The 144,179-nt window shown below is 39.6% G+C and overlaps 6 protein-coding genes across 6 annotated transcripts; 3 read left to right on the top strand and 3 right to left on the bottom strand.

Annotated features, from left to right (window-relative positions):
* Positions 1-2,250: 2,250 nt before the first annotated feature.
* On the bottom strand, positions 2,251-12,680 carry LOC124160224 (caspase-1-like). Its single transcript, XM_046536032.1, has 6 exons — positions 12,405-12,680; positions 9,436-9,720; positions 7,427-7,596; positions 3,732-3,891; positions 2,949-3,207; positions 2,251-2,516 (listed from the first exon to the last, which is right to left on the bottom strand). Exons 1-5 carry the CDS (start codon positions 12,436-12,438, stop codon positions 2,984-2,986), a joined length of 873 nt encoding a protein of 290 aa, XP_046391988.1. The 5' UTR covers positions 12,439-12,680; the 3' UTR covers positions 2,251-2,516; positions 2,949-2,983.
* A 1,751-nt stretch (positions 12,681-14,431) lies between these two features.
* Positions 14,432-31,261, top strand: LOC124160336. Its single transcript, XM_046536175.1, has 6 exons — positions 14,432-14,593; positions 15,185-15,234; positions 24,238-24,464; positions 26,013-26,212; positions 28,092-28,203; positions 30,904-31,261. Exons 2-6 carry the CDS (start codon positions 15,185-15,187, stop codon positions 31,134-31,136), a joined length of 822 nt encoding a protein of 273 aa, XP_046392131.1. The 5' UTR covers positions 14,432-14,593; the 3' UTR covers positions 31,137-31,261.
* Positions 31,262-38,419: 7,158 nt separating this feature from the next.
* On the bottom strand, positions 38,420-60,243 carry LOC124160338 (caspase-8-like). Its single transcript, XM_046536176.1, has 5 exons — positions 60,039-60,243; positions 54,992-55,243; positions 51,270-51,439; positions 44,092-44,218; positions 38,420-39,012 (listed from the first exon to the last, which is right to left on the bottom strand). The coding sequence occupies exons 2-5, from the start codon at positions 55,206-55,208 to the stop codon at positions 38,777-38,779; spliced, it is 750 nt and encodes a 249-aa protein (XP_046392132.1). The 5' UTR covers positions 55,209-55,243; positions 60,039-60,243; the 3' UTR covers positions 38,420-38,776.
* Positions 60,244-66,393: 6,150 nt separating this feature from the next.
* On the bottom strand, positions 66,394-74,691 carry LOC124160334 (caspase-1-like). The gene is made up of 5 exons (XM_046536173.1): positions 74,451-74,691; positions 71,432-71,716; positions 70,996-71,165; positions 69,685-69,844; positions 66,394-67,139 (listed from the first exon to the last, which is right to left on the bottom strand). The coding sequence occupies exons 1-5, from the start codon at positions 74,482-74,484 to the stop codon at positions 66,898-66,900; spliced, it is 891 nt and encodes a 296-aa protein (XP_046392129.1). The 5' UTR covers positions 74,485-74,691; the 3' UTR covers positions 66,394-66,897.
* Positions 74,692-75,993: 1,302 nt separating this feature from the next.
* Positions 75,994-99,601, top strand: LOC124160335 (caspase-1-like). The gene is made up of 6 exons (XM_046536174.1): positions 75,994-76,168; positions 77,470-77,519; positions 81,352-81,584; positions 90,343-90,542; positions 94,015-94,126; positions 99,250-99,601. Exons 2-6 carry the CDS (start codon positions 77,470-77,472, stop codon positions 99,480-99,482), a joined length of 828 nt encoding a protein of 275 aa, XP_046392130.1. The 5' UTR covers positions 75,994-76,168; the 3' UTR covers positions 99,483-99,601.
* A 6,195-nt stretch (positions 99,602-105,796) lies between these two features.
* Positions 105,797-124,880, top strand: LOC124160566 (caspase-1-like). Its single transcript, XM_046536439.1, has 7 exons — positions 105,797-105,902; positions 107,655-107,802; positions 112,923-113,191; positions 117,549-117,724; positions 120,665-120,785; positions 122,238-122,515; positions 123,487-124,880. Exons 2-6 carry the CDS (start codon positions 107,663-107,665, stop codon positions 122,513-122,515), a joined length of 984 nt encoding a protein of 327 aa, XP_046392395.1. The 5' UTR covers positions 105,797-105,902; positions 107,655-107,662; the 3' UTR covers positions 123,487-124,880.
* The last annotated feature ends 19,299 nt before the right edge of the window (positions 124,881-144,179 follow it).

Raw genomic sequence — 144,179 nt, 5'->3', positions numbered from 1 at the left:
TGTTATGAACACCATTTTCTTTTGCCTTCCTTCCCGTTCAAATTCACGCTGAAAACCGGTTCGCTACAGCCAGAGATGGGCAGTATCGGAAATACTTGTATTTGAAATACGTATTTTCGATACATTTGTAGTTTGTAATTTGTATCGGAAATACATTTTCTGAGAGTATTTTGTATTTTGTAATGAAAATACATCTAAAGAGTAATTTGTATTTTCAAAATACATTCAAAATCAAAATACATATAATTTTTTGTGTGTAATTTGTAAGAGCGCGCGACGATATGGCAGGGATACCGAATCGGTATTAGCCTGCCATCTATGGGACAATAAATTGCCCCTTAATTTACTTCTGTATAAACCTTTTCAGATGACCCGGAACATTCCTCATTCAATGTTTTAAATAGGAATGAAATTGAAGTATTGCAATTTCTAGGTGACAAATTGAAATGTCTGTCAACGTTAAGTGCATATCCGGCTGTAAAAAAGTTGTTTGTACGTTATAACTCTGGCCTCACATACAGTGCTCCTGTGGAAAGGTTATTTTCTTTTGCAGGATTTATTCACAATTGCAAAAGAAGTAATTTAGCAGTCTCTATGTTTGAAACATTATTGCTTTCGAAGGGAAAGGAGCATTAAGGAGGAGTAAGTGAGACTAGTGAAATAAACAAATTATTACTATATATTCCCCATATTTTTTAAGAGATTTTGCTCTGGATAATGGTCTGATTGCCAGTTACTTATAAATACGTTGTAAGAATGTTTGAACCTCTCATTTTAAAAATAGTTCATATTTGAATTGATTTTAATTTTTAATTAGATAAGAACTTCTGTAAAGGTATGTATTTTGTATTTTAAGAATGCATTTTGAAATTACATTTGTATTTAGTATCGAAAATACAATTTTTAGAAGTAATTTGTATTTTGTATTTGAAATACAGATTTTAAAAGTAATTTGTATTTTGTATCTAAAATACATTTGATGTGTATTTTGCCCATCTCTGGCTCCAGCTCACCCTACCTATGGGGGCCTTCACAGTTCGGCGTTGCGTTGACGCCGCGGCTAGCGAGCCAATCAGAGCCCGTCTTTGAGAATTGATGACGTTACGTCTCCAGCTCGCTGCGACGTCGCAGAAAAACTGAACCTGTCGTATTTTCTCTGCGTCAAGGCGGCAGTACGCTGACGATTTCGAATTGGTGTTTGCTTCTGGGTATACAAATATGCAAGATTAGCTCTATTGGGAGTGGCAAGTGCTATTTATTTCATTATTTTCTATTATTTTGAAGTGTTCAGCTTAGATATTTCGTATCTTTTCTAAGCATAAGACAAATGTTAACCTTAAATTAGATAACAATCACTGATGAGCATAGATTAGCGTAACTCATACCCGTAAATGGTATCAAAAGCTAAATGCAGCGTGAGATGTGCTTGTTCGTGACTAAGGTCGTTTAAATTCCATTTTATATCCAATAATTGTTCCCTCATGATCTACTCAGTTAGAGCTATTTAGATAACATGGCTAGGACAATCTGTTTGAACAACAGTTATCATTAATAAATATTCCTGATAACATTCCACGTTACTCATGTTCATTGAGTGTATGTAATTAGCTATTTTTCGAATATTCCGAGTTAGGAAATAAAATTTAAAGGTCATAATAATGCATAGGCAAGGGCCATCACTACATGCATTATTATCGACTTTATGGTCGCCATATTAACTTCAAATGCTATTTTTAGCCAAGAAGAATATTTTAAGAAATGAAATTGGGTAAACATGCAGAAAACAACATATGTATTGTGCGTTTGGTTCGAAATCATAAGATGATATGTTCACAGGCCGATTTTTAGGAGCCAAGTAGTAAAAGTATTTGCAGTAGCCATGTTCCAACCATATATATTACCTCAAATTAGCCGTGATAAACCTTTCGGAAATCTTTCTGGTAATACTAATTCAATAATATCAAAGAAGCAATACGGCAGCGATACCTCTGGCCCCAAAACATGCGTACAGAAATGCGACAAAGACTAATTTGACGTCCAATGTAAATTCGGAAGCACAGTTGATTACGGAGAAAGGATTTAGGACAAACTTGTGTCGTAGGTTTACACAAGTTCAAGCACTATTTGATGGCCGCCAACATAGAAATTAAAAAAATTTCAACTTGCTAATCAACTAATTGTCCGTGGCCCGTCTTACGACGCCAGTTTAGCAGTTTCTAGCTTTTTTTAATTTCTTTAAAACACATTGCATTACTTTTCTAGTTTTATTTATTTACTTAAAAAACATTGCGAATAGGCCAATGGCCATGTGGAAAGTAATTAACAGCTAATGTGTACCTACAAAAGCTTGTAGCTATTATGATTACATTATTGAGCAAAAAAAGAAAAAATATGAAAAGTACATCCAATACTCTGACAGCAACCAACATAGACGATACAATAACCAACAGGAAGCACGTCAATAGCTGCTTCAATATCTCGGCTATGCTCTCCTTTGTAACGGGTCCGTAAAAAAACTGAAAAACAAAAAAACCTCATCAATTATTTTAACCCACTTCTAGTGCTTTCTCAAACATCAATTGTGGTCATTTTGCGTGCGTAGGATGAATGGATGTATTGCCAGATGGCAAATACGTTTGAAGAAATTGAGTAACATCAATGTAATGGACCGATTAACAAACTTGAATAAATTGAGTAACAAATGTTCAGGAAATACTCTTGGGTTTCCAAACGAGTCAATGACTCCATCGCCTAAAACGTTTCGGCTTCCGACTCGGGCACCATCATCACTCATTTTCTCTGTGACGTAGATCAAGTTGGGAGCAGAAATTTTTGACGCAATGGAGGTATTGACCCGACAGGAAACCCGAACACAATACGCCGGCAAATCAAGTGCGAATGCAACCTCGAACTTGAAATAAGATAATGAGCATATTTTATGTACTTACAATGAATATTTATTCTTTTTGTTTTCGCCTTTTCCTTAGTGCAGAAATATTTTTCCCCGTAAAGAACTAAATATTTCAGGGGTTTGAGTAATCATTATTTTTTCCTGGTACGATGGATATATCCCATGTTTGCCAGTCTTCGAGCCAAATTTTCTAGTCACGGCCGTCATCTGGTTCATAAGGTCCCATCCTTTGTCCCGAGCAATACTCGTAACTTCACGCAAATCATGGCATAACCATCCTCTGAATGCTGGAAAATCTGAAACAAATGCATAAAAAGAATTGATAATGAAAGTTTCTATGTGTATCTCACGAAATAAAATTTAAGGAAATAATCTTTATGGGAGTGAGAGACATCTGAGCAATGCCGGAAAAAAAAGGTCCAATATGAAAAAATTTTATTTTCTCCCTGCATTTCCGCTTATTTAACTTCGAGTTAATTTCAATTATCAAAGCATCCTATCCTCAAAACCATTACACATCATCCTCCAAAATATTTGAGTCATTAAAAAAATGTCAACATGACATATCACCAGAATAAATTTGGCACAATACTGATTGAGGAATTGGAAATTTTAGTTGAGATATAACATTCATAAATATTTTACCGCAGCCATTATCAAATTTATCATACACGCATAACTTTAAGAATTGAGAAATTTCAAAGAATTTAAAACTACGTAAAATGCCGAGACGTTGGATGTGAGAGTTGAAGATCGTATTGAATGAGCACACTCAATTTCCTGCAGGATATCCTCGTATTAATAACAGAAATAGACTTACACTTAGCGGTGGGGTACATTACAATATAATCGGGTTCCTCCGGGTAAATATACTCGTACACATATTTCTTTTCTCGTCCATCAATCACGTCTGGGCTACTGATCAATCTCCTGCTAGATGATTTATTTTCAGCTTCATCCAATTGTCCTCCTCGGCAAGCCTAAAACGAAGATTAAAATAATTACCCACGCAATTAGCTCACATGACCTCATATACAAAATTTATTTCATAATACCACGGGAAACACTGCTTAAAGAATTATGCATGTGCTCCAATCTTATGAATAAATATATTCCTTCGTTAAAACTTTCGCGGGTGCTCGTCATTACGATTAAAAACTTTTGAGCTATGTCCCCGCGTCAATTCTTGGGTGACCCCAACGTTTCTCGATTATAATCCCTTGAAAAATATTATAATCCCTTCAAAAAGCGACCAGCATCGGTCGGGAAACGTTGGGGCCACCCAAGATTTGACTCGGAGACATAACCCAAAAGCTTTTAATCATAAATATATTCTGTTTATTTTTTGTATAAATTGGCAATACCTTACGCTAAAATACTATTTATGTAAATTTGTTGAATATTTTATACATTTTTTGGGATGAAAATATTTCCAAATTCTCCCGAAAATTATCTTCTCCATTTGACAGCTGGAGGCAGATGACGGCAAGAGAGCGTGAGAAAATTCTAGGTGTGGCCAGCCAGTAATTGCTGTTTTGTAATTCCAAACCACATGATAATATATTTCAGAGAGCGATCTCAAATTGACGAATCGTTTCACATCGCTTTTGTGCATTTCTCGCGGACCAGCTAACTTTATGGAGTTAGCCGCAGGGGCGCATTATATGCGCACATTCCAACCGAGGAGATATCATTTACCATCGCTTCCCGGTCAAGGGAATCTCATCGCTGCCCGGGTCAAGGGAAATGGCTTTATACCCAAGTGAGAATTTCTCGAAAATCGCTACCTTTGAGATGATGTTCCAACGAGAAAAATAAAACCTCCTGGATAAATTAAGATTGTTTCACTCATACAGAAAATAATATTGACTGAGGCAAAAGAATCTCCTGAGAGAATCACTCAACACGAGCAAAGTCAGTTACCAGGGATGAAGACGGGTATATCGTTCAAAACTTGACCCCCTTCAGAAGCTCTGCGTGAGTATGAACTCCTTAACGGCACGAGGACGAAGTGATAATGATTAACGATACAGCCGGAATGATTGCAAATAAAATAAGGGTGAAAAATGGCGGAAATCCATAAGTTTGGCAGGTACTGAAGGCTATAATTGCGGAGGGGAAGTTGAGTGTAAAAGCAAGAACACTTGTATTTTGATACAATAAGCGTATTCGACATTTCGGTCGAAAAATGGTGCTATGGAAGAATGTTGAAGATAAAATGGATCGAAGCAGTAAGTAATGAGGGAATTCTAAGAAGAGTGGGAAAGAAGAGAAACCTCCATAAAACCTTAAGGAGAAGACGGGACAACTTAGTTGGCCACAATATGAGGATGATGGCCTGATGAAAACAATCTTAGAGGGACAGGTGAAAGGGAAGTAGGGCAAGGGACGGCCCCCAATTAGTTATGTACGACAGGTTAAAAGGTATTTAAAAGAGATGAAATACTTTAAATGATGTGAAGCGCGATTAAAAGGCTAGCGGATGGGAGAACAGAATGGAGAGCGGCGTTAAGCCATTCATAGAATGATTGAATTATGATGATGACGAAGCGTATGCTACCAAAAATAGTTTTTCCGTCCACAGCGATTAAGGTCGAGGTAGAAAAGTACGAGGGATGGTGTTTTTTCAACCTCCTATCGCTCAGCAAAAGTACCATACAAGCGATAGGCGGGTACTGAGGAGATAAGGATACTACGCATCCTCCGCAATACACGCTCGAGCCATTCCTGATTGTGGGTTGTTAGTTTAAGGTTAGCAGCAACCTCATTAACTACACTGCCTCAATTGAATCTCCCGCCAAGTGTGCGCTGCGGAGCGATAGCCAGAAATCTCGCCGAATGGCTCCAGCATTGACATGCCTTCACCTTTATGGCGATAAAAGAGAATTTTTTTATACACAGTAGCTTGAGTGTGAAACAGTGTGAAACATTACGTCCAATTCCATCCAAAAGTAAAGAAGAGACATGCTGACTTCTGGAAGTGTTCTGATCCATGACAACGCCCGTCACCGTCATATCAGCACTGCGTGGCGTTACGTCTTTAAATCTTCCAGACTGTGAACGTAAGCCCCAGACACAGGGAACTCCGATCGTCTGTCACTAGCTGGTTGAGGGGAAGACTCCACAAACAATCAGCACTCAAAGAAACAATTGTCACAACATTACGAGTCATTTTCAATCAATATCTATTAGAAGTAGAAATATTCAAAATCAGAATTATTACAGAAAACAACCATGATATCTAATGATCTCATAGGAAACATTACCAAAAACTAAGTACAAGCTGTATGATTTTGCAGAAATCACCCATCTCAGCCGAGCAATCTATCCACCGCCAGCGCCGAAGCAATACCAACCTAGTGCCGTGTGACTTCCATTTTTACGCTGAAATGAACATGTGCCTGGGAGGGAAGCGTTTTCAAACGGACGATGGGCTTCAGGACAAAGGCAGAATTCATTGGAAGTCACTGGCGGTAACATTCCATGAAGAACGTAGGTATAGCAAACCTTGTTCACAGGCACGACCGATTCCTCAACCGCGGAGGCGAACATGCCGAAAGGACTTCACAAGTCCGCTCAATTTTTAATCAATCGCTTCGCTTTCTGTTCATGACCCTGTAGTTAAAAAAAACACCGCCCTCGTATAAATGGGGCGGACAGAATTCAACTATTTTCTGTGTGTAATGACATCAGGCTTCACCATATAGAAATTATTATAGTATGGATTATTCATAATTACATTATTCAACTTATATTTCACAAAAATATTTGGTGAAAATTAGGTATGTCACTATATACCCATAAAACCATAGTTAACACTAAACTTCCTATGTCTATAATATTTTATTCTTGATCCACGATAAACGCTTTTAATTTTAAAAACTTCGCAAAAACCTAACTTATTAATGAATGTTATTTAATGATATATTTTATTTAGTATTTTGTATATTTCATTAATAAACGTTAACTACATTATTATTAATTATTAAAAAAACCATACAATAATGTAACAAAAACAAAGGATAATCTTTAATGTAAATGTACCTGATGATTCCGCTTAGTGATGAAGCATGTTGCACCAATATTAAATTTTAGTGGATAAGTACCGATAAAATTATAAATCAAATCATTATATTTTCATTTAAATAGCGTGATTATAATTACATCAAAAGTAAAAGTGGCTGATAGCTCAAATACACCCTAATGGCAAGCACAAGATTTAGTTTTATCTTCATCATTGTGTTTAGTAACACTATACATAGGATTTTAGGTCAAAAGGCACCATTTCTTCTGCTAACACACAATTTCCATAACGTAAAGATTAAAATTTCGGATTTGTAGATAAATTTTCCTTAAAATATAGAATGAAAAGCAACAGGAAGAGAATCTTAATGTTACATTCATGAAAATAGGTTTCTGGTGTAGCCTCCTTTGGTTTAAGCAATCAATGAAGCTTACTCTATTCTTTCTGGTGGAGATTACCGACTCCGATTTCGATTGATAAACAGCCCTTACCTGAATCAACACTATTTTGGGCTTTCCCTCCATAGTATCGCAACCCTTCAAACATTTCCAAATTTCTCCAATTGGAAACCTGGTCTCCTTAGTTAGAAGAACGTCTTCCAATCCGTGTGTTAAAATGGCAATCACAACACAATCATCTTTTTCGTGGTTCGTTTCTGCCCCTGAAAATGGAGAAATTAGATTGTCGAATCAAACAAACTTCCTTTCAAAGAAAAAAACAAACATCATGAAGCAAGTTAGTTTTTGCACCGTCACGTGCACAGGTGAAGATAAACATCAAGCAATTGGGTGGTTTCCTTTTATTCTTTTATTGCCTAAATCGAAAGATAAAATTACTCCTGGAGTACGCATTTCACGCCTTTAGTTTTTTAAATGACGATATCTATTTTTTCGCGATTAAATAAAAAGTGAACATTTTCAAACGCGCGAAAACTCGACGTCTAAGTATGAATGCTGGGAAAAGCCCGTGTGACGTCATTCTGGTTCCCGCTACCGCCGTGTGAGGTGACCTTGGGGCGAGAATATGTGCGCCGCTGCGATGCAGGCTGCTAGCAGGCAGCACAGTATCCTGCTAGCAGGTAGCGCTTTGTAAGGATTATTAATACCTTATCAAACGAAGGAAACTTTCCGACCATAGGCAGTTTTAATAGGTGATTATTAAGAGATGTTTCCCTGAGCTCTCTGCCTCATCCATTCATTGGTAATGTGAGACGATGTAAAACTCCTATCTACTCGTATAGAAACTAGGTCCTTGTTACGTCACGTTGAGTGGCATCGCATGGGCGACAATGTGGCCTTTTTCAATTGCGGTTAAAATTGACGATTGCCATTCGTCTAAACTGGGATTTCTAAAACCAAATAATTTGTATATTATGAATACACTAATGGAGGGTAACGAATCGCCATCAATACCTTTCGTTTTCTTTGATGAAGGAAACTACCCTATTTTCTTCCGAGGTGAATCTCAATAATTTTTTCCGGACAAATCAATCAGAGAATAATGTTACAGCAGCTGTTATAAAACTGAAATTCAGAATAAAGGCACGTTTTTCTCATCAAATATGCAATGCACTCACTCAGTCATTCAACCCGAGAGTTTTTTGTTTAGGTGAGGGTAGAGCTTACCCCGAACTTAGCAACAGGCGTGTGATTTTCACACATTCAGCGTACGGGAAGCCTAGTTATAAGCTGGACCACAGTACACCCGGAGAAGTTTGCTTGGGGATATCCGAAGGATTTGAGCACGCAACCACAGAATCATCAGCCAAACGCTTCACCCACCATGCTACCACACTCCCCTCTATGGATTTTCTGCGACGATGCAGCAAGCTGGCGATGTGACGTCATCAACTCTCGAAGACGGGATCTGAATGACTCGCGAGCCGCGGCGTCAACGGCACAACGAGGTGCGAAGGCCACTGACTGACTGCTATTATTATAGCAGTCATATTATTATCAGTAATTATTATTTTAGCACACCTGACCAGCAGTTGCAAGGTCAAAATTCAAATCCCAGCTAACCACGTAATTTGTTTTGCTAACTTCAACCTTGTTTCATTGCACCCGCGGGCGCGACTGCGTGAGGAGTTACTTTTTTCATGCACTATTCAATGAAGTAATGTACTTGCTTCAAATGGTGGAGTATGACATAATGTCCATTTAATAATTACTACCTCGAATGCCACAGTATTCTAGGAGAATTGGTGGAGAGGAAACCAACTTTCTTTGATTTAAATTAACCTTTATTTTTAAAGTTTGATTGCTTCAAAAAATTCAATTTAGTTAGTTAGTCTATGAGCAACTTGAAATTAACGGGAAATGCTACATTATGATTGTTATTTATTACCAGAAGAGGACTATAGGCAACTGGTTCACTCTTGACTTCCAGCCAACTTAAGTTTATCAAAAATATAATTGAGGTGATAAAAGTGCGCTTAGAGGAGTATATTAAAACAGTGCGATAGGATTGTCACACAAAATAAGAAAGTTTTTGCACCTACATTGTTTTAATTCATCCTGGAGTTTCTCTTCTGTAACGTCCCAATGCTCCTTAATGCTGTGTGTTGGAAATCCCCAGTTTTTTGCTACTTCTCTCAAATTCCGAACTTCTCCTTCCGTACCATCACGATTCCATTTAGGGTCACCGAAGTCTCTGAACACAAATATGATGAAGTCTCCTCGATTCTCGTGACCCATATCATAAGTGAAGGGGACCGATTCTTCTTCTCGACCGGATGACGCAGTATTCCCGCTCCTTTCGGATGGGCGTATAGCGGACTGCATCCCTGTAAAAAGACCGAACATGACGTTCCAATGCTTAGGATGATTTGTGTTTTAAGTGGGGACTGTCAGTCAGTCTGCGGACGGTGAACAGGGGTGACTGTCAGCCATTCCGAATCTTCTTCTCGACTGGATGAATCAGTATTCCCTTTTCTTCCGGATGCAGATATTTCGGACTGTAAGGGAGCTTCTGTAAAAAAATCAAACATGATTTCTCACCCTTAAGGACGATATCTCTTTCGAAAGATGCGATTCACCAAGAATTGAGAATATATTTGGTGACTTTACGCATATATAATTTTATAGAATTTTATGGATTTTGATATGGTTACACGGAGCATATAATAAGTGCTCAGGCAGTCTCCCACCCTTCATGTACTTGCTTCTTCAGTTCACAATAAGGTCTACTCCCTTGCATACTAAATAAAATAAGTATTATACCATTTTTCCGAACTGATGGCGACTGGGTGGAAAATAGCAAGTAGCCAATTAGAAGCGCTGCCCTTTCCACCTCTCCGTTCCCCTCCATCCCCTTCCCTTTTCTCCTCCGTTCCCCTACATTCGGCCGACCGGCGTTGCCAGCCTTGGGAATAACGGTACTTTCGGGGGCGGCGGGAGATTCTCGGACGAACGCTGAGCGATTCGATTTGGCAACACTGCTAGCTGGAGAGCTATCTGCACTGCGCGAGGTTCGGAGAGAGATTGCGGGCTCCTATACACTTTCTCCTGTCACACTTCTGTGATTGGCTAGAAGAGTGGGTGGGTTTCGAGCGAGCACAAGGTCAGCCGCCGTCAGTTCAGGAAAAGGGTATAGCACCTCATGCCCAGCACTTCATCGTTCCTCATTCTCTCCATCCATTTCACCTTATCCATTCTTCTGCGTACCCATCTCTCGTAAGACTCAAGTCTTTTCCCGTCCTCCTTCCGTAGTGTCTGCTAGCCTTGCCTTTATTCTAAATATGTGAAAGAGGATGACTAAAAGAGGATTCGTCTGTCCGTAACGCGTTTCCGTACGCCTGCACGATTGCGACCAAAGTTTGTACATTGAAGAATTTCATGCTTAAAAACCCCGTAGTTCTACTTTCAGTTGCGTCCGACCCGTCCTTCGCGTCGTTTTCTCATTACCATTTGTTGCGTCATGTCATAAAACTTCTGCGGTTGGGCATCCTGATAGGTAGGCACACCTCTTTACTTGATAGAAGAAAAAACATAACTCAAAGGATACTACACTTGACACGTACATTAATACTCTCGGTGCATAGGTACGTTTCAGCTGGGGTATCAGTTCACAAGACCTTTTCGGTCTACACATGTAGCGATCAAATGCTGTGGAGCGAGGCACAAGCTGATCCCGCTTGCATCATACGGTAATTGTTTTTTTTCCATTGCTTGCTGATCAGCGTGCCTAAAAAGCCTGCTCATATGACCATGAATTCCAAGTTTCCCACTTCTCTCGGTGCCATCCTTCCTGTGCAACGCCGGGTGGCCTGCTAGTATTCTCATAAAACGATCCTCGCGTCAGCACCATTCTGTTCGTGAACACCTCCTCTGCTGCTGCAACTCTCTCCCTGATGTCCTTACTTCGAATTCTTTTTCCTCTAATGTGCTTCCAAAATTGATGAATTCCTCTACCTGCTCAAGTTTTTGCCCAACAGCATACATCTTGAGCATCAAAGCCCCTATCTCACGATGCCTTATAAAACCGCATCACTTTGGTCTTCATGTGATTAATTCCACTGTCATACTCCGCGCAACGCTTGCTTAACGTGTCCCTTAGAGACTGCAGCCCTCTCTCTGACTGGTATTTCAACGCCTGATCAGCTGAGAATTATGCCGATTTGAATATTATTCAACCCATTTTATCTCTTTCATTCAATCGTCCCACACCTGTCGAGTGACGAGCGGATGACTAGAATGGGAATAGAATACATTGAATAACACGTAGGGAATGGGAGAAGGATGTTAAAGAAAAGAACTTCTTAGGAGTGAAAAGATTAGCTGACAGGATAATTGAGAGGAGATCTCAGTTAAACCAATCTTGGGGTCATCGATAGGTGGTGGTATAATAATTGTTAATTTTTGTCCCTGAGTTTGCTAAATAATTCCCGACGAGCCAATATAGTTGTCAAAACGTTGGGAAAGAACTAAATCATCTGTCATTGACCAATCCTTCAGATAAGTCCAAAATTAAGGTGCAATCTACGGTCACACATAATTTTTGCGAAATCATATCGCGAAGTCATGAGCCGTATAATTTATTATTGTGAATAAAGTTATGGATTCGCATCCAGATTATATCTAATAACAGCTACTTCATTTTTTCGAATTAGAGCAATTATTTTTGATGGAATTTTCGTGTTCACGAATAACATATCATGTTTTTAAAAAGTAAACTTGGAGTAAAAATACCACTACATCTTTACAAACTATCGTATTTTTAGCTCTGTACTCGTAAGAAACTCACTTCTATTTTAATTGGCCGGATAGGCGGTAAAAATTGGAGAAATAAATGTGAATCATTTGTGAATGGCATCCGTTGAAGTCTACAAAACCGATACTATCTAAAAAAAAATACCCTCATGTATGGATATTGGTTGAGGTTCGTCCCTATTTTAAATATTCACCTACATTTCATTATTTGTGACCAATTAAAAAAACTTTCAAAAAATTTAATCGAGCATATACGAACCGACAGATGTCTCCCTGGCGTTGGAATCAGTCATCTCTTCTGCTTCTCCCTCGCTCTCCCACGTGGACAAAATGATCCCGCCTTCGCGTTTGGAATCAAGGAAGACTCACAGATAATTCTCTAATCTGAAATAACTCTGAAGATTAATCAGCCCTCTCGCTGCAACGTCTTCTCAGGTAGAAAACGCAAACAAAAATGGTTCTCTCCTCGTTTTATCGTTAGCTGTATAAATGGGCATTTTATCTTGAGTCAATTCCATCCAAGAACACGACTCGATGTGTGACTGATTTTTCATGCTTTGCACTGTTTCTTATCGTCGGTGATAAAGCGACACCATGGACATAAGTTTCCCGGCCCACACAGAAAAGTATCATGTTAGAAAAGGGGCAGTGCCGATTACATGTGGTAGCGCCTTCCTTAATTTTGCTCCATCGGACACCAATTTCAACCAAATTTGGCAAATCACCTTCATTTGATTAGTAAACGGAAAAAAAAACTATTTGTAATGCATACAACGGTTTATAAAATATTGCAGTTTTGTAAAATTACAATTTTACGAGTTTGATTCCGAATAGGACGGCATATCAGAGGAAAAAAGGAAAAAATAAAAGCATTCAATGTCTTATTTAAAAGTTTTTGAAATTAAAAAGTTTAATAGTGCATCAAGTGATGAAATTTTAACAATGTTATATGGTTTATAACAAATTTAAATTTTCAAATCGGTTTTGACAATGTAGCTACTCTTTCTACCTTTCTTAGTTTGTATATAATGTATTCTAACCTAATAACCTATTCTACTAGTTAAAAATGGTAGAGCCAATATTTGATTTAAGAGAGAAAATAGTTTTTAAGTGAAGTCGTAAAGCTGGTCTTCCGCCGCAGCGGCGCCCGGCTCTTCGTATTAGATGCCATATCTCCATCAATAGCGAAAATAATAACATATGCAATGTCTCATTTCGAAGGCCTGAAATTGAGGCAGACAATCAATGTGTTACTTTAAAAAATTTAATAACTAAAGTTTATCACAATTTTAAATTTTCAAATGGATTTTCAAGATGTAGCTACTTCATCGATTTTAAGGTTTATTTATTTTAAAGATTAATTTAAAGGTGCTATCCTATTTTCCTTTCCTTGTATACCCTTCAATTTCTCATCTCTACACTCATTACTCCCAATAGCCGCCGCGGCGTCTTCCTCCTGCGCAGAACCTCGGAGGGTTAACGTCCTAGCTGGCCAAATCTGAGGTCACGGGTTCGAGTCCCACTTTAATGAGTTCTACGACGTAGAGCACGGATGACTATTACACTATTACATTTGACGGTGTTCGTAAAACTAGTCAAATGTAAGAGAGGAGTGGACTGATGGGAGTACACCCTTAGGTCCTATTTTCGCAAAATAAATAGAGACGTAAGCAAAAAAAGCCTTAACTGACCTATTTAGACCACCTTTGTACATTTCCTGATTTGCGCACAAAAACACTTACGGTATTTTTAAAGCTGAGCAGTAACAGTGGTAACCTCTTCGTTTTCGGCATATACTTCTTGAAATTGCTTCACGGTGGTCGAAGAAGAACTTAAAACAATCAAAAATTAATTGCACTAATTTTCTGAGTATTTCTGAACATAGGGTACATCTCAAAATCGGGATATGATATCCATTGTCGCCCGAGTGGATTTTGGAGATAAAATACTTATGAAAGACACATCATAATCAAGGCTATTTTGGAAATAACTATTCTAGAGCATAACTTTCAGAATAATATTTGAGATTTTTAAAGTTAGTTTAAAGATTTCCTATTCTTCATTAAAACAGTAGATAGAAGATCTGCATTCATGCAAAATTACAACGTCTTACTTCAACCGTCTTGGTACCCTCAGCTGAATATTATTCGAAGATATTTCTAACAATTTACTTTTACGATATCCGGTCTCGAATTGAGAATCGTTCTGATATAGCCGCAGGCAATCTCGTGTTTTCTTAAGAAACGCGATATCATTTATCTGTGAGTTCCAGCGCTTTTCTTCAATCCACATTGAGCGATAACTTTTCGCTCGTTTGCGTCTTGCGAAAGACACCGAAGGTGTCGCTGATTAATCGCTTCGTTTGTTCAAAGAACAAAACTCAGCAATTAGGATCCAGACCATATTTTGCTAGCCAAGGAGCGTGTTTCTCTTCGTCCAGTTTTAAAGGTAAGAGATGCATCTTCCTACGCGTTTAAACGTGTCTAATAACTAGAGCCTGAAATTCCTTACCCATGGAGGAAAGTTCTTTATCATGGGGATCCGCGATTTTCCCGTCTTGGGCCTCTTCTGGTTTCGTTACCAGCGAATTTTCTCACCAACTTCATGTATGCATGCAGATTTTTACTGCCATACACTGTGTCAACATAAATTTTCACAAATTTGACCTGATATATGTGGTCCATTGCTATGGTACGACAAAGTTCTAGTCATTTTCACAAGCCCTTTATTCATGCCAAGAAATTCACCCTAAGATACAAATTCTTCGGCATACGGGTATTCAAAAATAGCCTTATATAACTTAAACCCCGCAGAATGTATAGCATTCACCATCAGCAAAAAGAACTTTTACTATCCCTACTTTCTGACCTTTTGAGGAATTTTTATCATTGTAAATTTACCGTCCTCTTTTTTGTCAGTTATATTTATTATCTTTCCATTTGTTTATTACTATTCCTCTATTTTTGACTTGCCGTATACTATGGGTGTATAATAGTCGTCAATCGGCAAATAAATGGTAATGCTATTATTTACTTTCAGATGAACGGTATTGATCAGCCTGATGTGAATCCATTCATTGCACGGCAAACGTAAGCATCCAAATATACATATATTCTGATGTGCTGATTTTAGTCATCAACTACAGGGATAAAATATTTAAAAATTCAAGTGAAATCGGAGAGTTTTGAAAATTAAAGTCCTACGGCCGTATTCATAGTTTCCTTCGTAAGCTACTAACGCCTAGGAAGCGTTCTAAGTAGTAGCATACTAGCACAATGGTATTCATAGATCATTAGTAAGGGCTACCAAGCTTAGTATGCTACTATCTTAATAGCCGGCTCTTAGTCGCCCTCCGGCCTTGGCTAAGGGAGCTACTAAATATGGCGGTCCGTTGTTGATGATCGAACTCCGGTATTATTTGTATACTTTTATAGAGTTTTTACGCATTTGTGCCAAAATGGAATACGAGAATCCATTCTTCAAGTAAGGTAGGCAACGTATGTAGTGTAATTGTTGACAGCAATTGAAAGTTTTGTGTAGCTGCGAGGAAGCTACGACGTGCTGTGAACCTAAGTACACGTGTGCCTCTAGTGTAAGTGAACACAATTTGTGCATTCAGTGCGCCCCTATATGAATTGATTGCATATAGATGACGAAGTACAGAGTGAAGCGACAAGAGAAGTGATTTGTGAGTGTATGAGCTTCGGTAAAATTATGTATTACTTCCATACTGGTTTAATCAATCGTATAAATTTCCATCAAAGGTATCCTACTGTTACGAAGGGGATATGTTTCATATTTGAAGTAGTAGTTCTTTAGGAATACAGCGAACGCACATTAATTTTCATTCGTTTGTACGCTCAAAAGTTCTGTTAGATTTTATTATTTTTTCTGGTCACTTCTGAGCTATCACCAGTGTTTACATTTCACGCATTTTGGTGCGCTGTTGTTTTTGTTTTGGTTACGGTACGAGTGATTGTGAGATTGGAAGTTAGTTGACGTTACAATAACTAGTTTAGCAATTTGTTTCTGCCTATTCATTTCATTGTCTTCGCAATGTTAATGTGAAATAACATGAACTGATTCTAAGTCGTTAGCGATGAGTGGGAAGTGAGATGTGAAGAATCCTTTCGAACTTCAAGGAGTGCAAATTCTTTTAGTGTTTGCAGAGTGATAAGAAAACTGATTATCATGCTTTATTAGTGTTACGTTATAGTGTTTTAAATTAATTATGAGCCATGTTTTTCTTGGAATCAGTTGATTCGGAATGTACTGATTATAAGTATCATAAAGACAGCTTCTGAAATGTAAAGTGAAATGTTGTGCGCGTTGTAGCGCTATTTGTGATATTATCAGCAATAAATAAGTAAAAACAAGTTAGGTTAATTATGCTTTGTTTTTTACATTAACCACCTCTGGTAAACTATATGTCCTATCTTTCCGCACTTCCACGCTGTCAATGTTTGAAAACTTTAAATGTAGCGAGGCAACTTGTTGTTTCTTTAACAATAACATTTTAGGAGTGCAAACATATGTTACTAATTTTTCGCACGTAGGTATATGTAACATAACTAATGTATGTCATTCACACATTTACCTTAACATTATTTTCTTTACGATTTATTTCTGCATTGTAAAATTTTTCGTCTCTACTCCAACATTGAGGTGTATACCCACACAGCACATCGTTGCCAGAGGACGTCCGCTGCGCGTCCGTCGCGTCCTCTCAGTGTCCGCGGATTTTCAGGACAGCCAGAGGACATCCGCCGGCTGTCCTGGCCATCCGTCCGCACACTGTCCTATCTTGGATGTCCAGCGGACGTCCAGCTAGTGTCCCATTATGCAGGGTTTCGGAGTTTTGGTTTCCTCTTAAAACACTCACCTCCTCAAGGAGGAACTCCGAGAGAAAGTCTCGAGATCCTCCTCCGAGTAGGGAGTATAGGAGAAGGGAGAAAGAAAAAAAACTCTCTCTCGTTTCTGAAGCCAGAATACTTCCTCCCAATCGAGGAAGAGGAAATTTTTCGTGGAGGAAGAGTTATTTTGAGGATTATTTTAGGTAACCAAGTGTAATCCTCATGTTGGAGCGTGGACTCTGGGAGGAAATTATAAACTATTTAACGAAAAAAAAAATTTGACATTTTTACCGCTTCTATAGTTTAAGAACAACAAATGTACGCTATTTTTAAGTTTTACATTGTTTATAACAATTAATTAAGTTTAAACAAAGTTAGCAACAATTTAAGTAACATTTACGAGCGTTAAAAATTTCTACATGCCTTACGGGTTAAACAACAACAATTGAACGAACTTATGACTCTCTACATTATTTATAACAATTTTTAAAGTTTTAACAAATTTAGCAACAATTTTAGCAATTTTCAAAAAATTAAAAATTTCCGCATGTTGTACGGTTGAGAAGCGTTGTATGAACAATACCGTACTCTTTCATGATTATAAAAATTACTTAAATTTAGCAACTTTTACAAAAATTAACAACAGGAATAATGGAATTTATCGATTTTTACTGAAATTTTATATTATGTACCAATGTCCTGCCGACGTCGCGTAGCCGTCTCGGGGACATTCCATTCCTGCAGGTTAAATGAACTCTTTCAACTTATTGATTAATTAATATTTACTCTCTAGGGATTAAAAAATCTCAGAGGCGATTGATTGGAAAGTATTTTAATGAAACATAACGCTTTAAATTCATTTTAATTTTTAATGGTAAGAATTCTCCTAAAATTATCACGGCATCGATGGCCTCATTCCCAGATTAGACATTGTAATTGTCCAATTTAAGGATAGGCAATAGAAGGTAAGTACTGCCGTACCTTTACTTTATATTGAAATTCTAGATTTTTTGGTGGCGAACGAATTTTGAATCTACCGCTACTCCGCGATACAGATTTTCCCATGGTTCTCCACATTCCTCCGTTCCTCCTTTCCAACAGAGGAACCGGAATGGAACACCGGAGACAGCATGGTGGTTTGGCGGTTACAAAGATGCAGCTACATGTATTCCAAGTAAGTTTGATGTGACATCCAAATAATTTTTTCTTGGCGTTCACTGTCGGCAGTATAGCGTTTCCGCATGCTCCTTATATTTCTTATAACTCAGCCTGTAACATCTCGAGGAAAAATATGGCTCTGCTTGGAACAACATGACCGTCTCGGTAAAACCGTTACTTGGCAACTAAAGGTAGCGTCTTTTTCCGTTGTTCATGGTGAAATTTTCGCTTTTGTTCCTTGTTTACATGATATAATTTAAAGTGGAAGTTCTTGTACTATAGTCTCTGTACGCGAGAACGTATAGGAAATAATGTAAGTGCTAGCGTATAAAATAGAACCTGTTGTTTTGATAACGTAGGCTACGGCTGAATTTGTTGTCCGAACGGTCCGTTTGGTTCCGTTCCTAAATCAAATCAAGTAGGGTTCTTGGCAATAAATATAACTAGGAATTGACCCACATCTCGTGATATTAAAATATATATATATATATATATATATATATAACTAGGAATTGTACTTACGTGTAACCGGGGGATTTTGCAACACGCATATATGATTAATAGGTTTCACGTAAATTATTAATTCTTTGAAATCGGAGTACACCGTGTGATTTCTTTTGATATGTATATTCACGCACGCATCGAAAAAGAACATTAATGTTATGATAGGATGTTAGAGCGTAGGTTTCCGCGGCGATGGTTTGATCTCTGCATTTCTCCAGGGTTTTCTTCCGCGTCAGATTGTTGGTTGACAACAGTTTCGCTGGCTATCCTGCCAGCGTCTTCAGGTCGAAGGGTTATGATAGGATATGGCGATTAAGGTTATGATAGGATAACCACCAATGTTTAGCCTTTTTACAAAAAGTTTTTATACTCTTTATCTGTTTGATGGAACTAGGTTAATAATTAAAGATTTTAGGTCCTAAATAAATAAATGATCTATTATGTCAGTAAAGATAAGGCTTAGGGATTAAAAAATTACAATGCCGACGTAACTTTTATAGCGTTTAATATATTTTTTCTGCCCAACTTTGCTAACCTACTAAATTATAAACTAATTTAACTACAAACTAAGTAACTGTGCTATTAGTCATCCATGCATTTAATTTAGTGGAAACTATAGGACGACTGTAAGAAACTTGGGATGAATCTAAACAAGGTCTAATTATAAGTGATATATTGTGTAAACAAACCTTACGGCTATGTTACATGGTTCATTTATTTGCTCAAACTGCTGCATGAAATCTTATACCCAGAAAATAGAACTTGTGCATCTTTTCGTACAGCCATCGGTACACATTTTGGTGTAGAGTATCGTGAACCTGATATATTTACCTGGAGGCATTTACTGACTATAGCTTTCATGTAGTGGAGTTGAATAAAAATACCTTATCTGTATTTTATTTAGTTCCTATTTCTATTTATAAGTTTGTATGTCTCTCTTCTTATAATTGTCTGTATACTTATTTGTCTTCATTCTTTACAGATGTTGCTCTGAACCAGGACGATACAGCCACCAATTCTAGTGTGGAAGTTACAGTGAAGAGTTGGCTGGAACATGCTAAAGCAAGGCATGAGAGAGAGGTGTAAGTATTCGTTTGATTATTATATAGGTTTGGGCAAGGAGGAATAATTTTGGTCTGGATACTTTTTTCGCAAGTTGCTCCTGTTAAGGGAGCTCATATAAAGTAAATTTAAATAATTATTGAACATCTTGTAATACAAGGTTCACCCTTCCATGCTAAAGGTAGAGAAAATAGTATTGTTATGTATTATTTTCAGATGTAGATTCCACTACCAAGTAATTCAAACATTTGAAAACAATTTTTGTTCTGCATATGGGAGGTATAATTACCAAAAACATGGTTGAAAAGGATCTCATGCTCTATAAAAGTTCGATGTATAACACCTGTAGAACTTAAGAATGGGATAACTTATTCAACAGGGATGGTAGTTGCACAGTACTACAGAAGCTACTATTTTCTAGTAGCTCTAGCTAACTAAGATGTTTTGAAGTAGGTGTTGTTGTAGGAGCTATAGAAATTTCAGTAGCTCACAGCAGGCTTTAGCTGCTATTCACCTGTTATGTCTCTGTCGAAATGTGAATATTGCCAGTGAGCTAGGTTTTCACTTTTGCCTCGATACCAGACTACATTAGAAGATCTATTTTAATTATTAAGATTGGAAGAATTCGGAGATCTAAATCATGGAATGGCCTTAACTACAGCAAGTTTTTGCTAGTTTTTCAAAGTTTCTATTTTTTTAAGTTGCATCTCGGCCAATGCAGCTAAGTGGTTTGTGTGCCAAATCAGTGTGGCTGTTTTCACACTAATCCCAAGAGATCTAGTCCACTTAAACTTCCTCCTTTAAATTTTCTAGTTTCCTTTACTCTTATATCATATTCAGCTCCTCTGCATTAGTCTTCCTTAGCTCCAGCTTATGTAACACAATTCACTCTAGTGTAGTCATAATCTTCAAGCAGAGACCAATTGTTCAGAAATATTATCCTCCATTTGAATGCTTTTTCCAATATCTTTTTCGAGACCTCTACTTAGCTGTCTGGCAAGGATGGATCAAAGAATTTTTTTCTAGATGGTGCACCAGGGTCTAACAGGCAAACAGTCTTCTCATATTTGGGATTAAAATCTAGTTCAACAATTGTTCTATGAAAAATGTTCTTAATCATAATGTATACATTACTAACATATTAATATTTTTACTCAAAATCTTTTCTTATTTAAGAACAAGAAAAAGTTAAAGAAAAGTTTGTAAAATGTATTCAGCCTCTAATGGACAGGTTTCCTAATTTTGAAACCTTAAGAATGTTAAACACGTGACTAATAAGACTATAGCGTCCTGTCTTATGTAATCTGCTTGTTACGTACAAGATACAATTTCTTGCTACAATGAAATGTTTATATACTTCATTATTACAGGAGCAGTGCAGGAGAGCATGACCGCTGAAAAAGATGTGGAGGTTGCCATCCAAAACTGGCTAAGGCACGCCAAGGAGCGGTTGCAGGGGAAGAAGAAAATTTAATAATATGTATGTAGTTTCTTGCATTGTATTATTTTAAGAAGCCAAATAAATATTGTGCATGGAATTGATGCCTTATTTATTTAAATTCTTGTCTGGACCTATTATTTATTTGTATCGAACAAAATGCAATCCTAACCTAAACGTGTCCTCAAGGTGTCCAGAGCGGACAATTTCAGGTCGTCCATAGGCCACCTTTTTTACTGACATGCGGACTTGCAGCGGACATCATTTTGTATGAATTCGGCTGTCCGTAGGATGTCCATAGGCCACTTGGCGGACAATCACCGGATGTCCGAAAGGTGTCCGTGTGCTGTGTGGGTATCTGCTTTTCGAATATAAATGTGTATAATACTGACGTTGCTAGTTCTGTTTTTCCATACTCATAACGCATACGCCAATGAAAACAAATATCGGAAGTGCAAAAAACATGCAATGTACATCATTAATGAGTACACGGCCGTTTGTACAAGAATAACTGCATCTCAAACGTACAGTTAGATCTTTTAAAAATGACACGAGACTCTCGGCATTACACCTTTATTTGCACAAGTACAACACGACCATGCGTGTGCTCAGGCCAGGGCTCGCATACAATATGCCGCCTCCGGACAGGCTAGCTCGTCGTCAGTTCTCCTTCTCCTCGCGCACGCTAGCGGCGCTCCTTACGCCACATCCGTCGTCAGCCCGACGTATCCCTCCGCCGTGATACTAGCGCGAATTCAAACGCTGCTAACAGTACAAATGCTTCGGTAGTACTCATACATGTATCCTTTCCCAAAGGTATAGCATAATTTGTGTGTACAGCAGTCAAAAAATATATCTGCGATGCGATATCAGATCGAATTGTCCACTATGAAGTAGAAATTTCGATGCATTTTGCTGAATCAATTTGTTTTGTTTGATGGTTTTATGAATATTCCGCGCCGCGGAGGAGTCGGATGCAGTGTTGTCAAGCGTAGCCTAGCGGGTTGAACACAAAGCGCTACCGAGTATCAGCTGCCGAGCTGGCTAGTAGCATACTAAGTTAGTAGCTCTTAGTAGCTCACTTAAAAGAATCCATGAATACCATATCTTAGTAGGCGACTTAAAGGTCTTAGTAGCCGACTAAGTTAGTCGCCCTACTAGCGTGTTTTAGCGGAAATCTATGAATACGGCCGTTAATATTTAAGTTAACCGGTGGAACGAGTACACAGGGCGGGTTACACTCTCGAAGGCAGGGTGTGTAGGCCTTCCTTTACACCGCTGCAACTCGGGAGGGGAAAAAATGAATGTGAAAAAAATGATAGGACTTGTGTCGCGAGTGGGTGCTGCACCAACATTGAATGAGGACCCGAGGGGGTATTTAAAAGGTTTAAACGCACCGGGGCTGGGATCCAGTCATTCAGCTGACACGCCCGATCACCAGGGGAAGGGGAAGAAGGGAAGGAAAAAAGGGAGGAAGCTCCGCCGCAATAGGGTAGTTTCCTTCATCAAAGAAAACGGAAGGCATTGGTTGCGATTCGTTACCCACCATCAGTGTATTCATAATATACAAATTATTTGGTTTTAGAAATCCCACTTTAGACGAATGGCAATGGTCAATTTTAACCTCATTGGAAAAAGGCCAAATTGGCGGCCATGCGATGCCACTCTAGGAGTTTTACATCGTCTGAGATTACCAATGCATGCATGAGGCACAGAGCTCAGGGAAATATGTCTTAATAATCACCTGTTAAAAATGCGTATAGTCAGAAATTTTCCTGCGTTTGATAAGGAATTAATAATCCTTATTTAAGCCAAGCGCTACCAGCTGGCAGGGTACTGTGCTACCTGTTCGCAGCCTGCATCGCAAAGACGCACATGTCCTCGCCCCAAGGTCACCTTCCTTTGCGGCAGCGGGAACCAGAATGATGTCACACGGATTTTTCCCATCATTTTCGCCGTCGCGTTTTCGCGCGCTTGAAAATTTTCACTTTTCATTTGATCGCGAAAAATAGATATCGTCATTTTAAAATCTAAAAGCGGGAAATGCGTACTCCAGGAGTAATAATCTATCGATTTAGGCAAAAAAAAATAATAGGAAACCACCCTATAGGAGCCCGTCGACGCCTCCGAGGTGAGGATAGGGAAAAACCGGCGCCGCCGTTTGGACGACGGGGCCCACTACATGTGAAACCATAATTTAATGTGCCAACGAAATTACGGAATATTCTTCTATAATGAGAGTAATCCATCGATCATTTCCTTGGATATTTAAGTGAGCAGTGCAATATTTAGGTTATTCATGTTAACTACTAGCATGATGGTGGAAAGTCGCATCGGTATGAGAACCGGCCTTTGCCGTGCCAATATGCGCACCTAGAACTTTTGGGTACAACTTCAGCACTGTTGCCGCTACATTTCCTAATGAAAGCATGTCATAATAGCCATATTTCATAATCTTATAATACATTCCTCGTCTCTCTCCTCGTTCGACATTCCTAACCCAAATTCCCCCTTTTCGTTTCCACTCTTTCTTCCCCCACTGAAGCGTTTTAGTATCCAATCACCACTATATTTTTCTTTCCCAGGGTTTCCCTAATTAATTCCTCGATCTGTTCATACACCTCACCTACTTCTTCCTCCCTATTATTGCCAGTGGGGATTTAAACTTGAACCACCACAAGGTTGATGGGCCGCGCATCAATTTCTACCACCTGAATCCTATCGCTTACCTGATCTATACTTTCGACTTTCTTACCCCTTGCTGTATAATACTGACGCTACTCCTCGCTGACTTTTCTGCCCACCATTATATATGACCATACACCCACACTTCAGTAGTTCCCACCATTCTTCCACCTCACTATGTATAATCCTTAGATATCCTCCCTTCTTCATATCACTTTTGAAAATATCTAGCCAGTCCACCCTCATCATTGTCCTAATATTCAATGTCTCTACATTCGTTGCTACCATCTTCTCTTCCATCTTCCTGGTTTTCTTTAGACCTTAGCCCTTGAAAATAACAACCCGTGCTACTCCAATAATTTACTGTACCTTTATTTTTCTTTACATTTCAGAACCAGCCCAGAAAATCCAGTGGATATACAAATAGATAAAGAACAATATTATCAAATAAGGCATGGACACGGAGACTTCATAATTCTGGGAGACGAATGTAAGGACGAGAATAATCGTCAAACTCAGGACATAAGAAAACTAAAAAACCTGAGCGAATTCCTCGGAGCTGAACTAGAAGATTGGACTGGTAAAAACAATGAAGAAATTAAGGAAGCATTCAAAAAATGTAAGTAGCATTGAAATTCATGGAAACTGAATGTTCGAATGTACAAATGTATTTCAATCCGTGGGGGTTGGTTTTGAAGCCTAAATCACCTATTGCTTCAACTTATTATAACATCTGAAACGTGTTAAGAGCAGAGATATGTAGGTCGTAAACTGAGGGAAAAGGCCCAAAACCTGAACTAAAATAATGGAAATATGTGGAAGTTTCTTTTTCAGTAGAAGCAACGACATTGGTTATATAATTCTCACAGACTTCAAAAGCTATTCACGGTGAGCCGTGTTATCTCAACAGCATTTCCTGGATATGGGAGCCATATTAACCCATTATAACCCAATGTTGCCAAAGCGAACCCAATTTTTACAGTAAATTACAATAGAAACCAAATTGCATCCGCTATTTGTTTAAAAAAAATCGACTCACAGCTTTAGCGATTTAGAGATTTCTACAAATACATTTATACTTTGGTTGCGTCGCTGACGCTCTCATTCTAAAATGTTAAATAATAAATGCATGTGCCCATATAGCGACTAGTCATCCAGAGTAGGACTAACATGCCGTGCTTTTTTGATTAGGAGCAAGAACCTTTACAGCTTCCATTCATGAATCCGAATCGCGACTTTTCGCTTCATAATATATTCTATCGAAACAATAAAAATTCCTTCCGAATTCATTGGTAAGATAAACTTAACATTTGAACTATTTCTGGCCTGAAAGTATCTGTTCCTAGGGAAAACAAATCCCGTTTGGAGGTCACCGACTCAAACGTTACCATAGGAATACATAATTAAAAGAAAAGAGAGTTTACTAAAAAATCCAAAATTTATTAACCATGAAAATACTCTTTAATATATATAATGCTCTATAACCAAATAAATTTTCATGGTTATTATCTAGTGCCAGTTTTTTATTAACATCTTACAAACGTTTCCTTATTAACAACTTCTGAAATTTCTTCAGGAAAAGGCGAAAATGATGTACCAAATTGTGAAATACTGCATATTAGATATCCAAGGACATCAGCATTACTGTGTTTCTCCCTGTTTAAGAAACATGCTATTTAAAGGTAGCTTTTTCTGAATGTAAAAAGAGCTTTAGTTTTTTTGCCGGTTAGCAGCCACTAAAATCATATATACAATCCGGCTTGCCTGGCTTACATATTAATTTCCTCTTCATGGTCTCGATTATGCATCATCGAGGACCGTTAATGTAACTCGCGATGGTAATTTTATTTGAAACCGAGAACCCAAGTTTGAATGCATTATTTGTAATCTCTGACGCTGATGATAGAACTATTTCCTCTTCGTAAAAATATGAATAATTTTAACAAAAATCCATTATTTGTCTTACGATGTTTTCATTGCTCCCAGAAAGTGAAAGAGAATTTAATATGCTGTCTGATTTATTTAAAAAAATCTGCTTTTTTTACCTCAGTTAACTTTTTACCCCAGCTTTGATGAAATGTGATCAGGTTTTATACGTAAATTGTTGTTATGGGTTCCTGAAAATTTGATGATATGTCTCACCCGTCCGAAAACCCATTTATTGTAGTCTCTACCGACAAGAAGAGGGAAGAGAAGGACTTTATCATCGTGGTAATATTGTCCGAGGCGAAGCATCTCAACCATATTCGTGGAGCAGCTCGAGATGATAATGAAGATGACCATTACAGACTGGATGATGTTCTTGATGATATGGCTTACGTGGAAGGCACCAAAGTTCTAGGCATACCCAAGCTCTTCTTTGTACAGGTAAGTACTGTCTCGTAACACCTGAGGAGCAACCAGACATAGTTTTTCCCTCTCAAGCTATGCATCATAAATTCTTAAATGTTATAAAAATCAACCGCTTCACTTGGAATCTACGAGAAGACAGCATCTTTTTCAAAAGTAAAAGTTCGTGAGCGACAGCGTGATATCAAATTTAGCAGGAAGTATGATTCTTAAGCCAGAATACCTCCTGCATTGACCATAGGTGTAGACCATAACACCGATTCCCAAGCAGCCTCCACAGATCCGTAGAAACTGGCACCCAAGGGCTGCTGGTAATAGATTGCTTGGTGGCTTAGTTCCTCTTCCACGGTTATAAAATTTTGGAACTACATATGTTGTGAGTGCAGGTTTTATCATAAATGGGAATAATTTTTCATAGGAATATCCTATTTTGCCTCCGGTTTCCCATAAGTTCAATATCTTATCTATTGCTGCCATGATCAATTATGGTAGCCGTATTTTTGTTGGCGCTTTTATCCCTGGCCCGAGTTTATTCACGTAAAGTTCTCATTAGCATAACTTTCGCAAATTTTCCCCCGAAGTAAGCTACGCGACGCTAAGAAGAGCCTCAGACACCATAATGCACTTGAATGAATTCAATATCAGGTAAATCCATATTAATTATCTTCACTGTGTCAGCCGTGAATTGGTGTACACTATTATCAAATGAAATTAAAACACTGTGTATTCTATGCAATGAATGCACATATTCCAAATAGTATGATATACTAAGGGGTGTAAAAATTATTTTTATTGCTTCACAAATGATCACACTCAAAAATGAGAGTGAGTAACTAGCAAAGTTTTATGCTCCAATAACATGTATTTAGGTTATTGAAGAGTCTGATCTGGAGTGTAGCGCTCTACGGTGCGGAAACTTGGACATTGAGGAAAGATGACGTGAGAAGATTGGAGGCATTCGAGATGAGGGTATGGAGAAGATTGGAGAAGGTGAAATGGACGAAGAGGAAAAGGAATGACAAAGTGCTGGATATGGTTGGCGAGGAGAGGCAGCTTTTAGATGAGGTACGGAGGAGACGGAAGGTATGGATGGAGCGAATACTTAGCGTGGAGGGAATGTTGAAAATGGTGTTAGAGGGTAGCATGTTCGGGAAACGAGGAAGGGGAAGGAAAAGAATAGGATTTTTAGATAGATAGGCCTTACAGTGAATTGAAGAAGGTAGCGCTGGAAGGAAAGGGAGGCTCCCAGATCACTTCTTTAGTACTCCATGGAAACCTACCCAAATCGGTAGAATACTGTAACAATAATAATATGCATTTATAAGAAATCTCCGTTTTTTAACCACGTCGCAAAAGTGCTCGGTGTGCCTTAAAGGATTCGCACAGAAAATTCTCAATGCCACTTTGCTGTCAGCACATTAGGTTTTTAGACGCTTGCACTGTGTAAGAACATGAAGATGTCAGATAAAAACGCTAAGGTTCGAAGAGGCAGCAAACAGCGCGCGGCACCCGTTAGGGATTTGCCGCAGTGAAGGATGGTGTCTGGCTACAAGCATGGACTCGCATCACTTTGCTGCTCCGCAGTTGCAAGTGTTCCCGGGGCATTTTTGTTGAGGTGGCGGTAGAGTTGCTCTTATTTTAAGTAGATGATTTTAAAACACGTTCCCTATTGTCATTCGAGGATGCTCGAAGTTAATGTTCGTAATGGCAATAGTGTACCTTGGTTACTCTTAAGCTGTCATGGGGTACTCACTGACGCAAAATTGAGGCTTAATCACACTTAATCAATCGACAATTGTATAAATTTTATCTTTCTGGTTATTATCGATAATTACGCAATCTCCGCCGACCTCTTTATGCATACATTAATAAGCTTTTTTTTAATTCTTGATTGCAGAATATTCCTCCAGAAGTAATTCCTAAAGGTACAGGCGGCCATCGAGATGACAGCAAAAGTGTTTCCTGTCACAGGATGGCTGATTTTTTTGTTTCGTTCAACAAAGAGTACGGTAGGTATATATGTTTTAACCCTTTCCAACTCAGAGCTGCTTCTGGGAGAAATTAAATTTCAAGGCTTCTCATTTTAAAAATGTTAAAATTTTGTACTTAATCATAATTATGTCATAATTGTGGCAGCTAAATATTTCGCCATTAAACATTACAGCATAAAATAACACGTAGATTAAAACTTTCCTGAAGAGAGCTGAGAATGTATACATTTTTGATGTTACTAAAAAGTAATATTGGGTTATAATGGGTAATTTTTAATGGTAATTCTCACTCATGGTTAACTCAATAGTAATTTTTAATTTATCATCATAAGTTAACAACCCTATGACTGGTTTGGCGCAGCTCTTCCATCTGTTCTCCTATTTCCTTTTCATAGTGACATATTCCTTCCCTTTTACATCCCTTATAACCTGATCAATGTAACTCATTCTCTTTCCCTTACGAGAGAATTCCCTTATGTCTGCTATTTAAAAACCCAAGTAGTTGCGACTCCTTTGGAATAACAATGTGGTGGTTTCCCTTGCCTTTCACACAGCAGCACTACAGCTGTTAAAGTAAATGTTACCACGCCTGCAGTGAATTGAGCGTGGCTCTGCTGACCACTGTGACCACGTGAAGAAGATCCGCTGTCTTCTCTTTCGAGCGGTCTCCAGTCACCAAATCAAGCCATTTTCATACGCTTAAATTATCGTTTAGATGCCCTCCCCTACCTAGGGATAAGCTCATACCACCTCGGAATGCAGTCGCATTTTTGCTTAGGCGAAGAGTAAACTCCTTCATAGACGTCGTGACTCATTCTAGGTGTCGATCCGGCATCAGCAACCCGGTGGATGCACCTAGTGGCTTTAAGCTCAGGCGCGAGCAATTTTTGCTTCATAAATGGAATTATCTCATCTCTTACTCAGCGATGAGAGTTAGCAATCTATCGAGGTTTCGTTAAGATGATAATGTGTATATACAATAACGTCAAAAATTGTAGAAGGGATTCTTTATGGCATGACGAAAACAAATCTGATTCCTAAGAAAACATTAAAGGCTCTAAGCCAACCGACGGATTTAACAGACGTTTGATTTCTAGTTTTGCATTAAATTAGAAAAACTTACTCGAAAATTCACATACACTTATTTCAGATTTACGTAAACATTTACGCTTACCATATATTTACAGTAAGGACACAAATAAAACAGTTCAAAGGACACCCTCCTCAGTTCCAAATAGCACCAGGGACGTCTCAATGGAAATTTTTCCCTAGAATTACTCAAATCGCTAATTAACTAATCATTCATGCACAGATTTCCGCCGCGATGTGGATGAATTTGTGACATTCCAATTTCTAGAATCCTCTTTAGCTGTTAAAGAGAGACGACAGTATTGGAAACCATCCCGCTTTTGTCTGCAGTTCGAAGGCAAGAAGACTAGATTTTTGCCGCTTTTTATGAAATGTGTTTAAAGTCCTGCTCTTTTGGGTAGTCATATAATGTGAAAACATGTCAACGTGGACTCGGGGGTCAGGTAAAGACCTGCTTCCGGAAGTAGTCCGTCTAGTCTACCATTGCAAATATGCGTGGCGAGGAGTGGAACACGATAATCACTTTGAATATGCAAAAATGTCGGCCGGTCGGGCCGCTATTAACAAAGAGAAATAAGGGGAGCCTTGAGCTATGTCAACATCAATAATTAAGTTTATTAGTAATCAAGTTACAAGTTTACTTGATGATGTAGTGTAGCATCCAGCAGCGATTGCTACGCGTGAGCCAGCGCGTAGGCATGCTAGTCCAAAGTGTGTAAGGCCACGAGATGGCCCGCTCGTGATCGACGGATGTCGGTCCAGGGGTAGATAAGAGGGTTTTTTTGGACCTTCCCTTGGGGAAGATTAAAAGGGTATGGCTAGCTTGGCTCGCGGCTTAGTTGTAACGCGGCGACTCGCTGGGGTGGTCACTGCAAAGAGGCCGGGGACATATCTCTTCATTCTTAAAGGGAATAAAGTCACTGTTTTGGGACAGAGTGACTCCTTTTGTTTCCGCCACCTAATCCTTTCATTCGAGAGACATTCCTATTGTCGTCAATATCTCGTTCGAAGACGAGCGGGATACGACAGTAGGACCACGATCTCATCTCGGAGTTTATGAACTACCTGTGACAGAGACGACATCTAACGAATAAAATCGGGTTGAATAAATAGTACTACTAGTAAATATAGTGCCGAAGTAATTAACTCTGAATTGAATACTTAATCTCTCCTCTATTCGAGGTGGTTCGCAAATTATCCTATAAAATTATTGTCCTCCGCCATCAAGAGATCTCAAAATAAAGCTAGCTTGATTATAGTCACTTCCGAAAACGCCCTTAGAAAACCGCAAAGTGAACAACTTCAACGCCGACAATGGCTGTTCCATCAGCAGTGTGTGGAAGAGAATTTTAATCATCAACGGGTATCAGGAGGGAGATCAATACTATGAAAACAGGCGGCGAAAAGAGTCTCCTTAAATTCAACCTGAAGTCAAAAGTAGGATGGTATTCGAAACTTCACCTTTATTAATCACTGAAAAACTCTTTGGGGAACCTGGGATCTTTCAATGATCATATCCTCATCATGGATTCACAGATTTATAGAATTGGATTGATTATACATGGGCATTACATATGATTATTGGTACTGCCGCAATGGTAATCTGAGAACGTTTATTTCTGATTTCAGATAAATACAAAATAGGCGATAGCAGATTTTGCACTACATATGTCCACTTGTTGGACAGTGAAATACGAAATGCAGTGAAGCAAGGTTGGGGGTTTTTCACCACAATTACAACAGTGCACCGCAAATTGGCAGAGGAATATAAAAATTCACAACAGAAAACAATGAATCAGGCGCCAAGATTTCATTCTATGCTAAGATATGATGTTAAATTCAAAGCTAAAAACGAAAACTAAATGGTTGTTACAAATGTAGCAGATAAAAAGTACGATAGCCACAATTGATGTGTCACTACTTATTTGTGAGCGATATTGTGTACTATTGATGTATTAAATTAAATATCTAGTGATACCTATTGAAACCCTTTCTCGATTAAATTTATTTCCTCTAGCTCTGAAGATCCTTCAAATTATGGTGTCGGACGTAGAGTTTCCTTCAGTTCCGGACACAGGTCCGACCCTAATCGCTGAACAAGTGAATTTCATTGATTTTACACATCTTTATTTTTAAAAGTTTGACGGATGATAGAAGCTCATGTAAAAAAAGATGAGACTAACTAAAACACCGATAATATATAACTATTAATAACAGAAAGTATCAGTAGGAATTCAGCAGATAACGCATTTCATGAGGGAATATTATTTTCAATTGATCTTTTCAGAAGCGATTAATGTGTTCACAACTCATTTCTTTTTCGGATTTCAAGAAGCCCTCAGCAAAGTGTGCATTGCGAAGTGATAGCCAGAAAACTCGCCCTATTGCTTCGGCATTGAATTTTCATGACCTGGAAACCAATAAAAGAGAATTTTTACGTTTATGCAGATGCTCAGTGTGAAACATTACGAATAAGTTCAACAGATTCAGGCTTCAATTGGAGGAAGTTAGACATATTTAAATATATAAAAGATCGTAGCACTTTTCCACAAGAATTTTTAATGCGTACAACGCGTTTCTGCTCACGTCCCGTAGTTGTATCTTTTCCCACGGTCTCTACTCTGTACGCCCGTTCCCACCCCTTCCTCAAAGATGTCAAATCCTAACCAACCCCACCTTTCTCAAGGATATAAAAGGGATTTTCAAATGTTTTGAAGTTTCTTGTACCAGATGATGGCTCAGTGAGCCGAAACGCGTTGTACGCATTAAAAATTCTTGTGGAAAAGTGCTACGATCTTTTATTTATTTAAATGTGAAACATTACGTCCATTCCCTTTCAAAACAAAAGAAGGGACATGCTGACTCCTGAAGTGTTCTGATCTATGACAATGCCCGTCACTTCAGCGTTGATACAGCTCAACTGTTCCTTGATCATTATCTATTGGACATTTTCGATCTCCCGCCGTGCAATGCCAACCTAGTGCCGTGTGATTTCCATCTCTACGCCAATATGAAGACGTGACTAGGAGGAAGGCGTTTTCAAACGGACGATGAGCTTCAGGATAAAGGAGATGAATTGGAAGTCAATGGCTGCAGCATCCAATGAAAAAGTTATAGTAAACCATGTTCACAGGCACGACCAATTCCTCAATTGCGAAGGCGATTGTGGAAAGGACACTACAAGTGTGCTCAATATTTAGCAGTGAAATAATTTTTTTTCAATAACTTCCTCTTCTACTTAAGACTCATCGGAGGTTATAAAAACTGCCCTCGAATAAATTAGTTGAATGTCACATGGGTCTGCTTACGACCCTCTTGAGATAAGAAATCTCTGTACCCCAGCGTCAAGGAGGAAAGATAGTTCTACGTTTATATGGTGCTTGATAGAGTCCATCGCTCTGGGGTAAGTAAATTCTCAACTATATTAGCATCTATGAATGGTCGCCTAATCTGCGTTGAATATCGATATATTATGCTCGTTAAGGAAATAGGGGTGACACAAAAGAACAGAAAATTTTGGAGCCTGAACTAGTGAGTCTGAAACGTTTGCCTAGTTGGAGTCAAAATTAATTTGATAAGACTACCATATATGCTTGTATTTAGGCAACTGTGCATCAAGGACTGAGACCTGCAGGATTGCAGCTCTTGGATTATTTTAAAGCCTCTGATGAATTTGTTGACACAGTTTATTTCTTAACTGAGCTCATTCAACCTATGACGAGTTATAAGCATTCTTATTATTATCGAAGAGAAACTTTTGTTTTCTGTAGTATTTTCTTTACCATTTCTCCCAGTGAAAGTAAGTTTGTTAGAAGTTCTGGTATGCTTCAATTTCCAAGTCCCACCACTATTCACCTAGTATGTGCCAGTTATAATTTAAATCCTCAACGAGATTGACTAAAAAACTGGCATATGCCAAAACTGCTTTTTCGAGTCTTTAGATTCATGAAAGTCACGTTGTACCTACTCATGATGGATGGAATTCATGTAAAACTTTGTTGACTACAAAGAGGGTAGTATTGTAGGCATAAGTCAAATCTCCCCGTGCGTTGCCAAAACGGCTTATGTATTCATGGTGTCCAGTTTAATATCCCCTTTCAAACAAGTTCAAAATACTTCTTGTAAGTAAATGAGAGTGGTTGTGGTAATCTATCACACGAAACAAGGACTGCCTTCATGCTCTAATTGAGTTGGCCTTTTATTTCATTACTGAGTTGGGTATGGAGTACATGTTGCCAGGAATAGTTCAGACAGATGCTTTCGAGGGTCACCTATGTTTGTACAGGCGGCTGTATGGCTCAAACTACCATGTATCCATTCGACAACTCCATGAGTCTGAAACCAAGTTAAGGTTAGAAACGTGCAACCTGCTAAGATTAAAGCCACAGGCTTGTGTTGCGATTGATTCGGTGGATGATGACGATGTCACAGATCGGAATGGGGCAAGTTCGTTCATGCATTTCAACATTTTTGTGGAACCGCATGATATTACTAATGCTAGCTCCTATGTACCGGTGCTATCCTACATTGCGGGTTACTGCGTACAGTCTTACCTTAAGAGGATCAACTGCTCCTCATGTATGGAATTTTTTGAAAAACACTGCATGATGGAGGATTATCACAATGATGATTTTATTAAGTGTCTGAGCCGTGGCGTTTTTTTTCTTCATGAAGTATCTTTACATGTTGTTTTGTTTTGCTTTCTGGTGTTCAGTAGAATTTGGAAGTGAAGATTCTTAGGGAAGACAATCAAAGAACAGTTCTACTCAGAGTCGCAATGAATGCTTTGATACTGAGTGACTTTTTATTGATGAAGTCTGTACTAATGCACATCCCACGTCAAGTGGAATTAAAGGAAACTGTAATCGTTGCATGTAACATATTTTTTGAAGAACTATAACCGTAAATTGAGTGATATCTGTAGTAGACCTGGAAGTAGCAGGAAAATTGTTACCCTGACAAAGTGAACATTTTCCGATTGAGTTATTTTGAAATTATGTTTTATTGCATTGAATGTGAATTTTAATGAGGTTTAAAGAGTAAGGCAGGTAAGCCTATCCAGTTAAATACTTCTATGACTAGTTTGCAGGTATCCTCGTACGTTGTGATTAGTTTGCTGCAGCACTCTACTTCATCCTCTAGTCAGGTCACTGACAGCAGCCTGGAAACAAGATTCTACCACTTGTACAATTTCTTCTGACACTTGATAAAGATTCAATCTTCACTTCTAACCCAAGTTATAACTTTTATTTTATGCAAGCTCTGTATTCAATGGTAATTTTTCCATTGATTTTGGCACTTTTCTCATTCCAGGATAGAAAGAAATTCCGAATATCAATTATAGAATATAAATCCTCTAGCATAACATCATAAACATCAACATTTGGTGGTAGTGGGTTCTCGATATCTGGATGGCCTTTTGGTGCTCTGGCTGTCGTGATACGAATCGCCGTGAATATTGCTGCAAATAATGGGTGTCAATTAGGTAATTGATGAAGTGACGAAGTTTTTTGTAGCAATTATCAGGGCATCGATATGTTAGCATGCTCCAACATTCGAAGGGTATATACACCTATAGGTAAATGTGACTTCATAAAGAATAATTTCGTTTAGCATTTCAGGGTCCCAGAACGTGGTTTTATGTTTTATTACGACCATACCAACTTCGGTGATTGGGTTTATGTGTTTACATTTTTCGATACTATTAGTTATTCACGAATGCTTTCATACGAAACGCACCTCCCGCTTGAATGAACTCATGTAAGAATCAATTTGTAGTGCGATAGTTATTTGAGCAATGCGCAAAAAGTTGTACATAATATGGAAGCGAAATGGAATTTTATTCGTTAATTGAATTGTATTTCAATTTTTAGTGTACAGTACTACATTGGGGCAGAGTTCGTGGATCTTCGGCCGGTGCTTAGATCGTGCCGGGCTCCCCTCAATTCGTCTGGGGTGCATTATTCCAAAGAGGCGTCGGAACGGGTGGCTCGTAGGATTTTTGAGCACTGTAGGTATTTTTTAGACTAGAGGGTAGGTCATCTAGCGGGGTTATCAAAGATTTAATTGAACGTAGCCTCCGAGGAAATCCGCAATGCGAAATATACAAGAAAGTAAGCTTAGAAGCGTTAACGCCGGACAATAGCGTCATTATTCCCAAAACGCGTGCTCCAGAGAAAGAAAAAATATCAAATATTATTAGTACTGCCGATAAAATTCTCCCGCTGAGTATACAAAAGCCTAGAAAAGAACCAACCGCAACTCTAACTACAAAATATGACATTAACCTTGTTGTAGTTAATTGCCGTAGTGTAAAAAACAAGCGCGCCGAAATCGAGCATATTTTTCAGGACGCAGACGTGGTGTTGGGGACAGAGAGCTGGCTTACGGAAGATATAAGCGACAGCGAAGTTTTTCCTCCAGAATATAAAATTTACAGATGCGATCGACGCAATAGAACAGGTGGCGGAGTTTTTATTGCAGTTAAATCCCATTTACAAAGCGCCGCCCACGAAATAATTGACAACGAAATTGAAAGCGTATGGTGTACAATTAAACAACGAAACAAAAGGAGTATTCATGTTTGCTCTTTTTATAGACCGCCGAACTCCGAAGTCGATATTATGTACCTTCTAGAAAATCAAATATCCGCATTTACTCAGAGAGACAGTAAAGGTGTAATAGTAATCGGGGGAGATTTTAATCTTCCATCCATAAACTGGGATACTTACACTGTAAAACCGAATTCAAGGAATAAAGAAATCGGCGAGGTATTACTCAACATACTTGCAAATCACTCTCTCGCCCAAGTAGTTGACAAACCTACGAGAGGAAACAAGCTATTAGACCTTTTAGCAGTAAGCGATCCTAAGTTGATAAAACAAGTCGAAATTATTGACGGTATAAGCGACCACAGAGTAATCTTTGCAACGTTAAAAGTTGATGTGGTGTCATCCGTAAAACCAAAACGCAATATTTACCTATTCGATAAATGTAACTTCACTAAATTTGGCGAGATGCTTAATGACTCCTACAAAAAATTCGTTGTTACATCAAAGGACCAAAGCACAGATGTAATATGGACACGTTTCTTAGAAATTCTGCGCCAAGGAATCAACGAACATATTCCGCAAAAACTGAAATGTGATAATAAGGAACCTCGCTGGTACAACAACGATGTCAGAAGAGAACTTAGGAAACAGAGAAAACTATACAACTTGTACAGAAAGTCCATCACGTCTCGTAATAAATCGAAGGAACTTGAAGCTAAAGAAAGTTACGCTGCTCAACGATCAATAACCAAGAAATCAATGCGAACTGCGATGCGAAAGTTTAAGAAAAAAGTACTTGGTGAATTACTCGAAGAAAATCCGAAATCCTTTTGGTCGTACGCGAAAGAGCTTCAGGGAAAACATTCAACCGTAGATTCGTTATTTGATAAAGATGGTAAACTTGTCACCGAAAATATTGACAAAGCTAACACTTTAAATGCCCACTTCGAAAGTGTATACACTACTGACGATACTCAATTCAATTTAGACATCCCATATACTGAGGATTTGACGGAAGAAATATCTATAAAACGTGATGGGATAACTAAACAACTACAATCGATTAAGAATAGTAAATCTCCGGGTCCGGAGGGAATACCCGCGCGTGTCCTCAAAGAGTTAGCTCCACAGATCGCGCCTTACTTAGAGATCATATTCAAGAAGTCACTCTCCGAAGGGAAGTTACCGCCCGACTGGAAAATTGCAAGTGTTACACCCATTTTCAAAAAGGGAAACAGAAATGACCCAGGCAACTACCGTCCAATTTCCCTAACATCAATTATAGGTAAGATACTTGAACATATCGTTGTTAGTAATATCATGACTTTCTTGGACAGACGTAACTTCCTCCATGACTGTCAGCACGGATTCCGAAAAAATAGATCCTGCGAAACACAGCTCGCGCTCTTTCTTCACGACGTTATAAAATCTGGTGAATCGAAAAGACAAGTTGACGCACTATTTCTAGATTTTAAGAAAGCTTTCGACACTGTACCTCACAACAAACTTTTATACAAATTACAGTCATGCGGATTAAACGAAACAGTTGTAAACTGGATACGCGACTTCCTCAGAGATCGTAAACAAAAAGTAGTTCTTGACGGAATTAGCTCTGATGTTGTAAAAGTTACATCTAGTGTTCCACAAGGAAGCGTAATCGGCCCCCTGTTGTTCATTATATACATTAACGATCTGTGCTCCCGCATTAGCAGTAAAATACGTTTATTTGCTGACGACGCTGTCATCTATCGCGAAATTAGTGATCACTCTGACTATGGAAATCTATCATCGGACTTAAACAACGTTCATTTGTGGAGTCAAGAGTGGGGACTCGAACTTAATCTGAGCAAATGCATGGCGGTACATTTTTTGCGGAATTCGTCCAACACTAACAATGTTTATGCAGTGGATGGCATTAACATAAAGGCAACAGACGAAGTGAAGTACCTGGGAGTTACGATAACCTCGAACCTCACGTGGGGAACTCATATAAAGAATATTTGCGGCATAGCCCTGAAGAAATTAGGATTCGTCAAGCGTATTGTGGGAAGATTTTCGGACGAGAAAGTAAAAGAAAGGTGCTATTTCGCTCTCGTCCGACCGCACCTTGAATATGCAGCGAGTGTATGGGATCCAGTGCAGAAAGACTTAATCCGCGAGCTGAATAAGATACAAAGGAAGGCTGCGCGTTTCGTCAAAAACCGCTACGGGCGTACTGACAGTGTTACCCAGATGTTAAGCGAATTAGGCTGGGAGCCTTTGGAGACTCGGAGGCTGCGCGCTAGGCTTAGATTGCTTGAACAATTAAGAATGGATATATTTAAGAGCGACACAGAGAACATAATCTTAGAGCCACACTATATTTCCAGGTCCGACAGAAGCGATAAATTAAGAGAGATTTTTAGCCGAACGGATAGATATAAGAATTCGTTTTTCCCCCGAACAATAAAGGACTTTAATAAACGCTTGTCCCAACCTCGTTCGAGCACTTCTTTTTTTTTCTTTTTTTTTAATAGCTGTAAACGGCTGGTGTCCTAACACCCCCTGCCACACGCCTTTTAGGCGGCTTGCGGGGTATTATGTAGATGTAGATGAATTAGTGTATTAAAATTTTTAGTGTACAGTACTACAATTAGTGTATTACAATTTTTAGTGTACAGTTCCCTCGAATCCAATGAACATAATCCAACATCGTGGACGATTTGCTTCTGAAGTGCGTTTTTCTCCTTCGTTTATCGAGCAATGCCTCCGGGGGCGATGTAGGCCACCGCGTGATGACATCGTAGGGAAGTCCTCAGACCATTTACTTTAGGTGGCGTTGGTTAGATAATCGCTGGTATGGGGTGTGGCCAAAAGGTAATGGTAATTACGTACGGGAGGGATTGATAGGGGTGGGTGAGTGAGGTGCTAATTCTTTCGCCCGTTCCAAAACGACCGATGGTTTGGAATCGTCAAGGTGTTAGGTATAGTTCTTTTCTAAGGGTGCTGTAAACTTCAAGGCATTGTTTAATCTTCTTTTCCGGCGTCTGGCCATTTTCTGATTCATTCCCGGGCACGGTGTCTTCCTTTTGATTCATTATGTTGTTAGCACCAGTCAGCACTCTCATGATATCAATTCCATGGCACTTATTGCCTGCTTGAGCTTCATTAATAGATTGCACCATCCATCCCCTCATTGACGGGTTATCTAAAATATAAAGAAAAAAGATTGATTAAAAAAACCGCGTGAAAGGATAAAATGAAATCACTCAGATATCACCTAAAATAATAATGACAACATAAAAGAAATGTTTTCACGATGATGAAATATTACTAAAAAATACCATACAGAATAATTCAACACTGTCCGGGTCAAATTTTTGAAATTTCGCAAAATTGAGTGCAATTATAATTGGATAATGTTTGACAAAACTTTCTTGAAACCTCTCGGTTTTGGCAATTGGTACGTTGTTATCAGGGGATTCTATTGGAAAAATAAATAATCGGTTACGATTAAATAATTCCTGGAGTGGAGGTCATATTTTTTTGTTAGCCAACGGTTTATTTTAAAACCTTCATCAGGGCTATGAATGAAAAAAAATGATAATAAAAATATACAATATTGATACATAATTAAAGGTTACAAAAAGTTTTTTTTAGAATAATAGAATTTAAAAAAATTAGAAGGGAATACACAAGAATTTTGACACGCCTTAGTTTTGCATCTATCGATGGCTAAGTTTCAAGAACACGTATCTGAAATTTGACCGGTTTAACACAGGTATCTTAAACAAAGAGTAATCACATTTAAAAATAAAATTCAAGCAAAAAACAGCTCATTATTGGCAAATATATTCTTCTTTTTCATTTTTATGAATTTTTGGTTTTTAATTTTAGCGTACAATTAGAAAAAAATAATCGTGTTTTTGCTCTCATGAAAAGTTGCTATTTTTGAGATACGTGTTGTTAGAACTAAGCCATCGATATTTGTTTATTGTTAGTAGGTAACTAAGCTATTACCAAACCTAGTTACCATTAATTTCGATTAATTAAATAAAAATAAATTTTGCTAAGGATTTCAATGTTTGTTTTTTATTACAGCTGTTAATTGATTTAGATATGTGAACCAACACTGACCAGGAATAAAACTATATATATATATGACCTGTACTCTAGGAATTATTTAATCATTAATTAAATGAGGTCAAGATAAGAAAAAAAGAAAATCTAATTAACCAGTTACAATAATACAAGCTGTGTGGAATATTACCTAATTATTTTAACCCCCATCAAACCTTACAATTTCAAAGATATAAGAACGCTGTGTACACCTAATGAGGCTACACCACGTCGTTGGAATACGCCACTTCTTGTGGCCATTGATAATGCCAACAGATAAAATTTCAGGAGGATTTACTTTTAATGATCCGACTTCGATGATATTTCATTAATTAAAAATCTCTTGTTAAGAATACAAATTCATGACCCTTAAATGCACATTGAAAATTTTACTCCTCCTAAAATTTGAAACTGAAAATTTTACTTCACTCATCCACTTCATCGATTGCTGCATAGGCTTTAAAGTGGCTCCCTATTTGAAATAACATGTTTTGGTATATATTAAGATCAAAGTTATTGACAAATTCCAAATAAATAGGGTATTTTAGGTATAATGGTCACGTCCTAAAGGTATTTTATGGGAAGGTTGCATATCAGAGATATTAAACACGCTACTTCTTCCTCGGTCTATCAGTGATCATAACTGCAGAATTCATGAATTCACTCGCCAGCACGAATCATGGCTTGTTTTCTTTCTTTTTCGTATCATTATATTTAATTTTTGTTTCAAATTGTTTTTTCGGAGTTATCCATTAGCCATGCTAACTTTGATTAAATAAACATATTTTAATTACTAACCACGTATAATAATATAGCTTTCTACGTAAGTGTATCCGTGTTACAGCCTTGGTTTGCATTGATTGATGAATATACCACCAGCATACTCGTTCAGTAATCTTTTTTTGCTTTAACCGTAATGTGCTCATGCAGAGCTAAGTACCTCTGAAGTGGCTCGCGAGGTAAGAGATGCCAACCCATGACGGTACAGCAATGGGGAACATGCTTAATTTTCTAAAACTACTGGAGTAAGAAGGCGCCTACCTCAAATGTACTCGCAGAATATTTCGCGGATGAATGATGATTTTAAACTGACAAGGGGAGACCACACACCTTGCTGCGCCTTTTTCAATGTCATATTCTTCACCGTATTCGGAGTGCCGAACGCATCTCGGAACTGTTATTAGTCACATTGAATGGACCTTAGTTTGGCTGTAATTAATTATTTTTCATGCTTTACTTTTTACATGTCTTATCCTTCCAAAATAGCTGCATGGGCATGCTGGTGTAGTGGTTAACGTCGGTTACTCCCACGATGGGGACTTGGGTTACGCCCCTCCATCATTGCTATGTATTTAATTGTTTATTTTGATCATTTGGCACCAAGTTACAGTGAAATTTTAATTGCAGTAAGCACAGGCAGGAGAAGAATTTTTTATCATCACAATGGCTTTTATGTATTAAAGCACTGTTTATTTGTGTCGCCACTGAAATGATACTGCTTAAATACCCAAACGCCATTATGATGATAAAAAAATAGTCTCATGTCTATGCTTGTTGCAATTAAATTAATGAAAAAGTTGACGCCGTATGATCACAATGAAGCCAACAAAATATACTGCCATGACGAAGACCCCAACCCTGGCCCCCTGGGCAGTAGCCTTAAAAGCTACCCCACCTGACCCGTCTGATGAGTTGTGCGATATTATGGAAGTACACGCGGCTTGTGACAAGTACCGCATGAAAATTAATTAATTACAGCCAAACTAAGGCCCATTCAACGGAACCAATACTAGTTCAAGGATTAGTTCACCATTCCGAAGGCCATAAAAAATACGGCACTGAAAAAGGCGGAGCAAGGTACGTGGTCTCCCCTTGTTAGTAGCCGGATGAATATATTTCATGGATACTCCTCATCGTAATTTTGTTGCTGTAGTTTGGTTTCCGGAATTTCCCCGTAGAGCGTTCATCATAAAACGCTAAATGGGATTACCTTCTCCTTAACTGACTAAAACCCCATTGACAAAGGAAAGAAACATTCATCAAAAGCGCCATCAAAAACATCAGGCTGACTAGTGAATGGAGAAGACGACAAGACAGCAGGATTCAGTGTACAGGAAGATCTTTTACCTGATTCCTGACATAGCTGCCACGTCAGAGTATGTCTCAAGAATCCCTGAAACCCGACGATAGGACTGGGTAAGAATCCCAAAAAGCTGTTAGCGTCTCAATTCTAAATTGTGGCAAGAGAGATGGAGGTCGTGATGATGTAAATAACAATGGTTTTGAATTATAACTATGCCCGCGTGCGCAAGGCTGCGTGAAAATTTATTGATTTTTTCAGTTCTTTGCAAACCTATTGTCGCCGTAGAGCGACAATGTAGGGTTTTACATAGTAATCTCGGTTGACGACTCCCTCAGGTGTACGAAGAAAGTGGATTTTCCACGCATAAAGACATGGATTTCAATAATAAGTCACTCTTTTGTATGAAGTTCAGTTGTACAACATAAAAAGCCTAACCACGCTAATATCTGTTTAAACGTGAATCAATCTCCTTTGTACGACACCATCTGATTACAGAAACGTCGCGCGTCCCATGGAGTTAGCCATCGGTGCACTGCATCAAGTTTCGTTTCAGACCAACAGTCTGTAATCGAGGAATATTTTAAGCGTACTATCGCCACACTCAAGTTTAAATCAAATCAAATGTTTTTCATTGTGCTCTCCATGTAGAGATACAGGTAGAATTTATAAATTTCACCAAAAAGTGCACTATGATATTTATTTTCTACAATTCTATCAAAGAATTGCGCATAATCTGACTTTTTTCATTTTGTGTTTAAGAAAAAATATTTCTATTCAAATAATGTTGTAGATTATTAAACAGGTTGTCAATGAATTTACCAATAGTGTTATAGAAAAAGGGATATGTGTTTTTAATAAATATTACTTTTATGCTGTAGATTTATTTTTAAACCCCAGACTAATCGAAATGGAATGATGTCATTTTTCATGATGTTATGTCTTAAAGTCACGGTAGATAGGCTTCCTACAGGCTTCTCACTTTTTCGGCGTTATTTCTTTGGATATGAAGCGTCGAACAACTGAGATCCCACTGTATTATCTAACAGTGGCTTGGTAAGTATGACCCTCGTCTCCTGTGTCACAATGTGGACTTGAGATGCAAGCAGTTCATTCGGAAAGCCTAAAATAAAATCCGTCTTTTCAAGAAGATGTCTTGGTGTTACTGGTAGCATAACAGAATGACAATCCGAAAATCTGGGTTTGAATCCCAGCAAAGCCAAAAGACCAGACCTCTTTCCCAGAGAAGAATTTAGAATTGCATATTATAACACTTCTAACTTAAGGGCGTTATTATGCAATACGAAAGATAAAATTGACATAAATGGTAGAAGTGGCATTTACAGACTCAATTGCAGTGACTGTGAGACCTGTTACATAGGCCAGAATGGACGTTCATTCCGATTAAGAACAGAGGAACACGGAAGGCATTTGAGAAAGAGGGAGATAGACAAATCGCATTTCGCGAAACACCTATGGGGTAGTGACCACAGGAGCGATTTTGTTCCGGAAATTCTCCACCTTGAGGAAAAGGGAAGAAGGATGGACTGCTTGGAGGAGTTGGAGATTAGGAAGTACATCAGGAATGGAATTTTAGCAGATGAGAATATTTTTGTCAACTATTCCCCCCTCTTGGAAATTCCCCTGAAGCTGAGTAACGCTCCAACCCCAAAGCAACCCTCCCCTACCAACGCGTAATAGCAACCAGATAAACAACAACAAAATAACTGTAAAAATAACGATTTCTGTACCTGAAGATGTCGCCTCTGCGACGAAACCGGTCGCCTTTAATAAATCGTGTGAAAAAGTACCATAACTATTAATTGTTTAAAGCCAAAAGATTTCACTCTTGGTGTAAGGAATATTGCATTTGCTTCGTTACACAATAGAGCCATGAAAATTCGTTAAATCGCTCCTTTAGGATCATGTGTTGCATTGCATACATTGAAAACGGTAATAAATTAAAATAATAACGGTAATAAATAAAAATAAAAACGGTAATAAATGTCGATAAGCTTAAATCGGATTGAAACCGGAGCTTTAAGCACAATTCTCTCGAGTGAGTACACCCAATTAGTCGATTCTTACACAAGGTACTGCTATAGATGACCAACATGTCCGGCTCAGTGGGGTACAAATCCTGGTATTTATCCACTTGTCTCTTTTTTCCGTCTACCTCACCTTTTCCAGAGTCAATCACATCTCCGCGGCAGGCCTGTAATGAAGAAGGAGAGTATTTTTCAACATGCCATCAAATATTATTCTTAGGTTCTACTGTTACGCAGTACTATATATTATTTTTTCAGGTAAATCAAAGGCTTAGGTCATCCAGCACATTACTACTACTGCAAGTGCTTAGCAGTCTTTTTTCTTTAACAATAAGTCCAAAACCAACGCTTTCAAGTTTTGAAAATCCCAACTTTCCAAAATATCAAAAAACCACCTTTTGACTGGGAAGGAATTCCCGAGACCTCCCGTTTGCTTACCCCCCGATCCAAACCTTGATCCGCCAATGGCGTTGGGGTTACCCCCCAGGTCTTGCGCCTAGCCCCCCTTGTACCTATCCTGGATCCGCCGCTTCTACCTGGCCTGGGTTTCCCAGAGGTAGGCGAACAGATGCGCGATGTAAGAGGTGTGTCTATGGTCCTCATATACGGACCATGGGACCATGCATATAAGAACCATGGGTTTGACGTTGTCCGGGAGGGTGAACATCGCTCTCATCATAACTCTTATGAGCTTTTGGCACACTTTGACAATACATCAGGTGGAAGCAGGTTCCTTAGTGCCATAGATAATGATATTTTTCAATCCCCGTTTACGCTCATTCGATTTATCACATCATCAATCGGAGAGGTTTTGTTGATCAGTGGCGCAGCGAGGGGGGGTTTTGGGGGTTAAACTGAGCTCAGTAAGAGTGTGCTCAGAGAAATTTTTAAGTTTAGCCCATTTTACTAAATTTGATTGATTTCACCAATAGAGTAAGGATGAATAAAATGTCCCTCAGAAAGCCGTAAAACTCACCTTTTTGAACCATTTATCTTTAAAATTTCGCAATTTAATAGCCTCGCACCTACCGTTTATCCTGGTGGTTATACCATACCCCTGCCAACCCCGGTATTAGTTGAACCTAAACCCCTCCCCCCCACCAGCCTTAATTCCTTGCTGCGCCCCTGTTGTTGATCGATGGTTCCGTTCTAAGTGTGACCCTGTGATCAGCAATGTCGTCTTTCAGAAGGAGTGGTCTTCCTCTCCAATCAGATTTTCATTCGATGCGGTAGGTAGCTTAGGGCAGTGACCATACTTAAACTATATTTCTCTTTTAGGAAGTGGTAGGTTTTCTACCTCATGTCTCAATAGACCTGAGCACCAAGCATGAAATGGGAGTGAGCAAGTACCGCAGACAATGGGGAATTCCACTGAAAATGGATGATTATGTGATAGTAAAATATCCTTCATGCTGAAAATTAGAGTGAAAGCAGTTCTTCTCTAACCTGCGTATTATTCGTAAAATTCCAATTTGAAAATTATCTTTGAATCTTGCGCTCAAAACGACCCATCGCCATGATGGGTGATCGTGACGTCAGAGTCCAGTAAACAATACGTTTACGTGGTGCAAGTAGAGAGTAGACTATTTGTCCCAGTTTTAGAAAAAACCTATGTATCTCTCTGTACAATTTATTTTTTTATATGTTAAAATTATCATCAGTCATGTGAAATATTTATCCTGAATAATTGAGTGGTTTAAAGAACGTATGCATGCTGGAAGATGCAGCATATTCTTGACAAATAGCGCTTATTACTTTTTCATCATCCTTATCTAAGGCGGTTTCCACAGTATTAGAAAATTACTAAATTGATCTACCTTCAGAATGTTCCCTCTTTTCGGAGTCGGAGTCAACCATTGCGCAATACACGACCCTAAAACTATTTAACAATTCGCAACTGTTTCCATACACCCTTCAAGTTATGAATCAGTATCATCGTAGATGTTTGTTATCGTCTTTAATTTTTTGTTATTACCATGGAGCGAGTCTGCTTACTCGCATTCTGACGTCACAGGGCGTTCTTGTAGCGCCAAAGAATTTTGTAATTTTTGCGAACTTTGGAGCTCTCTAGCACAAGAATATTGAGAATTATGAGGTCATATTTCGCATACGTTAATAAATTTAACTTAGTTATCTGGACATGTAAAAAAGTTACTTTTTTAATTTTATGAGAGCACCCCATTTCTTTCGAAGGAGTTTACTCAGAGTAGCGCTATTTTGCGTAAGCTTTGAATACTGGCTGTGAAATTCCGTCTTGCAAAACCTAGAGAAACACATCAAATACTAAATAAAACTTTACTTTCTACAAATTCCATCCACACAAAATGGTAGGATAGAGGACAAAAATCGTGTTGCGAAGTTTGGCACAATGGTAAGAAAGAGTCTCAAGAAAAACCAACAAAACCCCATCATCCCTGTGAGAAAATCAAGGGTTAGCCCTCCTAAGGATCACTTTTTACGTTTCCAGCGGATAATTCGAAACTTCCATGGAAAAGGTACAAGAGTATGAAAGTGAACTAGATGAAACTAGCAGTGCCAACCTGCCCGTTCCACAACCAGGTTGACTCTGCTACAAGACACGTTGTTGTCTTGTCGCCTTACGTTGTAGCGCTATGATGGATTTTCGAGAGCATACATCGTGTCATGCGAGCATAATTTTACTCGTCTCACGACGTACACCCACGGGAGAGACTTTTTGTTTTGCGCATCGCGGCCCCCTGCCTCGCACCCACGAAGGCGAGTGTGAAGAGCGGCATGAAGTGAATCCGTGGATTGGAGTCGACGTGGTCCGTTAGCAATGAATGCGAAAATAAAGTGCAGTCCGCCAACGGAAGATAGAGCGACGCTTGGGTGACGGACGTTCACCACATCACAGCGGCAGGAAGGTTATTCGTGGCAGGAGTCGAAGTGGTCCGGTGGCATTGAATTCGACAATGAAATGCAATCTGTCGACGTAAGTTCCAGCGACGCTTGCCCCACTTTTGCACGTTTTTTGCCCGCAACTTTACAGTGCCAAACTACGGCGCTGGGGCCAAGTCTAAAATGTTCGTGCGGAGATTTTGCGTCGAACGCACCAAAACCCACCCCCGTGGCACTTGGTACAACTTGGATAGACCCTAAAGCGTGACTGCGCAGACTGACACGCTACTAGCTTAATATATGGTGATTCTCTACAAAAAAAGGTTCCTAACGTTTTTCCTGTAGGAGACGCAGTTCATGAGTTCTAGAATATTTAAAATCGGCAATTCTTGGAAAATCTAATTTCAATGGCGTTAAATCAACGTTATATGAGGAATTGTATCAGAAATAACAAAAATACATTATTTGGGGAAAAACATCCACCGCGAGTGGTTCGAGGATTGGGAACGTATATAAGTTCTTTCACTTGACTATTGAATTTTTACAAAATACTTTACAATATTATCACCGGCATAGCTGCCTATTGTAGTCGAAGTTTTGATCCTCTTTTCGAAGGAGTTGTCAGTCACCGCTCTTAGTTTATCCCTCGGCAGGTTAACACAACTTGTCCTCTCCGTTGATGATGGCCACAGGCATTTGAAAATTCTGTTTGGAAGATTCTTCTCCTTCCAACTTAAATTGGCATCCGATTATCCTGTGTTCGGAAACGTTCCCCTCAACCAAGTAGAGGCTCGACTTAATTATTCCATCAGTTAAATAAATCACTATCGAAAATTTAACCCAACTCAAAGCATCCTCGATCAAATCAATTTCCAAGAGCCACTTTCTCACATAAATCATCATATTATTAGCAGTTATTCCACCTCATCGGCAAGTAGTGTCCTTTAAAGCATGGATCGCATGATACTTGGCCTTTCACGCGTCTGGGTGTTTTAGCGAGTACTCCAGGGCTTTAGCAAGGTCAAATAGTACGTAGGCCATAACTGGTATGTTGGAAATCTTTCACCATCGCCATTGGTATAGCCAGGATTTTGAAAAGGGGGGTTTTCCGGAGACTTCGGGGCCCTTCCGAAGGGTCGGGGGTACATACTATATAGAGGCCATGTTACTCGTTTTTGGCGCCTTTTTTAAAGGGTCAAGGGGTGGGAGGTTGTTACCCGAACCCCCCCCCCCCCGTGGCTACGCCATTGACCACCGCTAGTTTTCTCTTCATTGGTGCCGACCTTGTCACAATCTTGCTCAAAGTCAAACCTGGTAGTCACCGAACATTCAAGATTGCTCTTTGTAATTTATTCACTACGAGAGTCAATAGGGAACTTGCATATATTTCAAATATAATCAATAGCCCCAAAATTATTTAAAAATATATGTTTGCATACCTCGGTGAAAGTTTTTTTATTATTTTATGACGTGGTTTGCGATATTTAATGCATCAAAGATCACGAGAATTTTCAAATGCAAGTGAGAAGCGAAAACGCCCGATGATTGGCTAGTAGAAAAGTGACGTCATAGTTCAGTACGAGGCACGGCGGCACGGCCATAGTATAGGTTGCATACTTGAATAAATGCGACGGTGTGGTTATGATTCATTTATTGAAGTGCAGACGTATCGGAGTTGTTCATTGTGACTTCAGGGCTATTATTTGATCTATTTCTCCTCCATTGAAAGCGATAGATTGCGTAAAGATGAAGGCATATGGTTATTCTTAGGCTGATCCTAGCAAGCTTCCTGTTACTGATTCCATCATGATAACAGGGTATTTTAGTGAAACTGTAGACTTCGTCGGCTCGGAAAGTCGATGCCGAGAAATGGAAAGGTAGCTGATGTGCATCTGTAATGTTTTATAGTTCATAACAAAGTGAGACTTGCGTATAATATTGGCGAAAGCGTATACTCATGTGAAATGTGTATTCTTTTGGCAGTCCGGTAGAGGGTCTTATCAGTCTTATGGTGAACTTATTTCCACCTCGAAGCTATCGATGATACTTTCAACTTAAAAATATCTTGCCTGGAGGGCAACAGGAAGCTCTGAGGAAGCCAGACTATTAATGTTTCAATTTAGTAGCGATAATATAGACGAACTTCCAACACAATCTACCATCTTGTGACTAAAAACCCCGAAGCCACTTCCTATTCTGCAGAAAGAATCGGTCAATCGCCCTTCGATCAATATAATAAACACAACGTCTTCAGGTGTTAATAAGTTACTTTTGAAATGAAATACTTCCTAAATTAGCATAAAAATGTGCATGTTTTCCAAACAGAGTCTTTAATTCATTTTGGGAGCTTTTCTCACGATATATCATAAACCTATTCTAAAGGCGAGCTCATCGTCATTGCGATCGGTTGTCACTTAAAAATTCCGTATCGGAAATCCTAGAGGGATGACCTTCGACGATGACCGTGATCACCTCCACTCTCACTATCACTGGAACCCGTGGTGAAAATTTCATCCCAATCCAATTTCTATTTGGTTTTAACTGGGGAAAAAGCAACATAGAACTGCACATTCTTTGGGCAACTTTAGGTTTGACTTTCCCTCAAACACCCCATTTCCCCTGTGTTGCACATCAGGATCCTATCTTTATACGATGGCCTGACAACCTTTGAATGGATCCTTGGTTTATCCTGACAACCAACTAAATGGAAATTGCTGATCCACACGTCTTCCTCTATCTCCACAGTTTCCAAATCAAGGGCCGCGGAACATTCCTCTTGTGACTCAACTTTTTCTGAAAAGCAAGCAACGGCGTAGAATAAAATCAAAGAATGCTGCGATTAATTTTTTGTGACCACCTCTGGATTCCATTCTTTTTCCATCTACAACTTCCTTTATCTTTCGGGATAAACTGTGGGACAAGATAATGTTTAAATATTTTCATTAATTTATAACAAAATATAAGTTCTAAAAATACCCAAAAGTCATTTTATTAATCCGCACTAATGAGTGTAAATTAATGTGGAAGATGAATGCTGTAGACGTAGTAGTTTTCCCTAGGTTGAGTTGCAAAGTTCATGAAGTTGACAAAACGGCTAATTTTTCGGTGCGCGGAGTCATTTATTGCACTGGCCGTGTCTACATTTTTGAAATTTTTTGTAATAAAATAAATCAGAATTTAGGATAAAATTTCCTTTAAAATGACGAATAGTTCATTATTATAGCATGCAGTGAAGCCAGGATATAAATTTGCAAAGTACAGCGGCACATCATTTTGACGCCGAGAGTAGAAGAAAACGCTGTCTTCTTGGCTGGCACTCGAATGCATGAGGATCAACGTTGCTCTATATTTTCATATTTCCTCCCTTGATTTTAAACATCATGGAATTTTCTATGTCCTTCCGTAACTGAAATTGAACAAGGGCCATAAATAATTTGAGTCCATCGTAACGATCGAGAAACACCTATCTCGATTTTTGTTCGGAAGATGAGTTTTTACTCTACGGCGGCCGAATTATCGAAAAATCTCAGTTTCAAGTTATTCAGTCAATGAAATATGGAAATATTATTTATATAAAAGTTATCTTCGCTCACATAGCACACGGGTTTATCATTCCGTTTATCATACTCTTATTTTTCCGTAACGCTCGAGCGTAAGCCTCGATGCATGCCGTCTGTCGGGATGATCATGATGATCATCCCGACAGACGGCATGCATCGAGGCTTTTCTTCTAATTTCCTCCGTGGGAATGCAGACGAAAATTTTTTCTGGGGTGTTATTGCACAGAGGAACAATGCACCACTTGTAATTTTTCCTTATTTCACCCATTTTCTCCTTTAAACGCAACGTGGCTCTTCCAAACCTGCAGTTACTAGGCTTGGATCTTGGACTCGTACTGAACTATGACGTCACAGCCAAAGATTAGTGGGGGCGGTATTTTTTAGCCCGCGAAACTCGGGCGACTTTTGGGAGTCATTTTCTAGGGTATAAACTGAATTTTAAGCGGAAAAAAGTATATTGCGGTACTAAGTGTTTACTGTAGTATATCAGCATACTGTTTATAAAAAGTATGCAATTTCCCTATTGTTTATATCAACGCTACCATTCCTCCAAGAGAAAAACAGCTTCCCATGGCTATATTACAGAATACAATGGAAACAAAACGCTCCTACCTCAAATTGCCAAATTCCATACCGTACCAGAAGGGCAAAATTCGCTAATCGCACAAAATAGTAAATTGAGGTATTGTTCCAATTTTTGTTCAAGCAACTTCTTGTTGTTGAATTTTAAGTTTTAGATAGTTACAATACATACCGTTATTTATCAATCATTAGAGTTAACTTACATTTATTTTCTTACCTGAAAAATGAAAATTTTCGGCTTCCCCTTCAAGTCTTCACATTCCGCTACCTTGTCCCAAATCTGTCGTGGTTTATACTCCGTATTATATGTGCTTAATGTATCCTCATCACCGTGAGTAAGTACAGCAACCACTACAGCGGAGTCGTTTTTGTGGTCCTTTGCCACCCCTTAAATTAACATTAAAAAGTGCTTCAGTGGCTTTCACTCCCAAGATAAAATTCATTAGACACAAATATGGTAGGAAAACACATTTTAAATTTAAATTACAATCTATAGTTCCCTGAATTTCCCAGAAGTAACTGACAACCATTGACATATTTTAGGCAGTTTCTCAGTAAATGTCTTCAAACTACCCCCAAAAGCGCTTCAATGCGTCTATAGGGGTTTTTCTAAGGCCCTAGCTTTTACTTGGAGGAGACACTAAAGAGTGGATAGTATTTCCCCTCCAGCATGGATTTAAACATCCCCTCCGCGCACAGTACCAGAATTCTGTTCATTTTATCTTTGCGGGTGAGCTGGTGTGGCTGAAGCAAGTGGGGATGAGGGGAGGGAAAGTTTCTCGACACGTGACTTTCCATTTACCAATAAGCAGACAGTAGGCGTGGCCAAGCGCTTCGGAAATTCAGTCACTCTCAGACCTCCGCCGTGTTAACATCGTGAATCTGCTCGAGGAGCAGTGTTGCCAAGCCTCACGCGTTCTCCTTTTTTGCCTTTCTCATGACTTTCACCAACGGTGCCGCATTCATCGTGGAAGCTGATAATGTCCTGGGCTTATGTGAAGGGATTATGCTCAATACTTTCCAAATGAGTAGCAATATTGTCTCCACGCCGGGCCCAAAATACCAAAATACCTGTGGCCACCCATGCATGACTGAAAGTTTTCAGTGATAAATTAGGTCGGCTAATTACATTTGACAATGTTAAGTTCGCTCTCTCTCGGTATTACCCCTCCCCCATCAGCGAATCCCTGCGAGTGGGTCCGGGTTCTCACGAAAGCCCACTCGCAAGCATAAAGTGAACACATGATCTACATCTACAGGTCAATCCATTTCAAATCACACAGGCCAACATTTTTAATTATCCTGATTATTTTATCATTGATTCCCTACAAGTAGATAACCACAAAACACCATTTGAAAAATAATTTACAAGCCATACTTTTTTGGCAGCCTTTATTAAAAGGCGGCTGGGCAAATTTTGATGAAAAACGTGGTTTGCTTAAAGTGTGAAATAGCACCTTTCTTTCACTCTATGATAGATCAATCCAAGCCTTCTTCCTCCCCATAAATCAACCAGAAGCTTCTTCTCTTCGCCCACCACTTCTTCTTTCCTCTTCTTTTCCGTCCACTTCACCTTCTCAATTCTTCTGCAAACCCGTATCTCTCCAGTCTTTTCTCGTCCTCCTGAAGTATCCATGATTCGTACCGTGTAACACTACCCTCCAAATCAGACTCTTCTAAAGCCTTTTTCTTAAATTACGATTCTCCTATTAGCTATTTCCTATTCTTGAACAACTACTTTGACAGAGAAATTCTATTTTTGTCTTTACTGATGTATTTTTTCCTCTTATATGCTTCCCAAATAAATGAACTGCTCCACCTGGTTTAACAGCTTACTTTTTTCTTGACCCTCACATTCCTAGCTCGTGATCCTTTACAAAACAGTATAACTTTGGTCTCTTATAATTAACCATCCTTCCATATCACTAGCAACGTGTTCATAACGCATCAGCCATTTCACCGACTGGCTTACCCATGCCTGATTTAAACATCATCCCCCCCCCCACTTAAACTCCTGTTGCTAAAGCGCGTTTTACACAGGGCACTGATTTGCGCAGGTTAAAACAGCATTTATTTCTAAAGTGGCGTGGAATTGCGCGAAGTAATGAACGAAATTTAAACAGGGATTATTTTGCCATCTCACGTCCACCTATTCTCGCATGTGTTCTAGCAATTCACCGCTTTACACGACGCAATTTAGACTGCGCCTTCGCAAACACGTCAGATTGTGCAAGTACGCGCCTTGTGTAAAACGGCCCTAACTCGTTCCATGCCTCCTCTCCTCTTTCCTCAGCGAACAAGTTAAAAATCAGTGGTAGTAGATAGTAGAAAGCCTTGTCATACCCCTCGGCCAATGGTTGCTCACTCAGATTCTCTATCCGCAACCCTCATTTTCCCTAGCCTCCAATCGTCTATTCCATATCCTCAGTATTACTTTCACCGCGTGCGATAGCATTATCCTATAATCAATGCATTCTACTGATTTCTTCATTTTTTCAAGCGAGATTAGAACTGTATTCACGAAATGCTCCGGCCAACTTCCCTCCCCATAGATTCTTCGGAAGTTAAAAATCAATGACAGTAGATGGTGGACAGCCTAACCTACCCCCATTCTGCCATTATCTGCAACTGCATGCCCACCCAGATTCTACGTCCTCTACCCTCACTTGCACACTCAGGGCCATAAGCAGATTACAAATAAGTCGCCTATTTCTCCAATCTACGCCTAATTCCTTATGAATTCCCGTTAAATTCACCCAGTCCATGCCGTCAAATGATTGCTCAAATTCCGTTTCTAGTTACATTCGATATTCCTCAGTACAAGGGCCCTCATTTCCACTATCGCATGACGGATTGACTTTCTTCACCTGAAACCAAACTGATCGTCGCTAAAATAATCGTCTTCCCTCACCTTCCTTCTAAAATGTATTATAAGCAGTGACAAATATATTGTATGCGATGTCAGGCTAATTGTTCTATAGCCACTGCACTTTACAGCCTTCTTTCTTGACAGCGGAATTGGAATTTCTTTCACGTTCTCCTCTGGCCTAGACAACCCCATATAAAATCCACGGAATAGTTCGGAAAAACGTTAATTAATGCGTCCAAATATTTTACAACCTCTCCCACAAACTATGACAGTAATTCTCTCATGCAATCATTCGTTAATATCTTTAAGTCATGGTTGACTGGAACATTTTGTTCTTTCTAATAATTTATTCCGAGAAAGTTTTCAGAAATTCCTTTCAAATAACTCCTCTTCCTGCGATACAGGAAGCATTAAGCTCCACTGAAATTGCTGAAAGTTCATTTTGAACCAATAGAGATGTAATAATAGTGAGCTATTCTGCTTTTTGGTGTAAGGTGGAACATTGAAATTAAATTCAAGGTAAATCTATTCGTTTCCTTCGGTACGTATGATTTAACTAAGATCTTGTAAAAAATTATTGACCACTTTAACGCATTCGATTTCCCCGAAATACATTAAACTTCCCACACCCAAAAATAAGCATTAAAACAAATACTTTCCACCCAACTCAAGTCTGAATCAAAAATCTAATTGTAAGTAAAAAAGTAATAATTCTTTAGCAGTACCCTCCCTCATAACTTTCCCACCACCCTCAATGGGGTGGGAATGAAGGTTCTTTTTCCAAAATCGCTTTGATTTTACCGCGGAAAACTGCATTAAATTCATCATTGCCTCTTTTGATGTAACATTTTTTTCGCAATCCCTTTAAGACTAACGGGAAAGGGACGCTGAAGTAACCAAATCATAAAAATTTTGCGGAAATTTGCTTGTTACTGTAGATATTTCCGTCATTTGGAATGTTAATAAATGTAGATGTACAGGGATTATGCTGATAGAATTTCCACGGTAAAGTTAGTCCGCTACACTATTATTAAGAAGGAAATCATAAATTCTTCCGTTAGTTTACTCACATTCGTCCAACACAGTCTCTATTTTGTCTTCCAATGGATCTTTGTAAACGAAAAAACGTTCAAATTTAAAGTTCTGTAAAATACTCTGTAGCATTTCAACTTCTGACCCTGCTCCTTTCCTTGGTTCTTCGTCTTCAAATTTTTCATGATAGAAAATCAAGCAATCACCAGGATTAGGTTTCATGTCATATCTGAGAGGAGCATAAACATCACTCATATTTCCCTAACACCGGAATGCGGGTATTCGGGAATCTGAAAATAAAAGGAATTAGGCAGGTATTACTAATTGCATAACAGTCATATGCAAACAAAAGAAACGTTAAGAATGAAGTAAATAATTCTGGAATATTAGAGAAATTAAGCTCTGGAAATATGTATAGCTATTCGTTCCCCTCCACAAATTCACACACATCACGAATATAACAGAAATTGAGCATAGGCTGCGGAATTGAAAACACGTTGTAGTTAAAAAAAGGTCGAAAACTTATCAACAGTAATATTGTAGCATCAAAACAAATGCATTCAATAATAAATTCTATTAAGGAGTCATTTGAAACATTCCTAAATATAGAGTTGAAATAAAGACTGTAAAACGGAGAGGACGAACAACAAGCACCCCATCAAGTAATACTAACTAAAGCCTCAGCGTTCTAAGTTCCCACTTTATTTAATTACTATATATGCAGATTTTAGATGAGGTACGGAGGAGACAGAAGGTATGGATGGGAGGAGTACTTAGCGGGAAGGGGATGTTGATATTGTATTAGAGAATAAAATGTTTGGGAAACGAGGGAGGGTAAGGAAGAGAATAGGATTTTTAGACAGATTGAAAGTGAGTAGGCCTTACAGTGAATTGAAGAAGGCAGCGCTGGAAGGAAAGGGAGGTTACCTGATCACTTCTTTAGTACTCAATGGGAACCTACCTTAATAGGTAGAATACTATAATAATAATTTATTTATTACGATATATCACAGTGTTTTGGCATGGTGGGTGAGGAGAGGCATCTTTTAGATGATTACGGGGGAGACGGAGGGTGAGGATGGAGCGAGTACTGAGCAGGGAGGGGATATTGAAAACATTGTTAGAGGGTAGAAAGTTGGGTCAACGAGGGAGAGGAAGGGAGAGAAAAGGAGTTTTAGATGTAACGAAAGGGAGTAGGCCTTATAGTGAATTGAAGAGGGAAGTGCTTGAAGGAAGGGGAGGATCACACAATGATTCTAAGTTTTCCATGGAAATCTACCTTAATCGGTAGAATACTCTAATAATGATAACATTCAGAGTATTTGTAGTACAGTGGCAAAGCGTGGCATTCAAGCTTAGTCATCGCATGCGTGGCGGGCAGCCCGTATACAAGTACATGGACACTTCATTTTTCATGAAATTTAACCTACGAGAATAAAATAACCCTTGAAAATCGTGAAGACAATCCTGGGAGCCGAAAGTTCTAGGCGCGCTAGGGAAGCCCTGGGCTCTTTCAGCACCTTCCAAATTCCTTGTACCCTGCAGATACGTGACGCGTAAGTCGTCCAAATATCTCTACGTACAATGCACAGTATAGAGTTAATATACAGGCGACAGGTAAAGTTGACGCATCTAGGAGCTACGATAATTTCGAGTTTATCGTAATGAAAACATAAGAAAGCACAATTTATGGCATAACCCTGAAGAAGCTAGGATTTGTTTTGGGAAGATTTTCGGATGAGAAAATAAAGGAAAGGTGCTATTTCGCCCTCGTCCGACCAGACCTTAAATATGAGCTAGCATATGGGTTTCAGTGCATAAAGACTTAATCCGTGAACTGAATAAATCACAAAGTAAGGCTACGCGGTTCGTCAAAAACCGCTACAGGCGTGAAGTGACGGTAGGTGAAGACAGGAAGCTTTTGGTTGACTTATGGGGAAGCAGAAGGCTTGGATGGATCTATCATAAAGTAAAAGAAAGGCGCTATTTCACACTCGTCCGATCGCACCTTGAATATGCAGCGAGCGTATGAAATCCGGTGCAGAAAGACTTAATCCGCGAACCGAATAAAATGCAAAAGAAGGCTGCGCGTTTCGTCAAAAACTGCTACGGGCGTAAAGACCGCGTTACGCAGATGTTAAGCGAATTAGACTTGGAGCCACTGGAGACTCAGAGGCCGCGCGGTAGGCTTAGATTGCCTAAACAATTGAGAATGGATATCTTTCAGAGCGACACGGAGAACATAATATTAGAGCCACACTATGTTTTTACAGGTCCGACAGAAGCGATAAATTAAGAGAGATATTTCGCCGGACGGATAGATATGGGAATTGGTTTTTCCCCCGAACCATGAAGGACTTTATTAAGAATACTCGTAATTTTGTTTGACCATTTGCTTTTCATATATAAGCGGCTGCTGTCCTAAAAACCGCCTGCCACACGCCTTTTTAGGCGACATAAAGGGTTGTGTGCAGATGTATATTTCCAGTTCAGACAGAAGCGTTAAATTAAGAGAGATATTTTGTCGAACGTATAGGTAATGGAATTCGTATTCATCCGAACAAGAAACCACTTTAATAAATGCTAGGCGGAATTTCGTGAAAAAAAAATCCCTTTAAATTTCAAACGGCTTTTATCCCTGCACCCCCCGCTACACGTATTTTGAGGTGGCTTGCGGGGCGTTATGCTGATTTAGATGAACTGAAAAATGAAAGAAGAGGCGAGACCCTTGCATTGGTTACGACCCGTCCATCTTTTTCCCCATCTCGAAAACGCTCTTAAATACCTAGTAATTATCAAAACACATGGGGATGTGGGCCCCTTGCTCCCTTTTTCGTTTAGTTTCAAATTTTCTACTCTAAAACACCGTGCTTCGCCGCTTCTAACTCTTCTGCTCCTTGAGGCCATTTGGCCTAAGTTGCTGCTTGAGCCCTTGGGTAACCAGTCCATTCCTGTGCTTTGGGTACTTTTTAGAGGAACACTCGATTAAGACGGAGGCAAATATCCATTCATACATCACCTAATTCAAATAAAAGATGAAATTGTGCTCTAAATATAACGGGATTCACATTATTTTAAACGTTAAAATAACTATTAGTTAATTTTTCTAAAACACTCCATGTCATAATTGGCCTAAACTTTTATTAGATAATCTGCACACATATACCTCACCAAACATAAAAGAATTAGTTGGAAACTCATAAAAAAATATTTAAATAGCATGCGACCAAGGATGAACACGTACATGAGTTTCCACTAACCATGTTACTTTTTCTCACGCGGCGTTGCGGCCCCTTCATTAAAAATACATACTGATAACACAGCTCTATGAATATGATAAATTCCATACCATAGTGACATGACTCACAGCTTCAATTACCAGCTATCAATATCACTAGTATTTGTTATCCATGTTATTAACGATATGCTTTTGACGAACCTTAAGATAGCTGGACGGCACAATTGGTTAAGGCAAGGAACTCGAAGACATATTTTTCAAGTTAAGATATTATAAACGTTTTTCAAAGATGAAATATCAATTGAACAAATTTTTTAAGTGCCGTCAAAAGTGATCTCTCCGTAAAAAGTACTCTTTTTTTAACTCTAGATGATATCCGATTAGGTTGAATGAGAATTAAATTTTTTCCCACCGATAGAAGTCCCGATTTTGTTGATTCCGATTAAAAACAAGTCATGTATCATAAAAAGCATAGCATTACAGGTCTCAATGCGCATGCATCATGTTTGCATTGGTTTTCGTTTTCTCACACCTTACACAGATACGAAGTTTACAGAGGTAAGAAATTTGTACTTTTTTGTAAATTTGAAATATTAAAAAAAACACAACTTTCTTGTCTCTATACTAAGATGAGATATAATTTAATAGATATAACGATAACAAAAGTTGTAATATGCAATTTCTAACACATATGTCCTACGCAAAGTCTTTTCTCTAAAATAAGGTAATAGTTTTGGCCTTACAAAAATTCTGCTGATAAATATAAGGAATCATATGATTGAAGGCACTTTTTTTTGGAAGAAATGCGAAAAAATGAAAATTCGCGTAAAAATTTAATTTGTTTTTAGCAAATTGCCGTAGTTGTATTTAGTTTGAATAGGATTTACACTAACACAGAAATTTCTATCGAAATCTGAGACCCTAAAGTACAAACGTTTGCTGAATGGAGGTGGAATGACCCCTAGGTATAGTATTACAAGGACCAGAGATTCCCGCTGCCGCCCTGTGAGGTGACCTTGAGGCGAGGCTTGAACGCTGATACGACGCAGGCTGCTAGCAGGTAGCAGAGTACCCTGCTAGCTGGTAGCCCTCGGCTTAAATAAGGATTATTAATACCTTATCGAACGAAAAAACCTTTCCGACCTTAGCCAGTTTTAATAGGTGATTATTAAGAGATGTTTCCCTGAGCTCTGTGCCTCATGCACGCATTGGTAATCTCAGACGATGTAAAACTCCTATCTACTCGTATAGAAACTAGGTCCCTGTGACGTCACGTGGAGTGGCATAGCATGGGTGCCAATCTGGCCTTTTTCAAATAAGGATAAATTTGACCATTGCCATTCGTCTAAACCGGTATTTCTAAAACCAAATAATTTGTATATTATGAATACACTGATGGTGGGTAACGAATCGCAATCAATGTCTTTCGTTTTCTTTGATGAAGGAAACTACCCTATTCGGAAGAAGAAGGCCTAATATATATAGAATATAGCATAGGTACATGAAAGACGTAAGAAAAAGGCAAATTGATAAAATGATAAAACATGTATTGATGTATGTGAAGGAGAAGAACGAAGTAAAGCTGAAGAAATAAAATTCGCAAGTGAAAATATTGTTAAGCGGTATCAAATAATTAGGGATACTGTTGAATGATGATGATAATAAAATACTGCAGCGGCCTATCTATTTCGGACCTTATTTGCGGTAAGAAAACTTGCTACATTTTTTGAGAGGCTGTCGTGGAATTGGACTCTTTCTTATCTCTCGCCGGAATGCAATCAAAAAGGAGAACCAAGGATAGCACACGTGGTATAGCCAATTAGTTTTACGACTCGTTTAAAACCTACCTTTATAGCAGAAAAGTTGGGTTGATAACGGTGCCTTCTTCTCCAATAAAAGATGAGCGGTTGCCTTAATACTGACCATCTGCAGGTTAAAGAAAGCACCAGCCACGTTCGTCGTTGTTAGTTCCTCAAAGTGAGATAAATAAGAGACTTTGATTACCAGTATCAAGAGATAACTTTCCTTAGAAATCGGTATCTTACTGAAAATATTGAAGAGTTTGACTATGTACTCATGATCGCCTCCACTGGAATCGTTGGGAAAAAAGGCGATAAAATTATAAGGACTAGTGTCTGAAGAGTCGATGAACGGCGAGAGAAAAAGATGCCATTACATTGATTACTTGTTAGATGGCGAGAGATGGCACATATATTTGTTCGGTGCGAGCTTCATGCGTATTTGGATTTCCGAAGCGTATCTGGGTATGAAAGCACACTATTCAAGAATCAGAACCGCAGGCATATTTAATACAAGATAGACTATGGATACTTGTTAAATTTTTGGGTCATGATAAATCTATAACTGAAATTACACCCGTGAAATTATTATTATTATTGCATAAGTTACAGTTTGGCAACTGGCAAGGTGGTAACATGTATATACAAAAAAGAAAAACACAACATCCCCACAAAGTTACATATCAACTAGACAGTTGTACAAATTTTAAAATTTAATTAAAATTTCTAAAAAATTAAATACTTTTTCAGCTTTTTCTTAAATATTTTTACATTACTAGGAAAGGGCTAAAATAACTCTGCAGGCAATCTGTTCCAATCTTCAATTGTTTTATTCAGGTATGAAAATTTTTTAACATTGGTCCTCTGCGCCCGGCATTTGATTTTGAACTGATGATCGTTCCTACCAATGAAATTAGGTTTTCCCACTTCATTACTTAATTCCCTCCATGCTTTATCCCCTTTGTATATTTTATACATACCGCAGAGTCGGTTTCTTTTTCTCCTACTTTCCAAAGATTCCTACCCCAGTATTTTTAACATGCCTGATACGCTCTCTATCCTCCGATGCCTACCCAAAACGTATCGAGCCGCTTTTCTTTGAACTCTCTCCAAGGCCTTTATATGTCCCACCTCATAGGGATCCCACACCATTGAGGCATACTCTAGGATAGGCCTAACTAGTGTTTTATACGCCATTTCCTTCGTGCGAAACTTGCTTCCCTTTAGATTTCTCATCACCCAGTGCAGTTTCTTGAAGGCTTTCTTAGCAGTATATTGAACGTTCAGCCCCCAATTCAAATCTTTAGACAGGTGGACACCTAAGTATTTACAGTTGTCACACCTAGGAATAGGGTTACCTAAGAACTGATAGTCAATCATTTTGTAAACATTTATCCCATAGGAAAAAGTCATTTCTATAAAATGTTATAATTATTTTCGCCGACCACAAAAAAAACGAAATATAAGTATATATCTGTGGGAATTAGTCAGGTTTCTTGCGGGAACAAACGTCATTCGGAGTAAGAGGATTTTTACTACTAAATGAGACGGAGAAGGGAATGTAAAATTAAAAGATATGCTAGTTGCCCGAGGTTTTAGGCAAATTATAGGACGACAATTTTGAGACATTTTGTCCAGTTATTCCAAGGAGGACAATGAGGGTATTGATAGCAACTGCTATTGAAAAGGACTGGGAGATAGGCATTTGGACGTCGCGTCGTAAGGGGTTACATCAATTCACCTCTTGAAGTAATTGTTTACATGAAAGAGGCGCCATTTTTAATTGAATCAGGTAAAAATGCTGATTGTTTAGCATATAAATTAAACAAGAGTATCCATGCTTTGAAACAAAAGGGTAAAAATTGGAAAAATTATTTGAAAGACTGTTTAATTACAATGGGATTGAAAAGGGCTGTATCAGATCCATGGGCTAACAAGGGAGATGGTTTTATTCTAGGAGTGTATGCTGATGACATAATGGTTGTCGTAGAAAACATTTCGAATTGAAAGGGAAGTTAGCCAAAGAAATGAAAATAAAAGATCTTGGTTATGCTAAAAACTTATTATCACTCAATATAATGAGGCCTTAAAAGAAATGTAAATATTGCCAACCAAGAGGGATATCTACGGAAATTGCAGAAATTTCCCTCCTCATAGAATTTTTTTTTCATTTCTGTAGAAACATTAAATCATGGTTTCGCTAATAGTGGGCCCTGGTCGCTTTCATAGCGGCGAGGGCATTCCCTATCCCGCCCTTCCAACCCTATCCTCACCTGGAAGCGTCGACCAGCTCCTATCGCGGCGGCGCACAGTGGTCCCAAATCGAAAAAAGCTGGCCAAAAGTCATTTTTTCCACTTTTTACGAGGAAGCTTTGAATTATGTATTCGGATTCTACAGGCTATAGCTTATTATATTTCGTACCTGATAGGCCTATGTGATTATTATGTTGACCTGTGTAACCCGTCAAACATGGGCATGTTCAGCCTAAAACGCCCGAGGCATAGAAATACTCGATTTTAGGGTAATTCAACTTAATAATTGACTATTTTAATTTCATAGGATTCATCTGTCAATTTTAATACGGTAATTTTGCATATTTCTTCACAATATTATAGTATTTTTTGTTCGTTTCAGAATTTATTATAACAATATTTAATTATTTATAATGTTAGCTATTTTGGGGCCTATTTTTAGTCAAATGTGTCGATATAGTTTTGTGCCCCTCCGTGCCCCTCGAAGATTCCTATGCTGAATCCTTAGGAAGAGTATGTACAACAAGATGGAGAAAGAAAATCTTGCCTATACTTGCCTATCCGACATATAGAGGGTTTTAAGTTGAGCGGTGCACCGCTCCGCTGAGGGCGGCTGGCCGGCGGGAGACTGTGGCATTGTCGCTCAAATATTCCTGTATCGGTGGTCAAACTTGCATGGTGTATACTTAGCATAATTCTACATCATGTACGATTACTTTAATCAAGTGCTTCACGCCTATCGTATACACACTTCTCGTTTGTGCACTCACCTTCAAATATTCATGAAACCAATGAGGGCCGGTTTTCATGCTCTTAATAAGAAACATTATTAGTGATCAAAACCGACTACTTAAGTCCTTATGTGAGAACATTAAAGTAACCACAAGATGCTTTTCTCTGCAAAACTTTCCTCATATTTTTATAGAGAAGAGATCCCTTACATGCTGTACAGCGTTGTCAGCACGTTATTCCGAAATAAGGTATTGGAGCTAAGAGAAATAAATGCTCCCTAATGCGAAGATTTGTTCACAGAATCATTTCAACAGCCCGTAGACGTAGATAGGATTGAATTCGGGGGGAAAAATTCGTCTAAACCCACCAATGGAGCGTGAATCTTGCAAGTGAATTTTTTTTATAATAATGGAATGAGGATGACGGCCTCCCTCACCATAGCCATTGCATGGATGTGGTGAATATTTCTCTATATAAGCTTGTATATCTTTTATTCAATGTCAACTCATAATTTCCGGTTTATTATTGGTTAAAAAAAGACAACTTTTAGAAATCACATTCATCGTTTCAGCCGTAAATACTCCTGTTAAATTTGAGTTATGGATGCCGCAAATGCTTTCGTACCTTGCGGTGTACAATAAAAATACAAAGAGAAAAGAATATTAATAAGCGAAGAAGAAGGAATATGTCGTGGAATATTTGAAAACAAGATTTCGACTGAATGAAATCAAGCATGCAAAAAATATTCTGACGCGATTTGTGCGAAGAATGTTTTCTCGAAATACCTGAGAAAGTGGAATCAAAGCTCGAGGACAGATGAGCATTTCAAAGAGATGTTCAAAAGCTGGTTGCAGAAGAAAATGAAATTCCCTCCAGAAGCATATCAATATCTCCCTCTCGCATCTATTGAGTGCAAATGATTACCGTGTATGGACAGTCGGTGAATATATGCAGTGTATAAAAATAATCACTCATTAATCTCAATCATCATATTTTTAAAAGTGAAGTTTCAGACAAGATGAAATTAAGTGTAAATATTAAATTGTAATCAATAAGTAAAAAATATTGGACCCGTTTCCATAATTTTGAAAATTCTACGAATAAATGCTTTATGTGTATGAAATGTAATTATTAATGTGATTTGTAATTTTCCTGTCAGGTATCGATGAAAGACTTATTCATAGACTTTCAGTGATATTAAAATCTCTGTCCTGCGGCTATGAGATAAATAATGAAGCCTTCAGCCAGTATTGCATTGAAATAGCTGATCTGTGCATCGATTATGGTTGGTATTATATCCTGCTCATGGTACATAAAGTGCTGATACATGGAACAGCAATTTCCAAAGAATCCTTTCTTACAATTGAAGTTTAAATGGAGGAAGCATTGGAGGCCAGGAACATAGACATGAGGAAATTCCGAGAGCATTGTACAAGAAAATACCCAATAATGTTAAATTATGAAGATATCTTTCGAATACTCCTTTAAATATCTGAATCTTACATTATAATTACATCAGGAGTCACATAAAAACGAGGTCAGTCTATCAGGTGAGGTAAAAATTAGCTAACTTTAAGTGATTCGCAGAGCGACAATGAGTCCGATGGGGTGACATCGGACGACGATTAACTTTATAAAAATTTCTTTGTGATACATGAAAGCGATTTTATTGCAATTCGAAGATTATTTTCCTCAAAGTTTTTTATATCAGTCATTTTATTTCAACTTATGTGACTTATCAAATATATGGGAGCCAAAAATGAGTGAGTGTATTTTTTTCCGATTTTGGTATCTCACCAACTACTCTGATGGTCGCGGGTTCGAATCTCACCAATTTCAAGTCGTAAATTCTATAATGGGTTTTGACAACAATTTATACATCTTTTACCTTAAAATTATACTATTTTAAACTCTCCATGAACACCAAGTTATCGCCAATCGCAATGACATCTATATCGAGATTTTCTAAAAATTGTTTAAATAATAACAGCTCAAATAATGATAAAATGAAGAGACATCGTAAAAATAATGCCAAAATCAGATTCATACGATCAAAATCAGTAAGAGACATCCACTTTTGTTGCTGTTTTAGCTAAAATTACGACGTTATTAATTTTGGCCAAATTTTTTCGATTTGGGACCACTGTGCGGCGCCTCCATCCTTTTTCCTTCCCATTCCACCCGGCGTTTCTCTAATTATTTCTTCGAGCTGTTCATACACCTCATCTACTTCTTCTTCCCTATGATTGCTTGTGGGCATGTAAACTTGAACCACCACAAGGTTGGTTGGTCACGCCTCAATTTCTACCACAAGAATTCCATCGCTTACCTGCTCTATGCCTACCACACGTTTACCCATCTTCCCGTTTAATACTAAAGCTACCCCTCGTTCACGCGCAGATCATTATTTCTCCGCGCCGAAGGAGCGTCTATTTTGCTGTCCCGGTGAGCCAAACTCACCCTAACCAGCCAGTTTACAATGTAATACATTTTTGCGCCATAGTGTGTGTTGTGAGTGTAGTGTGTTGACTTTCCTCCCCACCACTATGTATAACCCTGTACCCGTCACTCCAGTAGCCCCCACTGTCCTTCCACCTAACCTCGGATAGACCCAAGATATCTATATTCCCTTTCTGCATTTCCCTTTTTATATTTTCTAGTTTACCCGCCCTCACCATTGTCCTCACATTCCACGTCCCTACATTCATCGATGCCTTTTTCTTCTCCATCCTCTTGGTCTTCTTGTCCTTCTCCTTGGATGCTGCCGCTGATGCTGAAAAAGATGATGACGATATATCTCTGCAAGGATTTCGCATGATAAGGACCCCGAGGACCTTGCCGACCTCGTTACCACCTACGACACCCGCCCTTAAGGGCTGGGTCCCGCGATTCTATCCGAGGCTAGTTTGATCAAACTCCATGTTTTCAGGGAAGAGATAGTTGGTAGGGTTTCCCACTTCTATTCCAACAGTGTTTTTCACGTGACACCATTACGTGGACTACCTTTCGTTTGGCTCCTACCCTTCGACCTATCTGGCATGGGTGGCCTTACCGGGAATAATTGCGAATTAATCCCGCCAGCGCAGCTCCAGGGGTCATAGGAACGCACAAGCCTTTCCACCGCGACAACCACGCACAAGCCTTTTTTATTCGTGTGGCTAGTTATTACAACAGTACATTTGGAAGGAAGCAATTTTGCATTCTTTTAGTTGTTAGCGTTAGGCTTCAGAAAGGTAGGCATAGTTGCCCGGTCTTTCGGTGAGAGCAAATTGCAATGCGCAGTGGCGTTTTGGCATCAATATCTCGGATTTGCTCTCCTTTGTAATTGGTCCGTAAAAAAACTGGAAAACAAAATACTTCATCAATTATTTTTACATACTTGAGTGCTTTCTCAAACATCATTTGTGGTCATTTTGCGTGCGTAGGGTAGATGAATTTATTGCCAGATGGTCAAATACATTTGAGGAAATGGTGTAACATCAACTAAATAGATCAATAAACAACACATTAAAGAATTCCAAATAGTAGGAATGAAGGAAATAAAAGGGAATGGGGGAATGGGTACAGTTTCGGAGGCAAATTGAGGTAAAACCGATTATTAGCAAAATTAAAGAGAGAGAAAAATATATGGAGAATTACACTATGGAGTCATCGTAACAAATGTTCAGGAGACACTCTTGGGTTTCCAAACGGGTCAATAATTCCATCGCCTCAAACTCTTCGCCTCCTGACCTGGGCACTATCATCACCCATTTTCCCGATGACTCAGTTCAAGTTGACTGCCCAAATTTTTGAGGTAATGGAGTAATTGATCCGGCAGAACACCCGAACACAATACGCCGGTAAATCAAGTCATAATGCAACCTTCGATGAAATAAGACAATGAGCATGTTTTATGTACGTACAATGAATGTTTATTCTTCTAGTTTTCGCCTTTTCCTTTGTGCAGAAATACTTTACCCCGTAAAGAACTGAATATTTCAGGACTTTGAGTAACCTTTATCCTGTCATGGGACCATGGATATTTTTTAACGCTGCAACACTCCGAGCTAAATTTTCTAGCCACGGCCGTCATCTGGTTCATAAGGTCCCATCCTTTGTCCCTAGCAACATTCGTAGCTTCAAGCAAATAACGACATAGCCATCCTCTGATCGCTTTAAAATCTGAAATCAAAGCATGCAAAAAAAAATAACCGTGAAAGTTTCTATGAGTATCTTGCAAAAATACAATTTATGGACACCACCATCATGGGGAATGAGAGAGATAGAGAGAGAGAGAGAGGGAGAGAGAAAGAGAGAGAGAGAAGCCGAAAACAAATCTCCAAAAATCTGCATTTTACCGATAATTTCCTCCATACACCTCCAAGTATTCCATTTCGAGTAAATTTAATTTATCAAAATTCCTGTACAAAAAGGAGTCCCATCCTAAAAATGCCTGCACATCCTCCTTAAAATATTTTAGTAATATATAAAACGAAGGGTTAATATAACATACCGCCACAGTAAATTTGGTGCCGTGTGACTTAGATTTTTAAGCTGAAATGAAGGTTTGGCAAGTAGGGAAGCGTTTTCAAACGGGCGATGAGCGTCAAGAGAAAGGAAAAATTAACTGGAAGTCGTTGGCAGCAACATTCTATGAAGGAGATATAGTTAAGCTTGTCCACAGACACGACCACTTCCACAATCGCCGAGGCGATTATGTCGAAAGGACACGAAAAATGTGTTCAATATTTAGCAAAGAAATAATTTTAATGAATCGCTTCGCCTTCTGTTCATGACCTATCGGAGTTTGAAAAAACAGCCCTAGTACAGAACACCCTTATCCTTTCAGATATGGATGGAAATCGCTGCAAATATATAGGCCTAGTTTTTCACTCTTTCCCTACAGGTCTTTTTACTTGGGGCATATCATTGCGCAGGTTAGCACGGAAAACATTTTTGAAATAGCGAGAATGCGAGTTTAGAATTAGAGCAGGGGCTATTTTGCCATCTCGTATCCATGCATTCTCACTTTTTTTCAAGTACTTCACCGTTTTACACGAAGCAATTTTGACTGCACCTTCGTACATAAGTGAGATTCTACAATGGCGTGCCCCTCGTAAAACGGCCTTAAACCTTTGTCTTACCATCATGTAATCTGCCTGATATCTCCCCGTACCCTCTGTACTCTCCCATGTGTACCGATAGGGCAAAAGGATGTACACGGGAAATAAATAATCGATTGCGGCGTGAAAATTAGACGGCAAGGGAGATGTGGTGGAAAAAAACAGTGTGAGGAAATGGATAAGCTTCCGAGTGAAAAAGTGGTAGGCGGGATTTACGCCAAGGTAGAGTCGTCATTGGGCGACAAAACAGGAAATAATTAGGGAAATCTCGGGGAATAAAAATCTGAAAGTAACGGGGGACTGGTACGTTCCAATCGGGAAGGGATAAATGGATACGAAATAGGAGAATTTGGATTAGGAACGAATAATGACAGGGGGAGAAAGCGGTAGAATTTTGCAGGAGAAATAAGTTATTCATGACAAACATATGGTTAAATCACCGTAAGGGCTAAGGTATGTACATATGGAGGAAAATATTATACGAAAAAGCATACTGTTAGAGGTTAGAATCTTGGGTAAACGATGGAGTGCAAGGAAGATTTTATTATTTTAGATAGCATAGAAGGGAGTAGGCCACGTCAAAAATCGAGAATAAAGATGGAAGGATGCTAACCGAGGTGACGTTCAGGTTAGATGGAAGTAATACGTGGAGAATCTGTATGGCATTAGGAACAGACCAGACACATTGAATTTAGGGGAAGAAAGTAGATTAGAGGAGTAGGCGTCTCATTCGTGATCTCTACATGGCAGAGACTGCGCAAGAAGAGTGAGTCAAGTTGGTTCACTATCATTGATGCTTTTTAACGTGCACGCTGAAGAGATAGCAAGAGAGGCCTTGGAGGAAGCAGAAGATGGATGAAATGGAATGAAGTGAATGGTATGATTTTTAAGTCAGCGAGATCCACGGAAGATCATGCATTGATAAGCCAGTTAGCGAGAGAAAGGCAGGCTGTGGTGTATGTGTTAGACAAGCGTTTCAAAGAGTCCCCTTACCCGTTTATACACATGTTTTTTTCCCTCAAAGGTCGTTTTTGCATCCCCTCTTAACTTATTGATTCCATCCAGACTTCCGTCTCCCCTTAATTTCCTACAGAAGCTCCCAATCCCACAATGTGTAGCATTCCCTCGTTCCTGATGTTCAGTCTTAGAATAGAAGTAGTAGAAGTCTTCTGATTTTTTTGATTTCTGCAAATAGCAGAGGAAACTCATTTATTTCCACAAGAGGTATTCTTCTATTTCTTGAAGAATGTAGTGTAAAATGTGACCAAAGTGTTAAGAATTCCCACAGAGAAGTCAAAAAAATGTTTAGCGATCAATTTTAAGTGATGAATTTGGATTTAGAATGACTATTCATGCAATCTTCTTTGTTCAAAAATATCTTTTCTCGCTTAAAGCATGAAAATCAACTCCCATGGGTGCACACTGTACTAGGAGGGGATCTTCCAACAACCGCAAAACGTGAATAACTTCGCAAATGAAGGTTCAAAGCAAGTAAAACTACGTAAAACGTAATTAAGTTGGATGTGAGAGATCAAAATCGTTTTAAAGGAGTACACTCAATTCCTTTCTGATTGCTGCAGTAATAATAACAGCAATAGACTTACACAAAGTGGTGGCGTACATTACAATATAATCGGGTTCCTCTGGGTAAATATACTCGTACACATATTTCTTAGTTCCTCCAGCAATCACGTCTGGGCTTCTGATCAATCTCCTGGTAGATGATTCATTTCCAGCTTCATCCAATTGTTCTCCGCGGCAAGCCTAAAATGAATATTACATAAATTAACCACTTAATTAGCACACATGACCTCGTATACACAATTTATTTCATAATACCACGAGAAAAACTGCTCTAAGAGTTATGTATGAGCTTAGCTTACGCTACACTACTAATAATAACAATTTAGTGGATATTCTTATATTTTTTGGGGTGAATATTTTTCCTAATTCTCCCAAATATTATCTTTTCCATAGAGCATCTGGACACATATGACGGGATCGCTAAGAGGCATCCTAGCGGATTAGCTAGTTTTACGGAGTAAGCCACAAGGGTGTCAGTGTGCGCATATTCCAACCGAAGAGATATCATACCATCACCCAGGTCAAGAGAAATTACGAATCCGTGAAAATTTCTCGCAAACTGCTACAATAGCGATGATTTACCAACGCGAAATACGCAAACTTTCAATATAAAATATAACCACATCAATAATTCAAGAGGTCAATTTCACTCACAGAGAAAAACAATCATCCAACGCCAGCAAATTCCCTTGTAGAATTTACTCAACACGGGCTAGGTCACATCACAAGAGAGGAAGACGGGTATTTCGTTCACAGCTGTTAACCCCTTCAGAAATTCTGAGGAAGAGTGAACTTATCAATGGCACTATTATATTTTATTCGAAAAGTACCCTTATAATTATTAATAAAATCATTATATTTTCATTTCATACTCTTTCTAGAAATTTTAGCCGGTAGTGTCGCTATTTTCATGTAATTAGCGTCATCAGACTTCAATCAAAGGTTTCATTAGCTAATTGCTAAAATATACTCTCATGATGTTTTACATCTCTCTTTATATTTTGACGCACAATATTTAATGCTTTAGGTCCAAAACACAAATATACTGAAACCGATCAACATATTTCGTTTGCTCAGACAATAATTTCAATAACAGAGTACGAATTATAATGCGGATTTGCAAATGAAATTTCTTTAAAATATAGAATGAAAAGAATATATTTAGCAACCAATTGATGAAAAACAACAGGGAGAGAATCTGAATGACACATTCTTGAAAATAGATTCCTGGTGTAGATTCCTTTGGTTCTAAGTAGGCAATCAATGAAGCTTACTCTATTCTTTCTGTTGGAGATTACCGACTACTATTTTGATTGACAAACAGACCTTACCTGAATCAACAATATTTTTGGCTTTCCCTCCATAGAATTGCAACCTTTCAAACATTTCCAAATTTCTCCAATTGGAAACCTGGTCTCCTTAGTTAGAAGAACGTCTTCCAATCCGTGTGTTAAAATGGCTATTACGACACAATCATCTTTTTCATGGTTCCCTCCTGCCCCTGAAAATGAAGAAAGTAGATTGTCGAATCAATCTTTCAGAGGAACAAGCAAACGTCATGAAACAAGTGAGTTTGTGCACCGTCACACTTCCACTGAGTGTTATTTATTACCAGCAGAGGACAACAGGAAAGGCGTTCACTATCGACTTCCAGCTAACTTCAGTTTATCGAAAATATAATTAAGGTGATAGAAGCGCAGTTGGGAGACTATTTTTTAAACAATGCGAGAGAATCGTCACACAAAGTAATAAAGTTCTTGCACCTACATATGTTTAATTCATCCTTGAATGTTTCTTCTGAAAGGTCCCAATGCACCTTAATGCTGCGGGTCGGAAATCCCCAGTTCTCCGCCACGCTTTTCAAGTTCTGAACCTCATATTCCGTACCATTACGATCCGCTTCAGAGCCACCAAAGTCTTTGAACACAAATATCAAGAAGTCTCCTCGATTCTCGTAACCCATATCATAAGTGAAGGGGACCGAATCTTCCTCTCGAACGGATGAAGCGGTATTTCCACTACTTCCGGATGGAGGTATTGAGGACTGGATACCTGTAAAAAAAAATTGCAAATTTACCCCATGGATTGGGAAAATTTATCTTTTAGGAGAAAAGTGGGGACTGCCAGTCAGTCTGCGGAGGGCGGGCAGAGGGGGCTGTCAGACAGTCAGTCCCCACTTGTCTCCTTCCCGAAGCAGACCCAGAAACGGTCGAAAATTTGAATCTACAAGGGCAAGTGTTTATTTTTGTGTCTTCGTTTTTGTGGACTAGAATTTCTCGTGCAATTTTCTATGCATTTTCCCGTGCATTTTCCTATTCAACTCCTCGGGCAATTATCCGTACAATTTTTATGCAATTTTGGTGTTCTTTTTTTCCTTGCGATATTTATCCACTATGTGATGCCAATTTTTGAGCAATTTTACGTACAATTTCTTGCCATTTTTCGCGCAACTGTAACGCAATTTCTTGTAATTTTTGACGCAATTTTGGTAAAATTTTTGGAGGATTTTTTCCCATGAATTTTGATTAAATTTTCAACAATATAGATACAAGTTTTCGCTAAATTTTGCATGCAATTTTGCGTGAAATTTTCAATGAGATTCTCTAGGTTTCGCCATCTATTTTTGGGTGTTTGGACAATTTAAATACGAGTCATTGGAAAATTTTCCCTTCATATCCAGGCCTTCCTCTGTAGTCTACCTAATAGGCATATCTCCCACATACTATTCTCCTTAAGTTCATGGTGTTTTCTCCTCACATTTCCCAGCACAGTTTCTACGTTCCATTTCATCTTCTTTCACTCTCTCCTCAGTCTTTTGAATCTAAGGTTTCATCTCACAGGGACTATGTTGTAATCTGAATCCGTAGTCGGTAGCTGCGCGATTTTTTCACACTATTCCTAAACTTTTCTCTTACCATGAAGTATCTGATATCTCCACGTAACTCCATTACTTTTAAGTGTGTTACGACTCTCGGCCTCTATGATTTTTGGTGGGCAACGTCGACTTGCAAGCATAACAATGAGATTGGTCTTTGACATTTGTTTGTATATTCTTGTTGCCTTTAACAAGCAATTCTCAGTTATCTTTGGAATTATCAAAGAATTGCAAGTCCATTGGATTGGGCATTCTTGGAGTTATTCCACATGGCGGGAGAAAGTACATAATCAAAGGATATTCCGTTCAATAAGACCTGAAAGAGTACTTGTTTTGGTGAGCTGCGTTCTAGAACTTCTTCCCTTGGAAAAGTTTTCATAAGCGTGAAAACCAAGCCCGTTTTGAAAAGAACGTGGATGTTTTTTGTTAGCGGGATTTGATTACGATGCCGTCTCCATCATCTTGTTCACCTCCATATCATTTCAACGTAAGCGGAGTATTTTATCCTTAAGTAGTGAGCAATTTGAGGTGACGATGGGAAGACCAACTACCTGGACGTTTAGGCATGAATGTTAACGATGCGAAAACAACCAAAATATAATAAAAAGACAAAGTAAAAATTAGTAGGCCGGAAATAACCTTTATATTTCCATGGAGATATTACGAAATCAGATACCACCCATAGCAATGAATTATTCGAAACTACTTGGCGCACCCAACTACAAAGGGAGTTCGGAGGAAAAAATGAAGCATATAATGAAAATAATGACAAAAATTTAATGAAGTACAAATTTCAAACGCGATTAGCTGAAACTGTCTTGATTTTTAATGTTTAATTTGTTTACATTTTCATTTACCATGCAAAACATAAAATATATCTTAGTCTATTTTAACATATAATAAAAGTCTAAAAAAATGAACGGCCAATACTACAAATATAAATCATTATTCACCATTGATTGAATTTAAACACGAGGATCAGAGTAAATTGTCACGTGAGGTGGTACTCTGTGCGATTAAAGTTTTACTCTCTTAATTTTTTTCTATTGAATTAAAACATCAAAAAAGATAATATTAAGACTGCAGACAAAACATAAAACATGTTATAGAAAATTAAAAAGTAATATAAAATCATAGCTGATAATATAAAAAAACTATACGTTTAATAATGAGGCATGGACAATAACAGCAGCGGATAAAGTCATAATTGGAGGCTGTTGAAACGTGGGGCTACAAAAGAATAAAAGGATCAAATGGATCGACCCAGAAAGGGAAAGTACCTGCTAAATGCTCTTCTATTATCCAACCTTCAATATACTCTTAGATCTATCCACAAATAAGATTGCAATAACAGGTCACCCATAATTAGGTGGAATATCGGACGAACTGGTTTCAAATGGTACGGTGCTACGGCGTTGGGTATTTTTTGTTAACCTAATGTGAGAAAGAATATCGCCGCAGCCATCAGTCGCACAACTACGTATACGTAACTATTGGGAGATCGTGTATGGAATAATATTGGGATAAACCTCAGTACACTTGATAATTTTTTTCAAATTAAAAGCAATTATTTTAGACGAGATTTTCGTGCTAACGGATAACACCATGCTTTTGAAAAGTAAATTTGGAGTCACAATACTATATCATCACTCTATGTCGCTTGTTAAGCGAGGGCGGCGTTTGACAGGCACAATTTGACTCCTCGTTCATTGCCCGAATGGATTTACTGTAAAAATTGTATAAATAAATGTGATTCGTTGGTATATGGTAATCGCAAAAAGTCTTCGAAACCGATACTTTCGACAAAACACCACAATGTATGGCTATTCGTTGCGGTTCACCTCTATTTGATATATTCACCTAAATATCATTACTTGCAAAGAATGACAAATAAATGGAACGTATACGAACCGAGAGTTGGCTCCTTAGCGTTGGAATCAGCCATCGTTTCCACCCTTCCCTTCACGTGGACAAAATGATCCCGCCTTCGCGTTTGGAACCAAAAATGACTCACAGATTAGTTTTACTGATCTCTGTTCTAATAGCACTGGAGATTGATTCACCCGCTTGCTGAAACGTCGTCTCAAACCGTGCAGAAAGTGTTTCTTTCCTCGTTTTATCGGCTTCTGATTACAATGGCCATTTATCTTACACTAAAGTCTATCCAAGAAGACGACGTGATATGTGGCTTAAGCGTCCCACCTTTTGAATGTTTCTTATCGCCGCTGATAAAACAAAACCGTGGACATAAGTGACGGTCAAGGAAGCCGGAAGGATGTAATAGTTTGCTACACACATCGAAGTTGACTGTAAGGAATGTAACTAAAATATGACAAGTCTGTATTAATTTCAGGAGGGAAGGTTCCCATGAGTTTCTTTCTCATCGGAATTTCCGAGTAGGAAATTTAAAGTAATAACGGCGGCGAAATGGAAATATTTCTATCTCCTCTTCCCTCTGAGAGAAATACATTAAATTTTGGCCAACGATCGATCCGTAGTAAGTTATTTATCAAAAAACATGATGTAACTGGGTCATTCCTACCAAATTCGACCATATTTTTGCCCCATTGGGCTACCGATTTTGGCCAACTTTGGTAAATGGTCTTCGATTGATCAGAAAACGAGCGATAAAGAAACTGTATTTGTAATGCGCGCAATGGCTTACAAAATATTGCAATGCTGTAAAACAACAATTTTACGACAGTCTCTCTGCATGAGACGTCATTTCTTCAGAAATACGGTAGGAATGAAAGCGTTAAATTTGTAATTTTAAAGGTCTTGACATAGAAAGCATAATACACGGATGAAGTTATGAAATTTAAAAAATATGTATTTTATGACAAATTTTAATATTCAAATCCATTTTTCATAATTCAGCAATCCAATCGATTTTTCTCATGTTCTTAATTTTTTTTAGATACAGGCCTCCCCTACAGCATTGTTAATTTCCTTTTTTGCCCACACAAAAATTTACGGTATTTTTAAAGCTGAGAAGTAATGGTGGTAACCTCTTCGTTTGTGGCAAGACCTCTTGAAATTGCTTCCCGGTGGTCGAAGAAGAACTTAACACAAAAAAACTTAAACGCTCTAATTGGCTGAGAATTTATGGACATGCATCTCAAAATAGGGAAATGATATCAATGTTTCCCAAAAATAAAAGCAAATCATGAGCTTAATTTTCAGCCAAATATTTGCGTAATTCAAGGTTAATTCAAAGAACTCTGTGGTTATGCGATTCTTTCTTTTAAAAAGTGCGTTGAAGTTTGGGGTTAATGCAAAATTACAAGGTGTTACTTCGACATTTCTGATACCCTGAGGTGAATTTCTTTCGACGATATATCTATTTTTTTATACGATACCCGGTCTTGTATAGATACTGACTCATTTATTGCCACAGGTACTCTCGTGTTTTCTTAGGAAAGGCGATAGCATTTATCTGTGGGCACCTGAGTCTTCCTCCGTCCATATTGGCGATCGTTTTTCGCTTTTTTGCGTCTTGAAAAAAATTCTGAGACTCCGAAGCCATTGCTGATTAACGGCTTCATTTGTTCAAGGAAGAACTCAGCGATTAGGCTTCATACCACATTTTGCTAGTCTGGGAAGGTGCTTTTATTCAGCCAGCTTTAAAGGTAAGACATGAATCATCCTTCTAGCTTAAACTTGTCTAATTATGATAGCTCAAAATCCTTAATCGATTGAGAGAAGTTCTTCACTATGGCGTTCCGCGATATTCCCGTCTTCCCCATCTTATTTTTTCGTTACAAGCGATTGGAGAGCGTAAATACCCAGTTTCAAATGCTGATGATGCCGATTGTGTCTTCACTGCATTACAAGTAGATGATGTTAAATAACATTACTGAATACGTTAATATCAAAACCAAACATTAATAAAACTACGTTTATGACCGATACGTACCTAGTTGCAGTACGCATATCTTATACTAAAAGTTCAAGTTCCTTGCAAGCCTCGGTAACGGGGGGGGGGGGCTACATTCCTCGCCTGCCAAACTCTAACTGCCAATAATTAGGGCATGTTTGTTTGCGATCGTCCATTATTATTAGTCGTAAATCCTCGATTTAAAGGCTAACTAGTGCTGTTTCCACGGTGACGAATATAAATAAATAAAACTGCTACTATTGATGCATATTTATCTGGGGAAAATAGTGGTAACATAGGTCAACTTACCTAAATTTGTTTTCTCAGAGTGTCAATAAGTTCTAATGTGTCTTTTCATATCTTTTTTATCAGCTACAACCGGAAATGCGTCTTCGTAAATATTAGTACTGTTGCATAATGTAAAAATCTGTACAAATTTCATCAACAACTCAGTTCAATCTATAAGCCTCCTCCAAAAACTTTTACGGTCTTTACTGTTTACAAGAGAGCCATTAGGCAAATGAGTAATAAAATTTGTCGTGCACCATTCTGTCCTTAATTCAAATCCCTTTGTATTTTTACAGGTTCCTCATTGTATACAAACAGATACATTCTGCCATGCACGTTAATTTTTAAAAATTTCACGAGAACTCTGTCGTTTATATAAATCGATTTGTCGACCTCAATGTAAATATTAATTAATATAGTCTTGGAGTATAGATCGTTTGTACAGACGACACGACAGAGTTCTGGTCATTTTCACACCCTTTATTTATGGCAAGAAATCCACCTTCAGATAAGATTCTTTGCGCCATGGGGTATTCAAAGGTCGATAAAATATCAGCCAAAAGAACTTTTACTATTCCCTAATTTCTGTCCAATCGAGGAATTTTTGCCATTGAAACTTTTATCGTCCTCTTTTTTTAGGTCAGTTATTTTTATTATCTGTCCATTTGTTTATTACTATTCCTCTATTTTAGACTAGCCATATACTATGTGTGTATAACACTCGTCAATCGTCAAATGAATAGTATTGTTATTATTTTCTTTCAGATGAACGGCAATGATGAGCCTGATGCGACTCCAACCCCTGCACAAGAAACGTGAGTAGCCAAATATTTATTAGAATAGGCACGATTGGATGTAGTCATCAACGAATGAGGTAAAATATTAAAAAATTAATGTGAAATCGGAGAATTTTGAAATTTACAACCCTAATATTTGAACTGACATGCTGAAATCTTTGGGCAATAGGGTAGTTTCCTTCATCAAAGAAAACGAAAGGCATTGATTGCGATTCGTTACCCACCATTAGTGTATTCATAATATACAAATTATTTGGTTTTAGAAATACCGGTTTAGACGAATGGCAAGGGTCAATTTTATCCTCATTTGAAAAAGGCCAGATTGGCGCCCATGCTATGCCACTCCACGTGACGTCACAGGTACCTAGTTTCTATACGAGTACATAGGAGTTTTACATCGTCTGAGATTACCAATGCATACATGAGGCACAGATCTCAGGGAAACATGTCTTAATAATCACCTATTAAAAATGGCTAAGGTCGGAATGTTTTCTTCGTTTGATAAGGTATTAATAATCCTTATTTAAGCCAAGCGCTACCAGCTAGCATTGTACTCTGCTACCCGCTAGCATCCTGCGTCGTATCAGCGCTCAGAGCCTCGCCCCAAGGTCACCTCAGTTGCGGCAGCGGGAACCAGAACGACGTCACACGGAGTTTTTCCCGGCATTCCTACTTACCCGTCGCGTTTTCGCGCGCTTGAAAATTTTCACTTTTCATTTAACCGCGAAAAATAGATATTGTCATTTAAAAATCTAAATGCGTGCAATACGTACTCCAGGAGTAATAATCTTTCGATTTAGGCAATAAAAAAATAATAGGAAACCACCCTATTCATGTAAACTACAATCACATACTAGCATGGTGGTTCATAGTCATAACAGTATGAGAACCGGCCTCTGACGTGTTAATATACGAATCCACTACTTTTGGGTACAAGCTCATCGCCCCGCCTGTAGCATTAGTTCCGGTAACTACGTTGTCTTGGCGAAAGATTGTGACGTAAGCAATGACGAATTACCCATTATTCAATGGGCATAGGATTATTTCAGCGATCAACACAATTTGTCTCCGCAGTCCGAAACAATTAAACAGCGCGAGGCACGAGGAAATTGCCCTTCTTGGATCTCCTCATCACAAGAAAAGAAGACGGATCCTTGGGCCACACCGTCTATAGAAAACCAACAAACACAAACAAGTACCTACTAGCCGGATCACATCACAATCCAGCTCAAATTAATGGAGTGATGTCCACAATGATCCACCGATCGATCACTCTCACGGACGAGGACCACAGGGCCGAAGAACTAAACGAATTAACGAAAATACTTATGATGAATGGATACAGACGGAGAGAAATAAGGACGGCCATCTCCCGCAAATTAAGTAAAAAGGACTCAAGGATGGAAGAAGAAAAGACCGAAGAGCAGCAGAAAAAAGCCTTCCTGCCGTATATGAAAGGGGTCACGGATAAAATATCCAGAATACTACATAAACATCAGATAAAAACCGTGTTTAAGCCACGCACGCAAATTAGAGACATCATTCGAAGCGTGAAAGGAAGGGAAAAATTGGAAACGGAGGGAGTGTACCAATTAAAATGCGGCACATGCGACCAAGTGTACGTGGGTGAAACTGGACGCACAATAAGAACCAGAGTGAAGGAGCACAGCGCGCCGATTCGACTGGGCCACGCCGATAAGTCAGCAGTCGCTGAACACGCCGCACACGGACATACCATCGATGTGGGCAGCCCAAAAATTCTCGCCAGGGAGATGTACTTTAGAACGAGGATTTTCGGGGAAGCCTTAGAAATCAAAAAAGCATAAAAACAACTTCAACAGAGACAACGGGCAGAAGATCAGTGATACATGGCTTCCGGTCATTTCCAGAAAAACAAGCTTCCAGAAAACTCCCTACCACCACCCACCACCTATAAATTGATGCGAAATAAAGACAACACGGTCATTTTCCCTGATGAGGTCTCCGGCATAGGAGAAGAAACGTCGGCCATTTTAATAACCTGACGCGGGATATTCCCAAAAAAACCATAAATCTACAAACATGGACCGCGAAACCTTTAGTAATTTAACATTTTTCTATGATTGAACATAAAACCATTATCTTTGTTTTTCATCTATTTCTTATATGTACACGATAAGTCCATAAGTCACTTCGGTGAAACTTATGGGCTAGTATTTTCAATTTTAACCAAACCCAGAAAGCACAAAATAAGAGAGTTATCTGTTTATTATGGTTTTTAATACGGAAGAAAATTATAAGCAGCTTATCTTACGCTATGGAACTTATGAAAGGCAAGGATAGGATTTTAGGGAGGGAAGAATACGTAAGGAATTGAGTCAAATATTCTCATATTAACATAATTTGCTTCTATTGGATAAACACCTAAGGCGGCAGAACAGCGTATCGCACATCCTATGCTGCCTAGACCTTTGCCAGATATGAATTTAAAGCCTACTAGTCAACTTCGGTGAGTCTTTTGTGAAACTTATAAGAGTTGAACAACTGATAAGAGATTTTCGTGTAGGTGGAAATTATTTAGACAACATCAAGCGACTTGCTGGTAAAGATGAAACTCAAAGTATGCGAACCTTTTTCTTGTGGCAGAGAGAAAAAAATAGGAATTGACCGCATGACCTCCAGATTTGAAACTTGCTAAGCTATCCACTGCACTACTGTTCTGTCAAGTACCTAAATAATGCTCTCATGCGACAAACCTCCCGTGAGTCTCTTTTTTCCGATGAAGCTTTCACGAGCATAATAACCGAAACAACAAGTTTTCTCAAGCAATCCAAGACATTTATATGCTCAGAATAGCTGAACGCCCATGATAACACAATACGCTTATCAAACAAAAGCTTCGCAGTTCATTCAAATGCAAACCCGCTAGTAATCCCATTTATTTAATTAAGTAGAGCGACAAAACGAGTAAAACAACACACAGGTTGTATGCCAAAGATCTTAATAACAATTGAATTCATTGAGATCAAAAGTAATCGGTAAGTCGATCGGTAGAAAAATCACGAGTCTGTTCCTCGTCAATTCTTTCGCCAAGTCACTACACCGATTTCACTGTCGTCGCTAGCGAAATTCGCTTTTGGTGTATGTTTACGTTCGCTATATGTTCGCCAGACAGAACGAGAATAGCTGTGTAGTCGCCAGAAGGACGAAGCGAAGCATTCCTGGTGAAATAGCTAGCGAATGAAAATGAGAATACGAATAAAACACACCGTTCGCCAATCTTTTCGACAAATCGCATAGGCTATAGCCAGAAAGAACCAGAATCAAGCCCTTGGTACCACATCACCACTAGATATTTTTTCCTGGCCTGTGGTTTCCCTAAACTTTCCTCGAGCTGTTCATACACCTCATCTACTTCATCCTCCCTTTAATTGCCTGTGGGGATTTAGACTTGAACCACCGCAAGGTTTGTGGGTCACGCTTCGATTTCTACCACCAGAATTCTATCGATTACCTAATATACTTTCTTTCCTACCCCTTACCGTTTAATACTATCGCTACTCTTCACTGACTTTTCTTCCCACTAATCCCACCATTATATACGACCTTATTATCATCACTCTCCTAGTCCCCGCATTCCATCCACCTCACTTCGCGTAATCCTAAGATATCTATCCTCCCTTCTCAATGTGCCTTTTGAAAATTTCTAGCCTGCCCGCCCTCATTATTGTCCTCGCATTCAATGTCCCTACATTCATTGCTACCTTCTTCTCTTCCATCTTCCTTTGTTTCTTAAGGCCTTAGCCCTTGAAAATAACAACCCGTGCTACTCCAATAATTTTATGTTCCGTAATTTTTCTTTACATTTCAGAACCATTCCAGAAAATCCAGTGGATAAAAACAAAAAAGAATATATAGAACCATATTATCCCACACGGCATGGACATGGAGACCTCATAATTCTGGGACAGAAAAGTATGAATGAGCATGATAATCAAGCTGAGGACATAAAAAAACTTAGCCAGCTGAGTGAATTCCTCGGAGCTGAACTCATAAATTGGACGGGTAAAAGCAGTAAAGAAATTATGGAAGCATTTAAAGAATGTAAGTTAAATTGAAACTCATAGAAACAGAATATTCCTACATACCACTGTATTTCTATCTGTGCGGGTAGGGAGGGGTTTGAAGCAAAATCACAAAATATTTAAACATCTAAAACGAGTTAAGAGCAGAGACATAACTGAGAGATATACCATTACCATGCTGGCCGTAACCTGAGAGAAAAGGTCCATGGATGGCCGAAACCTGAAGAAATATTAAGAATTAAAAACTGGGAAACTTATTCACAAACAAATCAAATTCAGAATTAAATAAATTGGAAAATACAAAAACAAAAATATCTGTAGCCACGCTAATTATACAAGGGGAATATGAAAAGTAAGGTCTCTAAAAACATAAACGTCCCCGCAAACAGCGCTACCAGAAATCTGGCTACCGTAGCTTGTCTGTTAGTCCTTCCTCCTTCCCTTCGCTTAAACGGTAACACATTACCAAGCTTATTGTTGGGCATCATTTATCCAACGAAATGATTGATGGATTTTTCTCATTATAGAATGATCTTCCAATTTTGTGGTCAAATTAAATTATGGTTTCGCTAATAGTGGGCCCCGTCGCGCAGTGAGCTGAAATCGAAAAAAGCAAAATATCGACTTTTTCATTTCGAACCGGGAATAGTATATTGTAACGTTTCGATTAATTTCTCTTAGTTTCACGTCACTTACAAATATTTTATTAAACTTTAAATAATACAAACTCGGGAGCAAGGGAACACCCGTCCGCCATAACTATCACAATCCGACTCCTCCACTTTTCACTTCCTCCCGCGCCATCAACAATCACAACAATTACCTCCCTAAACCTCTGCTGCTTATTATTGCTTAAATTACGTCACACCAAAACCAAAACAAACCACTCAACATTAGGTGTTACAATATCATCATTTTAGAATTTTCAGGACATGTAAAACTAAAGTTAATTTTATTTTCAAAATATTTTTTTAAATTTTTATCGATGGCCAAAAATCGATAAAAATCTACGAAATCTTGAGAGCGTGATGAAGAAAGATCTGAGGTTTTCTCGGCGTATGATAATGTTGAAGTTATTTCGGGTTTCCCACCGGATGAGGTTCTCCATCTCTGCCGACGTTTCAATGGTCGTGTCGTCCATCGTCATCAGGGCGTCATCAGCCCTGATGACGATGGACGACACGACCATCGAAACGTCGGCAGAGATGGAGAACCTCATCCGGTGGGAAACCCGAAATAGCTACAACATTGAGAGCGCGATTTTTACGAAAATTTTTTGTTTTATTATCTTAGGCTTCTCCACCCGTGCTTTTGTTGTTGTTTTTTGGTGCTTTTTCCACCGATTTTTGTACATAATACGTGTGAACCAATCAGGTTACACCTGATCATGGATGGGGTGTATATATACTTGTCAAATTGTGAAGAACGGAGTTCGGAAGATCCCCGGAGGATGAATAGCAAGTCGACGCTCGAAACATCGGGAGACATGGAAAACATCCACCGGTGGAAAACCCGAGAAACTTTTCTAAAAGTTTAATGCTTGTTCCCTAAGCATTGAAATACAATATGTAATTAGGATTTTTGAGGATATTTATTGATACTATTTTTCTTTTAATTAATTAAAAGCGATCTATTCTTACGGTCAATTGTGTTTGTTAACTTTACGATTAGTTTAAAATATAACCGTTTTTCGCTAATTTTTTTATCTAATGCTAGGATGAAAGTTGTTACCGCCGCTTGCCGCTCCTCAGATATTTACACTAAGAGTCGACTGAAGTCTATTGTTAGATCTTTTAAAAATGACACGAGACTCTCGTCTTTACACATTTATTTGTACAGTACAACATGACCATGCGTGTGCTCGGGCCAGGGCTCGCATACCATATGCCGCCTCCGGACAGGCTTAGCTCGTCGTCAGTTCTCCTTCCCCTCGCGCACGCTAGCGGCGCTCCTCCGGCCACATCCGTCGTCAGCCCGACGTATCCCTCCGCCGTGATACTAGCGCGAATTCAAACACTGCTAACACTATAATATTAGATGGAAAAGAAAAATCTTGTTCCAACTGGCTCCCCTAGGATTTTTTTGAGGCAAAGCAAAATGATGTCGGGAGGTTGTCGCGCCCCGTGACCCGCAATACACGCAGTAGGCACCCGGGAACTTGGCGTGACATGCGTTCGTTTGAGAGACTGCATTTTCCCAAAATCTTGAGTGCATTGCATTCAACTAATTGTTATTTGCGGTGTATGTAAGGTATGTACCCTCTTCTAACGGTTTTTCCCTTGAGTGTTTGCCTGCAAACTGCATGCGTACGGCAATAAACCCAACGGTTCGCGTGCTCCCCAAGCCCTTTGTCCTGGCGGCTACCCCTTGAAGCACCCAGATTTGGTCTTTTAATATGAACACGTGCAAATTATTCCATCCTCCAAATTGATTTTTCCCTAAATATACCGTCTGTGCCAATGGCTCGCTCATTTCTAGCCGAAAGCTCAACATCCGTCTCCCTTCAGTATAGGTACCTCGTTGAAGTGTGTGCCGAAGGACCAGTGGCGGCTCGTGAGTCAAATGCTAGGGGGGGCGCACTCCACCGGGGGGTCATAAGTTTTTAATATTTCGTGTATTTTATTAAGTTTTACGGCAATCTAGGAATTAAATTTTGTGATGCCATATGTTCCGTTTTTTTCAACAAAAATACCTAGTTTTCCTAATAAAGCTTGATTAATAAATACCAAATGCCATAGACTCTCGGTCATACGGATCGGCTTATTCCGGACTCTCGATTATACTGATCAATGATCTTGAAGAATAAAAATATATTTGCTGCGATATTTTGCAAATACAAACGAAAATACGTAACTTTAGGTTTTATCGCATACATTCTTCGTGCGGATATGCCCTCAATACACTTCTGTTGTTCGTTTTGCAATCATAATACGTTATTTGTCAAATCTATACAACATTTGCAATGATTTAGGTAGCAATGACACTTGTAACACCTGAGGAGGGAGGGGAGTGTCACTGACTTCCACTAGGCAACAAACACTACTAGAATGCGCGCGCTTTCCTATTGCAGATGTAAACTTTGATGGCGGTGTTCGCGATGATTCTTGAATACAGTATGATTTAAAATCAATAATTAAACATTTCTCACACATTTTTAACAAAATCTGAAATACTCACATGCCTTTAGTTATATTGCAGAAGTCCATCGTTCTTTCCTTTTGTCCAGCAAAGTGATCAATTGCACGTTCGTTGAAATCAGCGCCGGACAACAATTTCTTTCCGATTGAACACATGGCAAGGGCACTAGTCTATAAATAAACAAGGGACGACACAAAATAGGCCGACGAAAAATACCACCAAAAAGAACAAGGTGCCTGGACACAGAATTGGGAAATTTTTTCCCTATATTTCCCTAAAAAAAAACGAGCACTGTTGATCAATTCAAAATTGTCTTCTTGAATGTACACACAGCACTAAGAAACTTCTTAATCGGCAATTACGCACAGTTAAATCCTCGAAAATGATGTCTGAACTCATTTCACTCCGTTCTTTCCGAGAGTCATGCCGTTACTATAAGGACGACTCAAGGGAGATAGAAGTCGTGGTCCACTAATGCTGATTCAGCTGAGGGACGAATTTAAGGTCAGCAAAGGCATTCAAGCAAACAAAGGACGTCACGAACCATCTCCTTGAGTCTAAGATTCATAAGTGGTAAACACACGAGACGCCAACGGGTCGCATTTGGAATAACCATGACTTCGAAATCATTGCCATGATATAATAATATATAAATTCTAGATCGTAAAAGAAGACGACTCTGAGCCACAGATGGGAGCTGTAAGGATCTCCGCACTGATATGAACTCTTCGAAGCCACTTAAATCAGACCCAAGTGGACATTTTCCGTCAGACAGCTACCGCTCTGCCGCTGATGAATTAGGTGAACATGAACTAATACAACAAGGACGGCTAGAAAAATGATGAACCTACACACAAAAGGTGCATTGTACGCGGCACTTCTTGACATTCATTGGATGACTCTATTTAAAGTCACGTTTTACGGTTTAAATCATGTTTAATCATTCACCCTATCACGCACGCACCTATTTCTTAAATTATAAATCAGTGGGGAATGTTAACTGATTTTTCCTAATACTGCAGGTCTTATGATAAATTTATCTGAAAAATAGGTACCGCATTTCTAATCATCGGGAAGATATTAATACATTGTTAAGGCCTAAATATTAATTATTAGTTTCCCAACGGTTCTTGAAATTCGTAATCATAACAGAACTGTGGCAAATAATCGAGAATAGTTTTCCTTCGTCAATACGGCCTTTAACTGGTTGGATTTTATGTGTTCCGGAATTCAAACACCAAAAAACGCAAGCATAATGGCTTTACTTTATTTAATGGCTTTAATTTATTTACTGTAGCAATACCTACCAGCAATTAAAAATTAAAATCTTATAACTACACCCAGTACAGTGACCATTCTGATTCCGTAGGTCCCTTTTCTGTGGCAGCACCAAGAAGACGCCAGATTATACGCCCGCCGGCCTGCGCAGCGATGTCAACTCACTCGTCGCTCTGCGCAATCTCGGACGACGTCCCAAGGCTTCCGTAAGGCAGCATGTTAGACGCGTCATAGCACCAGCAGCCCCCACCACTACCACTCTCCATATAACTGCATGGGGATGGATTGGGACGTTCTGGCCAGCGCCCCACGGCTACAAATACGAACTTTTCGCGCTATTTCTTTTCGTTTTTTTCCAACACTTTCGATATATGGGACTGAAAAACACTTTCATTAATCAATGTATAATTACAAATTAATGGATAATTATTTTTTTTACTTTTTCAAATATTTGGGAGGGGCGGCGTCCGAGAGTCCTTATGGGCAAACCGCCACTGCGAAGGACGTTCACAGTGAAGTTGCCAAGTTATGAATACAACGAAAGTAACTCGCCAATATTTTCATAGTGTGATCTTGGCAAATAGAGGAGTTCCAATAAGCAGATGAAGTCATTCGCATAGGAGTTTTTACACAAAAAAAAACTTTTTTGGAAGGAGATGAGAAATTAAAAACGTTGCTTGCGGCCTTCATTGAAAAAATGTGCTTTCAATAACATATTCGGAAGTGAAATGAGTGCTTTAGAAGGAATGGTAGATTTCTGACAACTTTCAGTGGGTTTTCTTAATCATTAGTTTGGATGTCATAATTATGCGACTTGGTAAACCATTAGAAATCGAAAATCCTAATAGAGTGCCACGCACAATCCTTTTCTAGGAATTTCGGAAAACCTAATTACCTACTTATCAGTAGTTTTGAGAGCTATATAGATTGGAATTCGAGGAAATAATAAGGTTTTCTCTGCTTAAATGCCTAAATAAGAGCCATACTATATGAAATCTATATCCATAGTATCACATGCTACCAACTATTCACAAAGATATAATACATGGATAATTTTGAAAAATTCCATACTTCTTACTGGGCAGCTTTCCGAAGAGGCGTTCGAAGCTCGCCACAAGGATATAAGATATGGTGAAAAACACACCAGGAATGTGTCTAAGATTGCCACATGCCATGACATTTTCCATACTTTTCTGCCAACATCAGATCCTTACATTTCTTGTTCTGCGGTGGTTCCCCGTGGAGTAAAAAACATTAACAGAGGAGGTGAAAAATCTTCTAATTAATAGCGAAAATATTTTACAATATGAGAAATCTTCATCCTCAGAATCGGATTTAAATTGGCACGCCCTTGATTTTGAGCAATTAGCAATAAAAATATATATTAATGATATTTTTATTCTTTGTTATTACACTTCGATAACCAAAATTTCAAATATAAAACACTGATAAGGAAATTTCAATTATCAGTTAACGAAAGAAAAGCTATTAGATAGCTAAATTTCTGTTAACAATACAAGGAATTCTATATTTCCCTTGATAATCCCGCATCAAAATTTCGAGTTGCCCCTGCCAACTATTTATTTTTTTATTACCCTCCTAATCAATATTGTGGACTACATCATGCTAAATAAGTTTCATTGCATCCTCAAGATACACATTTCGCAAAAAGTTTCATTAATTTAGCAATACTTAAGGCTACAGCGATTTTACCCAGCTGTTTTCGATTTCAGCCCACTGTGCGTCGTCTTCATGGCGGCGCGGATTTCTCCCTAACTTCCATCCCTATTCACACCTCGGAGGCGTCGACGGGCTCCTGTCGCGGCCGCGGCGCCTCCTTCCTTTTTCTCTTTTCTTCCATTCCCCTCCCCTGGTTATCGGGCGTATCAGTTTCATTACTGGGTCCCGGCCCGGTGCGTTTTAACCCTTAAAAGGACCCCTTGGGTCTTCATTCAAAGTTGGCGCAGCACCCACTCGCGGGAGAAGTCCAGATTGTTGCTCCCACCTCAGAGTAAGGATGGGGGAGAGTGCGCTTTGGCTACTGCGCATGTAGTCAAGATCCCGCACTTATATCCCACACTTCCCGCACTTCTTCCCACAAGAAGGGTAAGGATTCCCGCACTTCTTCCCACGATCACGTGGTAACCATGTTGACCACAGAATCTGCTACTGCGCAGCCTGAAAGCGCCCTCTACCCCAATCCTTACTCTGAAGCTCCCACCAAGAGCGAACTGCGGTCGGTCATAGGCGGATTTATGAGGAGGGGCAGGGGGGCACGTGCCCTCCTCCCCCCCAGACCCATAAGAAATAGACAAGATTTTTGATTCAGTTATCATTACGTTCTTTTTGTTTCGAGTAATATCGAGCTTCATTCGTTTAATTTCATATAAATAACTTACATATTAAAATGAAGAGAATATTTCGTTCAGTAATCATTGTCGTTTTTTAAATCTCAAATATGAGAAGACCGTTTGCCTGTCAGACCCCCAACCCCAGAAAAAATATTGGACCTGCTCTTGCGGTCGGTTATTAAGTCTTGGCAAGCGAAGACGGTTGCTCCTACTGGAAATCATCACTAATAGGAAGACGTATATAGTTCCATGTCCTTGGACGTGGAAAATGTGCGGAAAAGGGGCAGAGAATTTACTGCTGGCGTAGAGGAGAGTGGAGGAGCTTGTGGTCGAGGACCACCGGCAGACCCTCGACGAAATGACCAAAAACCTAGAATGTGTGAGCAGCAGAGACTCTATTCTCTCCATTTTGGTCAATAGCATGCAGTGCCACACGGTGTCCGCCAGGTGGGTCCCAAAAAATGCTGACTGAGTGAACACAAGCAGTGTGTCCAGCGTGCCCAGCACTTTCTCCCCAGTTTTGACGAGAAAGGTAAAGATTTTATTCTTTAATGGTCACGGGAGATGAAACTATAGCCCACCATTGCACTCCAGGCACGAAAAAAACGGTCAAAATAATGGAAAAACTCGGTCTCACCAAAACCCAAAAATTTTAAGCAAGAAAAATCAGCGGGAAAGGTTAGGGGTACCGTCTTTTAGGACAGAAAAGGTGTCCTCCTGATCGAGTTTATGCCCAAGAGTACGAAAATCAACTCCCGAGAAAAATTGCGAGACCATGCGCAAGCTTAGAAGAGCTATCCAGAACAAACGACACGGCAGATTGACAAAAGGCGCTCGATTGCACCACTGCGCGCGTCCCCATGTGGTCCATAAAACCACGTCATCATATATACCATATATCATCAATTATCATGGAGCAATTTGAATGGAGTGTGATCGATCACCTACCTTACAGTTCAGACATCGCCCCCGTGACTATCATCTCTTTCCTGCCCTCAAAAAAGGCTTGAGAGATCGAAAAATCGCGAACAACGACGAAGTTCAAAAAGCGGTTCTTACATTTCTACGGGAAGTTATTCTAGGAGGGAACACTATTGTTCGTTTCACGGATACGGGCGTCACCGAGCTTGAGGGCGACTTAATCGAAAAATAGCTGAATGTCCAAGGTTTCTAACGATGTCATATAAATAACCATAAATCTCATTGAATATGAAAAAATATTATGAAACACTATCTACAAGGTAATAAAATCAACTGATTTGGGCGTTACTTGGTGGAACGATGAAATATTCATGGTGAAGCAAAAACACAGTACTATTCCAGAAAATTTATTTAAGCTGTCTACTAGTTTCAACGTTTACACCGTCATTAGTTAGTCTTGATAATGACGGTGTAAACGTTGAAACTAGTAGACAGCTTAAATAAATTTTGTGGAATAGTACTGTGTTTTTGCTTCACCATGAATCTACAAGGTAATATCAAGGGCATCTGCATTATTGCGTTTCTACCTGTTGATGAAAAATGTGCAATTGAAACAGAATTTTTCTGTGAAGAGAGCTCTAGATCTGCTCCCCGTTAACAGCCACTAAAGTCGCAAGACTAATGCTTATAGATTAGTTTACTCTTCATGGTCTGCTTAATGTATTATAGAGGATGTTAATGTAACTCGCGATGGATATTTTATTTGAAACCGAGAACTAAGGCTGAATACATTATATGCAATCTCTGAAGCTAATGAGATAATTATTTCCTCTTTGCAGAAGTATGAATAATTTTAGTAACAATCCATTGATTAGTTGTGGTATTTTTTATTGCTTCCAGAAAGTGAGTGCGAATAAAATGTGGCGTCTGACATTGTTAAAATATTTCTACTTTTAACCTCAGTACACTTTATACCCCAGCTTCGGTAAAATGAAATCAGGATTTTTTACGTAAATTATTGTGTAGGGTTCCCTGAAAATTTGATGGTATGTCTTAAATGTCGTAACTCCTATTTACTATTTACCCTAGTCTCTACCGACAAGAAGAGGGAAGGGAAGGACTTCATCATCGTGTTCATTCTGTCCGAGGCTAAACATCTCAACCATATTCGTGGGGCAGCTCGAGAGGATAATAAAGATGACTATTACAAACTTGATGACGTTCTTCATGATATGGCTTACGGGGAAGGCACCAAAGTTCTAGGCATACCCAAGATTTTCTTCGTACAGGTAAGTACTGTTTCGTAACATCTGAGCAACAATCAGCTATATTTGTCCCGCTTCAAATGGCTTCAACTTCAACGACTGGGATGACCTTGTCTCATCGAATGAACTGCATTTTGTGGTAGGGTAGGAGAACTACAAAGCCAAATTAACGATATTTTTAATATTCACTGATCACCTATACGGTAAGATAAAAACCTCAGGTAGAGAATGAATACATTTTTCACCAAAAATATTGTTTGTACATTCTTAAAATTGTCACAACACATTATTTGCGGACTAAATTTCGATTGCATAGACTGTACTGTAACTGATTTAACTGTACTTCCAATGATGATTGTTGGACCAGTTCTCTTCGTTATAATCTAGAACTTCCAATAGTCTCTATTTTTTGGAGAAATATGTCGCCATGGATGAATTTCCCTCAAAACATTTTTCCACTCATAACGCAAAACACCACGCATCTCGGACCTATGCAAAGATACCTCCTGGCTCTTCATGCAGTCAGCTGATGATCTATTTTCAGCACAATCAGTATTAAATCATTAACACTCCTGTATGTTAGAGGTTTTTGTATTTTAAGATGACAAAATCATTAACAGTAAAAATACTTTTTACGACAGTTACACAAGAATAGCTGCTGATCACTAATTTCGAAGTAGAGATATTCCCAGCATTCGTGTCTTGGTTCTTGAGAAAGATGTAGTCATCATCTCGATTATCATACGAAAATATTTCTACTTTACCTTTCTAGCACTTAATCCGATAGCTAGGATAACGACCAGTAGCTGGTAACATGCATTGAAGCTTCCTTAGGCAAGAGTATTGCCTTTCTCTCTTTACAGCCTTGGTTGGCTCCTAAAGAACTTCGTCGTTTCTTCGAGAAAACAAGAGAAAAGGAATTGCATATATGCATTATAAATTCATAAATGAGATAAGTATCCATCGCTTCATTTGGAATTTCGTTACAAAACAAAATCTTGGTCAAATGGAAAAATTCGTGTGTAACAGTTCAATATAATATTCAGTTTCGATTTCGATCATTAGCAACGATCATTTTTTTTTTAACCTGACATTATGTCCTCGTAGGTAGTTGAGAAGCCTGAGACCTAATACAGTTAATGGGAAGTGTGATTCTTTAGCCTGAGGCCCTCCTAGACTATATAATTGATTCCCATGAGGGCTTCAAAGATCCGTAAAATTTGGCATCCAGGGGATGTAGGTTATAGACTGTGTACGGTGGCAAACAAATGCATTTTACTCCTAATCCACGGTTGTGAAACTTGGGCACTATGTTGCGAGAGCAGGTCGGCTAAGATGAATAATGCCTGTCATTGTTAACTCCGCACGGGCGCCGAGGAACAGACTAAAAGACCCGCACTCAACTACCACATCGTCGAAACAGCAACTCTCGGTGCGATCACATTTTGCTCCTCTGGTCTTTACTCAGCCAGAAGTGCTTGAAGGATGGGGAGGCACCCAGAATGCTTCTTTAGTACTCCATGGAAACCTACCTTGATGGGTAGAATACTATAATAATCAATCTCTCCAGCTTCCACCACACCCACATTTCAAAAGCGTTGATCCTATCACTTCTTCCCAAGGCCCACGTTTCCCATCCATACAACACAACATATAGCATTTCACCAGCCTCTTTCATAGTCCATGCTGCTAAATAACACCTTTCCCTTCTCATTAAAAGCTTCCTTTCCCATACCTACAGTCCAGCCGGCGAGAGTCGTTGCCCGATGGCACTTTAAAAGGAGGGGCGAAGAACCCTGCTCCAACATGGTTTACAACCAATCGCTGTCCCCCAAATGCACCTCACACCCTTGCCTAGTCACACAACGCTTTCACATGCGCATGAAGCACTGAAACAAGCCTGAACCACCAAAACAGGCCCTTTCTGCGAATTTGCCAAAACAAAGGATTCTTCCTTTGGATCCTTCACGCTCGTTGTCCCTTCTCGCTGCTTTCTTCACGGAACCTTTTTGTTTACATGTGATGTTGGAGTTTCCCTTTCTTACCTGGCAACGCTGCCCACTACCCCTTCTAGCTGTCAACGGACAACTTTTGGCGGCCGTACTGTATTCTTGACTTTATACTGAACTGTGGTTGTATATGCGGTCTAAATAATTAACAGCAACTCTCGATGCGATCACATTCAATCCTCTGGTCTTTACCTCAGCCAGAAGTGCTTGAAGGAAGGGGATACACCCAGAATGCTTCTTAAGTACTCTATGGAAATCTAACTTAATCGGTAGAATACTATAATTCCCCATATATAGCCCCATTTTCACACGCGTAAGCTTATTTCTACGGCTATGCGATAGGTGTCCAGGGCATCTTGGCGCGCCCGTAACGTGCTAAACCTACAAACTACCATCGTATTTCACCGTAAACAAAACGTAACAACTGCACAACCACCTCCGCGCCAAGACCAACCGCGCTCAGGTAATTCGCGTCGAGATGCCCTCGCGCCAAGGTAGCCCGCACCAAGACGGCCGCGCCAAGATGGACGCGCCAAGATGTCTCAGAAAGCTGTACTAATTATTTTCCCATTATGGCAGCTGCAACTTTGTGGAGCTACTATCCTTGGCACGAAATAATGCATGTGAATAATTCTCATTTGCATAACATTCGCAACTTGCTTCCCCAAATTAGGCAACGCGACACAAATACAAGCTTATGGCACCAAAATGTACTCAACTGAATCCAATCCCAGGTAGAGCTATATTGATTATCTCCACTGTGTCAGACGTGAATTGGTGGAATGCATGATCAAATAAAATAATAAAAATACTACGTGTATACCAAACAATGATTGCACCTATTTTAATAGTATAATATAGTAAAGGATGTACAGATTATTTCCATTATATACCTTGTATCTTGCAAAGTTTTTAATGCACATTTTACCGATACAAGCCCCTTTTTTAACCTCACCCCAAAAGAGGTAGTTGCGCCCCAAAGCTTTCCATGAAAAATTCTAATCGCTGGTATGCTGTAAGCATGCAAGGGTTTTAGGTGAAGGATAGTCTGTGGCTACAAGCAGGGACTAGCGTCTCTTTGCTCATCCGCAATTGCTAGTGTTCCCGGGATGTTATTGTTCCGGCTCCTTTTGTTGAAGTAGGGGTAAGGGCGATCAAATTTTCAGTATGTGATTTCAAAACACGTTCCAACCTTGGTTTGCCACCAAAACGGTAGTTAATCAGCGATATTCAATTAAAAATACTATTCAACCAACTGTCAGAAAACCCGCAATCGTTTCAGGATGACTCGAAGTTAGTATTGGTAATAGCTGTAGTGTACTTTGGTACCTGTACTTTGGTACTTGTACTTACTCTCAATTGAGAAGACTAAGAAATTCAATTGTAATTGCATACATTTAACCTTTATGGTGTTTATTAATAATTACACAACCTCCGAAAACCTCTCAATGCATAACATTAAGCTTCATTATTACTATTCATTGCAGAATGTTGCTTCAAAGGGAACTGATAATATATCAGGCGGCCATCAAGATGACACCAAAAGTACTTTATGTCACAGGATGGCAGATTTTTTTGTTTCGTTCAACAAAGAGTACGGTACGTATAAATATTTTAATTGAATGGTAATTTGTAATTTATCATCATCAGTAAATGATCCAAAGACTGTTTCTACGCAGCTCTCCATTACACTCAACAACCTGCTAGCCTTTTCACAATGACGTATTCCTTCTCTTTCAAAACCTTAACAATAATCTATCCAACGCAATTTATTCCGCGTCGTCCCTTATCCTTCTTAGCGTCCACCTTTCCTTCACCTTTCAGTCGTCATTATTCACGATGTTTCGTAAATAATGACGACTCATCAGGAATTGCAAGACATTTGAATTACAAACACCATTGGTGCAATTTTGGTGCAAAGATTTTACATGTAACTGACAAGGGGCGGATATTGGATTTCTTAAAACAGTTTGAAATTGTGAATTGCCCCGCTGATTTTAAATTATGTAACGACCATATGTTCCCATTCCACTCACCCCTTCTGAACATTACCCTACCTCCAACCCAATGCCCATTGACGTCATCAGTAACCTCGGAATGAACACACCCCAATAACCCCTCCCCTTCCTTTCTCCCCCCTCCTGAAAAACCTATAAAAAGGCTGTCACCCGAGGCTATGTACCTTGACAATGGCACAAGTTGCCGAAACCATGGTCGGTGAAAATAAAATAGTGTGGAAACAGACAAGTTGTTTTAATAAGCTGAATATCAAAGATTTCCACCGCATCACGCCGGACACTGTATCTTTTATTCAAGCCATTATGTTTCATACCATAAGGTTTTTAGAAGACTATCCTTTTCTCCCAGCCTTCTCAGCACTTACTCCTTACTTAATCGGTCGATCCATTTTATCTTCAAGGTTCATCAATAGCGCCACATTTCAGACACCTCCACTCTTGAATTCTCAGCATCTGTAACGTCCAAGCCTCCCTCCCATGCCGAAGCATGCTCCATATCGATGGCTGAGTTCTAACAACACATAGCTAAAAAATAGCAACTTTTCAGGAGTGCAAAAAAAACATTAATTTTCTTCACTTCTACACTGAAATCATAAACCAAAAGTTCATAAAACTGGTGGAGAAGCATTCATTTGCAAACAAAGAGTTGTTTTTTGCTTGCATTTTATTTTTAATGTTATAGCCCTTTGTATAAGATGCCTCGACTACTTCTTTCTTGCCCCGCCCATCGCTGGCTTTTCCGCTCCCTGGGTAACAATACTCTTTCACCTCAAACAACCTTTGTTTCCCTAGTTAAATGTTTGTCCTAGCAATCTCCCTCTCCCTGTATTCTGTTATTTTAGCATTCTTTTCGTTCGTTTTCCAACTGATATATGGACATTGCCCTTTCCACATTTTTCAAAGCCGTTATCAAATCATTCTAAGGTGGCTGACTGCTATGCCGTCACTAAATCGCAGGATACTTATTCTTTCTCCATAGATATTAGCACCTAAAACCTTACATATCATTGACGGCTTTCTCTATCTTACATTAAAAACTACGGGGGACAGTGCACACCCTTTTCTCAATCATTTCCCTATTCTCCCTCCTTCGCAGCGGGATCCAGATCTCATCACTGCTACTTGGATTTCATAAAACATGCAGAATTCTGCGATCACTCCAATTTCTTTCAGAATTTATATGCATTCACCTTCATTCCAGGTTGTCAAAAGCCCTCTCAGGGTCGGCAAACGTTGTGAAAGTGGATTTGCTCTTCTCCGTTCTCTTCTCTACGAGTAGTAAGGGTCAGAATTGCTTCTCTTGTGCCCTTACCTTTACCAAATCCGAATTGGTCCTCACAGGAGTTCTTCTTCGCGTAAATGATTCGTGTCAGTATCTTCGACCTGAGTGTCGATATTATTACGGTCTGAAAATCTTCACATTCCTCCGCTTTCTTCTTTTTGGAAAAAGTAATGACGTTATTCTTCTCAAAGTAAATCAGATCGATGAGGTCAAATCTTTTCTTCTCTAATTTAAGGTTTTCTAGCCTACCATGCAGTGGCGCAGCGAGGGGGGGTTTTGGGGGATAAACCCCCCCCCCCAGAGCTCAGAGATATTTTTAAGGTTAATTCATTTTACTTAATTGAATTGATATTACTAATAGAATAGTGCAAGAATTTATTAAATATCCCTCGGAAAGCAGTAAAACTCACCATTTTGAACCATTTATCCTAAAATTCTGCAAGTTAATCTCTCACCTACCGCTTATCCTGGTGGGTATTCCATACCCCCGCACTCCCCGGTAATAGTTGCACCTAAAACCCCCCCCAGCCTTAATTCCTAGCTGCGCCCCTGCAACCATATGTCAAAATCGATCTCACGTTCCAAGTTTCTATCCTCTAAACTTCAGAGCTGACCGATATACCCTCCCGGGAAGTCTCCGCCCGGAGATCCAAATGCGGGTCAGGTTAGCCTCTGGAATGTTTCACCGGAGAGAATTCCATTATGTGTGATATAAAAAAGATTGGAGAAGCTGCCAGTCGTCGGGATAATAATGCGGTGGCTTCCCCTAGCCATCCTCAGCGCAGAACTACACCCGTTTAAGAAAATATTACCTCGCCTGCAGTGTATTAAGTGTGGCTGTGCTGACCACTGTGGTATTCACCATTAATAATGTGAAGAAAAGCCGCTGCCATCTTCCTCGGGTGATGGGAAGTATGATAATAGGGTGGTTTCCTATTTTTTATTGTCTAAATCGAAAGATTATTACTCCTGGAGTACGTATTTCACTCCTTTAGATTTTTAAATTACGATATCTACTTTTCAGTTTTCAAGCAAGCGCGCGAAAACGCGACGGCTAAATATGAATGCTGGGAAAAGCCCGTGTGACGTCATTCTTATTACGGCTACCGCTGTGTGAAGCCACGTTCGTGCGAGGCTATGAGCGCCGCTACGATGCAGGCTGCTTGCAGGTGGCAGAGTACCCTGCTGGCTGGTAGCGCTTGGCTAAAATAAGGATAATTAATACCCAATGAAACGAAGGAAACTTTCCGACCGTAGGCAATTTTAAGAGATGTTTCCCCGAGCTCTGTGCCTCATGCATGCATTGGTAATCTCAGACGATGTAATACTTCTGACAACTCGAATAGCATCTGGGCCCCTGTGACGTCACGTGGAGTGACATCGCATGGGCGCCAATCTGGCCTTTCTCAAATGAGGTAAATATTCACCATTGAAATTCGACTAAACTGGGATTTCTATAACCAAATAAATTGTAAATTATGAATACACTAATCGTAGGAAACGTATCGCAATCAACGCCTTTCGTCTTCTTTGATGAAGGAAACTATCCTATTGGTGGTCTCCTGTCGCCAAGGCGAGGCAATTTTGCACACACAAATTACATTTCAGATGGCTTCCTCACCCAAGGATAGACGTATACCACCTCGGAATGCCGTCGCTTTTTATCCACGACAGCTCATTCGACGAGTAAAGGCCCTCACAGAGGTCGTCGCCGATTCTAGAGGTCGACCCCTCATGAATAACCCAGTGGACGCACTTGGTGCCTTTAAGCTCAGCCGCGAAAATTTTAAACTTAATAAATGAAATCACCTCTTACTCAGTGATGAGAGTGGACCATTTATCCAGAGTACCGTACGATGATATTAAATTAGTACCATAACGGTCCAAGACGATTGAAAGAATTCTTCTTGGCATGGCTATAATATATTTTGATTCTAATAACGGAGAGAACACCAAGGTCCACCCGACGGATTTAATTGACATGAGATGGCTATTTTGGCGTTCAATTGAAAAATTCACTCGAAAAATCAATTGCATTACTTTTGGAGTTACAGGAATAACAATCATCCTCACTGATCAACAATCCTAAGATTGGTTTGACGCGGCTCTCCACTCAATCATCCCATCCGCAAATCTTTTCACACCTACGTATTTCTTCTCTTTCGCGTCCTTATTCACCTGTTCCATGTATTTCATTCGAGGTCTTCCTTTTCCGTTCTAGCAATCCACTAATACATCCTAGACCTGATTTACTAGATGGTTACTCCTACCAACGATGGGAGAAGCAAGAAATCATCAACAGAATAGCCCAGGCAAAGAGAGCATTTCATAAAAAAAAAGATCTACTTACAGCGGGACATTTTCATATAAAAGTTAAGAAACATTTTATCAGAACTTACATTTGGCGTATGCTCCTCTGCGGACGTTCGGAGAATAAGTCCTAAGAAGGGTAGGAGAGAAGAAACGCCTCATTAAAACCTTGGCCAGAAGACGGAACAGCCTTATAGACCGTATGATGAGACATAGTGGCCTGATGAAGAAAATCGTCGAGGGACAAGTGACGTTTCGTGACGTTTGAACTGACGTGAGGACAGGGACGCGATGTAGAACTACGATTACATCCGGTAGTTTACGAACTACCTGTCGCGGAGAAGACATCGAGCGATCATTGCCGAGTTGAATAAAGATGAGCATCAAATTTCTGATATAATACGCAGTACCGAAGTGATCAGGGGCGCAGGGGTAAGCGGGAGATGCGGGGGCCCTCCCCAAGTAAATTTTTCAGATAAATGGTTCAAAAGGTAAAATTTTACGGATTTTTGAGGCATATTTTATTAATATTTACACTATTCTATAAGTAATATTAATCCAATTAAGTGAAATGGATTAAACTAAGAAAATTCTCTGACCTTTGGGGGGTTTATCTTCCAAAAACCCCCCTCGCTGCGCCACTGGAAGATAACTCGGAGATAACCGCTTTATGTCTCTTCTGTTGGAGGTGCTTCGTAAATTAGCATATCAGACCTTGTGCCAGCAAGTGAACTCAAAATAAAATTAACTTGATCATTGGCACTTTCCAATACGCTCTTACAAAAACACAAGACAAAACACTTCAAAACTGACAAAACGTCAACAAAATGGCTATTATGTCAGCATTGTGTGGAAGATAATTTTCATTTATCTACGGGCATCGGGAAGACAATACCATAAAAAAAGACGGCAAAAATATTCTTCTGGTCGACATATAGAAAGCAGGACGGTTTAGAAACTTCACTATTAATCAATAACAACCGCTGAGGGAGAATCTTGAATCTTCCAATGGTCCATCTTCCTCCCATGCAATCACGGATTTGTAGCAATGACGTGATTAAAGATGGGATTGTTACAATGATAATATAAGTACAATTTTTTTCTGATTTCAGATGAATGCAAGATAGACAAAACCAGATTTGGGTCAACCTATATCAACTTGTTGGACAGTGAAATACGAAATGCAGTGAAGCAAGGTTGGGGGTTATTCACCACAATGACAATAGTTAACCGCAAATTGGCAGAGGAATATAAAAATTCACAACAAAAAACAATGAATCAGGCGCCAAGATTTCATTCTATGCTAAGATATGATTTTAAATTCAAAGCTAAAAACGAAAACTAAATAATTACTACAAAAGTAGCAGATAAAAAGTATGATAACCACAATTAATGAGTCTCTACTTATTTGTGAGCGATGCTGTGTACTATTGATGTATTAAATTAAATATCTATTGATACCTATTGAAACCCTTTCTCGATTAAATTTATTTCCTGCAAGTTGAAAAAATTATTTCCTCAAGCTCTCAAATTCCTTAAAATTTTGGTGTTCGACGTAGAGTTTTTTTCGCTTGGATCCGACATGGATCCGACGCTAGTTGCTGAAGTAGCAAATTTGATTGTTAATAAATATTTTTCTTTAAAAAATATTTTACTGAACTTAAATTGTACACTTCGAAAGCCGAAAAAAGAGCTATTAAAATTAAGACGTGGCTTTAGGAATTCAGAAGATCAAGAATTTGATGAAAAAATATAATTTTCTACTGATTTTTTTCGCAGCGAAAGCGTTTAAAATTCATTTTTCGGATTTAAAGATGGCATTCTCAACAAGACCATATAAATTTGCTGACAAACAAGATTACTTGACGAACTCCAAAAAAAAGTTCTCCATACCGATCTCAGCTCAATTAGATTTTAGATTCATGTTTATTAGTAGATGTCTGAGACAAGAATTCCAAAAGAAAATTTAGAAGATATCTGGGTGAAATATTGGCCGAAATATATTTTAACGAAATCACTTACATAGACATAAAGGGGTGCTTTGTGGCAAATTCTACGGGGGTTAAGGGTCACTGGAGTCATACTCGCAAACCTCTGGAGACAGAAAGATGTATGCTCATGAGTAATGGAAGACAGATTTATTATCAGCAATAGTATTCTACCGATTAAGGTAGGTTTGCATGGAGCTTCACGAAGCATTCCGGCAGTTCCCCTCTCCTCATGGACTTCTCTCTTCAATTCACAATAAGGCCTACCACCTTTTATTCTATCTAATATCACTATTCTCTTCCTTCCTCTCCCTCGTTTACTCAACATTCTACCCTCTAACACGGTTTTCAACTTGTCCTCCCCGCGAAGTACTCGCTCCATCCATACCTTCTGTCTCCCCCGTATCTCATGAAGAAGCTGCCTTTCCTCACCCACCATGCCCAGAACTTCTTCGTTCCTTTTCCTTTCAGTCCACTTCACCTTCTCCATTCTTCACCACACCCACATTTCGAACGCATCCAGTCTTCTCTCGTCCTCCTTCCTAAGTGTCCACGTCTCCGCACCGTAGAGCGCTACACTCCAGACAACACCACCTAGAGAGGTGTTGCTCCAGATCAAACTCTTCACTAAAATTCTCTTTAAACTCTTACATAACGATCCTCTCATGAGCTCCTACCTGTTCATGAGCGCTCCCTTTGCTAATGCAATTCTCTTCCTGACGTCGTTGCTGCTGTATCCGTTTTCCTATAATGTGCTGCCCGATAAGTTAAATTGCTTTACCTGCTCACGGTTTTCCCCACATAAATTTACCCTGAGTCTCACAGGAAGAAAGACAGTTCCACGTTTAAAAGGGGCTTGAAAGTTAACCTTTTGCTCTGAGGTAAGTGAATTCTAAGCTATCTCCATTGGCATCTTCGCAAGGTCGCCGCATCTGAAAAATATAAATATCAATTATCCTCGTTAAGGCAATAGGAGTGGCACCGAAGAAGAAGAAATTTTAGTGCCTGAAATGGTGAGTCTGAAAGTCCTCACTACTTTCGCGGCTTGGGGTCAAAATTATGTAAATAAGGTTACCATATACGCTGTTATTTAAGGAATTAGGTAGATAAAACCCAGTTATTAAGGGTAAAGTCCAAAATCGCTGTGCAAAAAACCAAAGTCATCATTATATTGAAGTCCTCCATGTTCATCCACTAGCCATGCACGCGGAAGTTACTCATTTAGAACATTTATGTTGGAAGAATATATCCAATATTTGTTAATGGCTACTCAACAGATTTTGAATTTGGTGTTTTTAAGTTTTTTTTTCATTTATGTATTTGTATTATATTCAACTCTTTCTTCTGAGTTACAGCCCTGTCGCGGTAGAAAGGCTTGCGCGTTCCTATGACCCATGGAACTACACTGGCGGGATTTACTCAATTACTCCCGGTATGGCTATCCATAACAGATGAGTCGAAGGGTAGGAACCAAACTAACGGTAGCCCACGTGATGGTGTCACGTAAAAACACTGTTGGAATGGAAGTGGGAAATCCTACCAACTATCTCTTGCCTGAAAACATGGAGTACAACCAAAGCAGCCTCGCAAACTTATCCAATCGGGACCGCCCACTATCGTGGCACGACCCACTTACCTGCCCCTACCCCTATAATCTTGCGTGAGATTGTTCAAAATGAATATTTTCAGTGTAAATATGTGAATACATGATTCATTGCATTGGATTAATTAAAAAAACAATTTGTTTAATTATTTTTTTTCTAAGATAACAATACTAATATTTACGATTACTACGACTGCATTTCTACACTGCTACTCCGCTAAATTAAATTACGCTAAAAAATTATCTGATACTTGTCAGGACCCCCCTCCCTCCATGTGAGATTGGGTAAGAATTGGCTTGACCCCCTCGCCCCCTAAATGCCTCACGTAATTAATGGATGCCTCCTTATATCCTAATTTCACCAAATACATATTTAAAGAAAATACATTGGCACACTTTTTATTAGTAGATATTGGTATTTGTTCCAGGACTGAATGGATTACTCAAGATTATTCACAGTAGAGTGGTGATAAAGAATTCCAATCCTTGACTGAAAGTCATCTAATAAAAGAAAATACCTTCAGAGGATGATATGGAGTGAATGTAATTCATAGTATACAAATAAGACATCATTGTGGCTGTAGTACACTGAAGCACAGTGAGAAACATGGCCAGCCAGAGCTAATGTATACCTCAAAATGCTATTACTAAAACACAAGGATTAATGAAATTGTCGCAAAAATATTTTGCAGACTTTGAGAACATATAAACAAACAACCTACCTTTAAAGATTCTAGATGACAACTCAATTATATTTTATGGTCTTAAAAACAAAACATATATAAACAATTTTAATATTAATATAATAATATTTAGTATATTAAACATATTAAGTTCATCGCAAATTTTTTATATAAAATATAAGATGAATATAGATTTAAGATAGCAAAATGCGGCGCACGTTCCTATAGGAATACATCACTCTCTTTCCCCGTGCATGGGAGATCAGAGATTACTCCTGTCCTTGACACAGATGATGTCTATTCTAGATTTTCCGACTTTATTTCGCCTTTCCGTTCAAATGATCCAAGAAAACTCATCCAATGGGGCCCGTCCGAAATGGGTTGGTGTCACGGCTTTGAGATACGCATAGTCCTGTAAGGTTTAATCACTCGCGTCTTTCAATAAAAGAAGTTCATCGCAAGATTTTCAAATAAAATGTAAGATAAAATTTGATTTCAAATAAAATACGGTGTTGGTTCTTATAGGAAGTGATCACTCTCTTCCCCCGTGGATCGGAGATCAAAGATAACTCCTTTCACTTAGGGGTCCATTTTAGGCATGGGCAAAAAATACCGGTATTCGGAAGTATCGATTGCTATTTGTTTTTCTACTTCGGTAGTACCAGCCAGTATTTTCTTAGCGGTACTACCGGAGTATCGGTACTAGAAATACCGGTACTTCGATGGCGCTGACATCTTATGTGTTATCAATCAACTACCTACTCAGCTACTTAAACAATTGAGTGTTAATAATATACCAAGCGAAGTAGGCCATTTCCAAGGAGGATGTAAATATACTATGTATTTACAACCTCCTTGACCATTTCCAAGAAATAAATACCAATTCACAATGGCTTTCAGGAGGAAGTGTTTATTTAATTAATGCCAAGGATATTTCTCAAGAAATCAAACCGGTGGCTTTAGGAAAAAAACTCATTTGATTAGAGTTCCCGAGTGAACTTCACATGCGCCAATAAAACACCAAACTTTAATGGTATGCACCAAAATCATTGCCTTTAAAACTTCATCGCTGTCACCCTTCCAACTATTAGAGAATCTAGCCTCCATGTATTTTTCCGATAAATTTTCGTAAAAAATCCAGTTTATGATTTTTTCAGTGCATTGTTTCTGTATGTTACGCTAATTTAACGAAATACCGGATAATTAGGTTAAGACAAGCGTTAAATCTCAACTTATTAACATATTTTATCAATTATGAAAGTACCGGTATTTTTTCGGCGGTACTGCCGGGAGAGTACTGTTATACTACTTTTTAATACTCATCACAAAAATACCGGTACTTTTTTAAGTACCGCCCATGCCTAAGTCCATTTCTTTGTCTTTTTTTGTCTTGGTTGCCAAGAAAGGACTGAATTTTTCCTTAACGCCGACGAGACTTTTATGAGAGACATCGCCACCAGTAGAGGGAGAAGATGGCATCCTGCACAGAAGGTAAGAAGTCATTATCTTCTGTTCCCGAGTTACGACGTCACGTCACTTTTCACCATGTACAGTCAATTTCAAAAGTTTTGTGGCGCCACTTCAGCCTCTCGAAGAATTTTAGTTTCCCTTACTCTTATTGTGTTCCATGGTTGCTCACCGATAATATTTCGCTTGTAGGTAAAAATATATGCACTCAAACGGACATATTACTTGCAAATTCATCATTCTGTTTCGATTTATGTCGGATTTAATGATTAATTCTGTGTGCATTTACTGCGAACTTCCTGCTAATCAGCTGATAGGTATGACCCCTTGTCGCCTGTCTTAAACAATTATGTCAACACCAACGCAGAGTTTTTATGCGTCTTTCACCGCCGAACTACGGGCAACTACTTTTGCTAATCCCTAACATTCAAATTGTAGTAGTCATTCATAGAAATTATACGTTTAACCCTACCCAATTCCTAACTTTTAAAGGACTCACTATCGTAAAAAATTTAATAAAGCAGGTGCGGAATTTTTAAAATGATTTGAAATGTAAAGAGAAATATACAACGAGTAAACGACCATAAATATATTAGCAAGAAATATATCAGCATTCTTCAACGTCGGGGATTCTATCTCACGATCATCACCGCCTAAGCCACGCGTTAACTCCACTAAGCCACCGCAACTGCTTCGACTTTAGGTATTATAATAAGTAAAATTAAAAAAAAAAAAACAGTGAACACCGGGGCAAGCACGCAGTAAACGCACACGAAATAAGCATTAAATCCGATATAAATCGAAACAGAATCATCAATTTGCAAGTAACATCTCCGTTTGAATGCGCACATCTTTACTCACAAACGAAATATTATCGGTGAGAAACCATGGAAAACAAAATAAATAAGGGAAAATAAAATTTATCGAGAAGCAGAAGTGGGGCCACAAACTTTGTCCTAGAACTTTTGAAAGTCACTGTACCTCTAGATGAAGCGTTGATATAATAAAACTATGATGAAACTATGACAACAGCTGATTTTCTGTGTAAATAAATGTAAGAAGAATAGCCATGGAAATTTCACCGTATCTTGGCAAAGAACCTTATCAAGGTGTCTCTAGATAAGGAAATAAATTTTATCTCGGGCAGGCTTATGATACTCCATATTCAACCATCTGCCCGAGTACCAAAACATCACTTCAGCTTTCACACTATTCATTGTACCACTTCGGAAACGTATGAGGACCTTACAATTCTGCCACCAAGCAAGAGAAATGCGACATCATTATTAGACAAAGGAGACTAAAATACGAAATTGGAAGAGGCCATTAGGTACCTATGGTCCTTATCGGCGAATAGAAACCGACTCAACTTTCCGGTTCAGTAAGATAGCCACAGGAGCCATCAAGAAAAAAATTGGTCGGCCAGAAGAAAGACAAAAGCCAACACTAAGGGACGCAAAAACTTGCAACTACAGTTGTACCAAGTACATAAAATAGGCCAATAGACTAACTATATTTGTACCAAGTACATATAAAGGCACATAGACCAATCTTCAGCGCTAAAGATGTCCCAACGTACAATCTAGCTTAATACTTGGCAAAAATTCAGCAACCAAAAGTGAAGGAGGCTCAATCTTGCGTAAAAAACTCGCGACATTTCCTGCAGCTCATGAAAGATATTCGAAGTAACCTCGAGGACACTCTCGTCAGTTAGGACGTCACGTCACTTTTCACGAATGAATCTCTAGAAGAAGCGTTTAATTGAATAGCGAAACTATGATGGTAGCTGATTTTCTGAGTAAATAATTTCAAGGTTAATCGTGAAAATTCCACTGTATCTTAACAGGAAACCTTATCAAGGTTCCTGGATAAGAAAATAAATTTATCTTGGACAAACAAATGATACTCCATTCACCTATCTGCCCGAGTTCCAACGCATCACTTCAGCTTTCACAGTGTTCAACTCTTCTACCGAACCTCGTCTGCAAAGTAACAAGGACTGGAAAGAAAGAGGCAGCTTAACAGTAAGTATAAGTAAGACTAAAAGAACAACTAGAGGCATTAAAAAATACTTTTGAATAACTCCAAACTTGCGACAGAAATGCGCGCTAACGAAATGCGATGCTAATCATAACTACGTCATTAGAAACAATATTTCGGTGATAGCAATCATTTATATTTTTAATAATATATAAGGTAATAAATGGGAAAATGCATGCCCTGTCTTGTTAATATAGCTTATTTTTATACGCTTTACTCACATCGAAACTTCCTCGTTCGAGTCGTAAAAGGTTTATTTCTGCTCATTTTACATTAGCTGTGGAGGCAGCAGTTGTAAAATGTATGTAGACGGCTAGCCTTTGATCCCTTTGATTAATAATCGTATTCCGCGTATGAATATCATAATTATAATGAATGATGAAACGAAAATTTTACGCTAAATAATGGTAAAAGTTAATAGGAATTCCATTCCAAAAGCCTGAGCCAAAACTGTTTCTCCCCTCACCCCACTTGCTTTAGCCACACCAGCACACCCGCGAAGATAACATGAACTGACTCTATAGTCTGTTCACTTTATGTCTGCGGGTGAGCTTTCGTGAGAGCCCGGACACTCTCGGAAGGCTTCGCTGATAGGGAAGGGGTAGTACCGAGAGAGAGAGGGAGGAGGAGCGAACTTAACGTTGGCAAATGTACATAACCGCCCTACTTTGTCACTGAAAACGTGTGAGTCATAGGTGGCCACAGGTATTTTGGCCCCGGCGCCGAGACAATATACCTACTAATTTGGAAGGCAGTGGGGATAATCCTTTCACTGAAGCCCATGACATTGTCAGCTACCGTGCTCAATGAGGCACCGTTGGTGGAAGGCATACTTAGTGACATACAAGGAGAACGCGTGAAGTTTGGCAACACTGCTGAACGAGCAGATAAACTGTGTTAATTCGGCGGAGGTCTGAGAGCGACTCACTGAGGCAACGCCTACTGTTTGCTGATTGGCAAACGGAAAGTCACATGACGAGAAACTTTCCCTCTCCTCATCTCAACTTGCTTTGGCCACACCAACTCACCCGCAGAGATAATATGAACTGAGTATAACAGATAATAGTAGGTGCTGACTGATTGTGAGTGAAGCTTATTTATCCTCGATTTCCAAACTCCATGGTAGGCTGATACGACTGCGTATGCACAGGCGGTATCCGACTTCGGCCCAAAATTAGATGGAGACCCAGGGTGGGCCCTTAGAAGTTACAACCACGAGGGCCGGGAACCAAGTATTATAAATGAATCGGAAAGGATAGGGATGGAAGAATCCCATATCGTCGTTAGGATGACGTAGGCCACTATTACTTAGACCGGACAGAGTACACGGGAATGAAGTTAGGGTGGATATATACCAATTCTCGGGAAAGAGGTATGTACTCCGTGATAGTAGTGTTTTTCCTCAACGGATTCTTTAAGTACCTAGTAAAAATTATTGTGCAATCTTTGATAATTTTGTGAGCGCTGCTCTAGGTAATAATTATGTCATGATACTTTAATTATTTTTCAGTAAATATATGCTAATAAGCCTTCTTCAGTAATACTTGAGTATACTAAAAGGTGAATTATCCGCGATTTATTTCAAATCTAATGCCGCCTCATTGAAATTGCTTGTTTTCCTATCTTCCCCCTGCTTACAGGGAGAAGTTTTTGATTTTCTCACTTTACAGCAGGCTTTACGGTTTCACCGATTTTTAACGACTTTCGTTCATTCCCGATCTCACCAATCATTTCAGTTCACACAATGACAAAGGATGGAAGAGCATGCCTTGAAATACCGTCCGAGATGAATTTGATGGAAACATATGCACCTTCCGAAACTCTCAGTAAAGGAAAAGAAGAACCTGATACAGCTGTATTTCGTGCAGACCTAAAGGTTTCAGAGTAAGTAACCTTAATGAAGGGGTATGCAGGGAGTGTTTCGATGTAACATTTGTATGCTCGCGCCATGTTTTTAGTGTCCCTTTTCCTTTTGTTTCTGTAAATTTCGTACGGGCAGCGGAGTGGCAGTGGCTTTGACTGGGGTATATCATGACCACCTAGGTGGTCATGGGTATGTAGCCGGTCGTTGCACCTGTGAAGAGGATTCGCTTTTTAGTTGGAGTTCGCGACGTTAGGCTGCCGGGGAGATATCCGCGAAGGTCGCGAAGCCGAAGCAGCAAGTGAGTCAATAGCTCGAGGCAGTACCTTTCCATTTACCTTCCTTTTTCTACCCTCCTCTCCCTTCCTTAAAGTAATTCCCAATGATAATACCTAACCTGGGACAGTTTTAATGAATGTGAGTCACTGAAGGAATCAAAAAAAGGACAAACCTTTCTTTCCCTTCACCTCCCATCTGACTGCAGGCGGATTTTCCCTAACCTCCCATTTCCTTCACTGGTGCCAACATGTGCTCCTTGTTTATTAGAATCTATGATTCAAGCTACTCGTCATCGACCCTACCGGAAGCTAGCCGGGAGAAACAGGGGCGTGTTACACCGAAAGTGATACAATTGAATTTCCTTTGTCGCCCCTTTTGGCTGGAGTGGGATCAAACCAGTGGATGTAGGCGAGTTGAGCGCTAAGCTTTACCGCAAAACCAATCTCAGTGCTCTCCAAGCTGTGGAAGCGGTATTCCGTCAATTATTGTAAACGTCAACTGGCCGACCTTGTCACGAGAAAAATGGAATCGACAATCAAACAAAGTTTAAATTTTGTTCTAAACTGAAATAATCTCTTTAGGAGACCAACAAAGTTATTTGTGAGGCTTATAGGAACTCTAGTCTGTCATACTCAGAAGTTTTTAAGATGTGAAAGGCCTTTTAGCAGGGCCGGGAAATGGTTCACGCCCAAAAAGGCAAGAATAAGAAAGTCCTCATCGACTTTTTCGACTGCAAAACAGTGGCTCAAAAGGCATTTTCTGATCATGGACTGGCAGTTAACGCCGTCCATTACATGGATGTGCTATAAAGACTTAGAGGAAGGGTCATCAGGACGATATAAGACATCTTTGCTACCAAGCAACTCCATCTCGACAACGTGTCTTGCCACAACACGCCACGAGTCCGCCAAATCCTGGGCAAACACCATGTTCAAACGCTGCCTCTGCCCCCCTATAGTTCTGAAGTCACGCTAAGGGAGTTATTTCTGCCACCTAGAAAATGGACCCATTTTTCGCCTTCAGAAGAGATCAAATCGGCCATGACAAAGACCTTGCGAGTGGTCTCCGAAGAAATCTTCCTGGGTATTTAGCAATCATGGCAGAATCGATGGAAAAAAGTGCAGTAGTCCAAGGACAGTACTTTGAATAATCTTAACTGTTTGTGCAAATCTGTCAAATAAATTACTTTTTAAAAATAATGGCATTACTTTCGGAACGCACTCAGTATTTCGGCGAAGTGGTTTCCGGAGCTTTCAGCGCGTTCGTCTACACGCCTTGTCCGTCTGACAGGGCGTGCAGAGTGAAAATTACTAGCTATAAAACCAACTATCCTATGAAATTTACCTGCATGTATTAAACTAAACCTTCAACTTTAGGAATCATAACTGTCTAAGGTTATGTTAAAATATAAGAAATATTTTCCGACATGCAACATCGTCCTAGGTGGTCCTGTCGACACATGGGTCACATCATTCCTATATGTTATATATTCCATAGTAAAAACTTTCCTAAAAATGAGAACATCTTCGCTTGCATTCCTGAAATCAATCAATAAAAACGAAATTCTATGGGCAAAGTTTCCTAAGAGGCCATATCATTCCCGCTGCGCCAGGTTCATTTTGTCTTTTTGGTCACATGCCACTCATTGAAAACTTGCACTGCTATCTTGAAATTTTCGCGTGGTATAGAGTAGACCTTTGTCAACTCTTGACTGTCTCCAAAATACAGGTTATCATAAAATAATGGTGCGGCTTCAAACATGTTTGGCATGAAAACAAAATTAATTGCAGTTAATTTTTGTTATTTTTCTAATTTGACGTCTCAAACAATTTTTTTAGAATAATTAATAAATTTCAATACGTGCACCCTTAGTCGCTCGGGAAGAGAGAAACCTGGCGTCAAATATCTACTCCTAACTAAAGGCCCCGAGGGGACCACGGCTTAACGTCCCATCCGACGGAGTGCTGCACTTGAAGTGCCCTCCTCTAAGCACTAATGGAGGAATCGGGCAGACTATTACAAATCTCTGCCACCCTAACACTGCTATTTTCCTGTGATTTACTGAAACACCACCTTTCTTTTACTATATTATTATTATAGTATTCTACCGGTAGGTTTCCATGGAGTATTCGAGAAGCGATCTGGGAGCCTCCCTTTCCTTCCAGCACTGCCTTCTTTAATTCACTGTAAGGCCTACTCTCTTTCAATCTATCCAAAAATCCTATTCTTTTCCTTCCCCTTCCTCGTTTCCCTAACATTCTACCCTCCAACACCATTTTCAACATCCCCTCCCCGCTAAGTAGTCGCTCCATCCATACCTTCTGTCTCCTGCGTATCTCATCTAAAAGCTGCCTCTCCTCGCCAACCATATCCAGCACTTCGTCGTTCCTTTTCCTCTCCGTCCATTTCACCCTCTCCATTCTTCTCCATACCCACATCTCGAATGCCTCCAATCTTCTCTCGCCTTCTTTCCTCAGTGTCCACGTTTCCGCACCGTAGATAGCTACACTCCAAATCAAACTCTTCACCAGTATTTTCTTTAAACTCTTACACAACGATCCTCTCAGAAGCTCCTTCCTGTTCATGAACGCCTCCTTCGCTAATGCTATTCTCTTCCTGATGTCCTTACTACTGTATCCGTTTTCCTCTAGCGTACTGCCTAAATAGTTGAATTGCTCAACCTGCTCAAGTTTTTCACCACCCACCTTTATCTTGAGTCTCACATTCCTCGCTCGTGATGCTTTACAAAACCGCATTACCTTAGTTTTCTTCTGATTAATCCTCATCCCATACTCCTCGCAACGTTTGTATAACGCATCCACTATAGCCTGAAGCCCCCTCGCTGACTGGCTAATCAGCGCCTGGTCATCCACGAATCTCACTGATTTGAACATCATTCCTCCCACTTTTATCCCAGCTTCTAACTCATCCCACGCTTCCCTTACCATCTCTTCAGCGTACACGTTAAAGGGCAGCGGCGATAGAGGACAGCCTTGCCTCACACCTCGGCCAATGCTTGCCCACCAAGATTCTCCGTCCGCTTTCCTCACTTGCGCAGTCTGGGCCATATACAGATTACGAATCAGTCGTCTATCCCTCCAATCTACACCAATTCTCTTGAGAATATCCATTAACTTCACCCAGTTCACCCTATCAAACGCTTTTTCAAAATCCACGAAACACGCACATACGTCCTATTCATATTCTAGCCTCCTCTCCACGAGGGAACTCATTATTGCTATTGCATCACGAGTTGACTTCCCTTTTCTGAAACCAAACTGATCTTCGCCCAAATATTCGTTTGCCCTCGCCTCCATTCGTATGTTCAATATCCTCAGTACCACTTTCGCCGCATGCGATATTAGGCTGATAGTCCTATAATCTCCGCATTCCACAGCTTTCTTCTTTTTCGGAAGCGGAATTAAAACCGTCTTCACGAAATCTTCCGGCCAACATCCCTCCTCGTAGATCCTGCGCACTAGTTCGAAAAACCTTTTCTTACCTTCCTTCCCTAGATTCTTCAGAAGCTCACACGGGATATTGTCCACGCCTACTGCTTTCCTAGCCTTCATATCACGAAGTGCTCTCTCTATTTCCGAATCTAATATCTCCGGTCCAAGATTATCCTCCTCCACTGCACTTTCCTCCTCTAGAGTCAATCTCTCTGGTCTGTTCGTTCCGTCAGGTCCGTACAGGTCCTCCACGTATTCCTTCCACCTACCCTGTACCTCTGCTCGCTCGGTTAGCATCCTCCCATCTTTAGCCTTAATTTTAGACATGGCTTGTCCTCTTTTGCCAACCGATAGCGACTTAACTTTGGCGTACAACGCGCCTACTTCTCCATCCTTATGGAACTTTTCCATTTCCTCACATTGTGTTTTCCACCAAGTCTCCCTTGCCCTCTTAGTTTCCCGTCGTAATCGATTATTCAATTCCTTATACATCCTTTTGCCCTGTTCTGTGTCCACGTTCTTCCACCTCCTTCTCTCCTCCATTTCATTTACTATTGCCTCCGTTATCCACGGCTTCTTTATCCTTCTACTGTCCACGTAGCCAATTGACTTCTCCGCCGCTTTGACTATTCCCGTTTTAATATTATCCCATCTTTCCTCAACAGTCTTGGTGCTGTCAATGCCCCGCATACTAATGTCCACTAGTTCCTGATATTCTCTCCTCATACACCCCTTCAGGGCTTCTACGTTCCATTTCTTCGTCTTCCTAACTCTTATAAGTCTTTTGAATCTTACGTTGCATTTCATGAGCACTAGATTGTGGTCCGAATCCGCATCCGCTGCAGGGAAGCTGCGCGAGTTTTTCACACTATTCCTAAACCTCTGTCTTACCATAATGTAGTCTATTTGATATCTCCCCGCATCCCCTGGACTTTTCCACGTGTACCTTCGCCCTTTATGATGATTGAACCACGTGTTTGTGATAAATATTTTGTTTCTCCTACAAAATTCTGCTGCTTTCTCTCCCCTGTCGTATACCCTGAATAAAAAATATTCTCTAATAAACTACTAAGGTAAAATTTTCAAACGAGTTCAAAGAAAATGTGAACACCGATCAGCAATTCATATCCACATAATGTCAAGATGAATATAATTTGTAGGAAAGAAAAAAGCTTCCATAAAGACCAGTCGAGCGGAAGGCATGTGTTCTCTGTTTCCTAGTCTCCTTTTACGTCCTCTATCAACACAAAAGTTTACGGAACAACAAATCGCATGCTTGTATCAACAAAACATTTTATGCATGTTGCACCCCGGTGACATTCGTGACCAAATCAAAATCCCTCTTCTGACTGCCAACCGTGCATGAACTTAACTTTTACTCTCAACTAACCTCGTATCTGTTTTCGTTCCAGGAATAATGAATACATAAATGGCAAAACCATCGCTGAAGCTAAGCACATTTCCCAAAAACTCATCCTCACCAGATATTACTACATGAATTATGGAAGAAGGGGGAAATGTTTGATATTTGCCCATGAGAAATTCGACTACAGTGAAAATGGATTGAATGGATCATTTGATGATGGAGAAAAGATGCTTAAAACCGCCAAGGCTCTTGGTTTCGATGCTGAACTTTGCAAAGACTTCAAATACAGCGCAATTATTGCTAAAATTAGAGAGGGTATGTTACTCATATTTATTCTAAGATTTAAGTTATCTGCACGTAAAGGTATACAAGGAAAAATATCACGAGTGGCCACAAATCAGGGTTTATTCCGAAGACAACTCCTAACGTCATATATAATAATTACAAAATTTACGCCAATTGAACTGGAAAAAACTTCCAGCAAGCCGAAAAACATAATGGATCTGATTTTGAAAATAAAAATTATTCCTGAGCTCAGATAGTGATAAGGACTCGTCAGGCAGAAAATGAAAAAAAGCAATTTTTGCTGAAAGTATTAATTGCTGTATTTTAGTTGTGAAAAATGTGAATTCTGTTCTTTTGGTTTATGTATTGTTTGTTCAGTAAAATATTTCCGAGAAAGAGCGCTTTTTTCAGACGCACAAGAATAATGACTGTGATATATACAAAGGAGATATTAATCAATACTTAAAATTGAAAGTAAGGCATAAATAAAAAAATAATTGAGTTTCTATGAAAGCATATATTATCCTATGTAAGTCATATGCCCTTTCAAACTTCTACAGCTAGCAGGAGAATATACCAAAAAACAAGGTCGAAGGGCTTCGCACTTCAACAGTGCTTTAAAACGATTTTTGTCGACAGGCCTTTAAATAGGGATATTTGTAGGTATGGGAGGTTGGGAAAAGGATGCCGTGGGTCATGGACGGCTCTTGCCTAGGTAGAGTGTTTGTTAGCCCACTCTGCGCCGTAGTAGTTTTAGAATAGATTGTTTTCTACGTGGATATGTATGGGATATATAAATATTTAAATCCGCTTAAATCTTTAAGCTTGTTGACAATGATGGTAGTTTGAACGGGGCATAAAATATCAACTGTCGTTTCTTCGCAGTTAAAATATTAGTCTTTCTCTGTTTATCCCTGTAGACTGCAAATACACCCCCGTTCATGAAATCGGCGGCCACTCAATTCCAGAAACGTCCGTTTACACTCTATTTGTTCTCTTCAGGTCGATGTATTGTCGATGGACGCATTTTTTCGTAGAGTATATAGAATGACGTGCTTCTACGCAGGCTTATTACCCTGCGTGATGCTCATGATCATTCCGAATTTCTCCTACGAGCTGTGACCACAGGTTTGTGTAATGGTACTAATTTTCTGAAGAAAATATCGTTGGACTCGTGATTGAAATAGCGCAACGTATCATGACTTTGGTGCATTAATGCATAACCAGGATAATCCGACATCGCGAGTGTTATCTGTTATGCATTACTGATAGATTTCACAATAAATGCTACTAATATGCATCGCGAAAGTGTAATTTCTTTACAATGTATAATATTTACACTTGTTCAATCAATTTGAAGATAAACGAAGCCTAAAGTTGATAGTTTCCGAAACATAACAAACGTCGTAAACAAATATTCATATTCTTTATTTCCCTTACGTACTTGATTTTTTATGAGTTATATGAAATTTATTAGTATACTTGCAAGCTGGCACAAACATTTTTCGTTTGAGGTCCACGATTTAATAATCTTTCCCGCCGAGTGATCAACGCAATAGCAAACCCTGCCTAATTTCAGCTTGAAATTAATGTATTTGAGTGACGTGAGTTTCATCGAAATTTCATTTAAGAGCCAATAAAACCTATTCAAAATGGTTTCCGACTGACTGACTTGTAGAATAAATAAATCCATCATTAATTACAAATTGGGAATAGTCGGTCTATATTTGAATATTTAAGTATCCGTATTACGTCTCATTCATTGTGATAGGACGATAAAGGAGAATAGGCCTCAGAATAATATGCATGACAAAAAACTAGACAAAATAGCCACTTGTTCAAACGCATTTACATTTCAGCACCATTTCCTACCAATGATTTCACATCAGATGTCCTCTGATTTGATGTAATAGGCACCCTCAAATATTTTAAATGATAAATTTATAGGAAAAGAGAAAAAATGAAAATCACTTGAAAATATCATAAACGAATGAAAACTAGCACTCTTTATAAAAAAATCTAATTAATCCTAAGCCACAATTCTATATTTTGATCACTTTTAAGTTCATACACTTGTGAATACTACAAAAATTCACTGAATGACGTAGATAGAATGCAGGTTTACCTTAACGCCAAGATTGGCATTCCATTCTACAATATTTTTAATGCTATCAAGAGCATTTTCCTTACATGATTATTATTTATTCGCAAGGAATCATATTCATAAATAATCCGGAAGGCCAGTTATATCCATTTTCCGACAGAGAGGGTAATAATAATAAGGGCGAAACGGCACTGGTCGACATGAAATTTATTGAGAAATATCTAACTAATACCAAGATTTTGACTCGCGAATATTCGAGCGTTTTCAAGGATTAGAAATTAAATACATTAAAATCTACCATTATAATTCACGTACGTCAAATAAAGAACTATCTTCGAGGTATTTTAAGTAGAAAAATAAGCAACTGGCCATTAATTACCTGTAATAGATTGGCACGTTGAATCGTAAAACCTACAAAAGGCTTCATGATGGCCGACGTTTCGAGCTCCGACTCGGCGCTCATCATCAGGGCTACTGGATGATCCAGTAGCCCTGATGATGAGCGTCGAGTCGGAGCTCGAAACGTCGGCCATTATGAAGCATTTAACCCGGTGGGAAACCCGAGAGAAGTTTACTCACATCATTCGCCGGGAAAGCATCAAATCTTTCTTCGTAAATCTACACGTAACGTGGTTCCAAATGTCATTCCGATTCCTCACTGCCAAAGCATCTGTGGCGCCATTCAACCGGCACGCGGCTCTTCCGTCGACTCTCGCCCGAGGCTTCCAGAGGACGGGGAACCTTCCAGAACCTCCGTCCAGAATGTTCGGGCGAGGAATATGTATATACGTCGACGCCAGCAGCCACCCAGCTTGCCTTGTATTGTGACAGTGACTCAATAATAAAGTTCCTTCGTTACCCGGCGCTAGTGTGTAATTTAAAGTGCCTTCTCTCTCAGGATTCATTCGCCAGTTGCTTTCTTTCTGAGAGCGAAACCACGCAGGTCATTTTCGTTGACAATGTATTAAAAGCAATACCATAAAACGTAAACGAAATTGACGGAGACATTTCCATAGTGTTTTACCAACAAATATACATTCGCGACATGTGTATTCACCTCAATCAATCATATTTCTCTTGCCCCAATAACAATTTATCCTTTGTGTATAATGATTTCACTCTGGAAAAGGAACTTCACTGATTCAGTTGATTTCATCTCTCAAAACGATAATCGGATTTATTTCTTCTCGATACGCTATTTCTTTCTAATATTTACACCAATTTTTTGTATTCTCGAACCATTTTCACTCACATCGCGCGAAATTTTCTTTTCTATTCCAAATGATAAACAACATTTGTGTGGCCATTTCCAGCGATTAAGCTAGAAACAATGGAACGCAGGTAAACATATCTCTATTCTGTCGTTGGCAACGTTGCCACGTATAATAACACCAGTCTTCTAGTCGGAAGGCTTCCAAAAGAGGTTTATACATACAGAGGTCTATAAATGGAGTGGAAGCCTTCCGAATAGTAGACTTGTGGAAGTCTTCCATGGAAACGACCATAAACACGACCCTAAGTGGCACGTCGTACGAATTGCACATCTGTCAAGCATTCACATTAACAACTACATTCGATTTTGGTTCAATATTTTTCGAGCTATAGCCATTCAAGTGCCGGACTGCACCTGAAAACTGGAATTTCCGTCATTTTTTTATTTTTAGGAGGATTGGGAAAGGCAGGGTTTTCAGAGATTTCCTAGTTATAAGTCCTACGTGTCCACCTCAGCTCTTTTTTTCTTCCGGATGTGGTTCGAAAGTAGTATACGTGAAACACACAAGAGGCTTGATAGGATGTCGGACGGATGTGCCGTCCAACGTGGTGAAACGGCCACGTCCGTCGCGACGTAGAACGGCTACGTTGCGACGTAGAGCGACTACGTTGCGTCTACTATGTCTCGACGACGCGTCACACAGCGAAAGGATTGCGAAAAAGTTGGACAAAAATCATATTTTTGTTGGATTACTTTGAAATTTGCACATAATATATTTTTTGGCGTTCTATTATCATTTCTGCAGTTAATTTACGATAAAACTATTATTTCATAAAATAGTGTGGAATTATAATTTATTAACTGGCTAATAATAATACTGCTCACAGTAAAGACAATCTTTAATTATGATAAATATGAAAATAAAATGGAATTGTTTCCTAAGTATGAGTTAATGATCTTTAGAATTACTGAATAACCAAAAAAGGCTATAAGTTAGGTTGTTGAGTACACTGACTCACGTTGGAGAATTGTTTAGAAGAGATTAATGTTTGTAATCCATTTGCTCACAGTTGCTGCTGAGGACCACAGTGACGCTGATTGCATAATGCTTGTATTCATCACGAAAGGAGATCAAGGATACATTCACTCCAGGAACAACTCGTATAGCCTGAAAGGAGTTTGGTCACTACTTAAGCCATCCAAGTGCCCAACTCTGATGGGAAAGCCGAAGCTGTTCTTCATACAGGTATATACAGGTGCACTTTAACGCATTATAGAGAAACCTTTTTGCAACATTGAATGGAGTCGATGCTAGGTATTATGAAATAAATCGAAGCGCTCCATAATGGCAGGAAGATTGTCCAATGTCTTTATTAAAGCTTCGTATTTGCACTTTAACCTTGATGTAAGACCTGACGATGTAAGACCTGGCAGAGTGACACAAGTTTGTGCCCTGTTTGACCAAATTACCAATTTTTACATTGAGAAAGTCATCAATACAGCCAAAGAAAAGACTTTAGGGCACCTGACACAGCTTTTTTGCGTTGATTGATTTCATGTAAAAGCAACATCTTCTTCAGAGTAGATTAAAGTATTTCGTGTATTATAAAATGTTTTTCGAGCCTTCCTTTCATTAATCTAAGCAGAAATTACCGTACTTCTATGGCACTAATGCCTTTCCCTTAGACTACAACATTGCCGCGGTGGAAAGGGTTGCTAGTTCCTATGACCCGTATAGCTGCATTGGAGGGATTAATTCTAAATTATTCCCGGTAGGGCCACCCATGCCAGATAGGTCGAAGGGTAGGAGCCAGACGAAAGGTAGTCAAAGTGATGGTATGACGTAAATAACAATGTTGGAATGGAAGTGGGAAATCTTACCAACTATATCTTCCCTGAAAACATAAGAGTACAACGAAATGACCCTCAGTATCTCATCGAACGGGACCCATCGGCAAAGGGCGAGTGTTGTTCACGGCAGCGAGGTCGGCAAGGTCCTCGGGTCGTCAACATGCGAAATCCTTTCTCACAGACTCATCAGCAGCAGCAGCAGCAATGAAGTAAGAAGAAAAGAAGACCAAGAAGATGGTGTAGAAGAAGTTGGCATTAAATGTGGAATGTGATGACAATGATGAAGGCGGGGAAGTTAAAACATATCAAAAGGGAAATGGAAAAAGGGAGGATTAATATCTAAGGCTTATGCGAAGTGAGATGGAAGGATGGAGGGACTATTGGAGTGATGGTTACAGGGTTATATATAGTGGTAGGGAGGAAAGCCAGCGAGGGGTAGCTTTATTATTAAGCGGAAGATGGGTAAGCGTGTGGTAGGTATAGACTAGGTAAGCGATAGGATTATGGTGGTAGAAATTGAGGCGCGACCTACCAACCTAGTGGCGGTTCAAGTTTACATGCCCCCTAGTAATTATAGATGGGAAAAAGTAGATGAGTTGTACGAACAGCTCGAGGAAATAATTAGAAAACCACCGGGTAAGAAAAAGCAAGCAGTGATGGGGGACTGGAACGCCTCAGTCGGGGAAAGGGATGGTCACGAAATAGGATATTTTGGACTAAGAATATGGAACGACAGGGGAGAGAAAGCACCAGAATTTTGCAGGAGAAACATGTTGTCCATCTCTTACACGTGATTCAATCACTATAAAGGGCGAAGGTACACATGGAAAGTCCAGGGGATATTGGGAGATACCAGACAGACTACATAATGGTAAAACAGAAGTTTAGGAATACTGTAAAAAACTCGCGCAGCTTCCCTGCAGCGTATGCGGAGTCAGACCACAACCAAGTGTTCATGAAATGCAAGGTAAGATTCAAAAGACATCTGAAAGATAGGAAGGCGAGGGAATGGAATGCAGAAGAGCTGAAGGGGACTATCAGGTGAAAATATCAGGCACTAGTGGATATTAGTATTAGGAGATTATATAGCTGCGGGAGATTGGAAGTACACAGACTGTAGAAGAAGGGTAGGATAATATCAGAACAGGAATAGTCAAAGCTGCGGAGAAGTCAATTGGTTACGTTGACACCAGAAGGATAAATAAGCCTTGGGTTACGGCGGGAACGGTAAATGAAATGGAAAAGAGATGTACGTGGAAGGGCGTGGATATAGATCAGGCGAAACGAATGTATAGGGAGCTTAATAATCGATTACGACGTGAAACTAAGAGGGCAAGGGAGGCTTGGTGGAAAAGATAGTGTGAGGAAATGGAAAAGTTCCAAAGGATGGAGAAGTACGCCAAAGTTGGTTATACGCCAAATTTAAGTCGCTATCGGGCGGTAAAAGAGAAATAGCCATGTCTAAAATTAAGGCTAAAGATGGGTGGATGCTAACCGAGCGGGAAGACGTACAGAGTAGTTGGAAGGAATGCGTGAGAATATGTGTGACGGAAGGAGCAGGCCGGAGAGATTGACGTTAGGGGAAGAAAGTGCAGTAGAGGAGGACAATCATGGGCAGGGGATCTAAGATTCGGAAATCGACAGAGCTCTTCGTGATATGAAGGCTAGGAAAGCAATGGGTATGGACAATATCCCGTGTGAGCTCCTGAAGAATTTAGGGAGGGATAGTAAGAAAAGGTTTTTCAAACTACAGCACGCATGATCTATGAGGATGGATTTTGGTCGGAGGATTTAGTGGAGACGGTTCTAATTCCGCTGCCGAAAAAGAAAAAAGCTGTGGAATGCGGATATAATGGGACTGTTAGCCTAATATCGCTCGCGGCGAAAGTTGTACCGATGATATTGAAAAGGAGGCGAGGGCAAGCGAGTATTTGGGAGAAGATGAGATAGTTTTCATAAAAGGGACGTCAACTCAGACGTGGAAAGGTTCAGAATGTAAGCTCCACCTCCCTCCCCTTACAAACTCCGCTATTCCCAATAGTTTCGCTAATACGGCGTCTGTCACTACCGTACCGTGGCACAACCATACCCATTCTGCCCTACATAACGGGGAGGTGATGTTGAAAACGGTGTTAGAGGGTAGAAGGTGAACGAGGGAGAGGAAGGAAGAGAATAGGATTTTTAGATAGATTGAAATGGATTAAAATGAATTGAAGAATGTAGTGCTGGGAATAAAGGGAGGCTCACAGATTACTTCTTTAGCACTCCAAAGAAGCCTACCTTAATCCGTAGTATACTATAATAATAATGGCGCTAATTTTAGATTTTTTGTAAGATTTCAGAGAAGAACTACATTCCAGTGGATAGATGCTTTTCCCCACGGCTAGACGCAGCGGCCGCATCTTACTCATTTCCTGACTCCAGTGACTTCTTTTTCGCCACTTGCAACAAAAATAGTAAGTTCAATTCCAACGGCGTGACTGCGCCGTACTTATCCTTTTCATTTAACACGTGGCGATTTCTCTTCAGCAACATGTACAAACATAAAACCGGTATATGTAAGGCACAATGGACACTGTTTTCAGCACCGAAACCAATCGATCAGCCTGAGTCACTCGCGTCTTTCTTAAGCGAGGAAGCAAGTTACAACAAAAATAACTAAGATGCGTGACGCCTGCAAGCTTGACATTTAGATCATTCGTTAACGGGTTTGCGGTGCAGTAAAGGATTTAACCGGTAAAAATGAAATTGCCTACTTCTCCTTAAAACTCGTCATGTGACACTCTCATATTTACGGAACGCGCCCACAAAGCCGAATTATTACTGGCACGAAAACAAAAAACGTGTTCAATTTTATAACAAGTAATGGTGAAATGTTTCCGAAGTACCTCAACGTATGCGGTAATTTAGCAATCCCTCCATTTTTGACACTGAAAAAAACATAGGCAAGTCATTGATGGTTAGTGAAAATGGATTATTTTTCTATTATCATCACACATGAAAGAAATTATTCTAGTCGTTGAGACACAGGATTCTTACATTTGCTAAAAGCGTGGGATTCAACAAAAAGGCGCTAACTCGGGTTAGAGTATTTTGAGAATTGCCAATAATTGTTTTTAAGGTTCACAATTGTCATTTTGTAAGGAAATTAACAGAGCATGACGTTTTATATCCAAATCATATGCAAATTGTGTAATTCCGACATGCGAACGAAGTTTTAAAATTCGATTTCCTAGAATAATTCCATTGATATGTTTATGTTGCCTGACATGTAACTAAAATGTTACGCAAAATTTTTAAAGCATATTTTACGTTTTAGCTATCAGGCATTGCCGGAATATGCAATTACGATGCTGTGTTCTTTTTCTGTTTCACTTTATACTCAGTGCGTCGATGAACATCATTTAATTGATCTATACACTCACTCATTAGAGGATCTAATGGCGGAATGCCTGGTGAACTCCCTAACAGGCGCAATCGTTAAAACGAATACATAGGGGTTCAATAACTTCTTCCTTCTTTTAGAAATACGTAGTGCTCGCCACCGTAATGTTATTGCCTAGGAAAATGTTTTGCCCTGGTTGGCACCGCAGGTCTGCGGATGATACCTCTGATCTAAAAATCATAAGAAGTGAACTGCTTTCGTATTAACGTAAGTTCAAAACCGACAAAAACAGATTAAGTAAATAATAACAATATCGTAACAGTAAAAAATAGTTCCTTATTCATGCGCCTCTTACTGCATCCCGAATTGATTTTTAAACGATTTTTTTAAATTTTAATGTGCAATACTCGCGGTACCTATTATTCCCCACGACTATATTAATATTCATGAGATATATTTTCACTATACCACTTTTGAGTACCCTAATCTAACTCATTCATTCACTGTCCTCTTTTCTTTACAGCCAATCTACCAGATGGAACTAAAGATGCTAATAAAAGCTACATACAAACGCTATGTGAAGAGCTAGAGAATCCTGAGAACAGAGGTACAGATTTGATCAGAATAGTCCTCAGGATACATTCCAAGTTTGAAAGGAAGGCTCAAAACGAGCTTCCATACTTCAACAGCACGCTGATAAGACCGTTGTATTTCACGAAGAAGGAGATGAACGGCACAGCGCATGGGTCCCGAGCCAACTTAACGCATGAAAACAACTGTTGGGAGTCCATGACGGACTGAAAAGCCGCGCACGGCGCGACGATAATCGATGAATGAAGGAGGGTTGTTCATAAAGTCCTTGGAATATAATTTTTATATTATTAAGTCCAAGAGATTGCTGTCTCAGTATAAAAAATTAAATTTTCGCAGTGCGCAGTACTCGTGACAACTCAGCCGTTAAAGGTTTCAGCTGCATCCATCCCATCGTTTCATTGTTGTTGCAAATCGAAGTAAAAAACAGTTTGCAATTATTTAAATTGGACGAATGAATTTAAACGCTGCCGTACAAGCAAAAAAAGTAGAACCGTTCCGGACGCCCCGTGGAAATGTCTTACACGGGAAAAGAGTGACAAAATCCACGATATGGTCTAAATTGATAGACAGATAAAGTGCGAGAAACAGTTAAGGCCACAGATTATCGCAAAGCCCGATCGCATTAATGTTACGCGAAAACTTGGACGTGAAATAATGTTTTGTGAATTCACTTCACGGTATGGTGACATTATAAATTCACAACTAAACCTTTTCGTATTCCATACAGTACTAATGATAAAACTCAGCCGGTTTCGATCTGTTCAGGTATTTGTCTAGAGGTTTACGATTATGATAACGACCTGAAAAGGTGGAAACCGGTTGGGTTTTTAGTGCATCCTGTGTGGAATACAACAAAGTTTATTTTTGTGTCCATAACATATATTTATCAATTAAAATGCTCATGCAGACGATAAATAAGTTTAACCTATGTGGCCTTTGTGCCAGCGCTTGGCGATGCTTTTTTGTCAAAGGCCCTGTGATTGTTTGGTTTCATCCAATTGGATGAAAATTTAGAACCTGTCCTATCCATTTGAACAAAACGGTGTTTTGTACAAACGATAGGACCAAAAGCCAGTTGGATGAAATTACGACCGTGGGACAGGGTGCGCGTCAGTTGCATCAAATTTTGATGCAAATTTGACCGTGGGACATCGGCTGAAGGCTGTTTTGGAGCTTTTACGTCGCATTCCGGAGGTCTTTCTTTCGATGCATAGCTGTTGATGAAATACGGATCCATCGATACACTACAAGACAGCGACAGAAGAGCAGCCAAAACAACGGATTTTTGAAGGTGAACGGAATCCAAAGGAGGAGAGACGATGAAATGGGCCGGCCACGTTATGGCCACTGTCTTTGGAGAGGCATGCAAAATAATCGACATCGGTTACTCGGAAAATGGAAAAACAATAACAAGATAGTATAATGCATCGTTATTGGAACGGCTGAACGGAGAAATCAAGAAACAAAAGCCAGTGCACGAGTTGCGATGCCTAAAACCTATGCAGTTGCGATGGCTCAATTACGGACTCAAAATTCTAATTATTACATTTGTCCGGCAGTGACTTTTCCTGATTTCCCAAATTGAAGAAATAGCACGGTAGGCAAAGGCATAGGTTTAACGAGGCCATCGCCCAAAAAAATCCCTATTTTTAGGAGATCCTGGAATTCTACTTTTTTGACGTTTTTAATTAAATGGAAAAAATGGTAAGAAAAAAAATTGTAGAGCTGAACTGATATTATTTAGGAAATGAAAAAAACGACCAAAATTGAGTCGTTTTTCTATATTTTTCTAAAGACTCATTGAACGACCCCCGTATTCCCACTATCCACCATTAGCAGCCACATTCTCTCCGAATGAGTCTTAAAGGGATGTCAAAAAATTGATACTGAGAAAATAACATTTTTATATTTTCTGTTTCTCAACAACATGTTTTCATCATGCGATAATGGTACTATTTTAATCCTGTTTACAAATGGACAATATTCATTGAGTACGACAGCAAAAGCAAATTTCCTACCACATCAAGTATGTTAAATAATATTACACATTTTATTAAATAAAAAATCATATAGAGTCAACTTTGGTGGTAAAAAGAATATTCTATAACCAAATACAATGACACACACACACACACAGGATTTCTAGGTGTTCAACATTTTCCTGCATAATAATGATTAATAATTTTTAAATGCATGAAATAAAAAAATTGAAGGATTAACTACACGGGTTGTATAAAAAGGATTTAAGTACTACTTTGATTGTGATACATTATTGTACATAATTTGATTAACAGTCTGTCTAATTAGTGAAATAAATACTTAGGGGTATAATTATTACGGAGGCTTCCGCGGTGAGTTAATCACCAATTAGGGGTATAGTTAAATGGCTACAAAAAATATTTTAGCATTATAAATGTAATGAACAGTTGTAAAAATTATGTTCCTCGCATTAAATAATAAAAACCCCTAAATTAAAGAAAACATTTTTCTTGATTCCCCTAATAACTACAAATTGTTGGTTTTGGGGTTTCTGTAATAAGCCATTCAATTGCTGCCTATGGACACATACTTCCCAGCTTTCGATAAAAAGTCCCAGAATTCGAAACAATTTTGTTCTTCTGAAACCGGTCTCAGATTTGGCGCATTGCTCGCGGGGAAATTTTATGAACATGTTTGTCGGTAGATCATTTTAGAAAATGATCTACCGGGTAATTTGCCTACCAATCCTTCCGGAGAATAGAGAAAATATTTTAGTAATATATTTTTGTAGTTTAATTAGGAAGTAGAGTTTAATTTGTTAAATGTTTTTGTTTATATTTTGTGCTCCTATACTTTTTGCAGAGATATTGTGTAAATAAATTCAAATTTCGATATAATTAATAAAACTCCAACCAATTATTTTCCATTCCGTCCGCTACGATTTCCGTCACATCAGACGAGATTTTCTAAAGAACAGTAAGGCGAATTTTACACACTGACCTTCACGTACACCCCTACAAAATGATTTTCATTCAAGAATTGAGTCCACAAGACTGGGTGAAACGTACAGATGCTTGTAATGCAATTTTAACCTCTGTGCAACCCGACGCTATTTTGTGGTCTAGTGATGAAGCACATTTTCACCTCTCCAGCACAATTAATAAGCAAAATTATCAGTACTGGGTGACTGAAAATCCTCGTGAACTTCACCAAAAACCTCTTTATAGCCCCAAAGTGACAGTTTGGTGCGCCGAGTCCTCCATAGGCTTTATTGGACCTTACTTTTTTGAATCTCAAGGTTTAACTGTTACTGTTACCTCTGAGCGTTATCGTGACATGCTGGAGAACCTTTTTCAACCTAAAATGAAAGATTATGGTCAGGTGTGACACACGAGCCTTATGGTTACAACAGGATGGTGCCACGGCTCATACCGCTTTTCGTTCACGCCAAATCCTGCAAAGACAGTTTCTCGGCCGCCTGATCTCCTTACGAGACGGTGTTCCGAGGCCCCCTCGCTCCCTGGATTGGAGTCCATGCGATTTTTTTTCTTAGGGGATATCTCAAAGATGACGTTTACCAAGTTCGACTAAGGACCTTGGAAGTTCTTAACAGGGTTCCCACTCTAACTATAATATAAAATTCACGGTTTTTCCCAGGTTTTCACGGTCTATATCCCATCAAATTCACGGTTTGTAGATAAGGCATTTTAGGCAGAAATATTGATCACGTAACAATCATCGGCCGTACGTTAACTAAAAATATAACAAACGCGACTGATGCCTTGAATGCAAATGCAGCAATGACAGTGTTATCTCTCATGATGACCCCCATAGTTAGCAACATTGCAAAATTCAGGTCCGGCTAGAGGGTGTGAGTGGGAAAATGGATTGAGCAGGATGGCAGGGAAGTGAGAAGTGCCTGAATTTTTGTTAGGGTTAACGTCTTCCAACCACATTCTTAAGGTCAAATACATAATTCGCTTCGAATACACGTGTGGAGATAAATTCCTGGACACTGTCTGTCTGCACGTGACTCGGCCTTGAAAAATGACCGACAAATCGATTTTTCTTTTGATCCGTCAATTGTAGTTCTACGATCAAGTTTGAGAGATTTTTTAAGGTTTTAGGACGAAATTCACGGCTATTTCCAGGTTTTTTCATGGTTGACGAAATTCACGGCTTATTCACGGTTTTAAGTTTTTCACGGCTGAGTGGGAACCCTGTCTTAAGGAGGTAATTATAGATGTCATCGCTGGAATATCTGAAGATATGCTGAGAAGAGTTTTCGAAAACTTTTTTGAACGACTCAATGTGTGCATCGCTCTCCAAGGTCATCACCTGGATGAACTAATTTTCAAATCCAAACGAAAATGAAATGAAATTAATAATAAATTGAATTTAGTTTTGGGAAATAAAAACGTTTTCACACTATCTTTGTTTTTTTTACAATTCGCCCGTCAAATCAGGGAGTCCATTCTGCCCCACCCTGTACGCAAGATTGTACAGAAAGAGATACATACCCATGGTCCATAGCAACTTTCCCGACGAGACGCGACGATAATCAATGATTGTGATTATAATATCGCAATGGCAGACTTTTTCAGCATCTCGCCCCTAATTCTTACCTCCAAATTGTTCCACTACAATCCCTCAAACATGTGTTTATTATCATATGGAATGCTCAATCAGCGACATGACTGATCGTACAATTAAAAAAATAACACGCGATTACAGGCCACAACCTGCTAAAACAATTTCAAATCCAATCTGCTTTAGCGGAAAAGGATACACGATTTGACTGAAAACTATGACTGCGTATTTTAATGTTTGTATTCTTTGCGTTAATAATAAAAAACCAAGGATTTCTCAATACCTGGGAATAACGTATTGAAGAATGACAGCAGTAATATTGATTACCTCGAGCATTAAACAAAATTCATGAAAGAGATGAAAAATAAAAACAAGTCAGAGTGACTACCACTTCATGTGCACTCAAAAATGTTTCAATACACAAGAGTAAATATCTCAAGGAGGAAAGTTTTGACGTGAGAGAGGAAATAAGGGCAGAGAAAAATACCAACTTTTGCGTTTCAGCGTGATGGCTGGTCGCTGTAAAGGCGTTGAACTCTCGCTGTATTTGTTTAAACTACTTCATTTCATTTTTACTGACACACCAAAAAATGAAAATACTTAATAAAAATTCAATCGCGATAAATTCATCCCAATAACATTCATAACATCTCCTACACCAATATCACAAAATGAGTGCACTAATATCGTGGAACAGTTAATTAAGGATTACTTTGGAATTGTACGTAGGTTTTCGTAGTTTTTGCATAAAATATTGCATACACTCCATGTTAACATTAAAATCATCAAAAATATTATGATCCACTCTCCGTTAAATACTCCTCTCTTCAATGGCAGTAGTGCTCTACCCTCGTGCAGTGCGGATTACTCTTTCCTTTCCTCGTAAATCCTGGAGTTACAGAAAGCCAAACTGTAGTGCTAGCGTCAAGCCTATAACGCGAGACAAAATCTCTCAGTAGCTGCGAGTGTGCATAGAAACTCTACCATCCAGTACCTATCTCAATAGCCGAATACGACTTCAAGGCGCTGAGTAAGTAGTGCTGACAATGGATTGGTGTCGCGTATCGCACCAAATCGTCACACAATGGTCCGAAATCGGAAAAAGCCGGACTTAAGTCCAAAACAGCGTTTTTTTGAGGCTTGAAACTTGACGTATATGCTTAAAAACAATTGATGATCATGAAACAATAAGTAATTTTTCATGGATCTCATCCGTCACTAAGATACATAAGACAACACACGACCAAATTTCCAAAAACACGCCCGATCTCATTTTTCTTCAAAAACCTTTGAAGTTCAGCTACTGGAAGAGCTTTGGAAGGATTTTAATGAAGTAAAAAACATTATATTACAGTAATATGATACTTTTTCTACAGTTTCCATTATTTTTAAATATTTTGGTGGATATCGATTTGGTATAATGTCGCAAAATGGCGGTTCCATTTTTATGGCAAAACCTGACAAAGTAGACATTATTTTTATTTTGAGAAATAATAGTTCTCCAATTTTTACTGAGAGTATTTAGTAGAGATAGCTTACGAGTATAGCGCAAAATTCTTGAAAAAAAAGTTTGCGGCTGCAAAAATGAACGCAATTTTTCGATCGCGCTTCACGTCCCGACTTCGCGACGCGGAGGCATAGAGACCCGGAGATACCGATGGATATTTTATGTTGTTTAGAGCTTAATTATTTAAAATCGTAGTTTTATGCACACTATAGAGTCTCTAATGACCCGAAAAACTTAATTGAAGATATTAATAGGATATTGGATCGATATACCAGGTTACTGAAAGCGTAAATCTGGTAAATATGCTTTGGTTTCCCGCCAAAATAGAGTCCCTGCTACACAGACCTTCCAGTTTTTGTCATTCCACTGCCCCCACACTTTGAACCATACATTTCTCCCAATTAACGATGAATATCAATCGGAGCAACATTCTTCGCATTATTGAGAGACCAGTCGCAAAAGTTAATGACAGACCGCAGTTCACACTTAGTGGGAGCAGCAATCGGGACATCCATCAAGAATGGCTGCTGTGCCAATAATAAGCATGGGATGGCAAGCGAAACTAAACGAAACGGTTCAGTTTCGACCCGGAGGGAAACGAAAATGCGAGGCCAGGGTTTAGTTTCGTTCCTGCACGAAATTAAAATCACCAAGGAGTTTAGTTTCGACCCGGGGCGAAACTTAAGTCCCAGGAACGAAACTAAATGAATCGAAACTCCGCTACTCATAGTTAAGTTTCCATCCCAAAGTTGATAGGAGGGGGATACGAGAGAATAGTTTCGATCCCTCATATTTGACAAACTTGTAGAGAGGAAAAAATATTCTGCTAAAAATCGAATGGCTAGTTTCCGTTTACCGTTAAGCCGTTAGTGGTAAATAAACTGACCACGTAAGGTCACAGTCAAGGTCATAAGGACGGCAAAAAGAATAGCATACCAAAAAGGTGTCGATTCTTGGGTTTTAAATAGTGATGGGTCGGTTCGATTCCTCAATTCTTCGATTCTCGGCCAAGAACCGGAATCGAAAACGAGTACTTGCCAAGGTGAAAAATCGATTCCGATTCCAGTAGTACTTCAAACCACAAAATATACGACCGCGTTTCCAAAAGTCATTTGAATTTTCGCGCCTCGTAATCGTGATAACAAAACACATATCTTCCTGGGATGTGCGAGCACTCGAAAATTCAAGTCGAGTCGAGTAGTTGGTACTCGACTCGAGCGTTTCGAGTATAGTAGGTCCAGCGATCTGCCGACAGGAAGCGCTATCATGAAACTCGTGTTATAATGCAGTTTTTAAAGCCGATAAGTCATCCTAATGCCTTGGCCTGGTAGTTTCAGCTTTCCACCATAGTTGTCGACATGGGCGCCGAATACCTTTACGGGAGCCGCGGCGGCCGATCGTCTTCCCACCCGGCGCGCACTGGTCCGAAATCGGAAAAAGCTGGAATGAAGTCCAAAATGACCTTTTTGGGGATAGAGACTTGAAACTTAGCGTAAATACTCATAAATTATTACCAGATATAGATTTATATGACGTTTTACGTAAATACGACCCTTTAGTGAGATACAGAGGCCCAAACATGACCAATTTTTCAATGCCACGCGAGATATCGTTTTTCCTCAAAAAATCTTTGAATTTATCCTGGTGGTTTTGCGTTGGTAAGAGTTTAATGGAATAAAAAAACGCAATATTCCTTTGACCTGGTGCTTTTCCTATATTTTCAATGACTTTTGAAGATTTTGGCTCTCATCTGTCTGGTTTTACAACGCAAAATGGCTGACCCGTTTTTCACGTGAAATTTGACATAAAGTAGACATTATCTTTCGTTTACGAAAAATATAACTCGGAAAATTTGAACCACAATACAAAGTAGAGATTTCTAAAGATTACTAAGTAGAAATCTTGGAAAAAAGTTTGCGACGAAGGAAATAAGAGCGATTTTTCAATCGCGCGTCAAGGCTGACCTACACGCCGCGGACCTCTAGAGGCTCGGTAACTGAGGCCGATTTTTCAAGTTTTTTAAAACATTAGTCTTGAAAATCGTCATGTAAAGCATGGATAATAGTCTTACTTGACTTAAAACACTAAACTGAGGATGTTAAAAAGGATTATGTATAGATCGACTGGGCCATTTAGCGCATTACTCGAAAGAAAATACTAAGGATTGGATATTTTTCGGTACCATTCCACGCATAAGAAATATGGCTCGGGTATTGAAGTAAAGTGAAGAAATTAAGTCAGCATGCTTAAGAGAGAGAAAAATGAACTGTTTACACGAAAGGCAACAACTGATACCCTTTTTCCCTTTCCACCTTCGCCGAGGTGAGTCGCGCGGAAGGGGGAGTTTTCATATTACAAGGCATCTTTTAGCCTCTTTTATTACTGCGTCCGTCCGATGTGATATTCATTTGTAGCGTTTAGTTTCTTTCTTGAACTTAAAAAAAGCAAGAGATTTTAACGCTGATTAAATGACGTGAGAAGTATAGAATTTTTTTGGCTCTACAAAACTAAAGTTTAGTTCTATAGTTTGTTCGCTTCGTCCACTTGAATTCCATGAAGATTCAAGGTCCAAATAAATCGTTGATATAATTTTTAATAAAAATTCCAAAGTCATATATATAATAATATATGCATGACTTTGGAATAATACATATATAATAACCATCAACGATCCTCATAATATTTTCCTTATTACATTAGGCTAGACATTCATCTTAGAAAATTGGAGTAAAATATATTGTAGTAAGCATTGTTGTATTGCCTGGTTCAGAAATTATCATACTCGACTCGATACTTGCGAGTAATTTTAAACTCGACTCGAGATCAAAAAGTGCTACTTGGAAATCCCTTTTATATTCCAAAGGTGAAAATGCAGACTAGGGAGCCTGTGACAGGTATATAGTCAAGATACAGTGATGCATTTGGAAAAGTACCCAAAGTCACCATAGCAAACACTGTTGAAGCTGAAGTGGAAGCTTATTTATCATAGATGAATGCACCACCAAATTCCTTCCCTGGGAAATACTGAAAGACTTGTATCTCCTACCCAAGGCTGAAAGTATTAGCGAAGAGGTTTCTTGCCATACCGCCATCCACTGTGTTCAGTCAAAGACATTTAGTTATGCAGGAAAAATATGTGATGTAAAATGCAACAGGCTTTATCCTAGGATATCCTAAAAAGCAAAGCATCTTCACTCTGTCAGCTGACAGAGTGAAAATGCTTTGCTTTCTGAGCAAAAATTTAAAGTCTGTAAAAGGAGACTAAATTTGTGAGACATTATTGATGATGATAGGATATTATCAATAAAAGATAGATATTAAAGGAGATACTTTTATTTTAAATTTAAACATGAGTGCTAATATTCTAAAGTAATACCTATCATGTAACATCACTTTTCAGGTATGTTCTGTTTTGAAATTTAGCTTTTATATTTTAATTACATAGTGATGATATGAAAGATGCTTTTTTTTGACTCACTCTTTCACAGAGTAATATTTTTTAAAGTGGTTTTCTTGTTGCCTGGAATTAAGTGATATTTTTCTTGGAGACTATGGCATCAGAATCGATGGAATCGGTATCGGTAGAATCGGAATCGAAATGTCAGAATCGGAATCGGGATCGGAATCGATAAAATTTTGGAATCGACCCATCACTAGTTTTAAAGGGTGCCCAAGTCAATGGTATTCTCCGAATACACGTATTATACACGAATTACCCTTCAAGATAAATACGGAGGTCGAAGGTCATAGAGTTAACCGCCTGGCCACCATGACACCAACGCGTCGAACCATAGGTTTTAAAGGGTGCCCAAGTCATTTTTGCAGTTCATGGATCCTGTTGTTATTTGTTGACAACCGGAGGTCATAATGGGGTCAAAGGTCATAGAGTTAACCGACTGGCCATCATGATAACCAACATGTCGAACCATAGGTTTTAAAGGGTGCCCAAGTCATTTTTGCAGTTCATGGATCCTGTTGTTATTTGTTGACCTCCGGAGGTCATAATGGGGTCAAAGGTCATAGAGTTAACCGACTGGCCATCATGATAACCAACATGTCGAACCATAGGTTTTAAAGGGTGCCCAAGTCATTTTTGCAGTCCATGGATCCGTATTGTTATTTGTTGACCTTCGGAGGTCATAATGGGGGTCAAAGGTCGTAGAGTTACTTTTTTACTGAAGTTACTTTGACGTATCACCATATTATCTTTGATTGAAACCCTAGTATGTGGGAACGAAATAATAATATTTATGATTAAGAAATATGTCTTACTAGTTACAACATTGAGACTCTTGTTAGTCTCGACTCGATGCGGGATAAAAAGAATAAAAAAATATTTCATTTAATAATGTAAACATGAATGAATCAGATATGTTATGCAAACCAAATATATACTTACTAGCAAAAAACTTATCGCATTTGCTGAAGTAAAACACTTATACAATGCTTTATTAAGTACTAGAAACCGAATTATAATCCACCTATCATTTATAAGAAATGAATACATTAACATCTAATCTCAATAATCAACGCAAAATGATCAATAACTCCGGTGCTAGCTTGCATTATTAGTACCACGATCCTTACGTACGAATGACCATTTCGCGTTCAGTGTTCTATTTGTGGTCAAGATATGAGTGCACAAGTGCCCCATGCAGCAAGAGGCGGAAGGCCGAGCCTCGCCTTCATTCAAAGCTACTTTCATTTGACGAAGAAACCGGCTGCTCTACCTGTACTATTGAAGACGACAAAGGAATGCAATGAGGCCAAACATTTAAGGTAAGTTGATATTTTCCATGCATTAATAGAAATGAAAACTATAGTAATTATAGAATAAAACTGTATGAGATAGTTCGCCTATTAGATTAATACTGTTTTCTTTTGCAGGGAAAGGCATCGTGTAAATTGGAGAAGCATGTGCATACTAAACATCCTGCATCAACTGCATTATGTGCAATTATTAAAGCTAGGGTAGAAATGGAGAAAGAAAGGATTCATAAAAGTAAGTTGGCAGCGTTAGTTGTGCCGAATAAATTCTAAATGAAAGCTAAGTGAATTTGGCTTTATTTTTCAATTATTTATAAAAATTATGTTATTAGACATAGCAATATTTAGATTCATCATCACTGGTCAACAATCCTAGGATTGGTTTGACACAGCTCTCCACTCAGTTCTCCTATCAGCTAATCTTTTCACACCTACGTAATTCTTCTCTTTCACATCTCTCTTTACTTGTTCCATATATTTTGTCCGAGGTCTTCCTTTTCCATCCTTGCCTTAAGGCTTATGGTCCTAAAATCTTCGCACTTCTCCGCTCGTTTCTTCTTAGGAATAGGGATTATAATGTTCCTCTCGAAATCCTTTGGTATTCAACGTCTTCTCTCCTGAATTTTTGATTAGTTGTGCAGGAATGTCATCAATGCCAGACGCTTTATTTATCCTGAGGTCTCTTACAGCCGCATCAAATTCCGATATTAAAATTGGGACTCCCATGTCATCGGTATCCACTTCCCTCTCGTTTTCGATAGCATTCGTAGTAGTAAGTTTGGGGTTACGGGTGCGTCGACAGCTAAGGTCATTAGCACCACGCGCAATCAAATTGCGACATAAGCATATACTATAATTTCAGTTTAGTGCGGCACTGTTGACAATATTGATGTAAACTTCGAGCCAATCAAATCGAATTCACAAGACCAGTTTTCTTAACGAATTCTATGACGCGGCATAGGCGGCCAGGGTCATCACCCAGAATACATTCTAGGTTGCCCCTGACGCCTGTCCGGTCTCGCGTAATATGATGCTCATCACACTCCGTCAAGAGGTGTCTCACAGTCAGGGGACAGCCACAATAGCCACATCGAGGTGGGATATTCTCTTCGGTGAAGAGATAGGAATGTGTCAGGGCGCAATGACCGATTCTCAGTCTAGTAATGATGACTTCCTCCCAACAGAAGAGAGCCACATTGACGTAACCGGTTTGATCATTCTTAGTTTTCTATTCGTTACGTTCGTCCATACCTCACTCCACTGCCGTAGAACTATTCTGCGCATGGCTGTCTGTAAGTCTTGATACGTTACAGAAGCCGTAGCCTGCGCCGGCAGCGTGAGTGCCGCCTTTGCAGCTGCATCTGCTTTTTCATTTCCTGTTATTCCCATGTGCCCGGGAACCCATAGGACCGATACTTAGCGTCCTCGTTTACAGATATTATACAGGGCGATTTGAATGTCTTGCACAATAGGGTGCGTCGGGAAGATAGTGGCGATAGATTGTAGCGAGCTCTTTGAGTCGGTGCATATGATGGTGGTAGGGTTGAAATCGTCGGCGACCATCCCCAACGCCTTCTTAATGACGATGAGCTCCGCTGTGTAAATGCTACACAACGGGCTGAGTCTCGTCTGCATGATGCCGTGGTATACCGAGGACACTGCGCAGGCACAGGCGGCTTCCGACTTGGATCCGTCTGTATACACGAGTCGACTGCCCTTATGGCGACTGACGAATTCTTTAAAATGACACGGATACTCTGAGGAGGTGGAGTATTCTTTCTGGAGTCCTTTAAAAGCATCATACATTTTGGGATATGGAATTATCCATGGTGGGATGTCGGGGTAAACGATTGGAGCTACATCCGGGAGTTGTATTCCGTATGCTTCGATGAACTCTTTCAATCGTATACATAGTGGCTTAGTGGCTCTCGTTATTAAAATAAAAATTCTTAAAAACTTTGGATTATAAACAATGTTAAAACAAGGGTGACCTCTTGAGGCTATGATTTTCGCCGCGTAGTTCAACATTAGGATGTTTCTTCGGCTCTGCAAAGGCGGCTCTCCAGCGTCTGCATAAATGCTGAGCACCCGGCTGGTGCGGAAGGCACCAGTTGAGAGCCGCAATCCTGTGTTGTGCAGCGTCGTCAAGGTTCTTAAAATTGACTCGCAGACAGACGAGTAAATAAAACTCCCATAATCCAGCTTCGACCGAATAAGTGCGCGATATAGTAAAAGCATCATGCTGCGGTCGGCGCCCCATGAGGAGTGGGTTAAAAACTTTAAAATATTTAGGGTCCTAAGACAATTATTTCTTAAAAACTGAATATGTTCCCGCCAATTTAATCGGTGGTCTAGGGTCATACCTAGGAACCGAGCCGACTCCACGTACGGAAGGGGTCTGCCATCCAGTTTTAAAACTGGAGGGGCAAAGTAACCTCTCTTCCGGTGAAAATGCACACATTTGGTCTTTTCCGGTGAAAATTTAAAACCATTCATCCGCGACCAGTTGCCTAGGTTATTTAATGCTAGCTGTAGTTGTCTGGCTACCGATACAAGTTTGGACGACCGGCAAAAGATTGCCAGGTCATCCACGAACAGCGAGCTCATCGTTGGGGCTTTAACACAATCCGCCACGTCATTGACGGCTATCGCAAAAAGGGTCACGCTCAATACGGAACCCTGTGGTACCCCATTTTCCAGGGTATAAGATTGCGATACGTACGCGGCCTATTCTGACCTTAAAGGTTCGGTTCTTTAAAAACATTTCAATAAATATTGGCAGATGGCCTCTAAATCCCCATTTGTGGAGCGTCAGGAGTATTTTTCGGCGCCAGACCCGGTCATAAGCCTTCTCTAGATCGAAGAAAATACCAAAAACGTGCTGACGAAGGACAAAGGCCTCCTGGATGTAGTTCTCTGTCCTGAAAAGGTGGTCAACTGTCGATCGGCCGCGTCGGAAGCCACATTGGACATTGGAAAGAAGGTTTCGACGCTCCAGCCACCAAACGAGTCGTCGGTTCACCATTCTTTCCATTACCTTACACAGACAGCTGGTGAGGGATATTGGACGATAATTGTTCGGATCGGATTTATCCTTGCCCTGTTTTAAAATTGGAACAACTATAGATTCGCGCCAGGACGGTGGAAAGCTTCTCTCTGCCCAAAGTTGATACATAAGAGAACATAAGAGCACTTCCAATAAAGCTCTCTCTGGAAGATTCCGGAGAAAGGCATTATGGATCTCGTCCATCCCTGGAGACGTGTCACGGGAAGCTGCGATTTGATTTTAGTTCCCAAAGGGAAAATGGCACATTGTAGTCCGCCAGAGTTCCCCTCTCAGCAAACGAAAGTATGTGCGATTCGCAGCGTCTCTTCAAGGATAGGAAGGAGTCCTCATAGTTGCCGCTAATGTTAGCTAGCTGCCGTCCGAATATCTCGCTGATGGCGGACGGTGAGGTTACGATGTTGCCGTTGTTTTTAATGCATGTGACTCCAAACTGATGGTGGTCACCACAGATGCTCCTCACCTTTTTCCACACCTGCGACACTGGTGTCCGGCAGTTTATCCCGGATACAAATGACATCCAGGAGTCCTTCGCCTCTTTGACCACCTTTCGGGCTTTGGCTCGAAGACGGCGAAAGGAAGCCAAATTGATGGCTGTTGGGTATATATTGAAAATTCTTAGCGCTCTCTTGCGTGCCTGAATAGCCTTGGCGCAATCGTCGTTCCACCAAGGAACGGCAGGCCTCAAACGGGCGTGTCCTGACCTTGGCACACTACTATTTGCACATTCGACGATACTGTTTGTCAAAAAATCAATATTCTGGATACCACAGCGGCCTTCGTTAAATGTAAAATGGAATGATTCTTTAAAAAGAGCCCAGTCGGCTCTCCGGATACTCCAATTGCTAGGACGTAAAATATTGGGGTTAAAATATTCCTCTCTATTAATAGTAATGGGGAAGTGATCACTCCCACATAGATCGTCGTTAACATTCATTTGGACTTTGTCCATTAATGTGCTCGAAGTGAAACAAAGGTCAATAGTCGAATAATTGCCGTTTAAACTATTAAACCTAGTTTTCTTTCCGTCATTTAATAAAACCAGGTTAGAGACTGTTAAAAACTGCTATAAAATGCGTCCTCTCCGATTGCACTGTGCTCTGGAGCTACCCCATAGAGTATCATGGGCATTAAAATCACCTACTATAATAAAGGGTTTGAGCAAATGGCAGATAAGGGCGTCTAAGTAAAAAAGGGTCACCGGTGCCCCCTCTGGAAGGTATACGTTACATAGAGTCACCGAATGGGGGCCATGCAGCGTTACCGCTACCGCCTGAAAAGGCGTGTTAAGCGCCACCCGGGAGACATGAAGGGTCTCCCTAGTGGCGATCATAACAACACCATGTGCCCGTTGGCCACTCGTGTCGTCAAATCAAAAAACGTTAAAACCACTTAAAATACCCTTGTCCGTTGCTTTAAAATGTTTCTTGCAGGCACGTTGGATTAAAATCACGCAGTAAAATGGCCAGCTCCTCCTTGTGCCGATAAAAACCATTGCAATTCCATTGCAAAATAAAAGCCATGATTAAAGATAAATAAATAAGTAAAAGGTATATAAAAACTGTAACTGCGTGAAGGGTGTTCAACGCCGAAGTCTATTCTTCTTTGTCTCTTTGCTTGGCTTGGAGGATCTCTGTCTCTGAGAGTCTTTCGTCTTCCTCCATTGACTCCGGTTGGTTCAGTTTACATTTTGTGACAACGGAGGTAGTTGGGGGTGGCGTAACCTCACGCTTCTTTTTCGTTACGCCTGTGGTTTGGTTGGTTGGGTTCCTTTTAGGGGAACCCACAGCGGTGGAATTATGTTTAGCAGCCGGTTTAGATGCCTTATACGGTTTGGCAGGTTTTATGGTGTTATTGTCGTTCTTGGTAATAGTCTCGGTTTGTGTCCCAATTGAGGCCTTAGTGACAGTTGATTCGACAACCTTAGCAAACGATTTCGAGAAGGTTGGGGCAGTAATTGATCTGTACTTCTTTCCAGCGCCGAAATATGTTATTTTCTCTGTTGTCTTTATTTCCATTATTTGACGCTCTTCTAACATTTTTGGACATTTGCGGGAGTAAGCGGGGTGTGCACCCTCGCAGTTCACACATTGCGGACCCTTGGGACAGCTGGAGTCACCGTGTGCATCCTGGCCGCAGCGTGGGCAGGTGGCCTTGCCCTCACATCGCGTTGCGATGTGACCGAAGCGCTGGCACTGGAAGCAGCGCATCGGGGCTGGTATGAATGGTCGCACGGGAACTGATTCATGCCCTATGAACACCTTGTCGGGGAGCCGGTCGCACGAAAACGTAAGCACTACGGATGTGGTATTTGTGATTTCTCCGTTCCGTTTTGTGGTTAGTCGACGAACATCGCTCACTCCCTGAGATGCCATCTCATGCTTTATTTCATCGACTTCCACATACAGAAGATCGTAGTGACTAATTACGCCCCGACAAGTGTTCAGGGTTCGGTGAACATCCACTATCACTGGGATATCATTTTACAGCTTCATTTTAAGGATCTTCTCGCTTTGCGCCTTGTTCGATGCTTCAATTAATAGGGTCCCGTCGCGTAACTTCTTTGCAGACTTTGTCTCCCGGTACTGCTGCAGATAACACTTTACGGATTAAGAAGGGGGACACTTTTTTCAGCGTTTCCCCTTCCTTCAGGCTTTTCACTATCAAGAACTTGTTGTTTTTCATTTCTCCCCCGCCCGTTTCCGGACGGGATCTTTTTGGAGGTGGAGATAAATTGTGATCCATAGACTAACCCTTTATTCATCCCCTGGGCTCCCCACCCACCACGGAGCCACGCATTTGGGACGCCACCCGCAAGCCGGAATGGACGTCAGGGCTACCCAAGGGATATAGGAACCTTCGATAGGGGGTCTCTTTTGGGTTAGAACCTCCAGCGCGGGGGCCCTCCGAACCTACACGCCTTCGGCCGCCCTACGGAGACCCCCACATCTCCAGCACTAACCCGTCCTGGCGTACGCTTGGAAGGAGCCGCCAAGCTCACCAGCCGCCAGGAGCCGAATGACCGAGCTGGGCTCTTCTCGGCCGCCCGTTTCGCGGGGAATCCAGGGCCGAAATGGGGTATTGAACTCCGGCCCATACCGGGTGTCCGACGCCCAGCTGGGTGCCGGAGAACTCACCCACCAGGATCCCTTTCTCCCCCTTGTACGGGTCTCCACGCACGGCAAACACGTGGGTGATTCTGGACGCCAGATTTTACGGCTACTCAGAGCAGCAGAGTCACATGCTGTCTGGACACTATCCGAGCGAGCAACGGGGTTTTTTAACGAGCTTGTCTCCTCGGTGGGCTCGGGTCCGTGGGGGCGCAGCTCCCCAAAGGAAGAGATCACCCTCTTCCCCCCGTGCGGGGGATAGCATTCGTTCTGAGGCGACTTCCTTTGTACGAATCTTCCAGATATTCCTTCCATCTCTTCCCTTTTTCTTCGTTTTCAATCAATAGTTCTCCGTTTTTGTCCCTTAGGGTATTACATCTTACGCCCCTTTCGTTAAAGTGGTTCCTCACTATCCTATAAGCGGCCTCTACTTTTCCATGTTTAAGATTGTTTTGCACGTCTTCGCAAATGCTTTTCATCCACGTTTCTCTAGCCTTCCGTGCTTTACGTCATATTTCGTTCCTTATTCTCTTGTAACGATTCTGTCCTTCCTCTGTTTTCGCAGCCTTGTATTTTCTTCTTTCTTCAATGATATCTAATACTTCCTGCGTGATCCATGATTTTTTCATAACGACTCTTCTTTTACCAAGAACTTCCTCAGCTGCCGCCTGCAGACCACTTCTAATAGTTTTCCAACTCTCTTCCATTGGTTTGTTGGTCGTATCCTCCCCTATTTTATTTTCTACAGCCTCTTTAAAAGCCAGTTGATGCTGAACCTCCCTCAATTTTTCAACCTGCCATATGTTTTTCACGGCTTTCTTCAACTTTTTAAATTTAAGGTGGCATTTCATCATAACTAAATTATGGTCACTATCGATATCTGCCCCTGGATAGCTTTTGCAGTCCTTCGCCTGGTTCCTGAATCTTTGTTTCACTAGAATGTAGTCGATTTGGAATCTTCTACGGTCTCCTGGCATCTTCCACGAGTATCTTCTTCACAGGGGATTTTTGAATAAAGTGTTGGCAACCACTAGCCTGTGCTCCTCGCAGAATTCAAGTAGCCTTTCTCCTCTTTCATTTCGGTTACCCAACCCATATTTCCCAGTTATTATTCCGTCTTGACCTTCGCCGACGACGGCGTTCCAGTCACCTAAAATAATTAGATTTTCTTCCCCTCTTACCTGCTTGATAACTTCCGCTATATCTTGGTAGACATCTTCTACCTCTTCGTCTTCATAATCTGACGTAGGCATGTAAACCTATACTACTACAGTAGCTACGGGTTTAGTATCTATCTTCACCATTACTATCCTTTCATTGAACTGAAGGTAGCTTTTAACACGCATCCCGGCGCTCATTCTAAGCATTATGCCTACTCCAGCATTACCATTTAGCGATCCCGTGTGTATCATTCTGTAGCTTCCACTCCAAAAGTCTCCTTCCTGGGGCCACTTCATTTCGCTGGTTCCTAATACATCGAGGTTCATTCTTCGCATCTCCACATTCAAGTTCCCTAGCTTACCGCAGGTACGAAGTGATCTGACGTTCCATGTTCCTATCCATAACATTCTATCTCGTTTGACCGATGTACCCTCTCGAGTAGTCCCCGCCCGGAGACCCGAATGGGGGACTAGTTTACCTCCGGAATATTTTACCCGAGAGAATTCCATCATGTCATTATATAAATTGAGTGGAGTAGCTGTGACTCCTCGGGATGATAATGTGGTGGTTTTCCCTTTTCTTCCACATCGCAGTACTACAGCCGTTAAAGTAAATGTTACCACGCCCGTAGTGGAATGTGTCGCTGTACTGACCAGTATGGTCTCCACCTTCGCACATGTGCAGAAGAGCTGCTGCCCTCTCCCCCAGGTGATGAGAGGCATAATTGTTGGCGGCCCCCAGTATCCAAGTCACGGTATCTTCACAGGTTTTGGTATCTTTTAAATGGTCTATCTTACCCAAGGGTAGCCCAATACCCCCTCAGAATACCGCCGCTTTTTGCCCACGACTGCTTATTCGACGAGAGAACTCGCTTATCTCGCAGCTAACCTCTATATCTAAAGGTCAACCCACCATCCGCAACCCGGTGGACGCACTCGGTGGCTTTAAGCTCAGCCGCGAGAATATTTAGTATATAATAGATAAATAAGACATTGCAATATATCCATTATTTATTATAGCACGACACGAATCGTCGTTACCACAACATTCTCAATTGTTGAAACAACGACATGCATCATGCTTAAATAAATTTAGTGGAAATACTGCAATACCTTATTTAAATAATATTAAATTCTTCCACCACATCTTATAACATATGATACAAGATATAATATAAAATAATTTCAATAAACTGTGAATTCGTCAAGGCTGTGTTTATAAGCTGACATTATTCTTTGTTTCTAAGCTTGGAACAAAATATGAACAGAATAACGTGGACAGATAAATATGAACACGGAAACTAGGTCTGCTGTTATGGCAAATTGCGTCACGGATGAAAATTACATTCGTGGGAGGCCTCATTGTTCCTCAATTATTCTCATTCAACGAGTAAAGGTTAACTTTTTCAATAACTCATTTCTTTTTCAGGGTATTCCCATGAACACAATGAGCAAGAGAGGCAGATCAACACTCCTGGACCTTCCAGAACAACTCTTTCGGCCGTGAGAAAGCGCAAGGCAGACACAATCACGATCAAGATGTCAAAGACTCGACTCTTTGAAGCCTATAGAGAGCTCACGAAAAAAATGGGCGTCCATTCAGTGTTGTAGAGGATACTGGGATGAGGATGATAATTGATCCCATAATAAATGCACTAAGGGAACAATCTGGAGAAACCAACTTACGCGTCAACCGAAAGAATATTTCGGATAGTGTTCAAGAAGAGGCCGCTGCGATGCGGGAAGATTAAGGCAGATGTAATTGGTAGGCTAATTTGTTTAAAATTAGACTGTGCCACAAGGTTAAGAGAGATCTGTCATAGGTATCAACATTCAATTCATAATGGAAGGGAAAATAATCCTACGCAATCTTTGTGTCAAACAGCTTTATTGTGCACATACGGCTGAAAACTTGAAGACCGAAATCAAAAATGTTCTACATTCTTATGGGATTTCGTTAAAGCAAATATATTCTATTACAACGGACAATGCATCAAATATGATTAAAACAGTTTCCCTCTTGAGAGAAGATTTTATGGAGAGCTGTTCCAGCGAAGAGGAAGAACCTATCGAAAGTGATGAAGATGGTGAAGAACTGGACGGACAAAAAGAGATTGTACGACAGGACACATCCCGCATCTTGACGAACTCCGCATCCCAACATCAGAAGGCCAACGTTACCAGGAGAGAAAGGATGGCTCTTAAAAACCTTCGTGAGAACGTGGATTTGATCATCTTACCAGCGGATAAGTGGAATGCGACGGTATTATTTAACTAAGAGGACTACATTAAGAATATGGAAGAGGTCATAAGAGAAGGCCCATACCGAAAATTAGAACGCAACCCGACGTCTCGCTTCAAGAGGATAACCACTGAAGCCATTAAGAAACACATAGGGGATCCAGAAGTCAGAAAGAAGCTGATACCACAAGACCCAAAAACTCCTTGTATTTATGGATTACCCAAAATACGTAAGGAAGATATAACGCTTAGACCTATCGTTAGCGCCATAGACGCCCCACCGTACAAGCTGGCTAAATATTTAGCGAAAATTCTGCAACCTAAAGTAGAGGAAGCCAAATCGTACGTAAAGAACTCACAGCATTTCCTGCGAATCATAAAGGACGTACGAGTGAACCCGGAGGACATTCTCGTCAGTTTTGACGTGATGTCACTTTTCACGAATATACCGGGGGAAGAGGCGGTCCAACTAATAGAAGAAAGGTTCGACAAGAACATCGCTTCTCTGACATCTATTTGCCTGCACAGCACTTTCTTCCGATGGCAAAATAATTTCTACGAACAAGTTTCAGGGGCGGCGATGGGATCTCCCATCTCTCCAGCAGTGGCGAATATTTACATGGAACACTTAGAAACAGTGGCAATCGAAAATGCAACGCATAAACCCAAAATTTGGTTACGGTATATAGACGACACTTTCATCATTTGGACGCATGGTCGACAGAAGATAGATCAGAATAGATTTTTGAATATTTAAATACCCTTAACAGCAACATTAAATTCACTATGGAGATAGAAGAATCCGGAAAACTGCCATTTCTCGACGTCTTGGTGAAGAAGAATGAAAACGGAAGCCTGGGCCACGCCGTGTATAGAAAACCGACATCAACAAATCGGTATCTCCATGCCAGTTCTCATCACCACCCTGCTCAATTAAACGCTGTGATGACCTCTCTAATTGAACGCTCGATCCGGCTGAGTGACCCGAAGAATCTATCTTCAGAAATTATTAAACTGAAATCCATACTACGTCTTAATGGTTACGACAACGGAGCTATATCCCGAAATTTTAGAAAGATTATCAACAAGGACTACAGGAACAATTCCCAAGACGCAGAAGACATCATTAGCCAAAAGAAAGCCTTCCTCCCCTACGTGAAAGGAACGACGGATAAGATCGGTAACATCCTCCGGAAATTTGACATTAAAGCCATTTTTAAACCACACGCCCAAGTGCGACACCTCCTCGGAAATGCCAAGGATAGGACGCCACTTCAAATTGAAGGAGTATACGAAATCCCCTGCCGATCGTTTTCCCACGGAATATAATCCGTGGGAAAATCCCCTCGGATTTTCCCACGGATTATATTCGTTCCCACACCTCTGCTAAAGAATTCAGCCCTCCAGCCGCCGCAAAAAAGGTCGGGAATTTGCATCTTGTGATACTTATGGC

This window comes from Ischnura elegans, chromosome 6 (assembly GCF_921293095.1).
Source record: "Ischnura elegans chromosome 6, ioIscEleg1.1, whole genome shotgun sequence".
Taxonomy (NCBI): Eukaryota; Metazoa; Arthropoda; class Insecta; order Odonata; family Coenagrionidae; genus Ischnura; species Ischnura elegans.
This window is presented reverse-complemented; position numbering and strand designations above follow the sequence as displayed.

Coding starts and splice junctions, on each gene's coding strand:
- LOC124160336 (XM_046536175.1), top strand. CDS start 15,185: ATGAACGGTATTGATCAGCCTGATGTGAATCCATTCATTGCACGGCAA. Junction 15,235..24,237: donor CCATTCATTGCACGGCAAAC/GTAAGCATCCAA, acceptor TTTACATTTCAG/AACCAGCCCAGAAAATCCAG. Junction 24,465..26,012: donor TAAGGAAGCATTCAAAAAAT/GTAAGTAGCATT, acceptor CATTTATTGTAG/TCTCTACCGACAAGAAGAGG.
- LOC124160334 (XM_046536173.1), bottom strand. CDS start 74,484: ATGGCTGATTCCAACGCTAAGGAGCCAACTCTCG. Junction 69,845..70,995: donor CAAAAATATTGTTGATTCAG/GTAAGGTCTGTT, acceptor TATTCATTTTAG/GCTTGCCGCGGAGAACAATT. Junction 67,140..69,684: donor AATGTACGCCACCACTTTGT/GTAAGTCTATTG, acceptor CTTTGATTTCAG/ATTTTAAAGCGATCAGAGGA.
- LOC124160335 (XM_046536174.1), top strand. CDS start 77,470: ATGAACGGCAATGATGAGCCTGATGCGACTCCAACCCCTGCACAAGAA. Junction 81,585..90,342: donor TATGGAAGCATTTAAAGAAT/GTAAGTTAAATT, acceptor TATTTACCCTAG/TCTCTACCGACAAGAAGAGG. Junction 94,127..99,249: donor TTCGTTCAACAAAGAGTACG/GTACGTATAAAT, acceptor TTCTGATTTCAG/ATGAATGCAAGATAGACAAA.
- LOC124160566 (XM_046536439.1), top strand. CDS start 107,663: ATGACAAAGGATGGAAGAGCATGCCTTGAAATACCGTCCGAGATGAAT. Junction 113,192..117,548: donor TATTGCTAAAATTAGAGAGG/GTATGTTACTCA, acceptor ATTTGCTCACAG/TTGCTGCTGAGGACCACAGT. Junction 120,786..122,237: donor CGCCACTTGCAACAAAAATA/GTAAGTTCAATT, acceptor TTTTCTTTACAG/CCAATCTACCAGATGGAACT.
- LOC124160338 (XM_046536176.1), bottom strand. CDS start 55,208: ATGAGTGATGTTTATGCTCCTCTCAGATATGACATGAAACCTAATCCT. Junction 44,219..51,269: donor CGAAAATTTTCATTTTTCAG/GTAAGAAAATAA, acceptor TCTTCATTACAG/GCCTGCCGCGGAGATGTGAT. Junction 39,013..44,091: donor CATCTATAGCAGTACCTTGT/GTAAGAATCGAC, acceptor TTTATATTTTAG/ATAACCCGTCAATGAGGGGA.
- LOC124160224 (XM_046536032.1), bottom strand. CDS start 12,438: ATGACTGATTCCAACGCCAGGGAGACATCTGTCG. Junction 9,721..12,404: donor CGCCAGGGAGACATCTGTCG/GTTCGTATATGC, acceptor GTCTTTTTACAG/GGATGCAGTCCGCTATACGC. Junction 7,597..9,435: donor CCAGGATGAATTAAAACAAT/GTAGGTGCAAAA, acceptor CTCCATTTTCAG/GGGCAGAAACGAACCACGAA.